The sequence below is a fragment of the Corvus cornix genome, chromosome 2 (genome assembly GCF_000738735.6).
Source record: "Corvus cornix cornix isolate S_Up_H32 chromosome 2, ASM73873v5, whole genome shotgun sequence".
Classification (NCBI taxonomy): Eukaryota; Metazoa; Chordata; class Aves; order Passeriformes; family Corvidae; genus Corvus; species Corvus cornix.
In genome coordinates, this window is record NC_046333.1 from 147,385,752 (window position 1) to 147,511,264 (window position 125,513).

Consider the following 125,513-nt stretch of genomic DNA (forward strand, 5'->3'; position numbering starts at 1 on the left):
AAGACTTTCCAAGCTCAGAAAAGCAAGAAAAGCCATAGAGAGATGAATTAACATCCTGATCTATTTTTAAATTGAGAGAGTATTAAATGTCATCTGGGAGGGTCAGCTGTATTTACAACAGCGAGCCTATGCTCTTCACTGTTCACCTTTAGTACCACATACCCTGTGTAGTGAAGGTCCTTTGGGTTATAACTTACTGTCATATGATTACTAGAAAAATAAATTAGTAGAAATGATGAACATATCTAAAAACTTTAATAATGGGCTACCTGATGCCCAGAAGACACCTTTGCCATCCAGTTGGTATGTCTCTGATGAGGTTCATCAATAAGTGCATTTTTACTAGACCCTGATAAAGGTTGTAAAGCAAATGAAGGCCTGTGATATTGATAAACTGGATCAGTCACATAGAGTCACTTGCTCCACTTAACAAATCAGGCCCAGGTGAGAAGATATATGGAAGCACCTAGGATAAGCCATACTTTGGGAGTGGATTGGGAAAAGATAACTCACCATGAACCCTTCTGAATCAAGATCCTCCAGTGAGCCATTTGAACAAGACTAGTGAATGTGAGCAGAGAGGTGACCTCACCTGGAAACAGGTAACAAGCACTTGAGAGTCATCTGGCACTGGTGTTCACTGCAGAAGTTAACTATTTAACCTAATTAATACTTTAGTTTTCCTTTAAAACATGCATGAATCTATTAAAATATATTCAGAAAAGCAATCACCTAAAATATCTCAGCAAAACCTTCTCTGGTTTGCAGTCAGTCCACCTGGTTCTCCTCCTGTGAGGGTGATCTCTGTCTTGTAGTTCCTGCCCCAAGAGATGTGGGCCAGTGCATGGCACTGAACCTACAGAGCTCTGGCTGTGGTCACAGTGATACCTGAGTTTCCCCCAAAAAACCAAAATTTGAAAAACTGTGACAAGCTCAGCCTCAGACACCTTTATACCCATAGAATCATGGAATCATGGAATCACAGAATGGTTTGGGTTGAAAGGGACCTTAAAGATCATCCCATTCCAACCCTCCTGCCATGGGTAGGAACACCTTCCACTAGACCAGGTTGTTCAAAGCTCCATCCAACCTGGCCTTGAACACTTCCAGGTATGGCGCAGCCACAAATTCTCTGACTGGTTCCAGTGCCTCACCACCCCTCGCAATAATTTCCTACTAATATTTAACGTAAACCTACCCTCTTTCAGTCTGAAGCTTTCCTCCTTGTCCTGTCCCTCCAGGCTCTTGTAAAAAGTCCCTCTCCATCTTCCCTGTAGGCTCCTTCAGGTACTGGAAGGCTTCAATTAGGTGACCCTGGGGACTTCTCCAGGCTGAACAATCGCAATTTTCTCAGCCTTTTCTCTCCTCGCTGGAGAGGTGCTCCAGTTTTCTAATCATCTTCATGGCCTCCTCTAGACTTGCTCCCACAGATTGAGGTCCTTCCTGTGCTGGGACTCCAAGGCTGGATGCAGCACTGCAGGTGGGATCTCACCAGAGCAGAGCAGAGGGGCAGAATCCCCTCCCTCATCTGCTGCCCACAGGGCTTTGGATGCAGCCCAAGACACATTTGGCTTTTTGGACTGCAAGTGCACACTGCTGGGTCATGTTCAGTCTCTCATCCACAATTACTGGTCTCATCTCTAAAGGTAGCATCATAAAGCTGTTAAAATCTGCAGACTTCACACACTAAAACTATGAAGCATAACAGTTTGTGCCAAGTAGAACACGAATGGTTATATTTCTGTATATGTTGGCCACATGTCCCTTAAAGCTTTCTGTCAGAAGGGCTTTAGGTGAATACTAAATATCCCAAGAGCACAGAGTTAAGGGTTGACCCTGCCCGTATTTATTTGACCTTATGCTTTGCTCCCAGGGGGGTGTGAACATTTCAGGCTCCAGAGCTGAGAGCAGCAGTCCCATCTGTTAAAGCAGCTCCACAACTACTGTTATATAGACAGACAAATAATGTCTGGTTTTGATATGGCCCCATTACTGAGTGCCGACAAAATCTCTAGGACCTTATCCATTTAACAACTGAACCATCAGTGAGAGTCTCATTGTATTCCAGATCATAGGCTTTGATTCAGAATAGTTTTTATATTTATGTAAAATGTATTTAAAATATTCCAACTCTTTAGTAGATCACGATACATAACAGAATAGATGCAACATTTTATATTGTGTTTTGGTTTTAATACTTTGAACTGAAGAGTGAGGATTAGGAACTGATCACCAAAGGAACTATGTGTTTTGAAGAATGTTTTCTATACATCACATTTGCTGCAGGCAGGATAGATGTATGCATATTTTCACTGGAATAGAATGTGCAGTGATATATTTCTTCATTTCAGTCAAATTTACATGTCTAGTCTGCCATTATAGATTATTGGATAGCTAAATTTACTGCTCTGAAATTATTCTTAATAACACCATTGCTCTCAACCTGCTTCTTAAGCTCCAGAAGGGAAATTGATATTGTGTGTAATTATTTTCAGCAGTTCTGAATACAATAAAATTGCACACATTGGAATCACATGTATGTCTGTTCATAAAAACACCCCCCCACACACTGCTACAGAACAACAGGCATTTTTAAAAAATGTAAATCCCTCTTGGTTTATCCATATATCATAGATAATATGTATGTCTGCAATGGATGATATATGGAATAATGTCTTACTTTTCTCAGCAATTGCTTCACTCACTTATCTTTAGAACACAACTCCTGCTAACACCAAAGGAAGGGACTCCTGCTTCCCTCCATGACCATTTAAAAGTAATACCCTCACACCATCTGCCATCTTCATTGCAGTGTGGTTGATAAAGGAACAGACACTGAAGGCTTATTTCTGGCTTGGAATTTGATCATGAAACTCTGAAATTGCAGGTGTAATGTTTGAAGTCTACAGCAGGATATTCCTCACATGCTCCCTCTGCAAAGGGGCCTGGACTTCTCTATCCAGGGGGCTACTCTCAAGGAGGGATGAGTCACCAGAAGTCAGACTTAATTACCCTGTTCATTTTTTGGGTCTTGGAAGTCTTCAGTTTAGATTCTACTAAGCTTGTTGCAGATATCTCAGAGATGAGGCTCAAAACCAGCTTACGGAAGAGGATACAGCACTTTTCTTTCCTTAACACCACATATGAGAGCCATCCGCACTGACCACTCGTTATCCTGTCAGAGAGATGCCTAAAGGGACATGGTAAAGCATAACCCACACTCGTCTATTTACTCTGCTCTGTTCTCAGTCAAGAGGTGGTGACAGGGAGTGCCAAAGTCCCTATTGTTACTATGAAAAGGAAAAACAGAAACTAGGATATACAGCCTGAAAAACAGAACAAAATAATACCACCAAGCAAAAAACCTCAACTACAATAAATAATATTATTTTACCTGAATTTGACATTCTTCTGTTAATCAAGTAAAGCTTGACGGGTTCAAAAAAGGCATCTTTGGCCTGAATGCATCCTTTCTGACATTAGTGCCTCACATTTAGCTCATCTGTCTCAAGATGGTTTGGGAGCTCTTTTGATATTTAAAGATACTTCTTCTCCTAAGCCAGACTTCCCTGAATGGTATTTTGTTCCCCTAATTATTTTGCAGTGAATGTAGATGACAGTTTTTCAGAGAGAAAGATGAAATAAATCCCATCTTTGGGGCCCCGGCCCACTGCAAATGAATCAACAATGGACAAATCAATGCTATTAAAATAATTAGAATTTCCAGCCTTAACAACTCTTGAAGGTGATAGAAAAGAGTTGTACAAACTTAGAACTTTTCTACTTGACATGATGAAAGTGCCCAAATGACATACATCATGTAAGGTGCATGTTCTCATGGAGTGGTTTTTTTCCTGTACATTCCTAAGAAAAATATTTCAAGCTCCTACCTCTCCTCAGTACTAAATCAAAGTTTGACAGTAGTTGTATTGTTATTTTGCATGAGTAGATGATGCATTAATTTATAAGTCTTTAGAATAATGCTTTTTAGCAACTTGGTGTAAGATGAAAGAATATGGCCATTACTTATTCCTAGTAAAAAACACCAGGTATACAATTTATACAAAGTGAGCACTATCTGGCACAATCCTTGTTGCTGGGAATAGAAGGAATTGCACAAGGTATCCCCATTATCCTATCCTATCCTATCCTATCCTATTAGCCTAATTTGGCTAAGCTCATTTTAATGGAGCGCGGAAATGCGGCTGCCTGTTCATCCTCTCATCCTGGGAACATATTGTAATTAACTGCCTGAGCAGCTGCATGGCAGCAGGAGAAGGCTCTAAATGATGTGACTCTGTTGATATTACCTGTGCTAAAATGATTTTGGAGATTGGAAGGGAAGAGCTGATTGCCTTTTACAGCAGTTTCTAAAGCCTAAATGAGTTCTGACACCTGAAGGAAGGAGAAATAACCTGCAGACTTCACATCAGCATTCTGTAAAATGCATTTGGAAGCTTGATCACCATGACCTCACCCCCGCAATTATTTCAGCCCCTCCAGTTATTGTCACATTTTTGATCGTCAATTTTGTTTTAATTGATACTGTGAATGTTAACATAAACTTGATGGCAAAGGAACAACTATTCACTGTGTAAGGCAATTTCTTCATTAGCACAAGGAACCAAGGTACCACCAATGACCCTGCTCGTGAGTAAACAGCAACAGTACATTGAAAATCTGCCAAAAAATATGCTTGGGGAAACTATTACAGCACTTTATTAAATGGAAGAAAATGGAGTTAATCTGGCAGACAGCTATAGCTTGTAGGGCAAGGATGGGGCAAGACCTGAATAATACATTTAAGGTATTAATAGCAATGGTTAAAACACTCTTCTGTAGGATGACAGTAGTGCAAAGCTGGGTGTTATCTTTATTTCTAATCTGTGAGATTAAGACAAATGTTGGTCATCATGGTGAATTATTATGAAATGCAGCTGTGAGCCAAATGGCTAATTGAAAACTTCTGCATCTTCTCCAGGCTGAATAACCCTGAGTGTCTCAGCCTCTTTCCATAACTCTGTGTCCTGTTCAAGTCACTTATGCCACCAAAACAATCAGCAACCTGGTCTAGTGGAAGGTGTCCCTATCCATGGAAGGGGGCTTGGAACTAAATGATCTTTAGGATACTTTCCAACCCAACCCATTCTGTAATTGTTACCAGAGGTATGTGCTTCACTTGCCCTTTTGGCTGCTAGAAGGAGGGAGAGAGAGTCACCTGAGAGTGTCAAGGGTGTGGATAATCAAGAGAACACTGTGGGAGCTCCAAGAAAGAGTATAGGAGAGAGTATGATCTGCTTAAACATCTCATCCATCTTTGAGAACCTCTGCAGATGTCACTCTGCAGCTGTTTGGGGAGCTAATCCAGTGCAGAGGCTGTCAACAGAACATAGAGCTCTGAGTGATCCTGGAGCAGGAGCACAGAGGCTGCTGCTCAGTAAGGCGTGTGATCTCATGAACATTTTTTGGCTTCCTTCTGTCTGTAAAAACGTGACATGTTTGCAACTCGCATTTATAGACAGACTTCATAACCACGCCTCAGTTAACTATGGCTTGTTCTTCTGTTTCTCTGCTTGTTTCCAAAAATCATGTGATGAGTCTTGTTTAAGAACGTAAGGTCCCCTGTGAAGAAAACATTTCTCACAAGCTAGTTGTGCATTGTTCAACACAGAAGCTTCTGGGCCTTATTAGTGTTGTTATTTGCATTTCAGAGAGCACCACAGAGATTTGAGAAAAGTTGTTTTCTTGGCTGGAAGAAGGGGTTTCCCCAGGAAGAGTTGCTTCAAGGACATTAAAATCACAAATAAGAATGGCACAACACAAAGCACAGAATGGAATTCTGACATGATTCTGGAGGAATACAAATTACAGCCACAGCAGTACTAAGTACTAAATATGAGCATAAATATTTGTCTGTTCCATCTGTATATTCTAACAGAGATTTAGATGCAGAAGTGCCTAATATTACCAAAGCATTTGTTCTAATAATATGGATTTTTATATTTCTACTGTTATGAGCAGTATTAATTCTTCATTTGAAGTACATTTGTCTTCATCATTCACAGTATCCCTTTTATTTACACTCAAAACTCTGTCAGAAACAAGCTGTATTCATTCCACTGATTCTGATCTAAACTACCATCTTGGGTGAGAAACGCAAAATACATTTATTCTGCTTTAATTAGACCTCTAGCAAATCCTTAGCAAATGTCAATTTTGAGCAGAAGACAAGAGAGCTATTTCCTTTAGATTCTCCCTACCACGATAGCAGGATGACAGAAGGAGCTAGGAGTTAATAGGAAACATTAACCAAAATTTGCCCTTGCAGCAGCCAGCAGTTCAGCTGCCGTTTCATATTTCTTCCGTGACATCACACATACTTCCAGACTTTAACATTTGTCCATGGCCTTCAGGGAGTGCACAGCTCAGTAATAGGATGAACTGCTTTTAAAAGATTGTTCCAATACCATCAGGGCTGACACAGCACTGATGTCAGTGGAGGTAAGGGAGAGTGCTGAACTCCTCACCTCCGCTCCTATCACAGGGAGGATGAAAAATGAACACTCTGATGGTGCCAGCATTGCAAGCTGTCTGCAGCTGCCCACAACCAGCAGTCAGCATCAAAGGGTGGGGGGTGCCAGGGCCCCACAGTGCTCAGGTTTGAGTGCTGTGATGGGGGAATAGCAGTGGGGGTCTATTGAGGTGGGGAGAAGAAGGGGCACAGAAATTTCAGTCTTGCTTTTTTTCCAGGAGACCTAGATCTGACTATCAGCTTAAAAATGCAGTTGTGCTCTCCAGGGGTTCAGGTACTTTAAGACATTATTAATCTGCATTGGATCATGCCAGTGGTCCTGTATGTACTGGCTGGCCTTTGACAGGTTAGAGAAACACCCAATGTCTCAGTCACAACATTCTTTGTCCTAAAATAAGGACACTAGTGCATGGGAAAAACAGTGACTAAGGCATCATTGAGATAAAAATTCCTTCCCAGGCCTGCCCTTTGACTGCCCACTGGCTTGGGGTGAGTCCCTGTGGTTTATCTTCTTTCTCTTAGAAGCTTCATCTATTCAGTACAAGTCTTTTAGGGCAAGAGCACCTTCTGAAATGGGTTTGTCTAACATCAGAGGTGACTGATGTCCCCAAGTTCAGCTGCAGTGTATAAATAGTAAGAAGGAGGCCAGTGGGCTGCAGAGAGCAAAAGCTTTGTGCTTTGCATTTTTTGACCTTTCCAAACTGTAAACTTACAAATATTAAAAAGAAAGGATCCAAATGTGCAAAGGAGGAGGAGGAGAAAGGGAGGGAAACCATGTACTAATGAAAAATGAAAAATCACTTCGCAATTTTTTAATGAAAAATCACTTGGCAATTCGTCATCTGCCTTCTTTGAGATAAAAAACCAATATAAAGGAATCAAGAGCAATTATGTTTCAGCCTACAAAGTGTCTTAGGCTATGTTCAAGCCTTAATTTTTTAGCTTATGAAATGTCTTGGGCTCTGCTCAAGCCTTCAGTTCTGAGTTTATGTTTGTGTGTTTTGTCTCTTTTGCGAATAATGGACTCTATCATCATTATCAGGTATTACTTTCATTGTGGTATTTATACTCTTGAAGGTTTCAAAGTTCAGGATATGGTTGAAAAGTTACCTGATTATAGTTGTAGAATACACAGGGGTTTAAGGAGTTCTTTAATGTGCCTGATGAAGACATAATTGGGATAAGAGGGCCAAAAGCTGAAACTTAAAATCCATCCTGGAAAGCTTGGGATTTTTTTTTTTAAACAACAGCTGCAGAAATTTCTGCTGGAGCCAAGAGAAATAGTTGATAACTCTCTCTTTCTCTCTCTCTCTCTGGGCTTTTCAAACAAATCTGAGTGTGTTTCCCAACAGCCCAGTGGCCTTGATGTTATTCAGCATAGCAGGGTGGAATATTGCTATCTTGGCAAGTAATATGGAGAAGTCATGGAAGAAGATGGATCCTGCCTTAATAAAAAGACCAAACAGCTGCCTGTAGGGTATTAATTTATTTGGACAGCAGCTCTGTCCCATCCTCCTGGAGTTAAACACTCTGTGAACATGGCAAGGGGAGCTCTCTGCCTTGCAGAACTCACAGGTTAAATATAAGATGGGATACAACAGACAGGCCAGGAAAGCACAAGGAAACCAGCACACACCATTGGTGAAAGTGATAAATCCAGTGGTTTCAGGAGAGGAAGGACACAAGCCCTGATCACAGATCAAACAGGTGTTTGAGGGAAGGATTTCAGAAGGGAATCATAACAGTCATTTCTGGCTGGTCTGGGGTTTATTTCTGACTAATGCCAGGGAAAACCAGAGAAGGCACAGAGGAGCTCACTTGAAGGCACAAAGCAGCAACTGAGCTGATGCCAAGGCCCAGCTGAGGATAAGGAAGAAAAGGGATACAAGGAGACAAAACTGTAGGCTGTGAAATATTTTCAACAAGTTTCTCCTGGCTGTACTGTAGGCCAGTGAACAGCAAAAGCATTTGGAAGAGAAGGTGGATGACATGAGCAGCAGTGTTTTGAAAGGGCAGGAAAGGGGAAGGGAAGATGCCCACATTATAACAAAGGGGCAGATTGATGGTGTCACCACAGTGACAAAGCCAAGAGATGGGGCAGGCAACAGGGCAGAATCAGGGCCAGATTCAGGGTCCTCGTGAGATTACAAATGCCCAAAAGGAATGCAGAAGACAGGTTGAGATGCTGGTAAGAGATTGATTGTGGTGTACTCTTCGTGTACTGCCCAGAACAGGATTTATTCTCAAAATGCCTGACAAAACAGATTTGCTCTTTTTGATGTTTTTGTAATATATTCTTCATAATTCTTCCAGCCAGCCAGCTGATCCAGCATCTGCCAGCCACAGGTGGGCTGTGGGCTCATCACAGCAAGCAAATGCAACTCTATTGATTTAAAGATGTATGAGTCTCCTGCTAGCAAATCATTGTATTCAATGGTTTCTTCATTGCCTTTAATCATGGCAGTAGGTGTTCCATTATATTCAAAAGACATTTTTTCCTATTTTAGGAGACTTATGGAATAGCACATAACAAATGCATGGAGAGAAGCATCTTTAAGCAGCCCTACACAATGGAAGCAGACTTTAATGACAGGAAAGGTCAGTCTGGCAGATTCTTTTCATGCTCAAGGGCACTGTGCACTTTCCAAATACTAAACTTCCACTATAGTAATGCTCAGGACCAAACAAAAGCTACCTTTTCTCTCTCCTACAAGCAGGTTTATTAGCCCCGTGAGAACCATCACCTGCTTTCCTCAGAGTAGAGTCAGGTTGTTGTTTTTCTGTTCTTCTGGTCTCACGAATCATGAACTGTGAGTTGTGGATCCAGAGGGATGGAGTGCATGTTCTTGGAGCACAATGTCTGGGGACAGAAGTGACAGAGACTCAAAACCCCCCACATCAGGAAAGGTTAAATTCCTGCTTTTTAAGTACTGACTTCTTCCCTATCATGGGTTTGAACATCTGTGGTCTGCCAACCCTATGGATCTGTGTGTGGCAGTGGGCTCCTGCAAATACAGCACCACAAGCCAAGTTCTCCAGGTTTTTGGGTAGAATTAGACATTGGTGCCCAAATCTGAATGTCACGAGATCTTGAGGGTGACATGGGCACCAACCTGAATGGGTGACAGCAGAGTGTACAATGTCTGTGTTTATGTGGAACTCTGGGGCTGACCAAAGGCACACATAGACAGTAGACAGTAAGGAGAGTATCAAGAGAATGGCTGCTTTGAAACACTTGTCTGAGCTGTTGCCATCCAAATTTTCAGAACATTAGTCTAAATTCAGTCTTAATTTTGGTGACTTCAATCTCACCTTCACTGTAAATACATGGAATTGAATTTTGTCCTGCGCTTACCTGTGCAGTAAGCTCTTCAGGGACACCTCAGCCTTAGGTTGGTATCAAAACACATTTATCATCCCCCTATATTTTCATTAAGTTTTGTGACTGTGCCTTTCTAACCTGATACACTGCTTCCATTAGTCCAGACACAGAAACAGCTGATCTGACAGAAGGGCCCTTGCCTATCTTATTTATCTTTTTCAATACTTTTTTATAATTTCTAGAACATATACTTAGAATAAGTTTGGAAGATAACAATTTGAATCAGTTCTCTCTTAGCCTGTAGTTATTTTTAGTTAGGTCTCAGTGTAATCATGCCAAAGACCCTCAGTCTTGATCAAATCTGTTTGCTCTTCTCCCTCTGTTTCTCCAAAATAGTAATTGAATTGTTGTATAAGTCTAGTGAAAATAGCCTTTTCCATTTTCAAGCATCAAAGGTCTTTGCAAGTATTTATTGATTGCTGTCTCTTGTGAAACCTCTTTGAAGCAGCTACGGTCTGTTACAGTGTTTAACCAATGGATAAACAAGCCATAGAGCTTGAATGATGTACAAGCATAGATATTTTTATTAAATCCCTTCTTTCAAGCCAAACTCTGATAGGAAACTTCATCCTTCCCTCACAAGCCTGAATATGGACTCAACAGCTCAAGAGTTTTAGTTCAACACACTGGAGCTGAGTGCAGAGCACTGATCTCTTCCTCTGCCTTGTCCATGCTGCCATGGGGTTGTCAGGAAATTGCTGCTGGAATGGTTTCCTGGATGCTGCTGGCACTCAGCCTGTGCCTGGGACAATGCAGAACATGGCACAGCCCAGAGGATGCACAAGAAAGCTTCCAGCCAAATTAAGTGATGGCAGAGACCAAGGAGCTGAGGTCCCACTTTCCTTTTGATCTCCCTCATCTCCTCCAGTGGAAAAATTTCCATACATCACGTGCTTATTCAGGAGCTTTCAAAGGGCAATGAAACATTTTGGCCTTAACACAACTGATTTTTTTTTTCAGCATGGCTTGCAATGATTTCTTTTGAACATTTTTGGCATCAAACTGGATCTCCCTACCAGGCATGCACAATCGAAGGGAACCTGCCATCTTCTCCACCAAGATCCACGTTCCCTGGATGGAGGCACACTATCATGGATGCATTCTGGTATCATTTGTTCATGTGAAATAAATTAGGTTCTTTTGCTTTCCCCAAGTAAAATAACTTTCTGGCGTATCCTTTGCTCTGCCTGCTTCATTTTATATTTCTTTTTCTCAGGAATGGAAAACCAGAATTCCCATGCTATTCCAGATAAAGTCTCATTACAGTCTTGTATTTCCTTATCCCCAGTTATCTCACGGCTCTACAAATAGCCAGTTTAGTTATCTTAAGTAATAATTTCTTACATGTCAAGAGAAAAATGCACTGTTGACTAATCTAGAAAATTTCCTATTTTATCAAAGAAGACTACAGATTATTCTGAGGATTCTGTTTTTAACAAAGACTTGTAACATATGAATTCATTTCTCTGTATATCTGTATTTTCCTTAATAATTTCTTCTGAAGTCTTAGATATAACTGTCATCAAACTAATTGGGTTTTAATTATCCATGGGATTTTTTTTACCTGCTTGGTAAGTATTCTCCAGTGAATTCTTTTGACAAGATCTCTGATGAGATCAGGAGATATATGCAAACAAACTGTGCCAAGGAAAAATACTTTTCACAATACCACAGGTCATCTATTTTTTAGTCCACTGAAATCCAAAGGGCTGATGAACATAAGCTTGTGAAACCAGAGTGAGATGTAACAGTCCTGTCCTTAAAACCACCCTTTTCACAAGATTTGGCACTTCAGGACAGGGTGATTTAAAAGCCTGCCATCCCAAAATGTCCCTGCCAGATCACTGATTAGGTGATGTGCTGATTTTGTTACTGCCCGTAAATGTAAACCACTATCAATCTCAGTTTACATTAGAACATCAGGTTGCAAACTGTGCAGGCTGACAACTCAGATTCACAATCCTCTCTGATTTAGCTGCAACAGCTGAAGAGTTTATCATCCAGGCGGGTAACATCTTCAGCCAGCACAGGTAAATCCAGTGTGAATCAGTCTGAATTGCCCTTGTTTTCTCAATTACCCAGCTATCAATGTACAGAGAATCAAGAGAGACATGCTGCAGAGCTCTGCCTTCTGCTCCAGAGGTCTGAGTCTTATCAGAAAAGACATGATTCAAAATCCCATGCATACATTTCAGCTATTCCACTTGTCTCATCAAGCAGTGGCTATGTATTATTATTAATATTAATAATAATTTTATCAGAATATTGTATTCCAAAGCCTAGGAAATAAATGCACCAGGAAATAGATCCATACTTTCCTTATTGTGGGGGAAATGCTGGCTGCTTGTTGCTGCAGTTCCTGTCTTGGTTGGCAGCTATATCAATGACAGGCAGGGAGAGGTGAGAGCTGTTCTACAGTTAGACTGAGCCTTGTGGAATGAGCCTCTCAGAGCAGAGATCTTTGTGCCTGCCACTGAGTGATGGAGTTAGCTCACATCCCAGCATGGATGTGATCTTGTCGTGCAGGAGGCTTTTGGAAATGGCTTGGGCTGAGAGGGAATAAGGGTCACTGCAGCAGCTGAGATTTGAAACGGCAGGTGCCACCAGGGAGGTGACAGGCACAGAGGAAAGGACATGGTGAGACATGCTGGCTGCCTGTGTGGAAATAAATGTTCCTGGACCTTAAAGTCAGGTGGTACACATCAGACTGCATCCACACTAGTAAATCGTGACAGCCCTCAGAACAAGGTAGACACACAAAAAACACTTTGGGGAATGATCCCTGGACTGTTCAAGCTGTTGAGTTGTATTCAGGCACTGCTGGGCAGTTCACAAGTTGGAAGAGGACTAAGTCTTGACAGAGAACAATCTAAGGATTTACTGCCACATGGAACCACGTTCATGTGCCCAGGATTATGCTGGAAATTACAGAGGCAGCCTTGATAGGCAAAGGGATGCAGAACTGGCACTTCACTGGTAGGGAAAGGTTTGTTAGCATCCAGATCTTAGGCTGTGGTTAAGGAAGTCACCAGTAGGGATTACTGCTCTAGACACACAGATTAGAGCACCTGGTCCATCATGTAATAGAGCAGTCAGGGCACAGAGAAGACTGGAAAGCATGGACTGCTGAGTTGTTTTTCTCCCTCCTCAGTGCCAGCACATTGAGGCTGGATGAGCAGACCACAGGTCCATTGCTGGTTGCAGGGCATGGCTGGGGCTTGTGGCTGCAGGGGACAAAGCCAAATTCCCTGTCCTTGGAGCCTGAGGTTTGCAAAGGGCACCCTGTGTGGGTCTGTGGATCCACATCCACCCCCTCTGCTCAGCTGGAGTAAAGCCTATGGGTGCACCTCCCATATTCACATATATGGGGAAATATCTACTGTTTTCACTGAAATTCTCTCCAACTGTACTGTTTATCCACTAAGTTCCCTCACTTTTATATTACTTTGGTCAGTTTAATAAATTTCTCCTGAGAAAAATGAAAGGCAGTCTTTCATCGTTCGTGTGTCATATGTGACTTTCAAAAACAACCTTGTGGGCAGAGATTTTTAATTTCACCGGGTTAAAGAGGCCTTTAAATAGCAGTCAGCAGGACTTCTGCCAGGCTCTGTCCTTGTGTACCCAGGACAAGCATCTATGAAAGGTAATGGAAGAAAAGTAGAATCACCTACATGGTTCTGCAGTGAAGGTGAATTTTTACACAACGCCAAAATAGGTACTTTTACAGATGCAAGGATCATATGCATGCAGATATATGATTTGGGTTTGTTTTTTTTTTTTTGGCTGATGCTGAAAATAAATGATTTCATCTTTCAAGTGACAAATGAGTTCTTATTTGGCAGAGTTGATTAAATTTGTTTTGTGGATAGAAAAAAAATTGTGCTGCAGTTCACTCATACAGAAACAATTAAAATAGATTGTTTTACCTGATGCAATTCCAGACATGAACTAATTATCCTTTTATGAAATCACATCTGTAAAAGGATAATTGATTTGAATGAGTACAATATTTCACAGAGACAGGAGTGAGTACAGCACCTACTTACCTACACAGCAAATTCTTAGTCTTTAAAAATTTAATTCTGAATAGTGGCTGGTTTAATATTTGCTTGTTTTTACTTCATACATATATTTTCATTAATGCATATGCTTCCCTCTTGGATATATATTTAAACACCAAAATATTTGGCTTCAGAAAAACAACAAATTAGCTTGGACCACTGCAGATGAGCCCCAATTTACTTAAATGACACAATGGTTTCTAAACCTTCTGTTAAAGCTTGTTGCTTCCACAGACAGTCTCAATGAGTTCATACAACATGATGTAGCTCTTTTCTGTTGTTGTTATTTGGATATTAAGTAAAATAGTAGTAATTTCTCCTGTTTCTTTTGCTGAATGGATGTTCTGCCTAGAGAATAGGATTCTGTACAGCAGCACATTTCCTGCTGGCCCTTGCACATGCTTTGCCATGCAGAAATAGGATCTACATTGGAATCCAAAAGTCTGAGATACATTGGAATAATGCCAGAGAAGGGCTGAAGGTCCAACAGAATAATTTAAAGGTGTGACACAGGAAGAACAGCTAAAGGGATTTACAGCATAAAGTGTAAAGGACAACTACCTTAGAGATAGAGCGATAAACAATATTTAGAGAACGTGTAAAATGTCAGAAAGAGTGGAAATTTAAGCATGCTATTTGGAAATGATCAGTGACATTTAGTTGTCAGGTCAACTCGCTGGTGGAATAATATATACAGGGCAATAATAACAATTCCAAAAAAGTTGGAACAACTGAGAAGGAAAGCTGCTTTGAATTTGCCCATCCCAGGCAACTGAGAGTCACCACTGCTGCATCTGTGAGAAAAGCAAAGGGGTTTCTAGGACAGATGAGACCTTTTCAGAATAGACAATGAAATACAAATGTCACTGAATCTCACAGCACCTCAGTGTCCTTATTCCTGGAGAACCCTCACCTGCAGTACATTGAGACAGTGAGGTCCTACGTTCAAGAACCCAAACTGGGCATGGGGAAGAAATCAACAGTAAAGTGGCTGGGCTGCTGTGCAAAAGGCATCTGGGCACACCAAGCTTGCTCAAGCCATAATGACAAAAGAAGAAAATATTTTTGTTAAAAAGTACTTCCTTTTCTCCATTTTTTCAATTCCAGAAGGGGTGAACCAGGTTAATGCAGCACAAATAAACTGGGCATGAATACATTTAGATAGAAACCAGGAGAAAGTTTCCAACTCTCTGTATCACAACCAGTAAACATCAATAAGAAGAAAAAGTTTTGAGACAGATTCTGATCAGCAATTCATGTGGATAAGAAACTGTGTACCTGTAATAGCAGGAAGCAGAATCTGATTACCCTTTAACATTTCTGGTAAAGTAAAATAGAGCAGCCTGATCAATTACTCCTGACTCAGAAAATAGTGCTTATTTGTGACTGACTTAAAAAACACATGGGAATTTAGCATCTATTTAATTATTGGACTGAATTAGAGCTTTACCAAACACAGCAGGCTAATGTATTTTGATAACAGGAAATAAATTTCTTGATGCAGTATTGTGTTGTTAATAGAAAAAAATGCATCATAAAGCAAACAGAAAATACAGCATAAAGTACACCAAATTTAAGATTAAAATAATAGCATAAACCCTGCAGTACTCATTTTACTTTTTCATAGCAGAGAGTTGGTGATGGTTTCTCTTAAGCAACAGAAAACCAGGTTTTATCATCCAAATATGAAAGTTAAAAATGGGCAGAGTATATCATGTTCCATGTCTTTATTCTGGTTGAAGGTTACATTGATTTTGTGCTATCCTCTGCTTTACGTGCATGATATTAAAGCTGTGTGCCATTTCCATACTGCTGAAATGCTGTGTTATTAACAGAAAGAAAGGAGTCATTTTTAAAGTCCATGAATATTTACTTGACAAGGATTTTGGTGGAACTGGAATCAACATTACCTTCTACCAGAAAGTACCAAAACAGCACTGAAAAGTAAAACGAAAAGTTCAGATGTAATTAAAGAGGAAGGTCATTGATTCTGTTCTCAAAGCACAGATTCCAGTAACCTAAAGAGTTATTAATGGAGACAGCATGATGATGATCAAAAGAGAAGCTTGCAAGAAATAAAGATTTTCAATACTGTGCTGTTTTCATGGCTGCAGGCCTAGAGCCAATACAGTTATGAGTAACTGCAAAGCCAGGTTAAAGGAATATTTTTTTTTTATGGAGAATGTGCTTTCAATTTTGGAAATAGAACAAAAGCCAGTTTGCATTTGGCATTTCTTAGCAAGCGGGAGCAGAGAACGTGGTTCAGTTTAATTGTTGGAACTACTAAGACATTCTTTTATGATGAAGTCATTTAAGTAAACAGCATGCCAATAATCTTCAACATTCTGTTTCCATGATTTATTTAAAAAATCTGATTTATAACTGCCCCCACAGCACTTTGTTGTCTATTGGGTGTACTGGATTGAATATCCAAATTGTCTTAATGCTGCCATTTTTCATCAGAGAACCCCTAGAAGAGGTGGAGATGGAAAGAATTGGCAGAAACTTTGTGTTTTGACAGCAAATGAAGCAAATGAAAGGAGAAAAATGAAAGAAGCAAAATGAAAACTCAGTTGCCAAGGCAAGCAGCTCCAGTGCCAGCACAATCCGCAGTGGAGCATTCCAGAGAATTCCTCAACTGAGGGAATCTCAGGGAAACATAAAGACCTGGCAGAAAACCACAGCACATGTCACAGCAGCTGAGGGGACCTGGGCAGGACCGGGGCAACAGTGGCCAAGCCATGCCATGGATCAAAGAAACTCGGGGAACACACAAAGAATACAAGAGAACAGTTTTTGTGGGAGTTTGCATGGAATGGTGAGCAGGGGGAGGCTGTAACTCACTCTGCTTGACCAGGGAGCAATGGCATCGACTGTTGAGCTACCACAGCTCATGGAAAGAGCTTTAAACTAGGTTTGAAAGGGGAAATAGATAAAACCAGGCTCACTAGAGGTAAGCCTGGTGGCAGAATGCCAATATTTGAGGGAGTGTGCTAGTGAAATTCTTCAGGCTGCGCCAGGCTGTGCTGAGCACCCTGGAGCACATCTGAAACGTCCCTGTAGGAATGTGCACAGCCCCTACAGCCATCTCCATAGGGCAGGGGATGGAGATCCACCCAGCAGCAAACATGTAAATGCTGTTGATACACTAGAAACCATGGAAGAACCTGAGAACAATCCCACAGGAATCATGGCCTGTCCCCCAGCAAAGGTGGCAGGAACAGCAGCCCAACTGTGCTGTGCATCTGCAGCAATGCATGCAGTATGGGAAAAGAGCAGGAGGAGCTGAAAACCATTGTGCAGCTGGAAAACTACAACATAGCTGCAACCACAGAAATATGGTTGGATGAGTCACACAGCTGCAGTGATGGCTGTAAGGGACAGGAAAGGAAAGTGAGACAGTGGGGTAGCCCTGTGTGCTTGGGAGTGTTCTGACTACCTAAAGCTTGATGATGGTGATGAAAGGGTCAAGTGTTTATGGGTAAGAATCGAGGGGAAGTCCAAGAGGCAGATATCCTGGTGGGAGTCTGTTAGAGACTGTCTAGCCAGGACAAAGAGGCACATGAAATATTCTATAAACATCTGGGGGAAATCTCACAATTGTTAGCCAGCCCCTACCCTTGTGTCACAACAAGCCCCTGCAGTGCTCCAGGCTGGGGGCAGAGTGGCTGGAAAGCTCCCACAAGGAAAGGCCCTGGGGATGCTGGCCAAGAGCAGGCAAACCTGAGCTAGGGTAGGCAAGAAGGCCAGTGGCCTCCTGGCATTGTGTGTCAGCAACAGTGTGGCCAGCAGGACCAGAGCAGTGATTGTCCCTCTGTGCTGGGCACTGGGGAGGCCTCTCCTCAAATCATGAGTTTCTTGACCCTCATGGCAAGAAAAATTGAGGTGCTGGAGCGAGTTCAGAGAAGGACAATGGAGCTGGGGAAGGGTCTGGAGCACGAGTCTGATAAGGAGCAGCTGAGCAAGCTGGGGGTGTTTAGCCTGGAGAAAAGGAGGCCCATGGGGACTTCATTGCTCTCTACAACACCCTGAAAGGAGGGAGTAGTCATGTGGGTGTTGGTCTCTTTTCCTGAGTAACAAGTGATGCCATAAGAGGAAATGTCCTCAAGTTGCACCCAAGGAGGTTTAGATCAGATACTAGGAAAAGTCACTTCATGGAAAGCGTTGTGAAGCATTGGAACAGGCTGCCCAAGGAGGTGGTTGAGTCACCATCCCTGGAGGTATTTAAAGAACATGGGATGTGGTGCTTAGGGACATGGTTTAGTGGGGGACTTGGCTTGCAGTTGGATTCAGTGATCTTAAGGGTCCTTTGCAACCTAAATGATTCTGTGATTGTGTGTGTGGTGGGAGTCCTCCTTCCAATACCTGTTTTCCAAAGAGTAGCTCCTGAAAAATTTCAGTGCAATTTCAGATCTAGAATTTTCATTCACCCCATATACAACTTTCACACGTGGTCTGGAACAAATCTCAGGTACAGAGCCAGTAGTATCTCACAGGAGGTGAGTGAAGGAGAGAACAACAAAAAATGGTTTGCAGCTCCTCAGAGAAAATACACTTAAAGCAAAAGTGTAAGCTATGTCCATGGAAAAGGAAAGTAGAAAGAGGTCTCCACACAGAAGAATAGGAAGAGGAAACCACATTAACATTATCAATACAAGGAAGACCATGGAAATTGCTGAGAAGGGACACTGCTGACAAATGACAGTGAGAAACTCAGAAGAGGACTCACCTTTTTTATTGAAGAGAGGGAGCATTTTATGCCAATGAAAAAAAAAAGAAGGAAGAAGATGGGTATATTCAGCTGGCTTTTGGCTGCACTGCTCAATCATAATGTTGATGATCCTTGTGGGTCACTTCCAACTCGGGATATTCAATGACCCTAGTGTTACTCAACATGTTCACCCCACCTCCAGCTGCTGGCACAGAAAGATGAAATACACTCCACAGACAACAGAGATGCTCAGATATGCTCAGACATCCCAAATGCCATTCTATGTTCAAAAAATTCATTTGAGCCTTTGATATTCTCAGCAGAAGTTGGCCTGTGAGGTTAACCTTGGTGTCTGTTGGTTATAGGCTGTGAGAATTTGTAAAGAGCGGATGAACTACCAACAGACTGTGAGGGTCAAAAGCATTCCCAGTCCTGATAAGAGGAAACAGAGAGGACCTGGGGGGAATACGGACCTTTCAGCTTGGCTTAAATGCACAATAGATTTCTGGATCAAATCATCAGAACAGCCATGTGTAAGAATCTGGAAAATAAGGAGTCAGATAAGAAAAAATACCTACGTGCCAAGAATTAAATCATGGCAGAACCTGCCTAATTTCCTTCCAAAACTAGATAGAAGTTCACGTGTCAGCAAAGAAATTTTGGATTTCATGAAGTTTAATTGGCACAGATATATTATAAATAAGAACAGGTGCAGTCTAAACAAAATCATATATAGCAGGTGCAGAAATTATGGGACACCTGCACTTCACCCTAGCAGTGTTCATAGGTCAGGACTTCTATCAGTAGTTCTTTGTCAATTTGAGAAAAAATGCATTGGTGTGGTCCCATCCTCCTGCTCAGTGTTTAACAGCGAGATTTAATGAATTTTCAAGTGGTGTGAAGGCACTGCTGAGCCTCTTTGAGAGCTGTTATGATCCCATTATTGAGAAATGCCTCTACCAGAATTAAGGTGAAAACGAGACCATATGTTGAAGTCAATAGCACAGATTTTATTTAACAGTAAATTTTAGAGGTGGTAGAGAAAGATTGACAGAAATTGAAAAGGGGTGGAGGGAGAGAAAAAGAGTGAGAAAGAGACTGATTAAGTAGACATACCACAGCCTGTGGATCCAGCAGAATCCTGTTGGTCCTTCTTCACCCTGGGCTTCTTGGCAGTGGGCATCCCAATGTTGCTCAAAACTTTTCACAATTTATGCATTTTAGCAAACAAAGGAATTAATGTTTATTACACAGTTCTATTGGTTAAATTATTCCCTTGCTTCTAAAGCTAATTAGTCCCATGCTTAGTCTTTCTCTTCTCTTGAGTGGGTTTCTTTGAGTTGGTGGGTTGTGGGCAATCCCCTCCTGCTGGAATTACCTTTTACCTCACCAGAGCTGATTTCAGCACAGTTGCTGAGTTGGCTTCCCTTGTGGATTCTCTGTGTCCATCATCAGTGCTCACCTAGGCCTGAGGTAACACCGGGACAATAGCACCACCATGTTAGTTCCCATCAGGTGCCTTAACTTACTGTCCAAGTTCCAGGAATCCATGGAGGCATATTTGAGGGGAAGTGACAGCAGGCGGGAGGGCTTCCATGGTTGCAGGTGCCATCTGTCCACAGTTTGGGATGATACCAGCAGTATGTGTACACACAGTTTTCTGAAGTGGGAACCCTTGCCTGGATGCATCACCTGGGATGTGCCAGCCAGACCTCACCAGGCCCAGAGCCAGCACCACCCTCCTGCTCCATTCTGCATCCTTCTGTGGCCTTAATGGTGTTTGAGACAGGCAACTGTGATTTAAGTCCTTACAGAACAAGGTCAAATTTGCAGATGATCTTGGCATTTGAAATATGCAGGGCGTAATTCAATACAAACACATGCAAGGCAGGAAGAATTGACTGTACAAACACACCATAGGGACCAAGGCCCCAGGCAGCAGCTATTCAGAAAAGGGGGTGGGAATGTGGTGAGTCACAAGCTGGAGATGAGTCAACAATGTCCTGGTGTGTGAAAAAGCAAAAATGATCCTGGGCTTTGTGAAAAGCAGCATGCAGCCTACAGAGGATGTGAGGCTGCAGACCCTGCTGAAGATATTGATTAGTATTTGTAATCATGTAAGTGTTGGCTGACAGGTAGTGAGAGCAGGTCTTGCAGAGGATGTGATCACAGATGAACTGTTTGCCTAAGATAACACCATGGAGATCAGGAGGATGTCACAGGGTGAACAGTCCTATAAAACCAGGGTAAGGGAGACAAATTCATTAAACACAGGGTTTGCAGCATCCTTTGCCACGAATGGAACATGTACTTTACTAGATTATACAAAATAACATGGGATTGTTTTGACTGGGGTATAATATTAGGTTATATTATAAAGGGCTTTTCTGCACATGCAGAGAGGAGCCCAGGGGCACAAGGGCACTGGGAGAACCCCGATACTGCAGTCAGAGACATGAGCTGCACAATATGTGAAGAACTGACCACAGCCTCCATTCCCTGTCCCCCTGTACCATGCAGGGGAGGAGGTAGAGAATTTGGGAGTGAAGTTGAGCCTGTGAAGAAAGGAGGAGTTGGGGGAAAGGTGTTTTAAAATTTAGCTTTTATTTGTCATTATCCTACCCTAAATGGATTGGTAATAAATTAATTTCCCCAAGACAAATTGTTTTGCCCATGATGATATTTGGAGAGTGTTCCTCATTCCCTGCCCTTATCTCAACCCTTGAGCCTGTTGTTATATTTTCTCCCCCATCCAGCTGAGGAGGGTAGTGACAGAAAACCTTTGGTGGGCACCTGGAGTCCAGCCAGAGTCAACCCACCAGACCCATAAACCATGAAATTTTTGCACCAAGCCTGTGACCATGCTGTGAAAAGTGAGACCATGGGTCAATGGACATAGAATGCTGACAGCAGATGACAACAGCCACAAGAGGACATCTTTCCTCATGCAGCCCTTGTAGGACTTCAGCTGGTGACTGCTTTGGGTAATTTAGGAAAGAAATTTAGGTCAAATGGGGGAAGGAAAAAGAATGCTGGACTTTTAATTTCAGCACAAGCTGTTCTGGCAAGAACACCGCCTGTGAGAATTGTCAAGCCCATATTGCTTAGAGATGTCTACAAGCAGGTTAGACCATCATCTGCCAGGATGGCTTAGCTAAAGCTGATCTTGTCTTTGGTGAGTCAAAACATGCTAAAAAGTTGATAAGATTCCCAGTCACTGACAGACTGCAGTGAAGACAGACACCAATTCCCTGCAACAGCTTTCACAGAGAATGATGATACGAAAACAGTCATGTAAAGAGCCAGGACAGACTCCTCCTGATGGGAAACATTCCTAATTACATCTGGTTTCAGACCTACATGAGGCAGGCTGCCTTCTTTGCCAAAAGCATTTGAGAGCTGCAGTAAATTAAAGCAGAAGTCTCCGAAGTTCAAACCACACAATCTAGAAAATAGTATTTCATCTACATCAAGCACTTTTCAAAATCAATAACAACCATCTAAAGCAGGCAGGAGATCAGTCTAAAACTCACTATCAACTGCAATGGATTTATTGGCTCTAAAGCACACTGCTATGGAAATAACATTTCATGTTGCATAATATATTCTATCAATTTCATTTCTGAATAAATATATATCTCAAATTCCTAAATATATTCTTTATCTCAAATTCCTAAATAAATAAACAAAATATGTGATAATAGATGTGGGCAAGTAAAAAATGTACATAAGCAAATTTGGCTTTTTGCCTAGGACTGGAGAGGACTGTCAGAAGATGGAGAAAATGCTGGGGCAGTAGATTCTAAACCCAACAAAGAGTGCGGAGTATTTCTTGCACAGTATTTCACACATTTAAAAAAGAGAGACTACTTCTGTCTCTTTTTTGTTCAGTATCAGCCTCATGTGAAGATACAGATGAGCTTGAGAAGTAGCAAAATATCAATAGTGGGGTAGGCAACACACAGGCTCTTCTATACAGCCTGAGTTCATGATTTCCTTACAAGGTGCTCAGGCTCCAATTTGTGGAAAGGACACTCTACCCTGTATAAAAACCAAAAGGTTGTAAAAGGTCAGACAGACCATTAAATGTTGTCACGGAGTGCCTGTGAAATTGTCTGAAGTATTCTGTCTGATACCAGACTCTGAAAAGGTCTCCGTAGCAGGGACCAGGACCCAGTGATCTGCCCACTCCACACAGCAAGGCCTGGGTTTGCTCTCCCATGTGACTTTTACAGAAAATGCCACTTCCAGGTGATGGGGATGCAGGTTCGAGTTCTCTCATCTTGGGGAAGGAATGGAATGCAGCTCTCCCAGACTCTGGAGATGCTGTGGAAGAGGTATTCAATGTCCAACACTGACTTACCTCAACAGAGATGAGACAACATAGGTATTGTCTCTGCAAGAAGTCTAATTGCTCTGACAACACAGCAACTAACAAGCATAACATGCAACACTGCATCAGCACTTCTATTTCCTTCTTCTGAGCTGCTCCCAGTCAGCATGAGAAACATCCTTCATCTCCTACCAGAACTACTCCACCCACAGAGAGTGAGCCTGCTTCCAGAGATGGTATTTTGTGGAGGCACCAGTGCTATCTCTGTCCCCTGGCCATACAGATCTTAATGGATCTCAAATAAACTATTCTCAGAGAGGTCAGCCACTGCAGATGGGGAAAGAACTAGTAGGAAATAAACTTTTTTAGCAATGCCTGGCAGCAAGTTAGGATAAATCAAAGTTCCTCATCTCTGCTTACCTTCCCAGCAGAGATGAGCAGTGGAAATACCAAACAAGACACATACATGGTAAAAAACAAGATTTTTAAAGCATCAGTACAGTTTCAATAACCCCAGGTGTTATTAATAGCCATCACTATGGGCATTTATTTTCCCCACACTGAAAGAAGAACTTTAATCCCCTATTGATTGAAGCTAAAGTGCAGGACACACTGCCATTTACATGATTGATTCACGTACCTTGAGGGAATCAAGTCATCTGTAAACCAAATTTTTTCCTTCTTTACAGGTCCCTGTTAGATAAATGTCTCTGTAAGCAAAATATCCTTAAATTAAGGGCAAGAGGTGAAATACGTTGCTAGCAATAGCAGGCAGGTCTTAAGTCCAAGTGGAAAATCTGACTTGATAAACACATTTTCTCAGGTTGTGAGAAGGTAATTTGGACTCAAGAAAAATAATCTTAAAACAGAAATTACATGATTTCATACAGAAGATACACTTGGCAGAAAGTGATATTCACCTAATATATTAAGAATATAATTTTTTTCCCCAAAACAGCAAATTTTTGCAAGACCCCAGTCTAGTGTCTAATTCAAACAGATGGGATGAACTCTGGTTTTCAGAAGGTGACAAATATTCCTCCTACTAAAACAACTGTCTGCACCCAGGCATAAAATGAGAAGCTTTCGTATCCTGGTCACTTCTTGAAAGGAAGACTGGAAACCTGTTCAGAAAGTGCAGATAAATCACCTAAGGAATAAAGCCAGGAGGAGGAGAAAGCCCCAGGGGCCTCTGGTGTGTGCGCTGGTGATCGACGTCTCCTTAAAGTGTTCTCTTTGAAACCTTCATGTCAAAGTTTCTGCAGTCTCTTGACAAACAGCGTTTTTACTACATTCAGCTCAGCAGGGAAAGTGTGATAACTTAGAAGGATGAAATTCAAAAGCATTTCTGGTTCATTTGAAATAGCAGCAGCCATGACTAGGTAATAGAAAACAAAGTTCTTTTCATTGCTATGAATCCCAATGATGCCATCTCAGGCAGGAACAATAATGTTTGATTTTTCTTCTGTGTTTGTCATGCAGGGACTGAGTGCCTTGAGGGAGGGAATGAAACAACAGCTCCCAGCATTCATACACGTATATATTTATTTATATGCTGAACAACAAGGCTAAGGAGCTGTGGATGTAATACAGGTGGGCTTTCAATCTACAGCACTCAAAGCCAAGAGCAAAGTAATTCAATAATGTAAAGTTTTGATCTGGTTTGTGTAAAAATCTGATTTATATTTTCTCACTGAAGTGCAAGTGGGTGACCACTGCCCACCCCAAGAGTGGACAGCAGCCTGTCCGGTTCCAGGGATGGCCTGTGTCTGTCCTACCACCAGTGCATCACCTCTACATGGTGAAGCATGATGTCATGTTGTAGAGACACCTCTTTGCAAGTTGCACATGCAAGCTGGTGTGAGCAAAAGATTTGTTATTAGAGAATTCCACCCCCCCCCTTTTTTTTTAATGAATTATTGATGGCAGAGATAAAGTGATCGAAGACCACCCTGTGCACAGTATCTTCCCAACAGGGTAAGTTGCAAGGAAATTATTATTGGAAGACACTTGTACAAAACAAGGTAAACAAATCACTTCTTCTTGTTCCTAGAGAGAATTACTTTCACTTATTATACCACTACAAAGCACTCTTGTTAAATTTAGCTACAGAGGAGATGATTTCTCTTCCTAGTGACACCAATGTCCTGGCCACTGGGCCAATGGGTAGAGGTGGGTGCCACAGCTTTTAGGAAACTACCCATGTTTCCAAAGCCATGCTGGAATGAGCCTGGTTATTTAGTTCAATTCCCTTCTTCATAAGTAAGTTTTCATTTTCATGCATTCCTGGGCAGCCATGTCTCAGCTGGATATAACAGTGACAACATTTTGAAAGGAAAATTGCCTTCTGTTTCTCATAGTATTTCATGCATAAGGCATCCCTTACAATCCAAAAATGCAACTCAGGTCTTCTCGGCTTCTCCAGACCTATGATCCTTATTGTCATGTCCAAGGGACCAGGAATTACCCTGGAACAGGGCAAGACTGAGAAAAGAAGGATGGCATTTCTGTCTCCCTTCTGCATGCTGAGGAAGACTCATTTAATTTTAAAATTATTTGGAAAAAAATAGTGTGTATCTGAAAATTTAGTGCAATGAAACGAAACTGAACGAATGAAAAAGTGCCAGGTTTTTCCCATAGCTGGCTGCAGTGTATGTACATTTCTGCTTGTTTGTCACTCAGAATCATGCAAAGAAAGGTTTATTATCTACTACCAAGAATGGTTTATCATGTCTGTTTAAATAGCTGTAAAAGAGCTTTTGGAGAAGTGTGGAGCTCTATTTATGTTATAGGCAGCACTGCAGGAGCAAAAGACACATTCCTGCTCACTTCTTATAGGAGGTGAGGATTTTATTTCTCCTTTTAAAACACATCTGTACTTAACATTGTCAGAAGGCACCAGACAATGCCATAACATAAATCCTATGTTCATCTGTCCATAAAACAGCCCCCATGCCTGGGGACTGCTCCTCCTTGTCTTCTGGTGGGAGGGCTGCAGGCACCATCTCCTCCTCACAGAGGAGGACCTTGTGTGCCTCACTCTGTGTGCCTCCCCCGTGAGATACAGCCACTGCCAGCTGCACAGTGCTTTGGTTAGCACAGGTATTTATAGCACATTTAACCTCACTCTGATTTATCACAGCCTTTTCTTAAACTTCAGTGAAGTTTATCCTTGCTGCTCCTAAGGGAGATTATCCGGAGCCCAGTAAAACAAGTCCTCAGAATGAGTGTCAAATACCAACTTAATAACAAACCATCCCACCCAGGGATCCTCTCCAACCTCCAGCAGTGCTGCTGATGCCATTTTCTGCTTTTCCCACTTGGTTACACCACAGATGTGCTCAGATGCCCGTCTGCAGCTGTACAGCACAGGAGGGAGGAGGAGATGGAATATGCAAGATATTTTGTACACTGAGGATTAGAGAAGACCAGGAACAAACAAATCCTTGACAGAAAACCAACATGAACTGGAAGACAGACACACAGAACATCTCCCTTGAGGAATCCAAGCACAAAACGCTCACACCCCAAAAGGGTCCCCCCAGTGACCCATAAATGGCACTTCTGGGAATGGTGAATCAGAACTTCCATTTCCCCCGTTTCACTGGAAGCAGTTACAAATCATCTCCATCATTACAAGTGTGCCTCAGACACAAAGGAGGTGGAAAAGGGGCTAATTTTAACCCATTAAGAGTTTTCAGGCTGCCAGACTCAATTTGTGTATCTTTGTGAGGGTGAAATAGAAGGAAGGCACCTAAGAGTACTTGAGAAAAATTAAAGGCTAGCACAAGCACATCACTAATTCAAAGAAATCCTGCAGCTGGGATTTAGAAGAGCACTGGTACAAAGTAATAGCTTATAAATCCTTGATTCCCTGAAAAATATTAATGCCAGTCATCTCAAGCTTGTTACTTATTGCCTGCCTACACAGCTGCCTTTTAGTTTGAGCATTTGAGGAGAAACTTCTCTGGACAACAGACTGTGATTAAACTTTAAAATCCATTTCATGACACAATCTTTTATACATTTTGAAGAGAAAAAATGAAAAATGGTATTCCACTTAAAATTTAACAGCAGAGCAGACCCTATCTTGCCAGTTTGCACAACATGACAAACTTTTTTGGGAGAAGAACAAAAAAGAGAGAGAACTTACATAATTGGAAGGGGTGGCAGGGCGGGGAGAGAAAAACTTTGCTGGTTGTGTTTAGGGTTTTATACAGAGGATTTTAAAAAGGGAGAAAGATCCAAAACATATTTTGGGGAAAAACTGCAGAATCTGTTCAGAACCCAGGTGTGCCACTCCAACCCCGCTCACTTATTAAACAGAGGTAGAAGCAACCAGGCCAGAGTGCTCCATCTTCTGATCAAAAAAAAAAAAAGAAGACAAGAAGGAATAGTTATCACTATATTTGCAGCACAGCAGGCTGACTTTTTTCTTTTCTTTTTCTCCTAACTTACTTGTACAAGTGCACCATTAATAATTCATGCTGCTTCTAAACGGCAGGGCAGCCGCTGCTGCTTTGTCACCTCTCACAATGGCTGAGTGACAACGTGGCTCTGACTCCAGGCCACTATCTTTGACTATCTGCCGGGAGAGACACATCACTGTCCTTCCTTTGTCATTCAATCCCTGACACGGTTGTGACAAGTGCTGGCCTGGCCTGTCATTTCCTTCACCCTCCGATAACAGAATCTGCCACTTTTCAATGCAGGGTCGGCAGTCCTTTGCCCCAGAGAAGGAGCTGTATGTTAATGCTGCTGCTGACGTGCTGGCCTGCTTCTGCTGGTTTTTTTTCCTCTGGATACAAATTTGGATTGACCATGCTTCAAAAAGCACGGAGTTTAAATGCTGCTCTGGGACCAGCACCCAGCTAAAGCTTACAGGATAATGGTGTCCCCAGGGTAGTGAGAGGAGGAAAAAAAGGCTCTTTTTAGCAAAAGTGTTAGGTGGCAATGCCAGATTTTAGGGCAGACAAGAGATCACACATGGAAAGAATTATATGTTTCCTATCTGTGCCAAGGAGCTTTTGGGCCTGAGCTAGCAGGGCACAGTGTTACCCTCCCAGAGCCCTCCCAAAACGTGTGCAGGGTAGTGCAGACAGGATGCACCACATCCCTTCCCACCGTGCTGAAGCAACATAAGCTGCTTTGCAGAGGTTCCTAAAGAAAACAACTCTGCTCCCTTTTTCCGATGCTTGGAAGAGGTGGGGGTGTTTGTGAGAGGCACCAGAAAACGTCTTGGGGCTCCCTCTGACTCTGCCAGCAACGCACAGCCCCCTCCTACCTGCCGGCAGCAGGGCAGCACACGCTCGATGTGTTCAGCCAAAATCGCTCTGTTCACTTAATGTGCAATATCCCTCACAGAGCAGCCAAGCACCTGTGCGGGTGGCTGACTCCAGGAAAGGGCTGCGAGCCTTGAAGAGTTTCCAAATTTCCAGCCCTTTGATCTTCCCAGATGCAGGGAGGCAGGCAAGTGCAAAACAAGGATTAAGTCGTCGGAGGCAGAGATGCCAATACCAGTCCTTTGTCTCCACCTATGTGCCCTCGGAGGAGGCTGCAGCGGGGCATTTCCAGCATCCAGCCAACACCCTCAGCGAAGGCTCACTGCTGTTAAAAACACAGGGAACAAAATATTACCCCAACATCCTCTTTCCCATGGAGACGCTCAGTGCTGCTTCCTTTACCCTTCTCTGCTGCAGTACTGTTACCAATTACTGTCATTAAAGAACAGCTGGCACTTGTTCGAGCAGAGAGCTCTCTCCAAAGCCCACAGAAGCCGATGAAAAAAAAAGATTTCCTTTCTTTCGCTGGATTTTGGATCAGATTCAGAGAGACCTGATGGTTTAGAAAGTAGGAGGTTGTTATTTTTTTTTCCCCCCATTCCTTTGTTACTTCTTCATCTCATGTTTGTGACTCGGGTCCATTTCTTTTTCCAATCTCTACAGCCAGGAGGTTGGGGCTGCTCGACCCCTTTCCATCCATTTTTAGAGATGTTAATTAAAAAACTGAACAGCAGGGCTGAAACTACTAGAAACTAGAAAGGGAGAAAGAATGAGGCAGAACAGCAAATTGTAGCAGACTTTGAATGTCCTTTGCTCATGATGCTTTTTCCCATGTAAGTACTTTCACGGCTGTTCAATGCAGTACTCAAAGCTCAATTTGTCTTGCACACAGATCTTACTGAAAGGTAATAAGCAAGTCCTAGGTAGAGAGTCAATTAACATGTAATCTTTTGACATTTTGTATCAGCAGCAGCTGCCAAATGAGTTCTTTTCTTTATACAGAATGAAATCTATTGCATGAGTAAAAATCTGATTTTATGTTACATTTTTCCACATTCATCTAGGATGCTCTCCTCCAGTCCCATGGTGGGGAAGTGCACCAAGTTTTGCCTCCAAAATTATCAACAAAACTCTTCTTGAGCTCAGGGAGTAACAAACTAATCCAACAATGACCGTCAGTAGATCAAAGTTTGCTTTCCTTTCACCTTGTCCTTTTGGGGCCAAATTTTCATTTTCACACCTGTAAGGCTCTGACCAGTGAAGAGGTGGCATGTATAGATGGCCACAGCAGCTGCTGACCCTGCCTTTCATGAAGGGCTCCCTCTCCTGCTGCACAAACAGCTCATCTGCTCCTGAAACAAGTCCTAAACCCAACCCACAACAGCAGCTTGATCTGAGATTACCTGGTGTTATCAGAATGCAAATCAGGAGAAGTTCAGCTGCTGTTGCTTCACAAGGCAAAAAACACCAGGGGAGTGTAAAAGGCTGGGCAGCTGAGGCCGGTCCTCTCAATCCTCCCTGAGTTGCCAAGACACCAGGCCTCTTATTTGCAGTGCATTAACACCTTGAGCAGCTCTGGCAGAAAACATGACAGGTGAGGGACTTTATTGGACAATGCAGGTACCTCAGAATTCAACTTGCAGACTGGTTGGACAGGGACTGTAATTTCTCAGATAACTGTGAAAGATTCCAACTGAGGTTTCAATTGGTACAGCTACAGAAATATTTAATAATGGTAATTAAATTATTATCACTGCTCTGTAATTTCATAATGTGTAATAAAATGGTGTCTGTTAGTTTAAAATATGCATGCAACTAAATATAGCAATTGCAATAAGCTCCATCTTGCTCACCTGTCTGTGTCACTGTTGAATCCCTACCAGTCACAACATGTCTGAGATTCCACATTGGTTCAAAAAGCTGTAATTATCTGTCTTTGAAAGACTAACAAGTAAGCAGGATTATATAAAAGGACTAAGCACACACATAAAAATAACATACTAAAAACTGTGGGTGGACTAATCTCTGAATCACCCGAGAAGGCTGAAATTTCCCTGTTTTATAGAGCTGCACATTCTCTACATTTTGTTTAGCTCTGTAGAATGATTGAAATAAACTGCCACCTGTGCCCAACAGACAGGCTACAAGAATGTTGTCATGAGAGCTCCAGTTCTGGGCCACTTGCCTGAAACAGTCACAGCTCTGCAAGTGGCCCTGTCCATCTGAAGGTCATGCAAACATGGGTAAGTTTCACATCAAGGGATACCTTTGCTGCTTTCTCTTAATACATGTGAAACGCAGGCAAGATAATAGCAACACTCATGAGAGAGTGATTACCATCATTGTGATGTTCATGGAAGAAAGGCTTCGACTCAATGAGCTCTGACTTGGAAACAAATTTTGCAAAAAAGAAGAAAGGAATGAATGTGAGAAGCTGAAACCCAAATCCTCAAGGAAGACATTTACTGCAGTGCTGTGTGGACTGTGTAATCCTAAAGCAGAGTGGAGTTCAAGCCTGTAAAGAGAGATCTCTGCCACATGAGTATGTTTGGTGCATCACCAGCACGAAGCGGGTGTGCCCACCATACCTGCTGCCCTCCCATCAGAGGAATGACCCCACCTCAGGTTCACTTCACAAGATGGTCAATTAAATCAAGCTGATGAAGCAGACGAATCCAGCCAAAGGACAAATTAAGCTGCATTGGATGTTCTGTTGCCAAGGCAGAAACGTAACACAGGGAACAGATGCAGAGGGGCGGCTGGACTCCCAGAACGCGGTGCTGGCCAGCTCCAAGAAATGCTACCAGGAATTAATGACAATATGGTCTCCATGGTGAACAGGAAAGCCATGCCATGAGATGCCTGAGCCAAACACTGAGGCTGATAAAAGCAAAAATTACAGAGAGAGAGATATTATTCAAAGAATGATCCAGCAGGTAAGAGTTTACTAACTTTTATGAAGAGTAGATCAATAAAAGAATGTTCTCAATGAGAGAAGAAATTAATTGCAGTCAGTGTTGCTGGTGTATGAGCAGAAAGGTCACCGAGGGTCTGGAGCAGGAGCTGAACAGATTGAAATTTGTATTACACAGTGTTAGACGAAAATGCAGAATAATTGCTTTTGCGAGCTTGCAAAGGATTAAACTGATTTAAATGGGATGAATCTAGCTGCAGCCCACTGCATCAGCTGTGTGACAGTAATTAATATGCAGATTAAAAAAAAAGCCCAAAGCCCAGATATTTACTCTGCACTAAGGCAACATCCTTCTTTCAAAACTTCAGTGACATCTCAGGCTTTAGCACAACAGTGGGCAGATGTCTTCCAATGCACAAGGATATTAATATACAGATGAATTAATTTTCCAGGGTTTTTTTTTTAATGCCAAACAACTTAATTTGGGACTATAAACTGAAGCTCTAGTTTCACACTACAAATTTAAAAAGTATTTAGGAAAACAATATTCAGTTTACTTACAAACATGTATAATAAAGGTCATAGAATCATAGATTGGTTTGGGTTTGGAAGGGACCTTAAAGATCATCCAGGTCCACCCCCCCTACCATGGGCAGGGACACCTTCCAGTAGACCAGGCTGCTCAGAGCCCCATCCAGCCTGGCCCTGAACACATCCAGGGATGGGGCAGCCACAGCTTCCCTAGGCAACCTGTGCCAGGGTCTCACCACCCTCACAGGGAAGAACTTTTTCCTATCATCTAATCTAAACTCCCCATCTTTCAGCTCAAGGTCATTCTCCCTTGTCCTATCACCCCGTGCTCTTGTGAAACGTCCCTCTCCAGCTTTCTTGTAGCACCTTTAGGAACATGAACATGCTATAAGGTCTCCACAGAACCTTCTCTTTTCCAGGCTGAACAATCCCAGTTCTCTGAGCCTGTCTTCACAGAAAAGGTGCTCTAGCTCATTGATCATCTTTGTGGACTTGCTCCAACAGGTCCATGAATGACAAAGAAGGATTACAAGAATAACTCAGAAGGATTGTGACTCCATTTGGACTCAGCAGACAACCTTATCATAGACAGCCGCACGAATTTTGTGTAGCCAGATGTAAGAGAGAGTTACAGCTAGGGAGAAATGCTTTATAAGGAGCTGTGAACTTCTGCTAGGATGAGCTACATATTACAGGTGAATGTTTTAAACTGGTAAAAGTTTTACAACACCTGGATATGCCTCTTTCTCTGGACTGACTTCTTCAATGCTCCCCTCCTGTCTGCAGCACCACAACCCCAAAGGCTCTTGGCTCAGACACACCACAGGAGCCTGGGACCTTTGTGGGCCATTACCTGTCCGGAGAGCTGCTGCAATGCTCTGGTTTATGCAAAAAGACTTGAACTTTGGATGCTGAGAAACAGCAATGCAGCTCTTCAGCAAGTCCTGAGCAACTCTTCTGTGTCTGTTTTCACAGCAGCTTCAGGTCTTGTTCCAGATATTGCAAGATTTCCCCAGCCACCTGTGTGTGAGGAGTGCTCCCCACCCAGCTCCCACCTCCATCCACATGCAGCTGGATGCTCATTTAGTGCCAATGAACTCCCAGCCACTGGCAGAGGAGAATTAGTTCTGTTGTTTGCCTGCTGATGCTTTATAATCTCTACATATGCACAGCTTATTTTGTTTTTAACCATACTTGCTGTTACTCTCAATCTCTAAAACCTCCTGAGAAGTGGTATAATCCCATTGGTTCCCATTTTCATGACACATGCTCCTAAGCACATTCAATTACTGCATGCATAATTGCCAGCTCACATAGGCTCAATTATTAGTTTCTAAATCAGGTATTTAACTAACCCCTCTAAATCACTGGGAGGATAATTTCGACACAAATTCATATACCCTTGTGGTGTCAGACTCAGTGAAACGGTTTGGGTTCACAGTAAATCACACAGTATCCAAGTCTTAGTGCCTTCTGTTTTATAGGCAGGATCTAGAACAAGCAAAATCCGCTAATACACAGAATCCTGTTACATTTCTGAGTATGTGGATAAGGAAAACTGCAGTAGAAAAATGGATCAACCAAAGCATTCAGCATAACAAAGGAGCACCAAGGGATCTGAAAGCAGAGCAAGAGAGGCAAGGCATTCTTCTGAATATAGAGCACAAGGGAATAAGTATGAATGTCCAATTCAGATGGATCTGGGCTCCACTGGGAAATATGCAATTAAACAACAATCTGGCTTCATGCTGAGCTATGATGTGGGACATCCTGACATCCAGCCTAGAAACTTTATTGATGCCTCACAGCACTCAGTGTCCTCAAGTCTTTGTGAACCAGCTTAAGCATGCAGTACAGACTCTAACAGCTGGTGAACAAGAGTGTGGAAAGAGAGAAGAAAGTCAAAACCACAGTTTGTAGCCTAAGACAAAACACTTTCTCTGCTTTTAGGTGTGGCCAGGAGGAAAGAAGTCCCAGTGGCTTCCCTATAGAAAATTACAAATTTTGCTACTAAACACATTAATATTGTTAATTCAAGACAGACAGACTTCTGGTTTACAATACTACCAAATCAGACGTTTCAAGAATATCCCCTGTGCGTGGTTTTGCAAGCTGTGTTTATGATTGCCGTGGTGTCACACTGCTCCCTTAGCATCCACTAAGTCTACCATTAGGGGCTGGACAGCAGTTACATGACAAGATACTCTCATTTTAGGTATATACAGTTGAAAGCTGGTCCCATGCAGAATTCCATGCTGAAAATACCAACCCAAACCATAACCGCTTGAAAACCAGTGTAACTGAAACTGAAATCATGCTGCCATCACTCAGCCAGCGTCTGTCCTTTTGTGCTTCCACTCACCTGCCAAGGAAATATCAGTTTCTAGAACTTCTGGAACTTCCTTTTTTTTTTTTTTTTTTTTCCAAGTGGAAAGACAAAGACAAGGCTACATGGCTTCTCTTGGCTCTGCCACAGATTTACAGCTACCCGCTACTCTAATTCTGCACTTACACACATGAAAATACCCTGTATTTTAAGAACTCATATCAATCCCACCTACTTGGAGGTGAGGGTAAGACCTTTGGGGCAAGGATTTTTGTTGAGATTTTACAGCACCTACTACATCCACTGACTAAATTCTGAATTCTATTAAAAACTAATAGTAAAATAAAAAGGCCTATATTAACTTCAGAATATGACATAGTAAAGTATTTCCTTTTTTATTAATTATTGTCAGAACTTCTGTTACACTTGGCTTTCTTCTGTAACAGTTTTTAAGGTGATGGTTAAAACAACAAACCAAAACAACTAAACAAACAAAAACCCCAAAACAACAAAAAACCAAACCAAGCCAAACCAAACCAATGAAAAACCCCACAAACCCTCAAAATTCTAATAAACTTTAGTCCTAGTGCATCCTCCATCCTCCTTAGTATAAAAGACCATTGAATGGATTCCATGCTGAGTTTATGTTTTAAGTAAGACTAAATAAATATTAGGGTCACTCAAAAGTAACAACAACTTTACACAAAAGTCTAAGGTTTACCTGCTTCCCTTGTTTTCCTCACTTCAGACGAAGCTGTGGAGAGGGTCTGTAGTTAAGGGCTTCACATGGAAAGCTGGAAGTTCTGGTGCAGCTTCAGGTAAAGTAAAACAAAAATAACATTAGACTAATCCCCAAAAAGCATAACACAATCATTGTGGCAGTTCCTTTATTTTCTGCTAAATTACATTGAAATTTACATTTTCTAGCAGCTTGTTGGTTTGGTTATTTTTTTTTCATTCTGACTCAGGAAAATTAAAGCATGAGAGTGGCTAAAGTACACCATCTACAGCTTTGTTCACATTTTCAGTTTAAAGACACCTTAAGAGGCATAGAGAGAACTACGGAGGGCCACATTTTCAATGCAGATGCATTATGTTAGCACGGACCTTTTGCCATAAAAAAATAATATATTCAGGAAAGTAGGAAAAGAATTTATTTTAAATAAATACATTCAAGTAATACAAAATTAAAACACAGAAGCAGGATAGTCCCAGCATTAGCCATACCTGTGTAAGGAGTTTTATGCTGTCACCACTGTATTCTTTCCAAAGCCATGAATTCCATATTGGTTGATATCAGTGAAATCCCCAAAATGCTCATGAGCAGCTGTCTCCTTGAGCTTGCCCAAGAGCTCTGAGAGCAGAAGGCTCAGGTGAAATTCCCCAGTGTGCTTCAAGGGAAGTGTAAGGGATTAAGTTAATATTCCAGTTCCCTTGGGGTATAATAAGAAGCTCCTACATGACCTCTTGTTCTGGTTTGATCCTGGCTGGACACCAGGTACCCCCCAAAGCTGTTCTGTCAGTTCCTTTCCTAGGTGGACAGGGGAGAGAAAATATAAAGAAAGGTCATTGAGTTGAAATAAAGGGAGGAAGAGATCACTCACCAGTCACAGGTAGAACAGATCCAGCTTGGGGAAATGAACTGAATTTATTACCAATCAAATCAGAGTAGGGTAATGAGAAGTAAAACAAACCTTCAAAACACCTTTCACACCACCTCACCCTCCTTGCTGGACTCTGCCTCCTCAGGGTGCAGAGGGACAGGGAATGGGGGTGAGGTCAGTTCATCACACTTTGTTTTGTCTCTGCTGCTGCTTCCTTCTCCAGCCCAGCTCCAGCACAAGGTCCCTCCCACAGGAAAGTCCTCCATGGACTTCTACAACCTGAGTCCCACCAATGGGCTGCAGCTCTGCACAGACTGCTCCAACTTTCCACAGGGACACAGGTCCTGCCAGGACCCTGCTAAGCATGGGCTTCCCATGAGGTCACAGCATCCTTTGGCCATGGTGTGGGGTCCTGAAGGAGCTTCAGGTGGATCTCTGCTCCCCCATGGACCTCCATGGGCTGCAGGGGCACAGCTGCCTCACCATGGGCTGCACCAGGGGAATCTCAGCTTCGGCTTCTGGAGCACCTTCTCCCCCTCCTTCTTCACTGACCTTGGTGCCTGCAGAGAGGTTGCTCTTACATATTCTCACTCCTCCTGCCTGCGATTACTTCTGCACAATGACTTTTTTTTCCTTTATTAAATATGTTACCCCAGAGGAGTTACTGTTGGGCTCAGCCTTGGCCAGTGGCAGGTGTGTCTTGGAGCCAGCTAGCACTGGATTTGGCAGATATGGGGAGAAGTTTCTGGCACCTTCTCACAGAAGCCAAATTGTAGCCCCACTGCTGCCAAAACTTGGCCATGCAAACCCAACAGCTATTGAGGTGCTCTTCTGCTGGCAAAGCTATTGAGTCAATGCTGGCAAATGGAGAGAGCAGTTCCTGAGGACCACACAGTCCTGATGAACACTCCTGGGTTCAAAACCAGGCATTTCTCTAGCACTTCAGTAAATAATTTTTGTAGCTTCAAGTGTGCTGACCTCACAAAACAGCAATGGCATTATGCCATGAGAACTTGTAAGTACTACAATTGGTAGCAAAAAGCTCTTGTGCTGTGGCATGACCCAGGAGTTCAAGTCAACATCCAGCGCACGGGAATCACCTGAACAGAAATGGAAAACATCTCTGCGTGAGCAGGACTGCACTCTAAATAGACAAGACTCCATGTGCAATTCATTTAGGGTTTGAAAATGCAACCTGCATAGCTAAACCCAAACTCTAAACAGAATGTCACTGTCTAGGCAAATTCTGTGGCAAGCAAAGGGTGGTTGTTTCTGCTGGAGAAACTGACTGGCTTTTGACCAAGGGGTAAGAGGTATACAAAAAGCAACTCCATAGAGATTTTCTGATTTGGACCTTTTTTATCTTATCTTGGATTTGAACTCTCTCACTCATTCAGTCACCATTAGATGAAAGGAATATTTGACTAATACTGTCTGAACATGGATTTGAACAAGCTATCCCTCACTAAAAGATTCTGTACTCTACTTTTAATACCAGAGGCCCATTCAGCTTTCAGCTCCCAGAAAGTATTTTCACTCCTAATGGCAGCAGCAAAATAAATGCTATAAAGGCTAATCAAAAAGGGGAACCATTTCCAAAACAAAGTGTAAAAACATTGACTGGCTCTGTAATCCACTGTGATATTTTGTCCCTTATTTCACTGCTAGCCCATAAAGAGTATTACCAATGTGGAGCTCCTGTGGTCTCATTCTCATATATCTTAATGTGTTCCTGTAAAACACACTTGCAGTGTTTTTCATTTGGGTGCACAACACAAAATGATCCCTTATTTTCCAGAAGATAGCATTCCTTGAACTGAAGAAAACCAATAACAAGGCTTGCTCTATAAATTCCCATTGTTTGTTTTCATTCCAAGACAGTGAAGACTTTTGATTCCTTTTAATTTACCTAGGCTGATAGTTATTTCCACTTTTTAGGAAAATTTGCAACATCTCAAAAAAAAAGGAAGGGCTCTGTGCAACGTATCAACTGTGATTTCTCTCTTTATCCCTCTTTCACAAACAAGCCTGTAGAAATACTTTTATAGTGAATAAAAAGGTCATTTATAGTGTTGTCAGAGACATTTATTTTGTTTTTCTACTCTACTGGCAGCCACTACTCACTTCAAGCCTTGCACTGAACTTTTTATGGAGAATATGTGACATAAAAATATGTAAGTGATGATTTTGCTCTTATTTAACATCCCATCAATGCCCATCCCATCAATTCCTTCAGAGTGAGCTCTGACAAGCATCCTTGTTAGATGTGGTTCTGAATATAAAAAAGGTCTTTTGTCACTTTGTTCTCTTTTGCTGTCATTAAATGCCCAGAAATTTGAGGTGTAAGAGAAACCTTTGAGGTCAGCTGCCCTGTTCTTCCCACCGGGCTCATTCCTAATGTCTGGCTGGATTTTACTCAGTGCAAAACCAGAGCAACTCAAGAGGAGCTTCTGCTGCTTTAGGTGTTGTAGTTGCTAGGTTTAGTTTAGCAGGCTGCAGCTTTCCTGAGAGCTCAGTGGGGCTGCCTAGGGCAGTGTGACCATGGTCGCCCTCCCGTAGTCCATTTCGGACGTTCCCGCGAACTTTCTCTGGTCAGCCATCAGCGTTACAACCAGTGATGGCGAAGGAGGCAGAGAAGGGTCTCCTGTGAGGGTTTGAGAAGACTTTGATCACATCTTATCCCGCTGACCCTCAGAGGCAGAGAGACCTCGTGACCCAGGTGCGGGGGGCTTTTCTCAGGGGCTCAGGGGCGGTCCCTGGGCGGGTCTGGGGTACAGGAACCAATAGGGAGGACCCGAGGGAGTGGCCAAGGCTAGGAGCAAGGGAAAGCGGGGATGGGGGAAATACGGGATCAGAAAAGCAGTGGGTGAACAGATCACCACATCAGGTACTACCTTCTAAGCTAACAGATCTCCCCAACAGGATGTTAATTCTGTTACTTGGCCTAATATTTCTTTTCCTTGATGACAATTTCATCATTCCATGGTTTTGTTTCACACTAAGCTCTGGTCCTTCCCCTCTGGTGAAATCTTTAAACATTGCTGATGAGGGTACACACAGGCACTTCATGGAATCCCAGAATGGGTCAGATTGGAAAGGACTACATTGGGTCACCTGGTCCAATCTCCCTGCTCCAGCAGGGTCATCCCAGAGCACATGGCATGGAATTCTGTCCAGACAGTGTCCAGACTTGGTATCAGTCACAAACAGAGTATTTTTGTCCATTAGTATTTATCTACAGAGAAACATGCTGTTTTCCTTTCTCTGCTTCAACCATTTTGAAGGTTGACGGGGTGGGGAACACCATGGACTTGAACAGAATATTTTGTTAGGCAGATACGAGAGCTCAGTAATTTGCACTGTCCTTTGAAACGTGTGGCACTCTTTTTATCACTTAAAGCACAATACAGGCAAGTTGAGAACAGGAACACATGAAAGATCACCTTAATCAATTACCTGATGGAACTATAGCAGGGATGGATATGATACTGCATATTTATGTCCTAATAGCAAGTCTGATCCTCTCAGGATGAGCCAAAACACATCTCTGTGACTGAGTGAACATGAAAGTCTTCCCAGATTAAAAGTTGCCCTCATTTCAAGGAAGAAAAAAAGATAAATGGAGTAGTGATGCTATTGATGGAAATGATGTCTGCTCTGATGGGAAAGCTGGAAATGCAAATTGAGAAGCTGTCAAACCACATGCAGCGCCACGCAGTAACCTCACTGTCACAAAAGGGAACGGAACATCTGCAGTTCAGCATGTTATGAGTGAAGACTGCAGGATTAGCATTACCTAAACAAGCCACACTTTTGTAAATGATGCCATCTGCAAATGAGCTCCTGTTTCTCATGAACTCCCTGTTCAAACTTTCAGATACAGCTCAAACCTATCTACAAATAGCAAAAATTGTAATCTGGTGTAAAGAAATCCAACCATAAACCACAAACCCAAATACAAAAATCTATAAACTAGGACTTTGTGCACACCATCTGTTTCACTCAGCTCTGCTCTGTGAGCGCTGATAGCAATCATCCTTATTAAGAGATCAAAAGAATTACAAAATAAGAATCAGTATTATTTTTACTCAATACTAGTAGCAGAGTCCTCAGCTGAACCTCACTGCTCTTACATAAATACAACTCTATGTGTAAGCAAGACAAGACAGGCTTGCAGTCTTTTAGGGCATAAGATGGGTTGATAATTCTACCTCCATAAAAGATTAGGTGGGACTTAGGAAAGAAGTTCTCTGTGAGGGGTCATTCTCAAACATTCAGCATGCTTTTATCCCAAGTTTGATTTTCACAAGGGGCAGGAAAGTAAAACTTCCTCACTGGGTCCATTTTCACATTTACATTGTGTAGTGGTTTGGTTCGATATATCCATTACTTACTTATTTACCTTCTGTGAGGTAAGAATTAGGAGAAAGCCAAGCAGGCACAAAACTTAAAAGAGTATAAAGAAGTTTATTAACAGACCTAAAAGAAAGAAAAAAAACCAGACTAAACCTTCAGAACACTTCTCCTCCCCCCACCTTTCTCCCTTCTCCCACTGACAATGTAAAAAGACAACCCATGAGATTTTCAGTCTGTTTACCACCTCTATAATAATCTCTTTTTCAGTTCACTTAGGGAGAGGAGTCTCTCTTGCTCATGCTATGAAGACATCTCCACAAGAAACAGTTCTTTCCATGGCTTCAATGTCACAAGACAGCCGCCCGGGTTGGTTCTCTGCTTGCATGTGAGAGTCCCTTCCCCCAACTTAGAGCTTTTCCCACAACTGCTTTCGAGGGTCCAGTCTTGAGCTACTGGGGTACCATTTTAAGGTTGAGCTGTTCAGAAGCAAAGGTTCTCTTCATCCATCTCTGGGAGCATCTTCATCTCTAGGAACAGATGTCTTCTTCTTCCCTGGGAACAAGAGTCTTCATAATTTTCATCTCTCTCTGTTCAAGCTTCTCATCAAATTACAGCTACTTCAAGATTTGCTTATTTCAGCACAGGTGCTTTTGCTCACAATTGCAGTTTGAACACTCCATCCCCCCATGCTTTCATGAAATTACAATGGGTACCCTGATGTATCATAGGCCATCACCATAGCTTTACAACAGAATTTCAGCTTCTAGGTTTGAAGCATCTCCCCTTTCTCCTCTCTCGGGGCTTCAGCTCCTCCTTCTTCACTGACTTGGGTGTCTTTATGGTGTTTTCTTCACGTGTCTTCACCTTTCCTCTTCCTCTGACTCGGGAGAGGGTTGACGTCTGCAGGCTTCATCTGCTCTGGAGAATCTTACAGCACTAAAAGGGTTAATCTCACCTGGCCCCACAGCTGGAATTCCCTTATCGCTGTTAGTCACACGATCTTTGCGGGGCAGCGGCCTCAGATGAATTTTGGCCGCACTGCGTGAGGGCTGGCCTGGCCGAGCCGCGCAGCTCCGGGGTGGCTGTGTCCCGGCCGGCCCGGCTCGCACGGAGGGGGCTGCGCTGGGTGTCCAGCGAGCAGAAGCGGCTCAAACCTCAGCCAAGCTGCGCCGTGGCCAACCTGGCCCCGCTGGGCTGTGCCGCACGCCCCCAGTTACCTGTCTGAAAGCCGGGAGCAAGAGACAGCTTTCCCGGGGTTTGTTCGTTCTTAAAGGTGGATCACAGAGGCGTGTCAAGCTTCTCAAGTGGCTTAAAAAAGTTGCCAATATTCAAACTAGCCAGTTGATTGGTTCTGTCAGGTCTAGAGGAAGCTGTAAGCACCTCTTTGCAAGAGAATCACTTCTTGGCTGATGGAGCCCTCTTTAACTAAAAACCCAAACTATGCTAAACCATGACACACTGACATTTCACTGAAGCTTCTGTGATCACACTCTTCCACAGGCAGGAGTGAAGAGTTCAAGCCAAAAATCAAGTCCTGATCATGCCAGTTGAACACAGCTCTGAAAGATTCCCTCACAGGCCAGATTTTCTGACCACTTGGATCTTAAATCATTTGATTGAGTATCTTGCAATATGATTTCTGCTGCTTTCTTCCTTTCTCTACTCATTCTTGAGATGCAGGGGGTTTTCTTAGGTGTTTTGGGTTTGGCTTGTTTTTTTTTTTAAGTTTGTAAAGCACATGTCCATGTTGTGAGCAAATTTATTGGAATGTGAAACCATTTTCCTTTATTAATATTGAATAGATGCAGTTCATATTCTATACAGCAGTACTAAGATGCTGTGTGGACTAAGAAATTCTTTAGAAGAATTAAAAATATTAAAATGTTTTGAAAATCTGAATTGCATCAATATCACGTCTGTAATTTGGTTAGAAAACATGCTATTAGAAGCAACAACAATTTGTGTTGTTTAGGTCATGGCAGAGCTGGGAAAAAAAGAAGACCTGAACTGAAATGTATTTTTAAAATAATAATAAAAAAAAAAGGAAGCAGAAAATTCACATAAGTGTTTATGCGTTAATATAGGAAAATGTGATATAACTCATCAATTATAAATCAAGCCTTAAATTACATAGGTATGTAAGGCTGTGATAGACTGGAATTAAACAAAACTCCAAAACTCTTTGTCCAAAGACAGCCACAGCTCTTCCAGACAGAAGTACTCAGTCTATCTGAAACAATGTACTTAGGAATTCCTGAGTGATGCATAGAAAAATATTTTTCTGTCCCCTTTTCAGAGAGGTTTTACACTAAGTTCATTACTGCATGGTGAACACATGATCATGAGGCTCTTCCAAATGGCTTTAACAGCAAATGGGCTGTTTCAACAAATTCTAAGTTTTTGAGACTGCTTTCTTCTCTTCTAGATAACAGAAAGGATTGTTCTTGTAAATCAACATTGAATTTCAACCAGTAATTACAAAAACACAGTTTCTTATGCAGATTAATCATTCTGATACATTTGATGCATCAGTTTCTATCACATTACAAATGTTACTAAACATTTAAAGGCTCATTCTTGCCAGGTTTACTGAGGATACAAAGAATCAACCCAGACACTTGTGACCAGCTCCAGTCAGTGACAAAAAATGGCAACAAGGTCTCCACCCTACAAACTCAACATCTCTGGGCTTCTCCTGCACTGTCAAGATGAAACCAGACGAACCAAGCTGCCACCAAAGTCAAACAATTCTCAGTCCTTTTCCATTACCAAATTTAAATTCCCCATCGCCACAGCTAAGTGAGAAACTGCCACTAAAGGCTTGCACTCTGATTTTATCAACCATCAAGAGAACCCAGCAGACTCAGAGGGGGCAGACAACCAACTCCCTACATTACATCCACTTAGTCAAAAGCTTTTTTCCACTTTTTTTATCCAGTACACCCATAAATAAGTTCAATCACATATAATGGTCCACCTGGATTTCATGGTGCTACTTTCTTGATTAGAGACTGCTAACTGGAGGAATAAGTCGTCAGAGTCAATGCACACCAGCATTTTTTAATTAGCCGTGAAAGGGAAGCCAACACTTAAGAAATTAGAGCACTAGAATAAAAGATGACAATTTTGCTATTTATTTATGATTTTTATAGCTCAAATTTAAAAATATTAAACCAGAAACAATTCAAGGTTCATGAAGAAAAATCTGGAACTATATACATGCATAATTAAGAATATCTTGATTCTTGTCAATATTTACTTAAGCTTTTTGTACAAATCTTTTCACACAGTTGTATTTACAAGCATGTCTGTTTAAAACATATGAACATACATCTCTTATAGCATTTACAAATCTTTTGAATATATATTTTTTTCTTAGAAACAAAAGAGTATTTCCTTGATTTGACAGTTTTGGTTTCACCTTATGATACTGGACAGGTATTTATTCAGAGGGATGGAAAGAGTTAACATTATTCAAATAGCTAAATAAGAGTCATCCTACTGATACCCAGAATTATCACATATGGCTTTAAATACCTTCCAAACTCGAAGGATCATCTCACAGGTATAAACTACAGTCCATCTGTGGTGGTTTCTAATCAAATCTCAAGCCTTTGTTTGGGTTAGATCCACAACTCAGCAGATAATTTCTAAGCATGTACTCAGAGCTAAGAGGCCCTTTTAGTTATAGAAAAAACAACTTTCCTTCCAGCCAAGTCAAGAGTATATGAAGTATGTATAAAATGGGATGTATGGGCTTTTCCAGACACTCTAGCTATCTTTACAGATGTTTTTTATCATGGGATACCACAGTTTTGAACAGACAATATTTGTGCGGATTTACAGGAATCAAGTGAGAGATCTTCTAAGAAGGGGAAGAATACTTTTTCCTCAAAAGCATTTTCTACAAAACAGAAGTCTGAGAAGGTTTTGCACATAATAAATTTAAGTTACTGATACAATCCAACCAGTTAGATCACTTCAAAAATTAACTGAAAATCCATCAGCTTGCTTGCTTTTGGTTGGGACAAAAAACCCCAAACCTCTGGCTTTGGCAAATCAAGAAGTCACCTCCTTTGAACACTGTTCTCTAGAGCTCCTGCACTGATTCTTCCACAGTTTGCTCCTCCACAGGCTGCACAGCCTCCTGAACATAAACAATGAATTCTGAAGCCTCTCCACCCTGGGTATAGACAGTCACTGTCTCGATGCCTTCCACCTCATCTGAGGACACCACCAGGTGATGCTGCTCCGACAGCTCCACTGAGGCCTGCTGCAGCGTCTCCTGGATCATCAGCGTGTGGTTGGCTGCCTGCTCCTCTTCCTTCACCTGAGGAGACATTGAAGAACTTACAGAAATTCCACCTTTCCAGTAAGTACCTGGTATTGTGATGATTATTGGAAATACAGCGCACACAAATTAGCAATCAAACAGTTTTGAAAGAAAATGTAAGTTCTACAGAAAATGTGAGCACTTTTGATTAATGAGGGTGTAGCTAGGCAGAATACTGAAAGCAGCAACACAGCATCTCAATTCTGTGCACAGAGAGCTGCAAAGTTTCAGGTACATTGGTCTTTGGAGACAGCTTTAATCTCTCAGCAGTCACACATTCAAAACTGCTCTTATTTAAATACATCTGAACTCAAGCAATTCCTCTAGTAGCACTGAGATAAGAATCCATCCAAAACCGTGTAAAAAAACACCTACTGTACCCATGTCTTTCTTTTTTTCCCTAATCAATGACTGCTCATAGAACTGAAAATTTCATTGTAAACCTTAGGGGTCTTATTAGAAAAATGTGAAATATAAATATTACTGAAATAGATTCCTAAGGCCTACTGTTTGTGAGGCAGCAATGTTTACATTATTGAAAGGAGAGTGATAGAAACAAGTGAAAATAAAAGATTTTTTACTGAACAGTTTGCTTCTTGTCAAAATTTAAAAAAGCAACACAATCTGGTGTTGAATTCAAAATTCATACAGGTGCCTGTCAATTATTGAAACACAGTATGTACTAGAATTCAAAACCAAGTCTTAATCCTCTACCAATCCATATAAAATTCCTATGCAAAGTACTCCATGCAAGTATAAATAAATCAGAAAACTGTAAGTCATGTGGAAGAAATGCATTCTCTCAAGTGTTAGTGATAAAATAATCTACTTTTAAGGAGAGAATGGAACAGCAATTTTTCAGTATGCAAGACATATGCAACGGCATTTGTTAGTGGAAGTTGTCCCTGCCCATGGCAGGAAGGTTGGAATGAGATCATCTTTAAGGTCCTTTCCAATCCAAGCAATTCTAGGAATCTATGATTCCATTTGCTGGAGCTCAGTGTGCTCTCGCAGCACGGAACTCTTAAGTGATCTTAAAAAGAAGAGGTCAGACAAGGCAGACTCTACGAAGTGTGGAATCTAAATTACAGAAGTTAGAAAGGGCTAATTTTTTTTAGTTAGAAGCTGGCTCAAAAGTAAACAGCATTAACACAATCAAATTCAAGTTAATATAATTAAGATCATTAATGTTGTTTAAGACGGGAGTGGGAACAGAAGAGAAAAACTACAGCAAAGATTCCAAGGATCTGTCTGGTCCCTTAGAGACGAGCAAGGAGAAAAATAAGCCCTGTATGTTTGTTTTCCTGATGCTCTTTTCTCAGTTAATTTTTTTTCCCTAAGCAACCATTCCCTTTGTTATACAGTGACTTTGCTTCTGACTTTTCTATTTCATGTTTAAAATATCTGTCAGAAGACTTTAGAGATACACAAGCCCCTTAGGACTTCACAGTACTTTGAACTTTCACTCAATTAATAAGGCTATAGAAAGCTTTTTCTTGAACAGTAACAAGTATGTCCAGGTGTTGAATTATTCAGAGGGCCCCAAGTCAGTATGGCTGCAATATACTGATGAAATATATGTGGATTTTATCTGGTGAAAGATTTAACATCTAAAGGGAATGTGGCCATTGTCACTGACTTTAATGCAACAGCACATTCATACCTGCTGATGCTCACTCTGGCTTTGTTGCACAGGATTCAGGTTATAGGGATAAAAATACAGGAATAGAATGAAGTCCTTTCCACATTCTGTTTCTTTTACCAAACATATCTGAATGTTTTATCTGAAATACAGTTTAAACATCTCCTCCTGAAGTTCAAGCTCAACACTCTACAAAAGTAGGTGATGCTGGATGTTTTTCTTGACACAGTAAAATTTGCAACCACCCTCAGAAAGAACTATTTATGTTGTCTCAAGATACAAGTATCATAAAATCAAAGAGTCATAGACTCACAGAATGGTTTGGAGATTGACAGGGAACTTGGAGATGATCTAGTTCCAACCCCTCTGCCATGGGCAGGGACATCTTCCACCAGACCCATCCAGCCTGGCCTCAAACACTCCCCCAGGGTTGGGGCATCCACAACTCCTCTGGGCAAGCTGTTCCCACGTCTCACTACCCTCTGAGAAAGGAATTTCTTCCTAACATCTAATCTAAGTCTCTCCTCTTTGAGTTAATAAACAATCCCCCTCATCCTTTCCCTATCTGATCATGTCACAAGTCACTCTCTTTTTATAAGCCCCTTTCACCAACATACCCCTCACTAATGAAAGCTTGAGCCTCTCTTTGAAAAGCAGGGAGCTAAATAATGAAAAATAACCACAGCACTGTTAACTTGCTTCTCTTGCTGCTCCTAATGCACCCTTTTTTTATTTTTTAATTAATAAAGAAACCCTAAATCCTACTGAGAGCAACAGAGCTTTAGTGAATTCATACACTGAACTCCCTTTTCATAATTGTCCTCTCCTCTTTCCTGAGGGTACCAGCTCCACTGTCAGCACCTGTGTGGAAGTTAAGGACATACACAAGATCCACCAATGAATATTGCTCCAGGCCAGGAAAAGTCTAATCACCAGTGAGTTCAGATAGGAAGCTGCAGTTAAGAATGTTAGATAATTAGAATCTCACAGCTTGTTATGAATCAGCTCACAATTACAGCCCTTGATGCTAGAGATGCTCAAACAAATACAGAAATAGGGGTGTCTAAAATGTGGCCCTATAATTACGCAATATACACTAATCCCTCTTGTTTTAGTGCACTACACATAACCCTATGACAACATGCCTCAGGCCAGAAAAATTACACTATGTTTGCTAAGAGCTGCAAGAATGCACAACACAGTATGAGATGGATCTCACTGTTATCACTCTAAATCAAAACCCATAAATAATTTTAAATATAGTTTTGTGAATGTACATAAATAATGAACAGAGGAAAATAAATAGAGCACAGTTGCCACAAAAATGGAATGAAAGCAGAATCTCATTCAATTCAATAGCAGCAATCTAATACTTACTTGGTTTTTATATGCTTTTGAAATTAAAATGGCCAATAAAGAAAGTTAGTTTAACCTCCCTACCTGACTTTATCAGTGTGGGTTTATTACCCTTGTCATGCAGGGTAGAAAAAACTAATGCCTTTATTTCTGGTGTTTCTAGCTTCCAAAATCTTTTTTGGACAGCTATCTGTAATCCTTTTAGTTTAGACAAATCAACACATTATCTGGGATATTTACATTTCAAATCAGTTCAATGTTTACATGCTTCTCCTTGGTTCCTATTAGATTGTTCCACAGGGAATAATCTCAAAATGTTAATTTATATCCCTCAAATTGAAGAAACAGTGGGACAGCTGTCATCTGAATGAACGATGTCACTACACTCAATTCTCTTTATTGGCTTCTGAAATCTTTTGAAGAGTAGCACCCAAGACCTCTTTTCTGTTTGAGAGTCAGCTGAAAAGCATCTGTCTGCTTATCCTTCATTAAAGAATGACAGCAAGGAGCTGAAGCCACACACAGCTGGCACATTACATCAAGTCAGTACGTGCATAAATATTCTTTATTAACTAAATCTGTCTTGTGCAAAAGCCAATGGGACTTTTACCACCATGTTTTCCTAAGAAGCTCAACATCTCTGAATTCCAAATGTTCTTAATTTACATATCCGAGAACCATCCAAATACACGGAAGCATTTGTTACAAATGGGTCTCTTAGAGGAATCTATTCCTCTCAAAACAAGAAAGTCTTTAAATTTGAAATAAATGAATTCAAGCCATTAAGGAAAATATAATTCTTCCCTTTCCTGAAAAGGAGTGAAAAAAAAGTATTTGCAGTAAGATGCTAAAGCCTTTTCCTTACTCTAGATCTCAACCTGTGAAATACTGAAATATCTCCAATTTTATTTGAAGTCAGCAGGAGCTGCAGGTCCATTGTGTTTAAAACAGTTTTGCTGGGCCTGTCCCCAAATCCTCAGTGGAATCTCTCCCTTGATTTCAGACTGAATGCTGCTTTTCAGTTTACCATGAAGCAGAAGAGTTAATCAGAGAGATCTTTCAGATTTTCAAAACCTTACACTAGGCTGCAGATGCTCCTATTTATATCATAAAATATCAGTAAGAAAATACACAAAATACCTGCCGAAAGGATTAAAATGAAAGCATTTTAGATCACAGAGAGCACCTGGATATGTGATGTGTCAGCTTACATTGGTGCCTACAAGTTTTGTTCAGTATCATTTGAATAATTTCAACTCTTTATCAGTTTTGGTTTACATACAGTTATATTGTGTGAAAAAGACACACAGAAAACACTAATTTGATCATCTGAATCTCCATAATGAGCTACAAAACAATCTGGTGCACAATGGTTTGTGGCAATAGTAAGAGGCTTGAGTATGAAAGACTTGTTTTGCATAAAATAAAAACAAAAAGGAGACAAATCTTCATATTGGTGATGAAGATTTTTAAAAAGTTTTAGCAATTGGCTGGTTGAATACATCCTAACAGAAGGACTGTGATTGGACATGGCACTCATCTGGCAAAATGCTGGATCACCCCACTTCCTTTTGAGGCAGAATAGCAACACTGCCACTGTTGTAGGAGCTCTAACAGGACAGCGATCTTGACATGAGATTTTATCTGTACGTTACAGAGATGAGAACTCCTCAAAGGCTGAGGAAAGAGGGCCTCAGCCCCATTTAAAACTTTCCATTGCTGTTACTGTGACAGGAAGCATCAAATTGCTCCACGTTCTAAAACAAGTACAGAATTGACAATCAACATATTTATAATTTCATATACTGGCAAATTTTCTAGATTAACACCAGCACCCATCATCACGTCAGGACCAATTCAAGCCAGACTGAAATACAAGGTGTGTTGCTGAAGTACAATGTTGAGTAGCCTCTGATGTGACAGCCATGCTAATGTTAGGTATTTACTTTTGAAGATGTGCTTCGCAATAAAATTCTTTTCTGTGATCTGCTTTGAGCTGATGTATAATCTTTGCTCTGCCTTCCTATTGCTGTCACTTTGAAGAAAGTGACTTACCATGGTAGGATTTTACTGGAGCCTGAAGAGATCACAGAATAAAAGGATAAAAGGAACTAAAATAAAGGGTGAAACACATGGAAATCCAGTGTTTTCTGGTTATCTTCTGATAAAGATCTGTTTAGTTATTGTAACAGTTGATTTACTTATTCTCCAGAACACATTATGTCTAGGTTAAAAATAGGTTACTATGCTTTTCAGGGATAGATTTAACCCTTCACTTCAGCCTACAGAAATAGTAAAAACATCCGTCCTGTCTCATCTTTCTGAATGGAAGGAAAAGAGAGAGAATTCAGCAGCCAACTGCTGCTCTTTATTGTTAATATTAATGAAGTGCTTTGGATCAGGACCTGGATTGTATCAGCTATGCCACATGAAACGAGTAGTTCATGCCCCAAAGGCCTTATAATTTCAGTATCATTTCAGTATAAAACAAGAGACAGTAAGCAGATACAGAAAAAGGGTGGTGAGAGAGTAAAACACAAATGAGACAGTGGTAGCTCTGTGTGACAGGCATTAGTACCAATATACAACAGTCTATCCACAGATAATTACTGTCATCATATTTTTGACAAGTAATTGAGAGAAGACAGTGAGGTAGAAATTGCTCCTCATTAAAAATCCACATAACTAAGCACAATATGGAAGAAGACATTAAGAAACTTGTTTGAAAAAAGTAATGAGCATTTAAATCTTCGTGGACTGAGCAAAGGTAGGAGCCAAAATCTTTACAGTTAATGAGAAATGGGACTCTAAGTTGGAAAGGACTAAAAAAAAACCTAGGAAAGGAAAACCAGATTTTTTTTGATGTGGCAAAAAAAGGAACACCAAGTAAACAGGGTAAGAAAGAGGAGAGAAAGCAATCTTGTATTCTTTCAGAAAAAAACTCCAAGAGACAAAACACAAACTGTGAATGTCAGAAAAAAGATTATCAAAGTTAACTATAGCATAAAATAATGATGGCTTGGACAACCACTGTAGCTAAAAGGTTGAAATGGGAAACCATACAGGAGTCATCATTCAGAACAAATTGGCACCATTTAGGTATTCACCTGCAGGCAAGGCCCAATAATGTTCCTGAGGAGGACATCGGCTCTCTGGCTTGAGGAGACATCCCACAGGGTTGAAAAATAAAGTGGACTACTGATGAATAGTGGTGCAGAAAGGCTGATATAATCACCTCAGTGATTAATAATAATGACTAGTGATTAACACAAACTTCTCAGCCATCTTCAGAGTGAGCTCAAAGGGATGGCTCTAGAGCACAAAAACCCAATACAGTATCACAGGCTTAAAAATAGCCAATTACCAGCAAATTTGCTAATCACTATCTAAATGAAAAAAAAACCCCAAACTGAAAAACAGATAACATGCAACCAAATTCAACTGGTTACTGTAGTGCATACCAATGTAAACCTTTGGTTTGGAATCCAAAATTCTACTGCTCTGGTTCAGTAATTTGATGCAAAAAGAAAAACTCATATTTGGACAAAGAACCATACATCAAAGAGATCTGATACAAATAATAAACTGCTTTTATGAAGAATAAATGAATTAAACAAGAAAGTATCTTGCTACCATTACACATTCCTGCTAACAAACACTGGAAATGGAAGAGCAACAACTTAAAGGTAAACATACCAAGAAGGGGAAACACTTCTGATATTCTTGTCAGTGCAGTGAGGGATTCAGGAACTAAGCTTTCAAGGATGTTCTTCATATATTGTGAAACCAAGAATATGCACTTTGAATATTGTTTCCCTGGAGAATAATTTACAACACTACACACTCCAAGAGTCTCCTCTGCAAAAAATAAGATATCAGGGGGCTCATTTCTGAGGGTAATGTTTCCTCACAAGAAACTCAGTTTAACTTGAAACAAACTTTTTATGGAACAATTAATATCCTTATTTGGTGTACATTCTACCTCAAAGAAACAACTATATATTAAGGCAGTTTCTAGATAAACACTATCTCTGCTCTAGTTAACACATAGATTTGGTGTGAGAAACAAGTCTCTGAACACAGGCCTGCAGAGACTCTAAAGTGAGGGTGTCTGTGACACTGGTCTGACTGCTCATCCTCCAATCCTGCCTTATGTTTGGCAGGTGAGCCAGGAAAATAGTACACATACACCCTTATAAATAATGTATTGAACAGCCTCTTCTAGCAAAATAAACAAAAAAACAAATGAATCAATCTCCACCCTATGGCACAAGGGCAAAAGTACATCTGTAACAGGACACAGAGAGTTGAATGTGCAGAAAGGAAAGTGTCTTGTTTTACCACCTTCCTGAGTGCTGTTCCCACAAAACTCCTTTCTCCCCAGTCTCTTGCCTGTATTTACCATCTACTATGAAGAGTATTTCATGGCTTTTCTAAGCATTTATTAGCCTCTTTCCTAGTTGTTCTTCAAACTTAGCACTCTTTGCTCTCTCCTTTTCCCCACTTTGTTACTTTTTTGGTGTTTAAGCAGAGCAGAACAACTCAAATGTCATGCTATGAAGAAATATCTTCATGAGCTCTTTTACAAAGAAATCCAGACTGGATCCCTAGAACTGAACAAAGATGGACTTCTCCTGCCATGTTGTGATCAAAGCTTTAAAGGGGATTTTTGCCAGTCTCAGATCATATTGGTAAAACTTCACATTATTAACTGTTTTTTCCTCAGGAATTTGGTGTATATTACATTCCTTAGCAGCTGCATATTTTCAGAGCTCACACAACTGGATTTATCCCAAATTAGAAAAAATTTAACTTTGATAACAGATTAGTATAGTGACTCACAGGAAAGATTAAGATAAAATCATTTCAGGCTCTAGACACAACCTTGGAAAGGTCCCATATATGTGACACTAACTGAGCCAACAATGATTCCTATTTACCAAGCAAAATACAAGCTAAGCAGGGTTAATTTTGCATTTTTGGGGTTTAAAATCGTAAATTGAATCCCAATTCTGGCTGGAATTGGTTACTGCTATGTTGTCAAAGCCTTTTCTTTATATAATCATTCGTATAAACAAGAAATATGAGGTTTCCTAAGTCAGAACTGATATTTTGTTCTCAACATGCAATTCAGGAGCTGTGAACTGTGAAGAGACAATCTGATCCTCATTTCACCTCTATTATAACGTGTACTTATAATTCAGGATACTTGCAGTAAGACTACAAGCAGAACAATAATTTAATAAAAGAACCCCTCAAACATGGTATCCTTTATGTCCTATGACTTAATAGAAAATTTTAGAATTTTATCAGTTATGCCTATTTAATACACCAAGTATCTTCCAAGATGCTGAAGAGGACTTATGGATAAAGACAGAGTCTTGTTACTGGAGGTAAAAATTCTTGCATTAACCTGAAGCTCTACAAGCACAGCACACTGAAGGTATGTGAGCACCCAGGGTAGGAAGCGCTAAGGCATGAGGACGGCAGCATTACTGATAGATACAGCTGGATTCATACATGATTTTAAGGATTAAGTGTAAATGGCACTTTTATGAGTGAAAAGTAAGGATGAGGACAGCTGTGGGAGAAAGAAATTTCCACGGAGGAAAGAGAAGACAAAAATAGGAACACTATAGTGTAAAACTTACAGCCAAAAAAAAAAGCCCCTTTTTAAAACATACTAGTAATCTAGAATTTAGAAGAAATTTCTCAGTGCAAATAGAGAAATATGAAGGCAGCTTGCAAGGGTTAGCTAAAAATGAGATATGAAAGCAAGAACTGATATAAAAAATGGATAATGCATGTCCTTAGAGAAAAAGAAAAAAAACAAACAGCATAAAAATCAGGACACTACAATAAATATTGTTAAGGGCAAAAAATAGGACCCAAGCTGCTAAGCAAGGACTCAGTGAGGCCATTAAAGAAAAGGAGTGGAAATTCAGTGACAGATGATGTCGACATATTGCTGACACCCTGAATGAATTCTTTGTCTCACAATCCACAAGAGAAGCTGAAGGTCACAGAAGAAAGTGTGGAATGAAATATAAACATGGCTAAAGGTCACTTCAAGGTTAACAATTAGGAACTTGCGATAATTAAAACTCGACCAAGTCATAGGTACAAATGAGGGATATCCCACCACCACCAACTCAGTATTGAAGAAAAAAACCAACAGTTTCTAATAGTGGATGATTAAAGTCAAATTAATAACATTTAAAGACTTCTTTCCTCAGATTAAAAATGGGAGTGCCTGTAACTCTGGAGCAATTTTCTGGTGAGAAGACAAGAGCTGGAAAGTAACTACAGCTGTATAACAGACTGGACTATGATAAAACTGATTACTAAAGAAAATTAAAAGAATAAAAAAAAAAGAGAAAAATGAAAAATTTTAGAAAGGTAAAAGCTCATATATAATAAAAGACTCTAAAGGGAGGGGAAAAGGGGGCATAAAAAGAAAAGCAGCAAAGAGATTCTGTGCTCTGAGAATTCAGTATTTCATTTGATATAGGAGTGGGGCTTGTAAGAGTTCGGTATCAGACCAGTGAGAGTCACTGATGTATACAAGCAAAAAGAAATAACTAAGGCTTAGAAGTCTGCAAACTCAAAAGGCTATAAATATGGATTTAAAAGTGAAAAAGAAAACTAATTTGGAATATAAATATTTACTTAGAAAAAGCTACCAGTAAATTCAGAGGGTCCAACAAGGGAGTGAATGGATTTTATGATGACTCAGACATTAATCAGAGTTAACTCCTGTATATTTAAAATTTAACATTCAGATACCAAAACATTCTCTTGGCAGCTCTATTCCAGCAGCCATTTTCTCCTATACCTTTAGTACAACAGCCTCAAAAGATGAATTTTCTTTAGGGAAGAACTAATTTCAGTAATATTGACAAACACCAATTGCTAATACTGCATTCGACCCCCAAAGAAGTCATCTCTATAGCACAGCATGCACGTTGGTAGTGGCTATACTATAAAAGTTGCTTTGAAACTTGCACATAATTGGACCACAATGTCTCTTCTCTTTTATGACTCAATTTAATTTTCAAATTTGGTATGTTATTCTACCAAAAAACCCTGAACTCTTACATAGTTTCTAGTCAAAATGCCTGTTAAGTATTGCAAAGGAACATCTGAAAATGCTCTGTCTTCAAATTCTGCCTTGTCTTTGTGACATTTGGGTAGCAAGCTTAGGAATGATCCAAGTACTTCACAGACCATGAACTTCACACTTCTATGGAGCTCTCATGAACTCAATGTTCAAAACACTACAAAAAATGCTGAACTCATAAGTTAGTTTTAGCACTCAGAATAATCAGTTTTGGTTCATTTAAATAAAAGGAGTTACTTAAACTCTTTCAAAAGTTAAAACTTCTAATGTACTTTCCTTGCCTCACCTGTCAACCACATTGAGTGCAGACACCCCAGTGAATCAGTAGGGAAAGGGATAAGCAAAGAGCTGTGATGAAACAGAAGAAACAAGCAGAGTTTGGAGAACACTGCAAGGACAATGAGAAATGGCAGCAACAAAGTTAGCAGACACCTGTGAGAAGGAAATACAGAGCAAAAGTCTTGATGTTTGAAGCCAACAGGCACTTCAAATTGAAAATTATTTCCTTTCCTTTACTGCACCAAGGACCACCTGAATCTTTTAGATGAAAATGGCACTAAGTGTCTGCAAAAAATACAAGTACGCTATTTTACAGAGCCTGAAAACACCTGCTAGAAAAAGCTGTATTTTCATGTAAATACGTGTATTTATTCATTCATATTTTATGTACATACAAAAATATATGCATTTTTAGATGTATAAAGATATATGTGTATACAAGTATAAACATGTACACATGTGGGCACGTGAACACACATACACACAACACCCAGTGAAAAATTAGTTAAGGAAAAATTCTATATGTGTCTTGAATGATCATTTAAAATTTGTCCCTTGCAAAGTAACCCCATTTCACAATACATATATGAAAATTAAATATAGCTGGTTTAGAGAAGAAAAGAGCTCTTACCTGCTTCACCACTGTCACTGTGCCAGGTGCCATGGTAACGACAGAAGCCACTGCAGTGGTATCGTGGGATTCCGAACCCAGCTCAATGATCTGCTGCAAGATGTTTACAGCTGTTGGATCCAGTCTTTCACCTTATCAGAAAGACAACAGCCATAAGATCATCACAGCAGAGCAGTTCTGAGGCTATGTGAATCTAAGTAGCACAGCCCTGACTCACAGCACTGTTGGTACAATGCAAAAGGCTCAACAATGTGACACTTTAATAACAGATCTGTGTCAGGAAAGTATTCACAGAACAAATTTGCCCAGGGAATGCATGAATCAGCAAGTGAAGCCACACCGATCATTTCTATGCCTATTTGAAAGAGATCTAAAAGAATACATTGAAAAAAGAAACAGCCACAACTCATAGCAGTAACTGCAAAGTAGGAAGCTGCAAGGCTTTACAAATCCAAATGTGTATTTACCAGACATTCATCTTACACACAACCCACCTGTATACCTATAACCAGAACACCCATTTGGTACTTTAGAAACCTGTGTTTACCATCTGACTGGTCCTTTGCAATACCCCTCAACCTAAAAGAAGTAGTTTTATTACTAACATGCTGAAGGGAAAAGTTAATTGCTTGGGAAAGCTCATACTTATCATTTTATAAACACTGGATCAGAACGTCTGTCCTTTTTAAAAAATTCTCTGATGTGTGTAGCCCTGCCAGAGTAAAGGGAGGTTTACAAAAAAAACAAAAACAACCCTTTTATAGTTGTACTCTGATTTCTCACAAAGTGTGGAATACCTGAATGCAGAAAAATGTCTTTTATGCAGGAATACAAATTCCTACCAATGGCCCACTATTCCCACATGCCTATTGTCAGCATGAGGGAGATGTCAGACAGAGAAAGAAACTGTTAGGGTCATGTAAAGCTGCCTTATGTTTACTTTAATCACTGTGAGAGATAGAAAAGAGACAGCAATAAGAATAAATCTAATTTCTTAACTTAAATTCTTTCAAACGGAGGTTGATACTGTGATAGTAGTCTAGGTCAGATAATTTAATTTCAAATAGCAAGTATTTATATTTTGTTATTTACATAAGAAAAAAGTGTATCTGAGTACTGAAAAATGTTTGCTTGCTCTTTTTTGGTTTTTTTTTATACTATAAAACTGCCTTTAGACAAGATATTACCTTTTTCATACTAAGAGGGAATATGCTGGAAGAGTATCTGAAGTTGGATGCTCTAAAAGCAAGATTACTCAGAAAACTATTGTCTCAAGCTGAAAATAAAAACTACTATCTACAGTACATTCCATGACAATGTTTATTTTAATTTAGATATACAAAAGTTAAAGGGAAGTTCTCAAGAAGTTTTCACTTACTCAGAATTTCCACTCATTAAAATATACAGAAATTGGTAGCAATGTAATTAAATTGCAACATGCTTGGAAAATCTGTAAAAAGTGGGAGTTTTTGACATGTATCTGTATTGTGAACTATAAAGACCACAATGGTAAACAATTGTAAAATGTTGTCTTCTGATAACCAGGGCATTTATTTATATGCATTACAAAACACTCATAGTAATATCTACTCTAGTCTCTGTTTTAAGACTCTCAGAAATCTGGGCATTTTTTCTTTTCTTCCAGTTTTTGTTATTTCCCACTTAGCAGACATTATCTAATGCTACTCTTTTCCTCCTCAACCTGATACAGAATAGCTCACTTAGTTTCATGTACCATCAGAATTGAGATTGTTAGTGCTGTCTTGGGAACATGGTAAATGAGCTATTCCACCATGTCATTCCTGCAGTCCTGCTGACTAAAGCCAGAGAGGGAGAAAAATAACAGCCAGTGAGTGGATTGCCATTGGATACACATCATCTACTCTGCCAAGATAGCTAATTTCACACTATATTTAATAATATAGGCAGGAAATTCCACACAGCTAATAATACAGTGCAAAACAGGCAGTGATAATTATTAATGACTTCAGGATATAGAAATTCATAATGAATTATAATTTCTCATTTATACTTGGAGAAAATATAACCCCCCCAGAAATAAGTTCTGGACGACTAATTTCATAATTTTTAATAGGAGATCACAGGAGATCATATACTGCCCAGTACACTCAAAAGAATAAGGTATTTTGGAAAAAAAGGTGTATTTCTGTTCCAACCTAGAAAAAGGTAACTTACTGCTCTCAGAAGTGTATCTAAGGTTCTGTAAGGCAGCTACAGCAGCTTGAGTGCCTTGAACATCTTCTCCAGCCTCTGTGATATGGAGATATTGAGTGGATGCTTCTTCAGCAATTTCAGCAGTTAACTTGGAAACAAAACCCAGCCAAGGCATGAATAATCTCATTTCAGTGATTTAAACAACAATAAGGAATGGGTTTGGACAACAAATACTGTAACAAGAGCTATACAATGTGAAACAGAATTCAAGAGTATTACATGGGAGGTGGGATCATCATCCCACGGTGTTCTTCTAGATTCTACTTCAAAAGTTGTTTTAAGGATGTTAAGTTATTGTCTGAATAATAATAATAAGCTGAATTTATTTTTGTCGCACAGTTATTTTAGAACTAACAACAGACTTCTACTACATCAGAGTTGAGAAAAGAACTTTTGAGCAAAATGAATTTATAATGCTGATCTGCTAAACACCTCAGAAGCTTGAAAAAAATGGCATTTTGTTTCAGAAAAGTTATCCTTTCCATAAGCTATGTTTTTTTCAAGACAAGCTGTCAATATGTATTCCTGCTCTGATGTGACTCTTTCTTTATAGCCAGTTCAGCAACAGAGACATTCTTGCATCCAGGATATCCTCTTACTTTTTCAGCTTTGGGCATCTACTGGGAAAGTGTACAGATGATCACTTGGAATATGGATACAAGGCTTTGAAGGGCTACATTTTAAAATGCTTGTCCCAGCTTCTTTGAACAGCTGTCCAAATAGAACCTACTCCAGTGTTTTCCAAGGACTTATCCTTCTGTGTGTGGATACTCAATAACTATTAGACAAGACCTGCAGGTCAGCTCTTCCAAATCAGGCATTAGATTTGTGATGGGGGCGGACTGAAATTTAGCAGAAGAGGTCTGAAACTGTGGAGGTCAGCCAACTGCAGTTGGCTCCTGGCTTTTTCCTCTCATTGGACTTCAAAATCAGCCTGCTCGGGCAATGGAACACTCAGCTGGCCAATCATAATTTTTTAATAGAAGTGTCTAAATCTGTAGTTTTCCCATCGATTCTGCATCTGCAGGATTGAAGCTGAAAACACAGAACATATCATAGAAGACTTACTCTGCACAACATTAACATTTTTTCAGCTGATCAATTAAAAAATTCCATTTTCTAGATTCTAGCCTTCTCCAGACCAAGACATATGCTTTTCTCTGCAGCTTTGCTCATCTTACAGTTAACACCACACACTATTCAGTATATTACAAAATGCAGTGAGTTTTTCAATTTCATGGTTTTTGCTAAAGTTTTCACCCTTCCTGCAAATAGAGGACTGGAAGCCTAAAATGCAAAAATAAACACTTACAAGGTTGTTAACCCTATCATATATTAAAATTTAACAGACATAGCAAGGTATGCATTCAAATGAAGATAAGATCCCATGACCTTCTGATCTTATATAAAGTCAGAACCACATTTTTGTATGCTTCTTATTTTTATCCTTACTTTTCTCCCCAGAATTTTAAAAAAACTTAGGGTCAAAGCCACTGATATTTTGCTTTACCTCCCATTTGGTCTCCCCATCATTCTCCACTAACTTCATTCCATGCTTGTTTTTAAGATGTCTGTTGAACTCCCATTTTGTACCATACACAAAGCTGCAAACAGGACATTTAATGCCACCTATAAGGAAACACAAATAAATTCCTTGGACTATTTTCATATAATTCTTTTTCAAGGCAGTAACAACCCGTTTAATTTGACCCCATCTCAATCAAGCCATGTAACTGTAAATTGTTTTCCTGTAGCCATTTGTCCAACATGAAGAATGTTAATATTTAACATATACATCAATGGCACGCTTTAATAATTTTTTTTAAATGTATCTTCTCTAAGACAGCTGTTCCAGTTTTTTCCAACTTTGTTCTTTTTATTTGTACATTAGCAAAGTAAACTAGGAAGAGTTAAAGTAATATCCTCTTCACCCAGATATCTTTGCTCTTGAGTTTTATGTTAACATGCAAACTGTAAATAAAGTTTTCTGTCTACAAAATGACACATAACATGAAGCTAGCACAATGTTTACTGTGTGAGTGTGCAGCATTACAGGTAAAAAAACTGAGCATGAAATCATGAGAATCCAATTTTCTACACCAGATTAAACAGCTTTTACTTCTTTTCTTATGAAAATCATTTGGTCAGATGTTAGATCTCAGCTGCTTGTAATTATGCAAATAAGTATTTCTCCTTTTTCCTCTCTATTGACTAAAGAGAACAAGAATAACCTGCCTGTGATAAATGATTGCATTAGGTGACCAGAACCCACTCTAACAAACCTAATGGCTCGGGAAGTGCCTTATGCCACTGCAGGAACTGTGCTACCATGTGGCTGACTCCACATCATTGTGGCCAAAGATGATGCTTACTCTGATGTTCAAATGCTTCAAACAGACTCACAGAAGCTGGTTATTAGCCAAGACCTGGGTGCACAGTCCTTTATGAACAAGGTGATTAGAAAAAACAGACCATTTTTCATTAATGGAAACCTACCATATGGTATCCTACCAGGTGAAAAAAAGTAAACATTTTATTTTGATAATACAGAATATAACTACACCCAGTCTCTAGGGGATTCACCAACACTTGTTACTACACAAACCTCCCTCTTTGCTCTCTCAGTCTTTACCAAACTTCACTGTTAGAGTAGATGCTCAATATTTCATCTCTAAACAAATCTGAAATAGCTTCACTATTAAGGGAAACTCAAAAAGTTCAGATTAGAACAATGACATTATCAGTTACAGAAAATGAAATTACACATTAATTTCACACCAATCTGCAGCATGAGGAAAAACCCATTGCTGTGAAACAGTGAACACTTTTCTGCATTACTTTGCTATTGAAACTATTATAACAACACACCAGGTAAATTAAATCCGTAACTTTTGTCATTATGACTTTAATTAAGTAACAAGTAATAGAAGCACAGAATTAAACTGGTAATATAGAACTCCATATCAGTGACTTGATATGAAAGCTCAGAAAAATTAATTTCTAGATGATTCTTTAAAATAATGGGTAACATACAGAGAAAGCCAATGAATTACATGCCTTTACTACTTTCAATAACAAAACTGATGTTTGTAACAAAATACTGCAGGCAGATCTTATATAGCTCCATAACTTTCTTCCATTGACATGTGCTCTCCAGTTTATTTATTGGCCTAAAATCTCCATAAGATAACTCTTATTTTCTGTCCAAAGAAAGCACATGATGACAGCTGTATAACAGAACACTGAGGCCACAACTGGATCCTCATGTGTGCACAAGTAGCTGCACAAACACAAATGAAAATCTGTCTCTCCGATACATAAACAAAATATTTATGGATGGGAAGGAGGATTGGTGAGGAGAAAAGAAAAAATTGAGGAAAACTTTATGTGACTTGCCCAGCACAAAGCAAGTGGAACTAAAAAAATAAGCCATCAAGTGAGCACACAGGCAGGGCCTTGCAGAAAAACCAGTGGGTAGTGCATAAGTACTCTTGTTGCCTTTGCAGAATACATCAAATTCTTATGGTATTTATTTTCCTTTATTACTTTATAACACTAAAATAAATGCCAGATCATAGACTTCTACTTAAACAAAGAAACATGCACAAACCCTGCAAAATCCCAAGCATTTCTCTGGTCCTGGGTGATTCCAATTTCTACCACAAGCCCAGAAATTAAATACTGCTGTCTATCCTTGGCAATGCAGTTGCTCAAATGAACACATTCCCTCTTCCATGAATCATTCATTTATTTATAAGCTCATTCTAGGAATCTTGAGTACAGTCCAGCAGTCTACATTCATATAAATATTTCCAATTAAGATTATCTGCAGTGCCTGCAAATGCCTCAAAAACCAATTGAGTAGAGGAGATGAGCAAGTGTGAGGCATTCACTCTGGGCTCAGTGGGTAACTTAGAACAAGCAGAATACAATAAAAATAGATATAGACAGCTTTTACTGATATTAATCTTTGTTACTTTCCCCTCTCAATTTCTTTCCAAGCCTTTTTTGCCTGCTGATATTCTCTCCTTTTCCTTTTCATCTATAGTCCTTTCATTTCAAAGGGTTTGCTTAATATCAGGTCTGAAAGGTCTTCTTCCTTTATATGAATACATGAATAAATTTCCAAAATTGCTTTTCAGATCTATGAATATAGTAAATTGAAACTAAAGAGAAGCTAGTCAGACAGCAAGGTGCAACTTCTGGCCCAAGCAGCTCAGAAACACAGAGAATCATCAAAAGGTTTGGGTTGGAAGGAACCTTAAAGATTATCCTGTTCCAAACCCCTTGCCAACTGGCAGGGACACCTTCCACTAGAACAGGTTGCTCAGGGCCCCTGAGCCTCAAGTGGGCTTGAACACTTCCAGGCATGGAGCATCCACAATTTCTACGGGCAACTTGTTTCAGTGCCTCACAGTGAAGAATTTCTATTACCTTGTATGACACTTAGGTGTCATATATGACAAATATGACTTGTCATACTGCATAATGTGTCCACAGTAATCTGCTTGTGTTGTGTGAACCAAATACAGAAGACCTGATTTGCAAATCAGGAAAACTTTTATAAACTTCAGTAGGATTCATGTTTATCACCTCAAAATGCAAATGTCTCCCACAAGGAACAATTCTTCCCTCAGTGAGATACCAAAACACCGAGAAAAATTCAGTGTTTCTATAGCATGATAAAGAATCTCTGGTCTTATTTGGAACCCAGGTGCAAGATCCATCTGATGCATCACAGAGCAGGAATTTGAGTTGGCAAAGGAAGCTGCATGTGGGAAAATTGCACCTATTAATACAGCTTTCTTCATTACAGAGCCCTGAGAAGAGACACTGACTTCATAGCTCCTACATGGATTTGATGCCCCATTACTGCTCTAAAATGCCTGACTTTTTCACAGATGAATGTGAAAAAGTGTGAATTCCACAGATGAATGTGGAAAACAGACACAGCACTAATGTCAGCACAGGAAATATAAATGCTGTGTAAGGAGGGGAAGAGAAAGAAGGATGTGAAGTCAGAGATGCAAAGAACAGAACAGGCTCTTTCAGTTGGAGGGGATCTACAAGGACCATCTAGTCCAACTGCCTGACCAAATGATGGAGGACCAAAAGTTAAAGCTGTTGTTAAGGGCATTGCCCAAATGCCCCTCAAACACTGACAGCCTTGGAACACTGATCACCTCTCTGGGAAGGCTGTTCCAGTGTTAGGTCAACTTCTCTGTAGAGAAATGCTTCCTTAATGCCTATTACCGCAGGCCTGGTTCCTACGGTGTATCACCGTGTCCCGCAGCTATAGGGAGGAGGAGGAGGAGAAGATCCAGCAGGCAGGAATTGTGCAGCAAGATTGATTTATTTAATTATTTTACAAACTCTTTTATAGACTTTTTTCTTCATAGTCTAATTGGACAAAGGACCAGCCACCCCTTGGGGGTGATTGGCCAAAATCCTAAAACATCCATTATCAAAATATTTTCTACTATACCATAAACAAGACTTTCCAAGGTTGCAGGTGGCTTGGTTGTTTACATTCCCTGCTACCTCTTCTGTGAGAGAGACAAGTCTCTCATGGACTTAGAAAAATAACAAGAAGATCCTCACTAACAGCATTTTTGTACCTACAAATGCCTAGGCACAGTTTTGAACCATTCCAATGTTTCCTACCGCTGCATCCCAGGGAGAAGAGCTCAGCACCTCTCTCTCCCCTTCCCCCCCTCAGGAAGCTGTTAGAGAGCAATGAGGTCACCCCTCAGCCCCCTCTTCTCCAAACCAGACAAAGCCCAGAGCCCTCAGCTGCTCCTCACAGGACATGACTTCCATCCCCGTCACCAGCTTTCTTTCCCTCTGGATACAGTCATGAACCTTCACATCCTCACCTGGTGGGTCCCAGCCCTGCACTCAGGGCTCCAACACTGAGCACAGCAGGATAATCCTCATTTTTCCTGGCTGGTTATGCTGCATTCAATGCACCCCAGGATGGGGTTTGCCCTCAGGCGTGCCAGGGCTCACTGCTGGCTCCTGGAGAGCTGCTGCCAACCTGCACTCCTGGATCCCCATCTGCAGGGCTGATCTCCCTACTTAGACCTGTGCCAGGCATTACTCCATCCTAAGGAGAATCTGACACTTGAACTTGTTAAATTTCATCCTGTTAATCACTGTCCAATGTTCCAATGTGGTGGAAAAAGGATATCCACCACAGAAAAAGTTAAAGGCTCTTCTCTTGCATCTCACCCTAATGTCTCCATTTTAAGGCTACTCTTGCATCTCAACAACTTTACAGTTGTTTGTTTCAGTGGAAAAGAATTATTTTCAGAAGTGCATTTATCTGGCTCCCAAAGGGAAAGCCTAATCAGCTCATGATTAATTTTATTTGTTCAAGACATTGCAAGTATGATCCCTAATTTATACTAAGAGAATTCATTCTCTAATACCTATTCCTAAGAGTGGCTACAGACAAATAATTCCTTGCAGTGCTCAGATATTTGGGAAGTTAAACAAAGCTCCCTATAATGCACAGTTCTTCCTTCATCTGGGTGACCACAAAATAGAGGCTCTGAATACTGACCAAGCAAATACTACTTCCTCAAAACAACTGCAGGTTCCCCATGGACTTACACTGTCTGTGAAAATAATTGTTAAATTATACTATATATTCCTACCCTGAAATTTATAGATATTTACTTTTAAAATTATTTGGTTTTTTGACAAAAAGGAAACAATGAAATGTTATATAAAAACAACACAGACCCATTACTTACTGTAGTTACACTTTTCCCCCTTACAGTGCAAGTTTAAAAGGAGAGTCTCAGATTGAGTTATCTTTCTCTGTGTCATGATTTCAGTATTTTAACATGGATTAATGCCTTCAATAGATAAATGTTATGTGTTAGATGAATGGTTTGGAAATCCCATTTAGAAATAATGTAACCTTAGAAGAATTATATTTAATTCATTATCTAATACAACAGCATTACTTTGGTCTCTGTTCCTCTTCAATGAAATCAGAAACTGAAGATTTCAAAAGATATTATTAAACTGTTCATAGTTTCTATTAAAAAATAGGGAAAACACTTTCTAAAATTATGAGTAACAAAGAAGAAAACTTACTTTTACCAAGAATTAAAGTATTTTCAACACACTTTAATACATAATCTGGCTTTCTCCTCTTCTTGCTCAATATTCCTCACACCAGGCACTAGAACTGAAGCAGCTTGACACCCAAAAACATACCTGACTGCATTATCAGTTGTTTTGCTTTGGTTCATCTACCCAGTGTGTAACAGCAAAGCTACTCATGTGAGTCAGATAAATTTTAAATTAGAATGTTAAGATTTCTGTTATACTACTAATAAAGTCTTGGGTTATTTACACAGACATGCTTCCTTTGCCCATAAGCAAGATTGTGAGCATAACAATTCCTAACCTGTTTTACCTGTACTCTCCTTTTACCCCAGATTTTTCTAGTGGGGGAATGATTTGCTGCTATTTACTCTTCAGTCTCTTTCCTTTTGTTTGCTCAACCTTACCTCAAGTTCAACCTTGCAGAATTGTCACAGAAATTTATCAGCAGAATGGTAGAAATTTATCATTCATTTCAACAGACAGTGATCCTTTACTTACAGAAAGAGACAAGTGTCAATGATAAATGTATGCAACAACAAACAGCACAGGCAAGGTCAAACAAAACTTTGGTTCACACACCCTTAAAAACCAGGAACAAAGGACTCTGAATGAAGGGTAAAAGGTGGCCATTTCCAAATTACTAAAAAGGAATAACGATTTATCATGAAACACCCAATAAACTGAGGAACACATATTGCACAAAAGTTTATCTTCACACCAAGTTTGCTTCAGCAAAAAAATGTAACAAATCTTATATGGTGGAGATGTACCTTGTTGGATAAGGGCTTCAGCTGCAGGCTCCCCAGACCCTGCATTGACATATTCTTCATTAGGATGTTTCCTGTTGTAATGTCTCTTCAGGGAACCAGAGATATTGCAGGAATAGTGGCAGTGTGCACAGCGGAAGGGCTGGGAGCGAAAAGGAAAATGTTGGGACTGTATTTCCTCACCTTTAACAGGAGATACAGGTCTAAGCTGAAATGTTTTGATCCCAAGAAACCATGTCCATTTCTGGCTTAGGCATCTTTCAAGGAGACCCTCCGAAATTCAACATAAATGGAAAGTGTAACTAAACATTGTCTAAATTTGGTACTTTTTATTATGTGCAAGACAACAAGTATTCTCAATATTGTAAGATTATTACACAGTTTCTGTAATTCAGTAAATTGTGTGCTTTCATAATTGATGATAACAGGTCTGACCATATGGAGACTGTCTACTATGAAATTACTCAGCTGTTGTGAGCTTTGGACTGAAAGAGGGGAGCAAGACAACTAAAATAACTGAAACTACGACATGGTTGTACAGTCAATCTAATTTAACAAGTTTCCCTTTCTTTTAATTTTTTCTTTCCTTTCCCCTTTCCCTTTTCTTTCACCTTTCCCTGGCATTTACAATTCTATGACCATTTGGTGAGCTAGTTTTGGCAACTAAATTAATTAATTTTTTAAGAACACGTCTCTCTTCAACTGACAGGGAGACAAATTCCTAAGGAAAAAAAATGAGGAAAACAAACATTTGAGCCTAAAGTTAACCTTTGAGAATAACTTTCTGACAGTTATCACAGTTATAGGAAGCTTGACACAACCATTAGGTCCTGGAAAAGCATGCAGACATTGACCAAAGTCCTCAGGGAAAAGTCAAATACCTGAGAATGGGATGCAAAATGTCTCATGCACAGCAGCCCCACCTAAAGCTGCTCAGCAGAAAATGGTTGGTACAGAAATGTTCATCTAGGAGCTGAATTTAAAGCAGAGAAATGTCAGGGTCCATTAATTAGAACACTCTCCTAAGCTCATTGCTCACGCTCTTCCTTCAGGCTCCAAACAGCAAAAATAAGGAAGAAAAGTGATGTTCAGACTCCCTTAACCTTACACTTCAGACAGTACTGTAACATTCAGCTACTCAATATTTCAGAGATGGGTACTGTCTATTGCTGAAACTGTCATTTTTAAAAGACAGTAATCCAGACAGACTGCTGTGTTCTTGTAGCACTCTCTTGTGCAAGTCACACATGTCACCTGCTATTGGACAGCAGGATTGCAAATTCACGGAGCTGGGAAATATGATGGATTATAATTAGATCACATAAGTAGTGACATTTCTCTGAGCCTCATAAGCAGGAAAACAACTGTCCTAGAAGGAGGCAAACATTTTTTTAACTCCTTTACACAAATACTCCTGATTGATCTGATGCAGTGGTCAGCACTCTTGACAATGCCTTAAACTGCCACACTTATGTGCAAGCAGATGCCGAGGTCAGAACCAGCTACATTTCAAGAACTGCACTGTGAGTACATTCATCACTTTAGCCATCAAAAAAGGAAAATTATGTATTTTCATTTACAAAAAATCCTTTAAAAATGTAAGTCCGGAGCAAAACCACATACTTAAGAAAGAAAAATTATTTGTTCAAAATGTATCATCTCTTTCAATGACTTGTTTTGTCTTCCAAAACTTAAATCATCATTGAAAAGACTGCTTGCCTTTCTGCTTTATGGCTCTTGTTAAGAATGCCTGCAGTGTACTCTTTATAGAAGTACAATGATCTGTTAGATAATGAAAGATGTTACATATGAAAATAGTATGATGTTTTCAGTAAGAAATATGCTTATTGTCAAGATAAAGCCTCACATTAAAATGAACATTTTCATAAATACAAAATACTTTTTTTTCTGGAAAAGAAGCTAGTATAATTCCTATTTACTGAATATAACAACTGACAATACATTAAGAGCTATCATGCTGAGAACCAATGTGAAATTTAGAAATAAAACCGTACTACCATTTATTAAAATAAACTGTATCTCTAATTTCAATACTTCACGGAAGGATTAACAATTTTCAAAACTCTTTCCAATGCATGTTTCAGATAAATGGGCTGTTTTAAAATGAATTCTCTTCAATTTTCTTCAAATATATGAACTCATCTACAGTACAACAGACTGGCAATCTTCAGGGAAAATTAAGGTGGGCAATGAACAGTGATATAGGGAATTTGCTTTCATGCCTCCTTAGGACATTTTAAGGTACATATTAAATCTACTCTCTCAAGGACTGACAATCAAACCCAATAATGCTTGTTTCATATTGCAACACACAGATATTTTTGTCAAGTAAAACTACTAATTACAAATTGGTCATGAACAAAATAACCCTATCTCAAAAGTCTGAATATAAAGTCAAAATTTCTAAAGTATTAAAATGTTTATATACTGTTAATTGTCACCAAACAGGAAAATGTGCCAGTTTTAATATTGTTATCTGAAGTTCTCTGTATTTCCTAATAACTTTAAGCACGATTTATATGTTTTCTTACCTTGAAAGAGACGTGTTGTTCCATATGACGTAGGAGCTGTGGTTTCTGGGCAGCTGTATAGTCACACACTGTGCATTTAAACTGCTTTCCTGAAATGGGAATAGGAAATGGAATAACTTTTTCTATTTAAGTTTAGAAAACTACTGATTCTATTTCCCCATAAATTCCAAAATGCTAAGAATGAACAATACGAGAAGTCTGGCGCTTGCTCTGCAAAACTTTGGTTAAATAGAGCTAAGAGCAGAGTATGGGAGGAAAAAAGGCCCGAGTGCAATCTTTAAATTGTAAGCATTAAACACTCTGGATTCTCCTGGGATAGTCACTTGGGAAAGAAGAAAAAGAATTGTTATAGTGCACCCTAAATGAAAGGAGGAAATCCATTATTTACAGCTGTAGGCACAGCTACTTTGCTATTTGTAAAGCACACTTGGAAATCCTTAAAACACCCATGTTTGATCATGCTCACATGGTTTTTTTTATTTCTGTCCATAGCACTGAATTGCTATGATTCAAATACATTTTCCCTTCAAAGCAGTCTCTCTCACTAATTTATTTTTTCCCTTATGATTTAAATGCACACAATTTCCTTCTTTTTATTCTCTGGGTTTCATACTCCCTTTCTCCTTATTTTGCCTCTAAGATTCTATCAGGGCTGCTACCTCCAGCCAAATTACAAGGTGCATTAAATACAGAAGGACTTCATTCCTGAATTAAATAAGCATGGCTGGCAAATTGTATTTGACTGACGTGCAATAAGGACATGCTAGAAACTACTCCAAAAGCAAAAGAAGCAAAAAGTAAAGTAGAATAGAGAATATTCTGTATTATCACAAAGAAATGGGGTTTCTTTAGATTCCAGATCCTGATGTAAAAAGTTACAAGCATTTTATACTAAGTGTGAAAGTTTCTATAAAATACAGCTTCTGGTATCTAAATAAAATAATGAAAACTAGGCTTTTTGGTTTGCTTCTACTCACAAACAGTAATGACCCTGGGCTACAGAATTGCTTTCTATCATGTTGCTCTTGAGAAGTCTGTCTTCTGCAAAAGAATAAATCAGACACAAAACTACTTTATATTCCACTGCTTAAACTGACCTTGCAGGGCTGTGATATTTGAACAAAAATTGCTTGGATTCATAAGTCAGTAAGACAAGACTCATGAACAGTGAAACACCTGATTCACTTATTCATTAAATAACTGAAGAACACTAGGTGTGTGCTGGTAGGAACTTTTGCAGTGCTGTCACTTCAGGAAGGGACCTTGAGCAAAGAGAAGCTGTCGCTCAAGAGGCTGAAAGTCCCCTGACAAACCACATTCCTGGTGACAAACGTTCTCTTCTTTTTTCACAGCGGTTTGAAATGCATGAGAAGTTTGTTGGGGTGGACTTAGTGAGGAATATTACTTAAGACTCCACAGACAGTGAGATCCTGTTTCCACTGGAGCCAATGGCAAAACTCACCCTTCAAATGTATGAGGAATTTCCTGTAACAATTTTGGAATTGTGAAAAGCAAGGCTAAAGAGCCTAAGTCTTGGATTTATTTGTACCAGTCAAAAACGGAGGTTCATCAAAAAGGAACACAGAGTCATAGAATGGTTTGGGTTGGAAGGGACTTTAAAAGTCATCTTGTTCCAACCCCCCTGTGATGGGCTAGGACACCTTCCACTAGAAGTCACCACAGTTATTCCAGAAGATGATGAGTTTGAAGCCAGATAAAGAAGGCTCCTGGTAATAACAATGCCTCTAGAGTCAAGGTTTCAGCCTGACCTAGCAGTTATTTGTAAGAGAACATAGCTCTTCACTTGGATTTCAATATTTAAAGCTAATTTCACACTTTTAAACCCAACCCAGAGATGGCGAGATCCTGCTCAACTATGGCACTATTCTTAACAGTGCCAAAATTCAAAGCAGCCTCAGATGAATTGCAGTAATGACTTACACACACATAGATTTTGTTCAAGAAATGTAACTAACAGGTGAAAAAAATTCAACTTTCATTGCTGAATATTTGATCATGCCAGATGGTGAAAACAAAACAGAAAGGTTTTGAAATTAAACCCCATGTAGTGATTTACTTTACAGGGACATAGAAAGAGACCTTTTAATTTTTCTTTATAGACTGATCATGCTTGAAATTTCCTTTTCATTCAAACACAACAACCTGCCTCCTTCTCCCAGCCAGGAATCAGCTGAGGACTGCATTTGGTAAGTAAAATCTTGATTCTTGCATATGAAGTTTAGATGCATGTGCCACACCTACTTGTTACTGACCAAGTTATTTCAAAATACTGGGAAGTACTTTTTGAGTAACAAGTGATTTACTAACTCACAGTATTTCTGCAGTAACTTTGGTAATAAAACAGTAACTATAATCTTCCTGTAACGTAGCATATTGATGTAAAGGGGATTCTCTCTCACTTGAACACACAGACATAAGCATTACTTAATATCTCTGACACAGAAACTTCATATACATTCTAAAAATGTAACAGAGCATTGTCTGCTTTCTGTGAAGATGTAATTTGAAGGAAAAAAAAAAGAATGGAAATGAAATGGTCAACAAAAAGTGGAATGAGGTTTCACAGAGTTGCATGAGTAACAAAGATCAAGATACTAAGTCATAGTGAAGGTCTGTACAACTTATCCTGCTAAATAATTTACTTCAACTTGATAATCACAGAATAATAAAGTATTGTTGTGCTCTAACTTTTGATATAAAATGGGGTACTTTTCTGGATGTGCATCTTGCTTTTTACAGTTATCATCATAGAAATATTAAAATTGCAGGGCAAATAAGGTGCTGCATGTGAGACTGTAGAGAGTCAGTGCCCAGGTTTGCCACCGGCTGATTAGACATCAGGACAAGGCCTTGTGTCTGCTGGGCTGCTGGATTTGCCATCAGGATCCTAACAATATTCTCATAGAACAAAACAGTAAGAGACTTAAATATAGAACTATCGGCAATTTCAAACTACCAATTATTTTTGATGTATTGAGATCAACCATTTTCTGTAAGAACAAGGAAGGCATATAAATTTCAGAAAACACAAAATTTCAGAAAAACCTAGTATTTCAGAGACAGCTGTCTGTCTTTCATAGAAATTAGTTTTTGTCATGGGTTAGCATAGCTACGGAAGTGATTCTCTTGCAAAGAGGTGCTTACAGCTTCCTCTATGACCTGACAGAACCTATCAACTGGCTAGTTTGAATGCTGGCAATTTTTTAAGCCACTTTAAAAGCCACTCTTTAGCTTGACACTCCTCTGTGGTCCACATTTAAGAATGGACAAACCCTGGAAAAGCTGTCTCTTGCTTCCGGCCTTGGGACAGGTAACTGGGGGGGACCCATGCGGCCCAGAGGGGCCAGGCCCTGCTCAGCCCGGGCCGGGCCCAGGACACAGCATCCTGGAGCCGTGCGGCCCTGTTCCATCCAGGCCCCCCACAGCCCTGTTCCATCCACGGCCCTGTTCCATCCATAGCCCCCCACAGCCCTGTTCCATCCACAGCCCCCCTGTTCCATCCATAGCCCCCCACAGCCCTGTTCCATCCACAGCCCCCCTGTTCCATCCATAGCCCCCCACAGCCCTGTTCCATCCACAGCCCCCCTGTTCCATCCATAGCCCCCCACAGCCCTGTTCCATCCACGGTCCCCCCACAGACCTGTTCCATCCATAGCCCCCCACAGCCCTGTTCCATCCACAGCCCCCTGTTCCATCCATAGCCCCCCACAGCCCTGTTCCATCCATAGCCCCCCACAGCCCTGTTCCATCCACAGCCCCCCTGTTCCATCCATAGCCCCCCACAGCCCTGTTCCATCCACGGTCCCCCCACAGCCCTGTTCCATCCACAGCCCCCCACAGCCCTGTTCCATCCACGGTCCCCCCACAGCCCTGTTCCATCCAGGCCCCCCCACAGCCCTGTTCCATCCAGGCGACTCCTAGTGCAGCCGGGGCTCATCGAGATCGATGCCCCGCTGTCCTGCAAAGATCATGTGACCAACAGTGATAAGGGAATTCCAGCTGCAAGGCCCAGCTGAGATTAACCCTTTTAGTGCTGTAAGTTTCCCCCAGAACAGATGAAGCCTGCAGACATCAATTCTCTCCCGAGTCAACACCATAAAGACACCAAAGTCAGTGAAGAAGGAAGAGCTGAAACCCTGAGGGGGGAGAAAGAGGAGATGCTTAGAAGCTGAAATTCTGTTGTAAAGCTATGGTGGTGATGGACTATGATATATCAGAGTACATGTTGTAATTTCATGAAAGCATGTAATTTCATGAGTGCTCAAACTGTAATTGTGAGCAGAAGTACTTGTGCTGAAATAAGCAAATGACAGTAGCTGTTATTTCATGAGGATCCTTTTGCTCCCAGGGAAGGGGGAGGGCCTCTATTCCTAGAGATGAAGATGCTCCCAGAGATGGGTGAAGAGAACCTTTGTTCCTGAACAGCTCAACCTTAAAATGGTAGCCCAGTAGCTCAAGACTGGACCCTCGAAAGCAGTTGTGGGGAAAGCTGCAAGTCGGGGGAAGGGACTCTCACATGATGCGAGCAGAGAACCAACCCGGGTGGCTGTCTCGTTGTGACATTGAAGCCATGAAGAGAACTTCTTGTGGAGATGTCTCCACAGCATGAGCAAGAGAGACTCCTCTCCCTAAGTGAACTGAAAAAGGTTATTATAGAAGTGGTAAACTGACTGAACATCTCAAGGGTTGTCTCTTTACATTGTCAGTGGGAGAAGGGAGAAAGGTGGGGGGAGGAGAAGTGTTCTGAAGGTTTAGTCTGATTTTTTTTCTTTCTTTTAGGTCCATTAATAAAGTTCTTTATATTCTTTTAAGTTTTGTGCCTGCTTTGCTTTCTCCTAATTCTTACCTCACAGAAGGTAAATACTGAGCATTTTGGACCAAACCACTACACTCTAATTGGTGTTTCTGCCCGGTTTACGAACTGAACCCACTGCAGTTTTTCGAAGTTTTGAACTGTTTTCCAAATGGTGTCTCCTGAGAATAAACAAAATCCGTAAATCACACTTAAGTGTTCAACTGTAAAACATTTGTTAATGAGGCCTGTTGTACAACCAATATTTATTGTCCTAAAACAGATTTAATAAACATGCACTTACCATCAGCAGTATGAAGGAGTTTATGGCTCTTCAAAGTGCCCTTTGATTTGAACTTCTTCCCACACATATCACAAAGGTGCGTTTTCTCCGTGCTGTGACGATTCATGTGGGCTTTCAAGTTGCTCTTGCTGCGAGTGGCATACTCACAGAGGGAACATTTGAAGGGTTTGACACCTAAACATGAAAAATTATACCATGAAACAAGCAGGCTGTGCCTTTCCATGAGAGGCTGGACATTTGCTTGAAAGAAATTTCACATCATGTGAGCAACATGGTCAAAGAGAAACATTCAAAATTTGGATCTCTACAAATAAAAAATTTCATCTATAGCTTCTGTGTAAATGATGCCAAGCTTGTTAAGCATCACTTAACTGTTAAGAGAAAGGAGGAGTCTTTTAGAATTGAATATTGCTCTACTGAAGCCAGGTACTGAGTCTAGCCAGGCAGTACTGATAATTGGGTCTTGCTATGCCTATCCTTCATTTAGAAGTAAGCTCCAGACTGCCTGCAGTGATGCCTAGCTGGTGTAAATATCTCCCTCTGAATAGCTTCAAATAACTATCATTCTCTGTTTACTACACTGTTTACAACAGAGAAGCAACCTGTGGTAAGGAGGACTGCTTCATTAGGTAGTTAAAGCATAAGTTAAATGTGCAAGCTGTGTTTTATTGTTAACTAGTGTCAGATTTGCTAATGGGTCAGGCAGTGGTATTGCCTGGGCTCTCAGTAAGATACAAGCACTTAAAACTTCACTTCCCTCAAACTGTCCAAAGCACGTTGAGAGATATCCAGTGTGTCACATAACAAAAGGTCTGTAAGAACAAAGTAAATCCTTCAAAGAAAAGCTGAATAAATCTGAACTGGCAGAGTAGTTCAACAGTTGCATGAGGGTCTGCACATTTTAGATTGATACTCGTGACCTTAAAACTAGATTTACAAGCATGAGGAATTACAGTCTGCTTTAAGCAGACTTGATTGCACACTTTCATTTGGGAATAAATTTCTATTCACCTCTTTCTCCTGCTAGTTACATGACATGGGTTCCCAGTTCCAGTCAGAATAAAAGAACTCTGTCTATGGAATACACAAGGAATTGCTCTAACCTGCATTCTGCCTTACCTAAATTCCTTAATGAAGGCCACTGGAGAGGACCCCTGCTATGCTACGCAGGCAGGAAAACTTAGAGCATTTAAACAAATATGCTGAACTACCTATATGGGAACACTTTGAAAACAAGATACCAGCTTGAGAACACCAAATCCCATTATCCCCTTTATGCAGAGGGATGGCTAAAGAACCCAAAGGCATGGGCAGTCTGTCCCAGAGATTATTAACATGACCAAAGACCATGTAAGCAGTCTTCAACCTTTTATTAAAATACACAGACTTGACAGACACAAGATTTTACTGTCTAAAGATTTAAATTCTAGGCATTTTTAACCCAGGTGTTGCCACATTACTGGAATTTCTCCCTTAAAAAGTCATAAATATGATGAGCATTATCTTAGGGGATTTTGATCACTGTCTGTGTCTGTGCAGCTAGCTGCCATGCTCTGCATGATTTAATTAAAATACTCACAGAATTTATATGTATACATCAAAGCAATTGGATTTCAGTTGGTTTACTAACAGATTTCCAGACCAAGGATTTTTGGACAAATGTGAAAGGAGCAGCAGTGACTCATAAGATGCTACAGAAAATTACTTGTTTTAAAATACTGAGCATGTTCAGTATTCATTCACTCCTCCTTACTCCCATAGAATACTTTACAGATGTTTATGAATGAGTTTTGGAAAAAAATTGCATCAGATTTTTATTAATTTTTATAAAACATTTAAATTGTCTCTTCATATTCTGAGTGTGCAGTTCCATATGTGATCCAGAATCCATTAAACTAATTAATTAATCTCCAATGTAGCTTATAGTTTGTAATTTGGGTATAGAAATAAACTTGAATCTGGTTTTTTTTATGTCAGCAAAGCTCCAGTGGAATATGAGACTCGTTATATGCCCAGAAGTGTAAAACCAGAGTTTTACCTTCATGAGCCCAAATATGACGTTGAAGGTCTGATCCATTCTTCATAAAATAAAAATCACAGTGGGGACATTTCACAGCTCGTTTTCCAATAAGTCCTTTCAGTTGAACTCTTCTGCCAAGAATCTCAGAAATAGTAGTCATTGAAACCTCTGAGAGAAATGCAAAAGATAGTAAGAAACAGAAGGACATGAGGGAATTTATTCTGTAAATAATATTGAAGAGCTAGATCCTGATTCAGTCCAGTTTTTTAAAAGCTCTATTTCCCCTACTCCCACTCAAAACTGACTTGAGCAAAGAGCACAAGGACCTTTTTTTCCTTTAGGCCTTCTAGGATGCTCTGTCCTTTCTCTCCTGATCTGTGAACTCACTGTCCTCACTGCCTGTTTAAAAAAAATATATTTTTTAATATAAAAAAAAATTTGATTGTGCCACTGGCACAAAAGATCATTTTCTGACTATAAATATTTCCAATAAGCTAAATTGGCACTTTTTTCTTCAATATTTTCAGAAGTTTTATTCAAGATTTCACCCCAGATTTCGATGTCACGAATCTGACAATTCATTTCAGCCACATCTACAATGGTCAGAATGCTGATAATCAGGCACTTTAAAGTCAAAACCAGACTCGTGGAATATATGTGACTGGAAAGGACCTCTGAAGTCACCTACTCCAAGCAGGGTCAACTTTACAGTTCCATTTTCGAAGTTTGATCAAGTTGCTTGAGGTCATTTCCAGTCCTGTTCTGAACATATCCAAGGATGCAGATTATACAGCCTCTCTTGGCCCATTCCAGTGTTTGACCACCTTTACAGTCAAAACTGTTTTCCTAGTTCTAATCAGAATCTCCTTGTTTCAACTCACATCCCTTCACTGTACAGCTCTGAAAGAGCTGTAGAGAAAAATTTGCCTCTGCCTTCTTTTTAATTAGATTGCTGAAGACAGCAATTAAGATTCCTCTCCTGGCCTTTTCTTATTCAAGTTAGACACACTCAATTCTGTGTATTTCCTTCATGAGAGATAATGTTTTGGTTGTCACAGTGAAAAAGTTCAAAATAATGAAGTTTAAATTAAAGTGGCCCAGACGCATAATGAAAACATTGCCAGATGCTTTTAAAAATAAATCAAATTGCTCAATGCACATCAGATGAATGAAATGCTATCTCTTGACTTAATGAAAGTAAAACATTCATGCAATCTAAACCTTAAGACATAAGAGCTGGTGATGTTTCATGCCCCACATCTTATAAATTTGAAAGTTCCTGTCTAAACTTAGACTTTTACCAAAATCACTTTGTCTCCTGATCATTGGTCCCAGAATGGAATCACAAAAATCCTGCCTGAACTCATATGCACAGGGAAAACAACCTCAAAAGGGAACTATAAAAGCCCATGAACTGAGCAGAGATAAGTTCTAAAGTACCCAAAAAAGAAAAATACAGCTGTAAGTCTGAACCCTCATCTGCCTTTCCTGGCTTAGATCCTTCAATCCTGACTGCAGGCTAGGATGTCTGCTCAGTGGGGAGCTATGGAAGCTGATGCCTCTCATGTCTCAGAACTATTAAGAAATATCACATTAAATCAGACAGTGGATGAAAGGTAGATAATTCTAGAGAGCTGGGACCAGAACCCAGGACTCCTCCTTCACTGCTGCATACTAAAATCATTGGGTAATAAAGCCAAGCTCTCTTATCTCTTTGGTTTGAAATACGTCTCTGCCAAAGCCTACAGAGATTTTTGTCTCACTATCTTCATGGGACCAAAATTCAACTCCTCTGCAAATATAGAAGAGGAAGGAGTACTTTATAATTTCATACTTTCTACTTGATGAAACAGAAGAGACAAGGAAGTGGGGGAATGCTGAATAATACTAAGAAAGGAAGGAGAGGGGGAGTTCTAAAAATAACATTTTAATGATAAACATGAACGTGTTTGTTTGAATTAATTTTTGATATGTTGTTTTAAAATTCAATTCCTCTTAACAGTACTCATTTTTCCTTTCATCTTTATTCATGTTCATTTACATTTTTGAAAATAATTGCACTCGTGCCACTGCAGTATTTAATAGCTTACACCATCAGACTCCTCACATTTATTTGGCTCGTAATTAGGTATGGTGTACAAATAAAGGATTTCCTCCTGAATACAAGGAGAAAATTCACAGAAATAAAATAGATTTGTACAGTAATTCTCCTCCATATATTAAGACAGGCTTGTTGCATAACTATTGCACAGGCATATCTTAGATGTATTATTTTTTTAGTACCACAGAGATGTATCTAATAAATCTGCTATTCTGCCTTTAAGCTCTATTCGCCTGTGATACATGAATGAAAAACAAAACCACAAAATGATAGTGCAGATTTTCTTTTTAAACCTTACATCTATTATAAGAGCTTAAAAGACCCACTTGGATCAAAAAAAAAATTACACTATACTTTTTTTAGAGGGATTCAGATACCAAATAAGTTGTTCAGAAGTATTTAAATCCATGAGTTTCGTACTTCAGGGTTCCAGAGTTAACTGATATTTCTGGACCTCAGACACAGCATACACTGATAATTCAGCAGTCAGTGGACCACTTCAGGCTAATGGCAACATGTAAGGGCACAGAACTTAATGTCCTGCCAGTTCACAGATCCTGTTACTCAGGGAGGTCTCCTGTGCTCCCTGGCTGAGGCAGCACGAAGGCTTTAAGGGCACAGTTCTTGAGATTCAATTTCTATGCTTACTGGTGTTATACCTCCTGACTACAGTATAGCTCAGAAGCCTTTTCTCATCTCAATTTCCTGCATCAGACATGTCCTCTGACGTACGACAAGCCCTCCAACCAGACTGCTCTGGAGTGGTCTGCAAATAAAGAGGTTTAGTAACTAAAGAGCTGAAGTGGGAGTTAAGTATGAAATTAAAGCAAAGGAAATTGTTTAAAACACGGGTCTAGCACTATCTAGTGGCAGTAAGAAGATAAACTACTGCTTTACCTATTATCCTGTACTATGACAAGAAAGACAAGAAAAGTCATTTTAATAGGATTTTTTTTTCCTCACAATCAGTCTGAGCATGGCCAGTGTTTTCTTTCTTTGTATCCAATTATGTCAGGTGGTAAGGAGCACTGTAGCTGAGTTAATGAAAATGTCACCTCTCCCTCCTCCACAGTAGCAGTGGGGCTTTCTATCCAACATAACACAGATCCTGAGGAGGAGGAAATTAGGGACACACCAGTGTGGCTCTGCCGAATTCACATCAGCCAGGTTTAAATCAGCCCCCACACCAGCATTTTGGCATTGAATTCCCAAGATCTGAGAAGAGGTTGTTTACTCAGGCACAGCACACTGACTCACCACATTCATGGTATCTTGTACTTGCACTGATAAATCAGGGCACCAGAATGCAAGGTATAAACAGAACTTGGAGCAGTTTGCTGGATCCAGCCAAGCTTGCCAGCTCCAGATTACTACTGGCCACACCACAGCCCAGCTGGTTCTAGCAGGAGCCCTGCTGCAGACTCCAGCTGGTCCTGGGGGTACAGCCCAGCCCACAGGACCGGGGCACACACAGGGCCAGCTCTGCATTCCCATCAGTCACCTACAGACAAATAATGACCACTAAATGCATTTCTGTCAAGTCATGTAAGGCCAGTGAGAATTTTACACCTCCTGGGTTGCTACAGGATGTCTACATGCCTGATCCCAAACCTCCTAATGCTTAATTTGAATTCACCCTTTGCCTGATGAAGACAGATTTCTTAGCACAATTACCTGACACTCCACAACACACGTGCTCAAACAGTAACATTTTTCACTCTAAATTCTAACACCTGCAAAACCAACACAATTCTTACTCTAAACCCGTTGAATTAAAAATAGACTCTTCTCTTTCTTAGGAATATAATCACATTACACTGCTCATTCTAAACCCTTATCCATTCACTGCAATAGACTGAGAAATTTTCCTTGATTTTTTTTACCAGGGTGATTTGTCTTGATGTGAGATTTTATAAGTCGATCTTCAGAAAATGACTTCTCACACACAGGACAGGAATAACTCTTTTTATCCTTAAATGAGAAAGAAAGAAAGAGATTGCATTATCAGTCTACTGGTATAATCACTATAGTCATTATTCAGTAATACATGGTTCTCAACAAAGTTATAATTCAAGGTTTGGTTTTTAAGGAAAAAATGAAGGCATTTATAGTGAAATAAGTGGAGAAATATTAAAAGAATCTAAGCACATCATTAATCCTCATGAATACAGGGCTCCAAGTTACAGCAGATGAGAATATGCACAATAAATGTAAGCATTATCTTCTGACTGTGTAGAAAATCAGGAGTCGAAAAATCAAGTCACATAATAGAAGAAAATGTATTTGATGTAAGCAGTAATATTTAGGATTTTTCTCTTTTTTTTTTTTTCCCCACAAGTCGACCCTTCTGAAACCTAAGGATCAGATCTTACCCTGCTGAAGACAGCCACCACCATGTGGATTTATAATATGGCCTGAAATTGAGCAGCAGAGTTAACAATGACAGATACCATTACTTTATTCAGTGCCTACATTTCTAACTACTTTATAAATATTCAGCATTTTACGAATTACTGATAAAAGTCTTATTCTACCATTTTGATTTAAAGACTTACAGACTACTGTGGAATTTTCTCAGTGTTTCTGATGTTATAACAGATTTAACACTATCAATCAAGTTCAACTGGAGAGTTTTGATAAAATTTCTTCCTATATGAAATTTTAGTCTAATTGCAGTTTTCATGCTTTTTATAAATGCATCTGACTCCACATAAAAATGTAGGACTTTCCTCTATTAATTGGTACATTATCCAATTCAAGTTAAACCTTGCCACTTATTATATAAATTGGAGAGGTTGATCTTTCCAGAAGCACCTGCTGACACTGGATGCTCAATCAAATGAGTGGCTCCTAGTCACCTCTGCACTGAGTGGATTAATTTATGAGTAAATTATCAAAACCACAGATGGAGGAAGTCGAGTCAGTCCTGGTGCACAGGTAATGCATTACCTGGCTGGAGAGGTGCAGCTACCCAACTACAGAGAACTCTGAAAAGCTGAGCTGAAGCCACAGAACAGACACTTCAGTACTTATTTCAGGAGGACAGAAATACTTCTTGAAGAATGTGGAAGGAAGACTACTGATCAAAAAGAGACAGAACCCTGTGTTATGAATGAGAAATTTGGAGATAACAGGAGGCTAAGGGTCCTGGACTCTACCAGTTTCTGACCTTTGACCAAAGAGCACCTCTGAATAGCAAGGAGGACTGTACAAGGGGGTCATTATTGTCCAGATGCTGCTGTTGTGCAGCTGTAAATGGACATCTCCCTTGAAAGGAAAGCAAAAATTGATGGTGTTTTCATGGCAGACAGGTTTTAGAATATGATGCAGCATCTGCAGTCAGTATCAGGGTACCTCTGAGAAACAAATCCCTATGTTGAAGTATGTACAACTTAAAACCAGCAGTAGCCCTAGAACTCTTGGGCTGAAATAGAAATAAATACTCCCACGACCGTAGGATATGGAGCTCTCACTGCCATTAATATGGCACTGGCACAAGGAGGATTCTGCCTGAGCTGACAGGCATTTGCTCCCGCGAGAAAACCTGCACCAGGGACTGGGGATGGCAGCTACGAAAGGATTACCACCCTGAGGACTGGGCCTTGCTATGATGGAGTTGGGGCTGTCAACATTTTAAGCCCTAAGAATCTCAAGTAAAAAAAAAAAAATAGAACAACAGAGAATACTAGCCAAGTTTTGGAAGAGATTCAAGGAGCCTACAAAGCTGACAAAACCTTGAAAAAGAGCTGTTAATTTGTGGAATTAGGGTCTCTCAAATGATATAACCTACTACTAAATCTGCTACTGATGATTTTGGATTTCTACCTTAACACATTACTCAATAAAGATTGGTAGATTAATCATAACAAAGCTCCATAGCAATGTTTGCACCTTTTCAAAGATGGAGTTGCATTATCACATTCATAATTTGGCACACATAAAAAAAACCAGCACAGTATCACTTAGGGGCTCTTGAGCTAAAATTTGTTGACAGATGTCTGTTCCTCAAATGTGCTATGTATCTGATTTCAAAATATACAATAAATAAAGGAAAAAAAATAGTATACTTTTAATGTACAGTTGGGTGTTGCTGGTCTTTAATACTCACTGAATTAAGTATTTCTCAGTGTGACCAAAACACTGAGACAAATGTTAAATAAGAAAAAAATTCAGCACTCCACTACACACACACCACTTTAACTGAAGTGCTGTTAACTACAACTTTACATTCCTGATAATATTCTTGAGGAAGGCAAGGCTATAAACCTTAGAGGAAAAATCAAAATAATCAGTAAATGCATCAAGAGGTATAGAGCAACATGAATGGATAGGGGCTGAGAACACATCTTTTCACAAGACAATGGTTACAAAATTTTTCAATATAGAAATAACCCCAAGAGCTTTTTTCAAGCAGTTAAAAAGTTATCTACACCAAGTTCTGCAGAAGTCATCTTCAAAAGGGTTATTTTTTGTAGTGTAACAAACAGAGTGTGCCTACAAGCATTGAGTCCCTTCAAAGTGTCTCTGTCAAGCTCCAGAAAACCAAACCTTTCCTTGCTGGGTATCCAGGCCAGTGCCACAGAGCTCATGCTGTTAGCTTGGAATGTTGAAGTGTTCTTCTGTCACTGCCCTGAGAGCTTGTGCGAGTCCTTCAGTGTAATCCCATCACTCTCAAAACAGCTTTTAAAAATCCTCTGTTGCAAATGGATATTTCAGAGCACCCAGACCACAACAGAGAGCCCTAGAGAAGGTCTCCCGCACCACAGCTCCATCTCTCAGGGGCCCTGGCCATAGGTGATGACAGAAGCCCTTTGAAGCCTGACGTTGCAGTAATACCTTAATCACATTCTCAGCATGCAAGTTTTCCTCTGGTAATAACGAAAGTTATTTATCCTATGCCTTACTGGAGTGCCTGCCTTTTAAATGCCTTTGAAGATTTTTCTGAAGGACATGAACAGAAGCAAAGCATGGAGAGAGCTGGATCTACCTTCGTTAGAGACCAGCTGCATATTCCAATCAGCTATTTAAATTTCGAAGTCAATCACTTCCTGATATTTGCTCAACACCCCTATTAGCCAATTTGAGAAAATATAAGAAACTTAAAGTAATTCCTAAATAAAGGTAGGTTTTTGACTGAAAGTGTTGTTTACATTCCATAAAACAGGAATTTAATTAGGTATGTAAGTATCCTTAAACCTAGTGAAAATAAATTAGTCTAAAGCTATCACAAATTTTCTTGTTTATGCTGTTTTGTTATAAAATAAGATCACTTACATAATAATCACAATGCATTTCTCTTTATAGAAATGAATTAAAATTGTGCTAAGAAAGCATCAGCTATATTGCATTACCCATTTATAATGCTCTGAAGAGAATTTTATTTCTCTGAGGCATGTGTTTCAAGATAATTCAAGGTGGAGGTGTACAAGTATACAGTCACAAAAAGAAAAATTAAAACCCTCTACTAAATATTGGCACTCACAGAGCATTTCCAGGAAAAGTTCACACAACTCAATTAACATATCTGATTGCATAATTTTGTAGAGGAATAGAGGGCCAAAGCCTACTCCCACATCTACTCAGATCAACAGAAATTTAATTCCTAACACCTATGGGATCAGAATTAGACCCGAGTTACACTTCTGAGGAGTGAAGACCTCCAGAAATCTTCACTGCAGTTGTCATGATGTTCAAATTAAAATTTTCCTAAAAGATTCCTGAATTAAAGTGATTTCCTATTAAAATGCAACTCAGCTAAAAGGATGTGGATGTACCTAGGAGACAGCTGTGCACACGTGTGAGGGAGGCTACAGAAAAATGTGCAAATGCTTAGACAAACTTTTCTGAAGTCTGGCAAGCAGCAGAACTCTCAGCTCACAAAATGACAAGCACCTGCATACACTACTGAAGCATTTTTTCATGACATAATCACTAGTAAAAAGAAATGCCAAGCTGATATTCATTATGGAAGTGAGGACTAAGAGCAAAAACTGTTTTCCAATGGAGTCCCCGCTCATTAGGTCAGAGACGTTTTTGTTAATTGCTTCCCTTTGCAGTACCTTGCATTCTTGACTGCACAGCAGCACTGCTCCAGAGGCAAAGGTAACACAGCCAGACCAGTGACCATGTGAAAATTTACTCTCCTCAGGAAGGGCAAATAAGCCATCAGAGCTCAAGCATCTCACATCCTACTGACAGCTACACTATTACCTGAAAGGTCAACAGCATAATGGAACTTCTAAGCATCCTTCCAAAGACAAGAATAATTTACATCCCAAAATGTGCATGAAAGCAGACGTAGGCACCTAATAACGAGTGGTGGTTCTGGGTCTGAACTACAGTTTTATTGAGGTGCTAATGTTGCAGTATCAATTACATACAAAGACTTAAAATGTTTTCAGAGAAACCTCTCTGTGATTGTTTATCTGCTCAGCATACTGAGTATGGCAAAAGCCACTGGGGTTTGTAAACAAACTCTGGTACCTACATCAGCATTGTTTAGTTCCACATCCTGTCCTTAATGCTACCATGAGCTCATTCATAATGTAAATTGTCCTAAAGCAATTTGAAACTGCCCAGCCGTTTCCTAGCTCCCATGTCATTGAAGTGATTGGTCATGTCATGGTTTGAACTTTTGAAGAGCTCAATAAATGCCAATAAATGTCAAAACCCACTATAAAAGCTCTAGGAGCAAAAGATGAGTACTGAAAATCAGAGAATATATACCAAGTTTTGATTTTGAATCAAGCCAACCCTCAATTCCCAGGCTTCAAAAGTAAAAATCTTCCCTGTAACAACAATGTATAGCAAATAGAGAAGGCAAGAGGCAGACACCCCATCATTATCTGTCAGGGAATAACCAATCCCACATTCAGTGCAAGACTTGGGTGCTGCATAGAGAGTAAGATGGGTGGATATACAGCGAGTGACAAGGATGAAGGGAAAGCTGCTTTTCAATACCCATCATTTATCTTCTTCACCAAATAATGCAGGGATCCAGCTGAAATGCAGCCAGCAAGGAGGTGATGAAGGATATGCATGCATACAAGGAAATGAACTGAGATTTCAATACTGTCTGTCTCCAGGGAAGTTTTAATTTTAGTATTTATTAAGAACTGATTTTTCAAATTAAAATTAAAGTAGATTTCCACATTTAACTGTGTATAATTATATATTTGAAGATGTGGCCCTTCTCAGTGACCTATGCATGCAGTAAATATACCATACCAAGCAGTGGTCATAAAGGCCAATATGAGAACTGCCAAATTTAGCTACTCAGTAAATTCTAATATATGAATTTTTGAATCCATTTAAATAAATATATTTGACAGTAACCATCAGTAAGCATGCTTCTGAAAGATCCTGCTGTCACACTGGTTTTAATTATGACATAATTATGACATGGCATTTTCTCAGTTCTATTTAGTATTATGAAAATGATCCTTCTTGTGGGAGCTGTTGGACATTCATCATACTTGAAAAACAGGTACTTATGGAAGGATATAGGAGAGCTAATTGTAGACTCTTTTTTCTTAAGTGTTCTTAGACACCAATTACACAGATTTTTGCTATCAGATAGGCATTACAAACATCATGAATTCAAATGCATCCAAATAGAATGTCTACTATGCGAATGTTCTGCATATTTCATAACTAAGTCAGATTCTATTTAAGATAGTTACAGAAGGGGAGGACACAAGGAGGAAAGATGTTCCTTTTTGTGCCATCTCTTCTGTTTGGTTTTTGAAGTTCTCCTAAAGTAACTGATTAAGAAAAGTAGGAAGTGAAGTGTTGTCCTCTTCCAAATACCTTTGAAGTAACTTTAACTATTGAAAATAGTGATCAATAGTCTACCAAGACCTGGTTTTAGCACAAGTCAGTCTGAGCTGGAGGGCTTTCTGAATAAGACAGGAACCTTTAAAATGTGATCTCTTTGTCTTTGTAAACACAACAGAAAATGGTAGATGTTCAACTGCAACTAGTTGGAGATACTAGGAGAAAAAAAATCCTTTTCAACAACTTAAATATCTTCAGTCTCTAGCAATTAAGAGGAACATATTTTCATTTTACCCACGTCATCTATTTATGAAGGAAGGGAATTCAGGCTCATAAAATGAAGGAAAGTAACAACAGTACCAAGTTTTTCTACTCTCTCAAACCCCAAAGGATCTGGCACTACTGGGAAAACCAAAGAGAAGAAATGGATACAGACATACTCTCCTGGAAACAGCTGAGAAGGTCCAATTACCCAGTTGCTGTAAATCAGGTATTCCCAGAAGTGTGTAGAGAGCACACAGGCAAGAACCCTTAGCTATGTCTTCAAGTATTACCACACAACTCCAAACACTCTGAAGACACTGAATTCAGGCAAACACGGCATTCGGTTTGTTACTCACCAGATCTGTGTGAACTTTAAGGTGTGCTTGGAGCTTGTATTTATCTGGAGTGGAGTAGTCACAATGTTCTGTGGGACATTTCAGCAAAATATTACTGTGTTTCTGAATGACGTGACGCTTAAGGCAGTTCTTGGTGATGGAAGAATAATTGCACTGGGAGCAGTAATATAAATGTTCTCGAGTGTGTGTACGGACGTGCATGTCATAGTGCACCTGGTACCAGAACAACTTGCCTGAAAATTAAATTAGACATGAAGAAAGTGATTCCTAAACAATTGTTAGTAAAAAATTCAAAAAAATAACCAATTTTCTTTCAGGGCAAAAACACCCTGTTTGAATTCCATCCCTTTTGTCTTTAATGAAAACTTGTCTAAAGACCCTTCGCTACTGAAAATATGTTTACAAAACCAACCTTTGTCTAAAAAGATTATATGTCCTGAAACAGCCTAACAAGGGCAACTTTAATACATATCAATGTATTTATTTTCCTAAATAAAAAGTCCTTTATATCTGCTCTCCTATGCAAAGAATCTGAATTCAACTGTACATAAAGAGACTGTCAAAATATTTTTTGTTACTTTCTTTCATGTTACTCCTTCTTAAAAGCCTTTGTGGCATAATGGCACCAAAAAGCCCAGAGAAATTCATCTAAAGTACATTGTTATAGTGCTTCAAAAACTTGTTTTTTCAGACTTTGATTCCTTTCCCTTTTCAAGAATGAAAACTACAAAAAAAATCCCAAATTGCTTCCTTTCCAGTTACGTAAACACAAACATTTTCAGTTACAATAAGTGGGAATGGTGTGTTATTCCCACTTCCATAAATTAAAAAATCCGAACAATTACAATCAGGATAGTCTCGATTTGATACCATGTAATTAAAATTTTCATCTCAAAGAACTTGGTTCAAAACAAGACACAAAGTTATGCCTGTATATATGTACCTATTGTACAGAATGTATATTACCATGCATCCTCCTACACTATATGAAAAAAACTCTGAATTTTATACTAGGCTGATAATGAAGCTCAAGCATTAAAGCATGGGCTGAACTAATGCTGATCACATGCCTAAATCTGCTCTGCTTGGCCCCAGTGAAAGTTATGACTTGGGGAGAGGCATTTGTACAGAAATAATCTATCAAATTTCACATCAATAGAAAATTGAGCCTTGCAAAGCACTGCTTTGCTATATTTCACTAGGGGGGTTTTTTTGAGGAGATTTGACACATTTCACACTATTTGTACAGCAAAAAGCAAATCTCACTGGACCCCAGAATCCATACTGAACTACAAAATTAATGCCGCTGCAAAGATACACAAATATATCAAACATTGTAAACCAGAGGAGCAGGAAAAAGATGGCTCACTGCATAACACTTAAAAAATCTCAAACTACTAACTCTAATAACTCCACTGCTTCTTACCACAGTATTCACATTCCAAGTCTCCATAAACCTTCCTTATCCTCTCACGCAACTCTGTGTTCATTTGTCTCTTCTGCAAGCTGTCCAAGATCTGCATGAAGGCGACAGATCCAGTCCCCCCGTTGGCTGTAGCTGTGTTAGAAGAGGCTGCCTGTGGGCTGGTGGCTGCACCAGCTTCTGCTGCTGCCAAAGGGTCAGTGGGTTCTGCCAAATTTTGAATGGGTGGATTGCTCGTTTCTGATTCACTAGGAGGAGCAGACTGGATCCTCTCTTCAGGGACTGGAAGGTTCTCAGTCACTGTGTTGTTCTGACTCAAACTTTTGTCTTCAGACAGTAAAAGATTAATTTCTTCACCCTGCTCATTTACAGAACTGCACTGATTAACTGCCTCTTCATTTGGAGGAGAACCTTTTAACTCCTCAGGGCCAGCAGTACCATTTTTCAGTAGGAAGCAGTCTGATGCTACACAGGGCTGAATGCCTGGGACTACTATATCTGTTGTCTGACACAGCGTCTCTGCTACATTCTTCACCACAGGATTTTCAAATTCTAAGGAAAGGACTGCATCAATTTTTACATCACCATTCTGTTGACCATTATGGTTTACATCTGCAGCTGCTAATTCACCTTTAGAAGCAGATGGCTGTGGAGTGTTAACAGCATCAGTACTCGTGACAGTCGATTCACCCGCAGCTTGTGTCTGCTGCTCACCAAGGGCTTCTGGCTGGATGTCACCTCCTGGCTCAAGCAGGCAGAAGCTTTGGTTGATAGAGCTGTTAAAAACAGAATCCTCCTGCAGATCTGCATGCACGTCTTTGATGTGAGCACGGAGCCTCACAGAGCTGACAAACTTCTTCAGGCACACAGAACACACATATACAAAAGGGTGCTTCCGAACGTGAAGCTCAAGGGCTTGGTATTTAGTGGCTCCATGACCACAGAGCTCACAAGCAAAGGGTCTTTCATCACCATGAACGAGCATGTGACGGTCCCGATCCAGTTCATTTTTGAATTTGCGCTCACAAATATGGCAGTCATACAGAAGTTGTCTTTTGCCCTCCCGTGTCATCAAGCGAAGCTCATCAAAAACATCTTTCACCTTTTTATCTTGAAGGTCATGAGTTTCCTTCATATGCTTGATCAAATTTTTAACATCTGAGTATTTCTTTTTGCAGAAACGACAGTGCTGCTTAATTTTCTTATGAACCCTTTCAATATGGACTTTGAGATGGCCTTTGCTGAGACAAGTGAAGGTACAATAATCGCAGCTGAACTTCTCCCCAGTGTGCTTCCGCAGGTGAACATTCAGGTTGGCTTTGATTGCACTGGCATAACTGCAGTAGGAACACTTGTAAGGTTTCTCATTTGTATGAATCCTCAGATGTGCTTGGAGGGAGTGTTTAAATTTGAACACCTTGTTACAGTATTCACATGTAAAAATCTTCAGTTGAGTTGGACCCAACCTGAAAAAACCCAAACAAACAGTATATTTACAGTAGTGAACCTCGGTAACATAATGTGTCAGAATTTCCCTAGATATTCATAATGGACAGAAATGCTTAGTTTTTAAAAAAATGTATTTTCCAAAGGCATTTTAAATTATACAACTTACAGTTTATTGTTAGCTGTTCCTTTATTTAAAGAGCTCAGAAAAATACCCCAGTTTCATGAAAATGAATGGGGAAGCACTTCATTCATATTCTGCATGAACACAGATATAAGCGCTTCAAAATTACCTGCTTGTTTTCATTGCCTGCTCATATGGGGTTTGCTGAATGGCATATTCTTGATATCCTTTTCGTTGTGATGGGTCTTGGACTGTTGTGTCTGGAGTTGTGGCTTCACTTTCATGAGGAGAAGCCTCAAGAGGAACAATTTTTCTGGCTCCTAAAGGAAGAATGATAAAAATGCTCATTAAAAATCACATACTAAAAACATGCATTGTCTATAATATACAAGTGTAAATTAAACAATAAACTCTGTAATCATTAGCTCATCTATTTTAGTTTCTGTTGTTATATTCCTTTGCATAGAATGATGGACACAGTTCCAGAAGCGATCAGTACTTACACCATAGTTCTGCTCAAGTAACATGCCAGGACCGATGGTTTGGAGCATTATTCATGGTGCTTGATGCCTGCTACTAAGAGATCCTACCTCCAAGTATTTCCACCTTTAAAAGATTGTAACTCTTCTAAATAAAATTTAAATTTTTCTGTTTCTGCTTCATACAACATCCTTTGAAAAATTACGCCAAGCTTACAAATAAGGCTGGGGAAAAAACCAGTTTCACCTAAAAGACAGTTTAGTCTATACTTAAAAATCTGTACATAATTTCCTTAAACTCCTTCTATTTTGGGGCATATTGCCATCCCTCAGAATAAAAGAATATGTTTGGAACAGGCTCCCCAGGGCAGTGGTCACAGCTCCAAGCCTGACAGAGCTCAAAAAGCATTTGGACAATGTTCTCAGGCACATGGTGTGACTCTTGGGGCTGTCCTATGCTGGGCCGGGAGCTGGACTTGATCTTTGTGCAGCCCTTCCAACTCACGATATTCTGATTCTACATTCCAAGTGCACTTCTCAGTCTCCACTGGGAGCAGAAGGAGATCTACTGAATGCACTAAGACCAGATTCCTGAAGATATAATTTATAAAATACAGGCAGTATTAACATAAAATCTCTGAAACCACAGTGGGGGTTACCCAACAAATGGTAGGAAAGACTTAGGGACATTACATGGAGGAAAGCAGTGCTGTAGACAACAAGGATGTCTACAGATGGAGATTCTGTGGGTCCTTCAGACTGATTTAAAGTGGGAAATTGAGATATTTTGAAAGGAGGCCATTTGGGAGTGTGTAAAGCCATTGAAGCTTTTCCTATCAGACTGGACATCAGCCAACTGTAACTAAACAGGGTAAGTAAACTGTAATAGCTCTGTTGCTCACTAAACTGGTTGCATCTAAAACCAGCCTTTTTGGACTACATTTTATTAAAAATGCTTTCAGTTCTGTACTAAAGATTCTGCAGGTTCATCAGAACCGATCTTCCAAGTTTTCACCCTAAATGTTACCAGAACATTAAAACTTCTGTTCTTCCTGTTCCTCCCTCTCCCACAAATGTCAGGTTGTCCATAGGATTTCATCTCCCAAATTGCACTGTGGTAGGGCCAGTGAGATGGGACCTTGTCATTACAGCACAGGAGCCATGGTTCAGTGGGTTCAGTATAAAGGTGATAGAATAGACATTACACACCAGACAAGTGTTCCAATATTTCAATACTTAAAATAGAAGCAAATTCTATATTTAGAATGACTCAGTTAAAAGAAAATAGGTCTTAAACTGCTTTATATGCATGGTTGCCTCTTCTAGGCCTCCCATTTCCTGACTGTGAGACAAAGATCCTCATTAAATGCTCCACACTAACTCACTTCTGTGCCCTTCTGCATTTCAGGATGTTTGAGCATTTCCTGAAAGGACTGCTGAACTGTTTTAATAGACCTTCATACTACCACTATAAAAATTTAATCATCTAAATTGGGTGAACTAAATATATACTCACTAGATAAATACTAACTCACCAGTATTTTGCATACTTTGAGTGGGCAGAATGCTCCAAGGTTATCCTCATGTTATTGCCTCTAAATTATCTATGCAGTTCACAGAGAGACAAATGTCTTTAAAAGCCTAAAGTGGGAGATCTAGATTTTCAGACATGCTGATGAAGTACCTGCTCACAAAAGGCAATCATGTCCCCTAGTGGGAGGTTGCTACTTCCCACCTTTAGAAGATAGGGAAGCATTAAGAAACATGAGATATCTCCATCCACTTGGGACGCTGACTGAGGGTACCAATGGACCAGCAGCCACAGCAATCACCACTAGATCACAAACTAATGACTACAGCATATGACCAGGAAGTGAGAAAACCTCTAGGGCCTACCCAGCCTAGTCCCCACATGTCCCAAATCCCAAAAGAATGTCCTCAATATTCGGGCTAGGGAAATGCATAAGAACAAGGCCAACAGACACAAGGCCTTATTTTTCATTAAAATCATCATATGCCAGTAGGGAAGATAAAGTTTTCCTAACCGTTTGCCTAGACAATCATTTCAAGAAGTGAGAGCATATAAATACTTGGGGGGGGAAGGAAGTTAACTGTACTGATCATTTCTTTCAGAAAAATCCTTCCTCCAGCACTATCACATCTCTATTTTAAAGGCAGAATCAACTTTAGTTCACTAGAATTTATTTATGCCTTTTGCTTTCCTCTTTTCAGTCAATATTATCTAAGTAAATCTGCCTTCAGAAGAATAAGATTTGAGTTCCTCATGACATTCTAACAGCAGCTTCTACAGATAAGCATTACCCAGTGAGCCTCATCTCTGGCTCAAACTCAGAGATGCCTTCCAATCTCTCACAGTCTGTCCCTTGGCAAAGCAGCTTGTCCTTCACTACAGAGTTCTCCAATACTTATCAACAGTCTAAAAGGTAAAAGAATTATTAAGAATGGATCAGAGATACACCAGGAAAGAACATCAACCAAATTCCTACTAATTCAACTAAATTCTGCGAACCTCCTGAAGCTTCAAGTACGGATCACAAAAAAGGATAAAGAAGAACCAGAAAACAGTAACAAAGACAAAATCAGAGGTATTTTGTTTGAGAAAGGGATACAGGACTTGTCGACCTTCAGCATGGAAAAGACAGAACTGAAAGTGAAATATCAGAAAAACCTCTAAAATTAGCAATACAGTGAAAAAAAGGTGTGAATGATCATTATCTCACAACCCACAAAAGAACAGTTCAGTAAGAAGTCAGCAGACTTAAAATAAAGAAATATGCCCTTTCATCCCACGTGTAATTAAATTATGGAACAATTACTGCATAATGTCACAGAGAATGAAAATATAAATGCATTCAAGATGGGATTTAGACAAATTAATTGATATATATTAAATATGATCATCTAGATGCAAACACCAGCTCAATAACTGTCAGAATCCATGAGACTTTACACAATAAGTGTCTTATTTCTTTCCTGTATAGATGCTGCAAGCTGACTTTAGAGACAACTGATCCAACTAGACCAACTACTTTTGTTTTAAAAAATGACTTTAGCTGAAGTTTAAAAAAAAAAAATCTTCACAATGTAGGTACTCTGGTCTGTATAGTTAAAATAATGTGCTATGGGTATTAAGTGAGTATTTGTTTCTTACAATCTCTTTTTGAAGGAATGTATTTTTCCAGCTTCTACAGTATCCTGAGGAATATGGTCCAAACGTGTATGATCCATGGTAAGACAGCTCTGAAAGTCAAATCACCAGAAACCAACCCCACCCATAATCCCCAAAGGTCTCCATGTAAACCTATCCCTAACCCCCAAAACAAAGCTCAAAAAAAGCAAAAAGACCATTTAATAGGTTAGGTCACCGTGAGGTTGAACACATTTTAATTCAGACAAAAAAAAAAAGAAAAACTCAGACCTGTGTATGAGGGGATGAAGATTCCTAACCCTTTCAACAGCTGGACATTAGGTTGGCTGAGCTAAATCAATCTGTAAAACCATGATAACATAAACACCTGCTCACATTCAGAGGGGAAAGGTTTAATTTTCCTAACCTTGCCTAATTCGATATTTGCTTTCAGTCAGCAAAAGGACAGCATCTTTTCTCCAGCCTCCATTCAACTACATGTTGGTGATGCTTGAAAAGTACCAGCACAGGAGATCATGAAGATGAAGAGGATTAGAGAGGGGATCTGCCTAAACTCTAGACCATATCTCTCCTTCTGCAAATATATTATGAGTTTTCTAGTATGTTTTATTACAAAAGTGCATCAACAAGTTGGCACAACGATCCAAAGGGCAGGAAACAGGTTGGAGAACAGCACTTGCTTGTGACAGCAGTCTGTACTTACTGACCAAGACTTGAAAGACTATGAAAAAGGAAAGTACCAATCCTCCTCCTTGCCCTGAGAGGCTCATTTTGTTTGACATTAAATCCATTCAGATGCGTCATAAACCCACAACCATCATTCCATGAGCTACAGAACAGAAATTATCTTAAACAAAAAAGACTTTTATCAGTTTAAGAGAAAAGACTGCCACCAGTTAAATTAAGTCACTGCCAAAATAGTAAGCAAAATTACATTCTTCCACTTCTTCCCCACTGCGCAAAAATTTCGATGGAAGAAGGAGCCAAGTGTTCATAGATTACAGATAAAATCTTCTCACACAGTAAAGGGGAACTCAGCTGGACTTTTAAGGACAGTGGAAATCAGGGAGAGAAAAACCTTCACACTGCTGTATAAAGAATTTGTAGTTGAAAAAAATCCAACTCCTTTAGAAAAGAAAAAATAATTACCCTCAAGAAATTCAAGACTTCATGCTATTTTTGTATTTCTTGAAAAAAAAAAAAAACCAACAAAACCAAAACCAAAAACGGTTGATGAAAAAATGAAGATCGTCTACCACTGGCCATCTTCACAGGCACTTAAAACAACTCTCCTAGTAACAAGCTGAGTCTTTAAAATATTTCAGAATTTACATAAAACAATAATTTAAATGTTCAAATCTCTCCTGAATGAAACTAACTGAGCACGAATTATAAATTGGTTTTAAAAACCTCGATAATTTACAGAATTTAAACATGGGAAATAACATACATTAAAAAGACCCGGAAGATGGAATATTTGGCTGAATTTACTCACTTGTTCTTAAAACCAGACTATGAAAAAAGTGTCTGCCACTCAAAACAATTTTCAGAAGTGCATATTGCAGTTCACCTGCTTAATTGTGATGCTTACAAAAAACTGTCCTGTGTTTGATCTGATACCTTGGTGTGCTCATGAACTCAGCATTCCTTCTCTTGAAGGTCTCCACATCCCTCCAGTTATAGAACCATGGAATGGTTTGGGTTGGAATGGGCTTTAAAGGTTGTCTAATTCCAACCTGTCTGCTGTGAGCAGAGACACCTTCCAGCAGACCAGGCTGCTCAAAGCCCCATCCAACCTGGCCTCGAACACGTCCAGGGATGGGGCATCCACAAATTCTCTAAGCAAACTCTTCCATGCCTCATCACCCTCACAGTGAAGAAATTCTTCCTACAATCTAATCTAAAACTACCCTTTTTCAGTTTGAAGTTATTTCCCCTTATCCTGGTGCAGGACCCTGCACTTGGCCTTGCACTTGGCCTTGCACTTCAAGAGCTTTTCCCAGGCTCACCTCTCAAGCCTATCAAGGAACTTCAGCACCTGCACAGAAAAAAAATCTACAACTTCTATTCAAACTGTATTTACTCTGTGGGTTAATGCCAGCTTTCAGACTTCTAAAGCTGTAAATCTATTACCTTTCATATACCTCCCAAGGAAACATTACAGAAGAGGAACACTGGGGAAAATCAATGTTGCCCAAATGTCCTTTCTGGGAAGTTAAAAACTGACTGATCCTGTTTGTTCAAAGGGATTTTGAAGACATCACTTTAGTCATAATCTACCAAACACATGATATAAAGCATTGTCCCAAACCTCATTAGTGCACAGCAAAATAACAGCAAAGTGTTAATACAATGCTTCTAAAGAATCTTTTATTTAAGAAAGGAAAAATACAGTCTAAGTAGTTCCTTATTGCTGGGAATAAAATACAGCTAATTCTTAAAGCCTTCTCTATTTTTCTGATTGTCATCTGAAATCTTCAAACAGAATTTTACCATAGGGGACACAAAAAGTGATATTTCTATGCAGCTTTAAAACTGGGTAACAGGTGGGTACAGATTGTTAATGCTTGCAGAGAAATACTAAGTTTAGATAGTGCTTAAGCACCTTTAAACTTTATTTTCAACTTAACTTTACAGATGGTCTAGCACACAGAAAGCAGAAAAGAAGGGAGAATTGTTTTCTCTATTTATATTCGTCTACAGCAGTAACTCATCTCTTCAGCACATGATAAATCTCCAGAAAAATGACTATGAAAGACTGTGAAAGATCTTCATTAAAAATTCCAGACATTAAAGTATTACTGAGAAAGGGGAACTGTCTAAGAATTGCTAGTGACATTAAGATATAGTTAGATCATGGAAATTAATGGGAAAAAAATAGAAGGAAAAGCAATGAAAAATAAATTAAACCATAATTGCATTAAATAAATTATTTTTCTTTTGAATCTTCAGAGTTAACCACTTATATTGTATCTCTAGAATTTCCAAATTCTGAAAAGTTGGGTGACAATTCAAAACTTTTTGAAGAGTACTGACTTTTTTATTACACATAATTTAGCTGGGAACTTGAATGTAATAAGATTAATTGTCAGTCAAATGGATGAGAGGACCTTCAAGAACTCCTGCAGGTTCACACTTGACCATAAATCTTTTTGGTTCATTAAAGCCTTCTGAATGCTTGATGTACTATGCTCAAGTACCTCCAAAGTTGAAGTTGTTTTACTCTTTTGAGTACCTCAAAAAGCATATGTGCAAAGAAAACCCAAAATTTTGGTTGCACAAAGAAGAATTTTACTAGGTAGTACTTAAGGCACCAATTTCCTCTCCTGTATCACATGCTTCCTACATTTGCTTCATTATCTGTATTTGCTATTATTTCATTTGCCTTTTTCGGCCAGTTTTATAAGGAAATGGATCTTTGATTGCACTATCCACCACGTCTTTCCTTCCCTTCTTGGAAATTCTTCCAGTTCTTGCTAGAAATGTAAAGGCCTAAGATAAAAACCCTTACAAGATGCATAAAATTTAGCACCAGGAGAGGGGAATCCTCAGTTATGGCTCTTTCCAAAAGCCCTGAGGAAGAGAGGTTTGTATATATCCATAGAGTAACACCTATAGGAACCCACTTTCCAACATCTCCATGAGCCCCTGAACCAGCATATCACAGATCTCAATATCAAAAGATATTAACAACACAGAAAATCCTGCTAGCTTCCAACCCACAACAACGAAATGAAGACCTTAGAGTTGTTCTGATAGAAACAAGCAAAACAAATACTCAGAAATGTTAACAATAACAAAAAGGAGAACAATAAAACTACAAAGCTGAAAATAATGCACAAAACTATTAACTGACAGTCAGTCAGAATAGTTAATGGTTTATAACCAGCTAATGGTTTATAAAAACAGTCAAATGCAAGTCTAGTTTTAAATAAATATTTGAAACATGTAATCATTATGTAGAACTTGATTTTCAAATATATACACACTTTTCTGTTCTCTGGTCAGTGCTTTATCATTTTCTTCTTTAAAACTATTCACAGACTAAACATAACTGATGCTAATGCAGTAGCTGATGTTAACTACAGCCAGGTCCAGCATTTCTTGTACCTATGAAGAAATGTGACAAGTTCTAAAATTATGTAGCTGCCAGATGGGGAGGCTCTGTATCAAGACAATCAAATAATGCTAAATATTTTTAACACAATAAATATCCTAAGCAATTTCGTCTTAAAGCAATGAATATTTTATACAGTGTCAGTACAATAAAAAAAAATATATATATAATTGGTGATTTTGATTACCTGGAATAGTTTCATGGGCTGTCAAAACCACACTTATAATAGGATTTTTAGCTCCTGAAACCTGCTCAGTCTCCTTAGTTGATGCTGTTTTCTCTGTTTTCTGAACTCTGGGCCTCTTTGGAGTTTTTTCTCGCTCATCTTCCTTCCTGTCAAGGTCAACGTCAGAATCATTACCTAAAGAGCAAACATCAAAAAGAGGGTAACTATGTACAAAAGCAATGCAGGTAACACAGTCACTAACACTGCACAAAAAAAAAGGGGGGGAAATTAATGCTACTGTAGAAAGAAAGACATGTTATCTAAACAAGATCTGCTGCATGATCCCTAAAGGGGAACTTTTTTCCCCTCTGTTTAATAAAACTGGTATGATACTTAAACATAAAGAAAATAAGAGAGAAAAAAAAAATCAAAATTTTCAAAATGAACTCACAGAAACATGTGTTTCTAAATTCATTCACATTATTGTGGATTTCTGCGAAAATTCTAAAAACTTGGTCAAAGTTCTCATGATTTTGCAATTAATGAACAATTTATTTTTCTCTTTTCCGTATTTAATTGTTCTGACAAATTTAGGATTATTTCCTTTAGTACTGGCTTAATTTTCAATCTTATTTAATGGAAAGTCTTTTGACAGTCTCTTTGGATTAGACCTTTTTCCTCTCCTGTTATTGTAAATCAACAGCCAGAAACATAATTATCATTTTAGTGTTGGTTCAAGAAGAATTAGGGTTCAAAACAGGTCTTTGGTTCAAACTAACTCTCAACATCTAACTCCTCATTTTGAAGGCTGCACTTCCAAATTATTCCCTGTTGCTATTCAGAATGTCTTCAGCCTCTTCAACTGGGTAAGTTTTGAACCTGTTAACTAGAAAGCCACACAATAGCTGTATACAAAACACTCTTCTGAAATAAAAGAGCCAGTAATCAGCTGAGTTACTCCTTGAAGCTACTTCTTTCTTAAAGCAAATGAGGAATTCCTTACTGAAATTCTAAAAAATAAAAAGTAAACGTAAAACCAACCCCAAAGGTCCTTACATATAAGTAATTAGCAGCATAGATAAAAACAGAGAATTCTTAAGTTTATACCAGTCAAACTTCTTATATCAGATGAAGCGGTAGAAAATGCAGACAAGAGAAAACAAAGTCGGCAAATTAAGGCATTATGCAAATGTTCTAGAGGTAATAAACGAGGGAAGAAGAAACTAATGGAAGAAGATTATAAATAAACCCAGTGAATTTTTCTTTTTTTTTTCCCCTCTCTCAATCTACATCAGTTGATTCTATCTCCACAGTAAGTAATTCCAAGTAAATTCAAAGTGTGCTGGAGCTGCTCTACTGAGATAGGGAAACAAAATATAAATAAAAACACCAGTAAGAGCAAAGCTGTAGGGTGTTCAGACTTGTTTCCCACATGCAAACAGCAGAAGCAGTAAAAAGATACACAACATGGAAATGGCTGTTTTAATTCCAGTAATATTTTGTAAATACTCAGCTGAGACTGAAACAAAGTCTGTCTCTGTGGTCTGACCATAATGAACAAAGGTTTGAAATGTGCTAGCTGTTCCTTACAAAACTGAAGGACAGAAGCAGAAGTTAAACAGCAGGGTAGGGCTGATCATGTAACTACCACCTGTATAAACCACAATTTCTTTACTAGACACAGAACCAGAACGAAACAAGGAGTGCAGGAACAAGTTTAGCTTTCTCAGGCATACTGACACACAAACCTGTACACTGATCTAGTGTACAGACACAAATCTCTACAATGATCTAGTTCTGATACTTAAACAGTAAAAATTATTCCCTAATCCGATGCCTGTTGACAGCAGTAGCCCCATTCTACCCCTGTCTGAGAGGAACAAGCATCTTCCAGAAACAATTTGTTGGTAAGGAGCTGGGGTGCACACATTGCCAATGCTTTTTGCTACAAACAGAACTATTTCCTAGTCTGTTAACCTGAGACTTAAAAATCCTTCAAACCAACACTACCTATCAAACCACCAAACCAACAAAAACCTTAACTTTCAATGGTAGCTGCTTTGCTCCTGAACTCACTCTACACCAAAAAAAACACCTGAGGTGGAAGGTGTGCTTTAGGAAAGGATTAAAAGGGAGACAAAAACATGTTTTAATGAAAAAGAGCTTGAACTTCGACCACAGGGCTCAAACAGCCTTTTTATAGTATAGGACCATCTCATCAGTATTTAGTTGCCTTCCTGGAAAAAATTCCTTCAGTGTTAGCATCATGGATTAGAGTGTCAAAATAAATGATTTTTCCATCACAACTAGGACAGTTCTGCTGTATAAGAACTACCATGGGTTATAAAGGATCACCCTTGGATGATTTTAAGATTATTTATGAGAAAATGGAGTATATGCCACTTGAATAGCTAAGCTGAGTTTCTCCAGGCAGGAAAGGCCTTGGCTTGCTCCTGAACAGGTTTGTTTGGACAAACTGTCTCACTCTGCACCTCCCTCAGCTCAGCACTTTGTCAGCTGGCACCTGGATCCAACAGACAAAGTGACCTCCCCTCCCCAGTGTCAGGCGCTTCCAATGCCGGTTTGTCTGTGCAAGAAACACAACGCTGAGCTGTGCCTTCTAACACAATTAAGAAATGCTCACGTCTGTTGATCAGCAAAGCTGCTGCCAGCTCTGAATTTATCAGTTCTTCCAGAGTCCCACTGAGGTGGATCATTCATCTGTCCCATGATTCTGTTGGAGTCACTGACTGAAGGGACTGCTCTCAACATTTGTAATTGGATGTACGACATTTCGCAGGCATAGCTACACCACCTGAACTGGCGTGTTTTTAAACTACTCTTCATTCAAAGTACTATTTTTTAACCTCTAAAAAGTGGTATTTCATAGCAGGACGAGAGCAGCTTGGAAAAAAGAAAGTGAACTGGCCATATAAAATTAACACAGGCAATTGTTTCTCCTGCAGAGACTGAAATCCTACTTGCAGGAAGAATTAATTTAAATTAGAATCCAGCTGATGGCAAAACTATTTTAAACGAAGGCCAAAAGTGACATCTTTAAGAATTATGCAGGCTCCCACTTCAGTAGGATTGAATGGTTCACTCCAGACAAGGGATGGTAATCTGCCTTCCACCCAAATGCCATTCCCCAGCCATTAAATGACCTCTCTTGTATTTTGCCAGCCAGATCCAAATCATTAGCCAGAACTTTTAACTTGGTTTAACCAAAAAGAACAAAAATAGGTGTACACACAGTTTAGCTTACAAAACAGAAATTTGCTTAGGCAAACAAGCCCTCTATGAAAAAATATATTTACTAAGCATGTACATGGGGAAATTGGAAGTACAATGGACATTTTTTTAATCCCAAACTGTATTTGCTTTGTGTGGCCAGGTTTTGGTGGCAGGGGGGCTACAGTTTGGCTTCTCTGATGCAGATTTGGGTTTATTCCTCATTATCCTGCTCTGATTTGATTGGTAATAAACTAATTTCTCCAGGTTGTGTCTGTTTTGCCTGTGATGGTAACTGGTGAGTGATCTCTCCCCTCATGCTTTTTGTTATATTTTCTCTTTCCAGTCCATCTGAGGAGCTGCTTTCCAGGCACCCTGGAGTTCAGGAAGGGTCAACCTGCCAGATTTGAAAAAAAAAAGTCACTTATTTTTGCTGTTTTAGTGAATGGGCCCACAAGGCGAAGGCAATCATGATGCATCAAAGGATCAAATTAGATGCATAGAGGATGTCAGTAACCAGTAAGGCCTGGTGACTCTGGAAAGAGTAGAACTATCAATGAGTCAGTGATCTCAGAGATCAATGCAGGTCACTAATTACAGAAGCTAAGAACTGCAGAGGCCGATTGCATCTAGCAGTTATTCCTCTGACCAACATATATGCAGTTTCAATAGAGTTTTCTAGTGATTTATTTAAACATCCATTATGTTAGGGATTTCAACACTTTTCTTGTCAACATATAAAAGACAGCAAAACATTTCATTACTTGGAAACCTCTATGAATATTTGAGCTCCAGCTCAAAACTTTATTATGTTTTTCTCTATAAAGAATATCACATGGAATAACTATATATATATATATATTCATATCTTTTCAATATTTGCATGCTTAGCATATTTTAGCAATAGCCAAAACATTATTTTGGTCAAAAATACAAACCGCTGCATCATACGAGCTGCGATTAAGAAAGTTAACTCCATTACAGCCAGACACAGTGCAAAGTGAAAACATCTGATTATTAACCAGAGCTCCAAAGTGCTAAGCTTTACAAGAAATTAAAAACATGAGAAAGTGGTAAAAAAAAAAAAACCACCCAAACCACCAAACTACAGAAACATCTCAGAAGCATTAGAAAAACAGACAAAAGTAATTTCAAGTTGGAAAAGACATGGATAAAAGGAAAAAAAAACCCAGCCTGCATGTACTAGGTGAAATGTCAAAGACCAAGGGAGAAGATCCTATAGCCAAAGCTCCTTGTAAATTTTAGCCATCTATTTTGAACTGTGTCTGAAATGAAGTAGATATTATATTTCCAGAAGATTCAAAGACCTTCAATAAAATCTTCCATCCAGCTCTAAGAAAATTGGCAACAGAGGATTCAAGAAAAAATAATTGCTGATAAAATTACGGGTTCTAAATTGACTCTTAGAGTACAAAAAAGATCTGCCTGTATTTCTAAATACTTCCCTGAAAACGTAAGTTTAACAGTAAGCAGGAGTCAGAAAAATCAACTATAATCTAAAGGAAACATTAAGAAAAGAGCAGAACAGAAAAAAAGCCCCTCATGCCATGGCATGAACCAGGAAGGCCCTGCAGAGGGATCCAGACAGGCTGGATCAATGGACTGTGTGAGGCTCAATAAGGCAAAGTGCCAGGTCCTGCCCTTGGGTCACAACTGTTCCATGCAGTGCTCCAGGCTGGGGACAGAGCCTGGAAAACTGCCTGGCAGAGAAGGATCTGGGGGTGTGGGTCAATAACAGCTGAACATGAAGCCAGCATGTGCCAAGGTGGGCAAGAAGGCCAGTGGCACATGGCTTGTATCAAATTAATGCGGTCAGCAGGACCAGGGCAGGGATTATCCCCCTGTGCTGGGCACTGGCAAGGCTGTACCCCAAATCCTCTGCTCAGTTTTGGGCCCTTCACTACAAGAAAGACATTAAGGTGATGGAATGTGTCCAGAGAAGGACAACAGAGCTGGGGAAGGGGCTGGAGCACAAGTCTGATGAGGAGCAGCTGAGGGAGCTGGGGGTGTTCAGCCTGGAGAAAAGGAGGCTCAGGGAGGAGCTTATCACTCTCTACAACTCCCTGAAAGGAGGCTGGAGCCAGGTGGGGGTCAGCCTCTTCTCCCAAGTAAAAAGTGACAGTATGAGAGGACATGGCTGCAAGTTGTGCCAGGGGAGGTTTAGATCGGATATTAGGAAACATTTCTTCATTGAAAAGGTGGTCAGCCATCAGAACAGGCTGTGCAAGGGAAGTGGTGGACTCAGCATCCCTGGAAGGGTTCACAAGGTCTGTGGATGTGACACTTGGGGGACATGCTTTAGTGGTGACCATGGCAGTGCTGAGTTAACAGTTGGACTCAATGATCTTGGATGTCTTTTCCAAACTTAGTGATACTGTGATTATGCAAAAGGTTACAGGGAGTATTACAGAGACCCCTAGACAGAGAACACAACACAGAACATGACAGAGAACTGTTCTAGATCATTCCTCAAAGTTTTGAGCTACTGACTGTATTCACACTTTCTTAGAGGACAATAATAATGCACATGCTACTTTCATCTACATATTTAGAAACTGAAAAGTTGTCTCAAAGCAGTTCATATGTTAAAGCCAGAAGTGAAAAGTTTTCCTGTGATGGGACAGTAACCAGTAGACAGCTGAAGACTGAGTTTCCCAGATGTATTTCTTCAGGACAAAACCAGCCCCCCCAATACCTTCACAGTTTGCAGTCAAGATAGAAAGCTTCCAAAAACTGGAACCCCTTGTTATTTGTTTCTTATGATTGACTTTGCTTGATTGTTTTGCTTTTACCAGAGAATAAACAAAAAATGTTTCATCTGCCCAAAGCTGAGGCTATTTTCTTTACGAAGAAGGAAAAGGATGAGCAGTTTAGTTTGGAAAATTTGCCAGGGTGTTTTGCAGAGAAACAAACAAAGATAAGATTTAGGAGCTCTAATGAGCTAACAGGTCAAGAACAGGTAATCTGAGTTTATACTTTGACCTGAGAGTTTATTTTAAGAGGACATTAGAAAAGGTAACATTGCTAAAATAATGCAAATGTTGACACTGGACCTAGCGCATACAAACAGCAAAGGGCATGGACACTTGGAATGTCAGAGGTAAGACAGCTGGAGTAACTGTCATTATGTGTAGTTGAAAAGTTGTACCACTGATGACAGTAAAATATAAGCAGGTATTTTATCAAAGCAAGAGTTTCTCTGCTCTGTCATTATATTCTAAGCTTATTTTCATTAAGCTTTGCCACAGAAGTTAAACTCTACATACTAGTGAAAGTAAAACAGTCATACTAATTTGTATAATAATGACAGACTGGACATAAAAGGGTAACAAAAAACTGGGAAAAAAAATCAACGGCAAATTTTGTCTACAAGCAGAATCCACAATATCATACTAAGTGACTGTAGCAAAAGCAAAACCTGAATTTTACCATCAACACAAAACTCACATAAAGCTAAGATAATATGGACTAAGTCATTGCTCTGTATGTTATGTGACATTCACCACAGAGAAAAGTTAAATAGATAGGTAGACAAGATGATTACTGTATGTCCCTTCCACTACTCTATTCTGAACGAATATTCACCGTTGTCTTTTTAAACAGATTTGGGTTCGATGCCCCAGGCCTGTGTGTGTTTAAGAATCCATTTGGACAATGCCCTTAGCAACAGCTTTAACTGTTGGTCAGCCCTGAATTGGTCAGGCAGTTGGATGAGATGGCTGTTGCAGGTTCCTTACAACTGAAAGTAACTCCATCCTGCTCTGTTCTGTACTAAAAATTTGGGAGGTTGAATATATCCAAATCAATCCTAAAGCTAAATTTAAACACTGAAATCTCATATGCCAATCATTCACATGAAGCTTTGTTAAAAAGAAGAGGGGAGTTTGACATTATTTTTTATACAGCAAAAGAAGCCATCCAGAAAAGCAGACTCTAAATCTATCAAAAGAAGAGAACAGAAGTCAGGTTTCCCAAGCCACAGGATAGGAGCACCTGTACAGGACCATCCATCCTCACCATTGTGTGATACTCACCTGCATGGCCTATACCACTTCTCACTGAAAATCTACAATCCCCTTTATGACAAACAGAACAGTTGCTAATGCAAAACAAGCGTTTCAGGGAGTTTTAAGACAAGCATTAATGTAATAGACATTTTGACCACTTTGAAAGAAGGCTAAATACCTTGTCTAAGTTCAGTTTTGCTTCAACATGCTTTTTGTGCTACAAGAAACAGACAACTCCACTCCATTTAAAACCAGCACTGGGGATTCCGAGTCAGGTCTCACGGTGGGAACACACTGTTCCACAACCTGCTTCAAATATTTTTGCTGCATGTTTTCTTACCTCCATCTCCTTCTTCTTCTTCTCCTTCATTTAGGACAATAATGCAGATGTGTTTAGTCAGCTGACGCGTGTTGGAGAACTTCCGATTGCATTTCCTGCATTCCAGGCTGCCTGTTGAGACTTCAGGCAGTTCTGGGCCCTCTTCTGTCCCAGCTGGAGTTTCTTTGCTTGGAACAGGGTTATTTTCTGCCATGTCTTCATCCACACAAAACTTCTTAGTGGACCCTTTTGGTCTGCCCCTTTTCCTCTTTGCTACAAGAAGCTCTAGAAAAGAAAATTAAAGTTTACTTTAAACTATAATTAAATTCCACAGCTAATTAGCTAATATTCCCGATATTTGAAAAATAGGTGCCTTAAATGAGGTTTGAGAGGCGTTATCACAAAAGCTTAAAAAAGGTTAGCATCACACAAACTTATTTCAAGCAGTGGTATTTGCTGCCATTTCTGGTGGCTGCAAAGCAGTAACATTTGTGTCATTGAGATCAGCAGATGTCCAAGTGCCACAATTTTACATAAATTACACTGCAAGCACTCTTCTAGGCTACTGTATAACTCTATCAGCACACGTATTCTACAAAATTGCTCTACTGTGTTTCAACAGTCTACAAAAAGCTTTTTAATTTAAATCATTTTCAAAGAAATTATCCAAGTATTGAGATGTAATCAGAGAAAAGCAACTTATATTTTAGAACCAAAAGCTCATTGTCCTTTTAATATAGTGAACAATTACTCCTGAATATTTTCTGTGGTTCTTGATTATCAGTACTTTCTAGACAAAAGCTGGCATAAAAGATTGTTGGTAACAAATAAATTGCAGAAGTCATCCAAAAAAATGTTTCCCTAATTAAATCAGAAGTCATCCACAACTCCTAATAGGTACAATATAATTTTACATTTCCGTATTTCTGTAGAGGAAATATTGATGAAATCCATGAGATGCAGGGCACAAAAATGCCCGACAACATAAACTGTATTTTCTGCTTAAGACTTCTCTCATCACTGCTGTAGGATCACAGATACTGATAAATTGAGATTGACAATGTAGAAGTCTGAAAAAACCACAAAAAGAGAGAATATAAAAAAAAAATTCTAAACCACAAAAATTTTTCAAGCACAGGTGCCCAAAAACCTTACTGAATTGGTTATTTAGAGCATATGGAAAAATAAATTACTTAAGGAATCTTAAAGGAAGATGATTAAGGAGAACAGAAGAAGGTAGCATCATGTTATTCATAACCTATTCAGCACTTCCCTTAAATATACCAGGCAAACACAACCCACATTCGGAGACCACAGCTTTGAGTTAATCATGTAATTACAATCAAATGAAAAAGAAAGCATTCTGTCTTCTTATAGAAGATAGTGAATACCTGCTTAAATAAATGTAATAAAACTGACAAAAACCTTACTATGAAGAAAAACAACTGTTTCCCATAACTTTTTGCAACCCTCCACCAGCATCCTGAACTTCTTTGCTACTCTAGCAAAAGTAGTCAATCATCAGCAAAAAATAAAGGGGTGATTTCAGTGCTCTCAAAACTTCTCTTTGCTACCATTCATGTTACTTTGATATCCATCCATCACAGCAACCAGTATTTGGTGCCTTCAGCTGAAGAAACTAACACACAATTAAAATAAACCCAACAAGAATTATCTTTACATCAAGCCATCAAAAGGTCACAGTTTGCTAAAGTGTCAAACATGAGGAATACAGATGTGGATGCTGGTCAGACTACTACAAAATAATTAAATCCAAGGGTTGGAAGAGTGAATGCAACCACCATATTCTCTGCATATGATATTCTTTTCATTCCTTTACAAAGCAATCATCAGATTGCCCAATAAATGGAAATGAAGAAAAATCAGGTCAAAGAGATGCTTCTTCCTGACTGTTTAATGCAAGCTTAATGAAAAACAGAATAGCATTTTCACATTAAGACAGAAATTGAAACAAAGTCTTGCATGCAAGTGGAAATAGGAAAACTGCTCCTTTAGATGGCTGGTGATAGAACCTCTGTTGTGGCTTACAAAAATGCAGTTCTTATCACTGTGACTGCTAATGGTATGGCAAATACACAAAAAACTTGCAAATTTTAGAAATGTTTGTAAATGTGTCCACCAGCAGGAGAATTTAAAGCAGTTCTCAAACATTTTAAAAGGTTTGGTGGCAAGATGCAGGCAGCAACAAACACAAGAACAGGAGGGCCCATGTGGGCAACTGACACATCACCAGAAGTCCTGAGGCTTGTGACAGTCATTTCTTGGTTTCCTTTTCCCAGGACAGAACTTATCTCAAGCCACTTTGAGTTAACAGAATTAAATTTTTAATGAGGCACATAACCATAAATTCCAGCTGTCTCTCTACCCAGCTTGCCCCCAGTGAGCTCTCCACACTGCATTATACTAATTCCAGCTCAAAGCACCACCTAAGATCAACAACACACAGTAATTTAATAGTAGAACATTGTCATTTATCTGCCAGTACATAACCAAGTTAATCAAACATTGCTTGTTAGAAAAAAGAATCTGTTTAACTGTTAAAAATAAAGTAGTATATTAAATAAAAAATAAAAAAAACCCCACCCTATCACTTATTTCAAGGATGCTTAGTCATAAATAGAAGTTTTAAATTGGTCATTAAGAAGACTTTTAATTAAGATTCTGTTCCCTCAAGAACAACTTAGTTGTTTCTGGGGATTTTGCACTCATTACAGACTGACTGAAACCAATCTTTATGCTGACTGCTACTGGATGAGCAATGGCAATATCCAGAAAAGACATTCTGTGCTATGCCGTATAATTATGTACTCCAAGACATAAAAAAAGATACTTCAGAGAGTAATGAATAAACTATATGTCTATTTTGATACTGTTGCTTCACAAGAATTGTTCGCGTAAGTTTCTCCAATTCAATCAATTTAATATAAAAAGTTTGTCAGCAGTCACAAAACACTTCTGCAGTGTTCACTTAAACATCCTGACCAAATTTTAACAGGTTGAGGCATTATGCAACATGAATCTTTCCCCAAATGCCAGTATTAAAAGCGTTACATTTCATCAGTTACAACAGCACATGGCCATATTCAGAATCTTCTGCATAAGGTGTCACAAATGCATGCAAATAAATCTCATCCCCAGATGTATTTTGTTACTGTTCTGTGTTTGTATCACAGCACCTGCAACACCTCCTACCCCTCAGGTGTGAATGCAGGCTCTGGCTGCATCCTATGTTCAGGCAAGGATGAGGCTGATGCACAGGCCATGGTTTTAAGTGACCTGAATAAACTAAAACTCCTTGGATACTCAGACATTCTTCAAGGTTTCAGAACCAACAGAGCCATGTATCACATAATCCAGATATAGCCTAAAACAAACAAGAATCCATCGGGGAGTAACAGTATGAATAGATGAACACAGGCCCATTGATGCTGCCCCTCAAATCCTCACCAATCTGACTAAGCAGTAGCAAAAGAAAGCTGAGTTTTTGCACTTTGAAGGAAATGGAGATCATTGTGAACAGTCATGAAAGGAAGCCCTAGGCTACACAGGAGTATGAATGATGACAGTTACCAGGTAAATACCTGCCATTTCCCAAACAATGATGTCACACTCCATTGCTGGAGAAAATGTGACCTGTGCATATATGTCCAACAGCAACATCTCCCTGGCATCCTTGGTCCCACTTAATAAAAAAATGTTAACATCATTGTGCCAAAATGTCTAGGACAAATCAACTCTAAATAGGTCATGGCTTAACGATGGGAAAGTGGCGTGGCTAAACAAAATTCAGCAGAAAGCACTGTAAATAAAGTAACATTAGAGTAATATACATGTATTACATGCCTAGCACTTTACTTGTCCCCAGTACTTATAAAATCGTTAATTTATTAGTCAGGCAGAATAAAGAGCTCCATTAGCAAGTCAGCATTCACTCCTCTATCCCAACTCTGGGGCAGCTACAGCATTTACCAATACTTGGAAGAGAAATTACACTTTCAAAGGACAAAAATATGTTCATCTATTAGTCACTAAGTACTAAAAGTTGTAATTTCTCACACTGTCATTCACCAATTACTTCTCCTTTCAGTGACAATACTGAATTACTAACAAAGACTGGTTCACTGACAGATAATTGTATACTATAAACTTTCTAAATTTCATCTGCTGCAGATGCCATAGCAGGAGGGTAAAATTGATGCTTTGAAAGAAGAACTCTTTCCAAATCCTATGTTCATCTGTAGAATGCCCCATTTTTTTTTTAAATAGAACACAGAAAATAATTGAATGGGACTTCAGAACCCTCTTCTCCAATCAATCTGTCTGATGGGAAAGGAGAATTGCTAAAGTATGACTAGATTATGACTTGAAAACTATGCAAAAGTAATTTACCTTGACATTCTTACTGACAGCAGATGGCAAAGGGTTGAGCTACATAACCTGATAAAGGTGGCACCATATGAACACATCAGATGAATAAAATTATTCACCAAGAATAATGAGAAAGATAAATTATGAATATATAATTTAACATAAGAATGTCATGTTTTACATAAGATTTGCAGAGTTATTTTCTTAAAAGCTATTTATGTCTAATTTCTGTTGTTTCAGATCATAATGGTAATTACAAACTATCCTCATAAATGTATAATGCATGCTGAACACATACAATACAGAAAGTGAAGACACTCCTGACAAAAATGCAAAGAGAAGTTTACAGAAGAGCCTTTTTACTAAAACAAATAAGAATATGTTACACAGTACAAGTCTCACTGTGCTCAGAAACATACGTAGTGAAGGGATAACAAGAAAGAAAGATTTGAGAAAGGAAAATGCATCTTGCATGCCTGAGGAATTAATTCTGTGCAATTAAAATAAAATTAGAATGGCATTTTGAAACCTGATTTGATATTTATTCATCATCTTCTGATACAGTGGTAATTTTGGGCATTGTGTAAAATAATAATCCGGTGTGATTTTTCCTCACCAGCCACCTTAGGAGACAGCAGCTCTAGTGAAATACTGTACGACCATTATTAGAAATATCTTCTTACATTGATGAAGTTAGTATAACTACTGAATTACTCTGGTAAATAAGTGAAGAAACATTACATCCATACGTTAACACCAAAAAATTCTTTAAGATATGATATTAGAGTAGGTTTGATCCATAAGCACATAAGTTTTTAAAATCCAGAAGTCATAATGATTGAAAAATCCTAGTATTTGTGTTAAATAATAGGTTTGCCAACAATATAAATCCATTACTCAGTAAGGGCATAAAAGAAGATAAAAAGTCTGAATTATTTTGAACCCATTGCTAATATTCCAAAGGACTGCAATTATAACCAGTTAAAAATGGAATGGAATTAATGTTACTTCTTTCACTGCACAGTGGAATTTTTATGTGTAACTAATTCAACCTCTGATTGCTTTATTTACCAGCGTCAATAACAAAAACACAGTTATAAATTACAAATCGTGCCACTACCTTTTTGGAATAGAACTATTAACATTACCTGAATCACAACAAACAGGTTAGACAACTCAAAAAGGACATCTAAGCCTCAAGACACACTCTCACCCATGGTGTCCTGATTGCTTTCCACTGCTGTTAGACAATCTTCCCACTGCTACTATAGAACTCAAATTAAAGCTGTAGGAAGCAAACTTTGCTATACTTGACACTGAAAATTAATGAGCCAATGCCACTGTTCCCTAAGACACATTCAGTTTATCCATATCTGTCACATGATCTATTCTGTGCTGAATGAAATTCAGGGTAGCAGTGTACAGTGATTATTATAAAAACAAACTATGTAAACCATTCTATGCACAGTGCAGAGTCATCACCACAGGTTTTATTAAAGAAATACATTAACACTGAAAATTACATTCCTCTCAATTTATGGATGTACCTTCTCCATCTTTGCTTGTGTTTGTGGGTACTGTTAGAGGTTGGAGAGGAATAATGATGTCATCCACACTGGTCCCTTCTTCTGTGTGTTTCTCGGAGACATGAGACAAAAGTTCGGACTTATTTGGTGAAAATAAGTTACAAAGCTTACACATGAAGATGGAATTGATCCCTGAAAAACAAGTTTAGAAACAAGGAGTTAATATAATATTTTCAAATGTAAGTTATTTATATTACCATGAGTTACTGGGAATTTGATTCAGTCAACATAATAACTATAATTTACTTAATACATTTAACAGACAGCAATGAGGTGAAATGACAAATGTTATATCACTAAATGAACACATTCATAATACATCCCAAAAGAAATTAATTTAAGAAATGGGTAAACTCCTAGATAGATCCCCACAGGACAAAAACTTTCTTCTGGCTCAAATCTTAGAAATGTTCTAACATGACAGAAAAGGAAGCAGAAAAGATTAAGACCTTTCTCCCCTTCCAGCCTCAAACATCATTATAATTTTATATATTTTCAAACACATGGTAAAATTATATGTAAGACAGGACATCCTCATCAAGTTCAATTAGAAGTTCCTGTTGATTTAAGAAAAACAAACATACAAAAAAACCAAAACAAAGCGAAAAACCTTCAAAGCAGCAGCAAATGAAGAACATCACTAAAACTCCCCGTGGTCAATGCTTTAAACAGAAATTTGACACAACTTTTTAGGCAAAACTTCATGGGTTTTTTTTAATTCACAGGTACTTGAAGCATGATGTGAAAGCAAAGCCTCAATAAAGTAAATAACAATAAAGAAGGATTAATATAATCCCAGATAAAAAAGCTCAAAAATTTTGGCCAGAGAAATTCAGAAAACTTTGTTTTCTAACACTTCAGTCTTTTGGCTTAATGGTTTGATTTTTCAAGAGTCCCTACACCCTTCAGGATCACCTAAGAACAACCAAGAACCAATTTTAACAGCACACTTGTTCTCCAGCTTCATGTAAAAAGTTCTGGCCCAGAGACCAGTTCCAACTACTACTCTCCCTCCACCTCCCTAAAAAATTAGGGACATACACCCACCTGAAATCAAACTAGAACAAGCAGCACTTTTGAGGTACAAGTCAAACCACAGATCACTGGATAAGTACAGAAATAAAGTGATAGTTTGTGAACTTTGGGATGAATCTGGGAATAAGAGAACAGGGAAGCTATATTTTGGGACCTATTTTCAAAATAATCCTAAGCACTACCTTACTCAACATTATTCCATTTCCTTCATGACACACTAATTACACAGTTCACCCCACTCAAAAAAATCCTTCTTTAAGGTGTCCTGAAAGTTAAGAACAGCAGAGGTGTTGAAATATAACAGAAGCACAGCTCAAAACTAAAAGGCAGATTATACCTTCATCTCTTTCAAAAGATCTCTGAAAAAACAACTCCAGTACTGCTCCTGTTGTTTGAAACTTCCTCAGTATTACACACGAGCAGCTATGTAAGTGTACGGTACAATCAACGTGTTCTTAGGAGCTCGGCTGGGCTCCTTCTCAGGCATTCTGCTGTCTTGAGCACACAGATATTTCTGTTTTGATTGCAGTATGTTGAAATGTTCCTTTGAACTAGTTCTGCTCTAGTTAGCATTAATCTTTTTTTTTTTTTTTTTTTTTTTAAGGGAATGAAGCCTGTTATTGACCCAGTGGATGACAGCTGCTCTCTTTAAATGTAAATGCACCATAAAACCTATGAACATTTATCTAAATGTTTAACTAACTGAAATTCCATGATTTAGCTGACATTTCTGTTTTGAGGTTTTCTTTGTCACTGTTCCTGCTTCCTGCCCTGCTGGCTGTTTTCCCTAGAAGTTCGGGCTCAGTATTTTGTCTCCTGTCTCCTCCTTCAACAGCTGCAATGGGTACTCACACACCACTTTATCTCTCACTCCTCCCAGCGAGGACTTGAGGAGGGGCAGAAGAGCAAGAAGAATCCCCAGAAGCTTCTGTGGATGTTTAAAGTGTTTGATTACCAACATCACCAAACAGAAGTAAAGCTGGACAAAACCCAGAAATGGACAGCCCAGCAGGCAGAGGACAATGAGTGTCAGTGAAGGTGCAGGAAGCACCAGGAGAACACACAGAAGATGCATGAGCTTTACTCAGAGGTGAGATGGAAACCAAACAGAGTAAAGGAATTATTTTAGGAAGAATGACTTGAAAAGGAGGTCAGAGAGCAGAGAAAAAACTTTGCTGATCACCAGACTAAACAAGTATGGAATAAGCAAACAATAATTGATTACCCAGCTGCTAATTAGGCAGTGTAGCAATAAAGCAATGAATTATAGTCAATTAAGTGTAAAAATCAAATAAGGAGTAAGTTAATTAACTATGCATGGAATCAATGACTAATTAGTGAATAACTAATTATGTAGGAAATCAACAGAGCAATTAATTAGGCAGCAATTAAATATGTGGAGAAAGAAAGGAACAGTAATCAAGTATGCAGGTACACAAACATCAGGAAATTCAGCCAAAACCAATCTGGGACATTCTGTTCACTAAACATGCTTTGTGGTAATTCATTATCTTCAGTTTGCCCCTATAAACTGTGCTAAATATATATTGAAATAAATAATACCAAAAATTTTCTTCTTAATTGACTATGTAGAAAATAAAGCCACAACGTAAGCAAAGCCTTTTTTTTAATTCTTCCAAAACTCTCAGTATATTGCTTAATTAGTAGGGCTTTTTTTCTTCACACTAAGTATATCTACAGCAAAGGAAGTTTAACAAATGGATTACTAAAAACAAAGAACAAGCTGCAGACTAGGAAGCAGATTCCCTGATTCCCAATGCCCTTCACTAAGCATAAACCAGTATCTGTCCTGTTCTGCTTTAAAGCTGGAGTGGGGAAGAGGGAAGCGGGAAGAAAGAAACACTTATCTTGGAAAGATCACTGAAATTAACAGTACGTAAGTGAATCAAGGAATATATTATTGTCATGTATACTTTTAAACACTGTATGACAAAACCTAGTCCAGAGTCAATTTTAACTAACCAAAAACTTTCATTTTGCATAAAAGGAAGGCTCAGTGTTGGGTATTGTTTTATTTTTCATAACTACTTTTACAAGACACACAGCGCAAGGACACAAATCTGTATTTATATGCCCTAAATCATTCTAATAGATCCAAAACTTTTCTCCCCTCCTTTCAAAGCAGACAACAGTTAACAACTTCTGTAAGTACCTTTGAAGTTCTTCAGCTGTTAACTCCACAATTAAATACAAAATTAAAAAGTCACTGGATATTTGTTGGCCTGTGGAAGAAGTTGATAGGATGCATAACTACACATGTGGTCAACCTTTATAAAATAGACAGCAATGAAATTCAGAATATGAATAATTATTTCTTTCCTTCTAAACTTATTGCAGAGCTGAGACAAACTTTGTTGCCTCACCACCATCAAATTCTTAACAGGAACTTTCTGCAATTAAAAATCTTATTCATCAGACTAGGACTTGGTCTTGGGCTTTTTTTTTCCTCTTTCTGCTGTTTCCGTACAGATACCAAATACAATAAAAAGTGGGCACAACTATCCCAATCAAATTGTTTGTTTTGTGAAAGAACTTTTCACACACAAATGTTGAGCATGTAAGATATTGAAGTGTCTAAGAACAATAAACAAGACTTTTTCTATTTAGGTAGAAGCATTGAAACATGAGGTAGCAGTTAATATGAAAGCAGCATGCAAAACGCCAATAACTTGTTTAAGACAAGCAATACTATTTCTTAGTAATAAAACAGTTTGAACTGAACATAAAAGAATGGGAAAACACAGTAGAAGGAATTATGATATCCTGTACTACTATCAAATACTTAAAAAATATTTTACAGAGGATCTTACTCCTCTGAGCATGGTAGCGGCTTTTCATCTTCAAAGACATTTCAAACATCCAAAATTTTCCCAAACATATTACAATGCATCTCTGATGCTTCACCTCCAGAACACTTGTTTGTTGGTTTTGCAGTTTTTTGTAGGATTTTTTTTTTGTTGCTGTTGTTTTACTTAAAATCTACTTTTTACGGACCTCATAACATTATAATCATTATTTTAGTAAAGATGCTGGTATAAACTAATTTTATTTCTCTTCATTAAAAAAGATTTAAAAAACCAATACTGGTTTCTGGCTATTTTCTCTATTTTGATTCATCAAGAAATTAATATCCAGTATTACAGGACATCTCTTGAATCAAAAGCATTATCCTTGGTAAGTGGTAAAAAAAAAATAAGTATATGAAGTCTATAAAACAAACTATTTGCTAACCATATCAGAAGTGGCAGGTGGAGAATCAAAAGCTATTTTAGGGCTTCCTTCATCTGAATTTGGGCAATTCTAAACAGTAAGCAACAGTTTCCTAATTCACCAGCACAAAATGACTGCTGAGACAAAAGCAGCAGCGCAGAAAGCATTCAATCAAAGAAAAGGAGCCCCTGACCATGACTGTTCTCACTCTTAGTTGCTAACAAAAGTCAGCACAATTTAATTATCTTTAGTTAAGTGCTACAACATTTATTTTAACAGAAAGGAAGAATGCTACAGCAATGTTGGTACAGGATGCATTCCTGCAAAAATGAAAAGATAATGGCAAAATCAACACCACTTAATATGGTTTTATGGAAAACCCAGTCATATACATTCACCATTTTTCCTAGCCAGGCCATAAGTGAAGTTTACTCAAACTACATCTGTAGAGGCTCTCAAACATTGCATACAAGACTAAATTACACTGAAGTTTGTGAACGTTCATGATTAAGAAATAATGTATTTTAAAATCCCTACCTTTCCTGTGAGGGTGGTGAGGCACTAGCACAGGCTGTCCAGAGAACCTGTGGACGCCCCATCCCTGGAAGTGTTCAAAGCCAGGTTGGATGGGGCCCTGAGCAATCTGATCTAGTGGAAGGTGTCTCTGCCCATGGCGGGTGGGTGGAATGGGTGATCTTTAAGGTCCCTCCCAACACAAACCATTCTGTGATTCTATGATCTATACAATACAAGTACACTAGGACTGAAAGAAAGAAAGAAAAGTGCACTAGTTAAGGTGCCTGGGATATGAATTCATGATGGTGCTGTTGTGAGCAGAACTAAGTTAGCAGCTCTGTGTATATCTAAGAGAAAATTACAATTTGAGAAATAAAAACAGAGGAGCATCAGGCTTTACCCAAGCAAAACTTCAAGGGAGTATGAAAGTGGTTTTAAATCAAGACTGAAGGGTAGGTGACAAGTGCAAAAGACCACAAAGATGAAGGAGATTCACCTTGCAGCAGCAAAAATCAGAGACTACTTTCAAATGAAGGATGATACAGAAATCAGTAAAATTTTTGCAGGAAAGAACAAAACAACTTCTTAGGTTTGTTTTTGTAGTTGCTTTTAAAAAAAAATAAGCCTACATACTACTACAATAATGCAAGAAGCCTAATAAAGTGGCAAAGTTGGAATGCCTGGTTGTAGACAAGGATTACTGACATTCATGCATTCAAATAAGCTTCTGATAAACGTTGTAATGCCAGTGGGTCACTACCACTACCAAAATATCGAGGACAAAGTAGGATGTATTATTTTAAGGAAATAAGGCCTGTTAGAAGCAGCTTAGGGTCAAATCTGATTAACAGGCTATTTTAACAAGTAACAACTACTGAGGAATTTAAATACAGTGTACAGAAAAGCACAGTGTAAGGACTACACATGAGCAACAATCTGACCACAGGGGTACAAGTGACTGTGGCACACTGGAGGGGATAGAAGATGTTACAAAGACAGAAAAAACATATTGTAGGTTTTAATTAGCCTTATGCAGAGTGGTTAAACATCAGGTCAGGACAGGATGCCAAGGTTAAACGTTTAAATGCCATTAGTGACTGTTTAACCCAGCATGCAGTCAGGGAAACCACAAGAGGAGAAACAGTTCTTGACTTTATCAGAAGTAAAACACAGGACCCTTTTCAAAGTGATATTATTTGAGAGTTACTCTGTAACCATGAATAAAATACTACTCAAAAGCCCTCTTAAAAGAGTGATAAAGAGCCAAAGGTTTGCATTTCACTTCAACAATGCGAACTATATAAAGAAAAAAAAGCATCTTTAACAGAACAAACCACAAAAAGGACTAAAAAAGTTCCAAGACAAGTTAAATCCTTGAAATCAGCATGAAGGCTATTTAAAAGCATCAGATTTGATGCTAATCATCAAAGAAGGTTTTAGAAACAGGAAGGAAAAATCTAGCACAGCTAAATAGCAGTGAAATGAACTTTCAGTAGAAGAAAACATCTTTACAGAAGTTTTGTAAAATGAGGAAAGCAAAGGAAGATTTAAATTGTGTCAAATTTAATGTAAAAACACAGTGAGGCAGGTCATCAAGGGCAATTCTATCAACTTAAAAAAGAAAAAGCAGAATGGAGCAACATTTTAAAAACATCTCAATAGTAACAGGCCTGCCCAAGAGCCTGTGCAATGAAAAGTAATCTGTATAGGAAAAAGACTCTTCAAAGAAAGTGACCCCGTAGCAAACCAAGTGTTTCAATCTGCTGTCATTTTATAATGGCTTGGAGAGGTTTTCTGTGAAAGATCTCTCAATTATAGCAAACACTTTAAAGACAGCCTCAAAACAAGGCTAGGAACTGTACTCCTCAGAAACAAAACCTTACAGTTAAAACAGGCAAACCTAGAAAACAGATGGTCCTATAATACGAAGACCTATTAAAAAAAAAAAAAAAAATCCATACTGGGCTTACATCTTTGGCTATTGCTCCTCTACCAGAATAATCATAATCATCATCCTTAAAAAGTGCAGAAATAACGAAGATCAACAACACAGCATAGTAAGCAGTTAAATAAATTAGATTTTTTTTTGCCTGAGAAGGATGGAATCGAGGACTAGAGAAAAGGCAAAGTGTAAAATGAGGAACTACAAAACCATGTGTCATGAAGGACATGATCCCTCTGAAACTACTACCTGTCTTGTAGCTGATCTCTCCCTGCTACTGCAACTCTAAGGCAGGTACACATCCACTTGGTGTCCACAATTCTTAGAAGTTGACCAGGAAGCATCACGTTGAAAGAGAATGGTCAGGGCTCAGCAAAGCCCATAAGAAGGTCTAAGACCATATTCTGGACAAGTATCACTGTGTGCATGCCCTGCTCTTACACTTTTCTATTTAAACATGCATCCTGAGTGGCTGTTAGGCACATGGAATGTCAGGAGTGAAACAAAATTAAGATCCAAATCATTCAATACTTTCTGACACTGTATTTTGTACATCACAACAAGAACACTGCCTAACATAAACCTTAACGTAGCTCAGTTATTCCAGCATTCAAACAGGATCCTTTCTATGTTTGAGGTCCCAGAGGTGGACACAGCACACTGCAGGTGGGGTCTCACGAGAGCAGAGCAGAGGGGCAGAATCCCCTCCCTCAAGCTGCTTTGGATGCAGCCCAGGACACATTTGGTTTCTAGGCTGCCAGAGCACACTGCTGGGTGATGTCTAGCTTCTCACCCACCAACACCCCAGTCCTTCTCCTCAGGGCTGCTCTCAATCCATTCCCTCCCCAGTCTATGTTTGTGCTTGGGACTGCCCCAAGCCAGGTGTAGGATCTTGCACTTGGCCTTGCTGAGCTCCACAAGGCTCACCCAGACCTCTCACATTCTCATCTAAACCAAACACATTGTATTTAACCAGTCTGAAGCTATTTTTGAAAAGAAACTTGCATTTGAAACTAGGAGTTTAACTGATGATGGTAAATAAAAGCACATGTATTTTTCTGTTTTACACACCCCATCTTTACAAATGCTCCTGGAAAAAAGTTAAATAAAGTTCTCTAAAAGAAGACAACTGTCTCTACATATCTATGTTGGCTAAAATATATAAAATTCAGGACTTGGATATAACATGGATTTAATAGGATATTCAAATAACTAGGAAATTAAATTATTTTCAGTTTAGAATAATCGCTTTATCAAACATATAAACAAGACAGCTTTTCCATCGTTAAGGGGAAAAAAAAAGAGCCAGAGTAAATATGTTGATAGCAAGACATTTTTATTTTCGTGTTCTAAGATCTCCCTCATGTGGCTAAACACAACACTACTGAAGGTTCCACTGAAATACACTAATACACGACATCAAAATGTGTAAGATGCACTATCAGACACCAAAACCACTCAGAACCCCTCAAAGAATAAGCACAAACTACGTGATCAGCCATCGACTTCAGGACGTACTTCAGGAAACATTCTGAACCTGATTTTTGAAAGCACCCATAATGGAAATGCATCTGAGGTCAGATATGCCTCAGCAGCAATATCAAAAATACTGAACACTCAGGACAGTTATGCATTCAACCACACTCAGAACACTTTTTATTAAGACAAATATGCTTGAATAAATACGAATTTATTAGTAGCACTAGTAATAAGAGAATTATTTCTCACTGAAAGCTGGATCCCAGAATATAAAGCAGTCCTGGAATGCTTTTACAATAGTCCTTAAGTAACACAGCACCTGTTGGCTATTCTGCTACTCAGTTATTCTCCTGATAGTGCAATTCTCATTGGCATACAATACTGTTTCACAGAATCACAGAATAGATGGGGTTGGAAGGGACCTCTGGAGACCATCTAGTCCAACCCTCCTGCCAAAGCTGGATCACCTAGAGCAGGTGACACAGGAATGCACCCAGGTGGGTACTGAATATCTCCAGAAAAGGAGACTCCATGACCCCCCTGGGCAGCCTGTTCCACTGCCGCCCTCAACATAAAGAGGTTCTTCTACATGTTGTAGTTGAAATTTCTGAGTTTTAGAATACGTCTGTTGCCCCTTAGTGGTGCTTTGAGTTTTAAACTATCCATCAATACTTTGTAGGACAGGTAGAAATAACGCAGGATTCCAAAAGTTAAGACATCAGCTCGGGGAATGACAACCAGAAGCCAAATTTGCATATACTGGGTAATTAACAGGCATTCAATTATTGCGACATCACTTCACGAACTTGTACTGCAACAGCACATAGGGATTGTGAAATGCAGAAAGCACATACACAGCACTCCTAAGGCTGTTACCTCTGTGACACTTTTTTCACTGCTGGAATGAAAGCCAGGCCAATACAAGGCACATAAAGGCATGAGATGACAGTGCACTGGAAACATCTTTAACACGTCTTAAACATTTGCCTTCTGCAGATAAACTCTGGGGACCTTGAGCTGTTTACACTATTTACAGCGGCTGCCAGAGGAGCTCACGAGCGTTTCAAACCGAGGTGAGCACAGAACCATGGAATCACAGAATGCAAAGGCATTCGAACGGACCTCAAAGACCATCCAGTCGCAACCCCCCTGCCATGGCCAGGGACACCTCCCACTAGACCAGGCTGCTCAAGGCAACCTGGCCTTTGAACACTGCCAGGGCTGGGGCATCCACAACCTTCCTGGTCAACCTGTTCCAGAGTCTCACCACTCTCACAGTAAAGGATTTCTTCTTAACATCCAGCCTAAATTTCCCCTCTTTCAGTTTGTACCCATTATTCCCTGTCCTGTCACTACAGTTCCTCACGAAGAGAAACCTCTCCGCCTTCTCTGCAGGCCCCCGTCACATCCTGTAAGGTTGTTATGGGGTCTCCACGCATCAAATCGGCACCAGCAGCAGCTCCCAGTGCTTCCCGACTCGCTGCTAAGCGGCAGCCTCGGGACGGGCAGCCGGGGAACAGCAGGACTCCTAGGTTCGGGCTTCCCGAGTCCTCCGTCCGCTTCCCGAAGCCCCCACAGCCCCCCAGGTCCGCCAGCAGCACCGGGCGACGGATTCTGGGGCGGCCGCCACTCTGGGAACTACTTGTCGTGCGGAAGGAGCGTCACCACAGCCCCGCCGGAACTACTTCTCCGAGCCCGCCGCGCGGGGATCCCTGCGCGCTCCCCCGCCCGCCCGGCCCGGCCCCGCTTACCTGCAGCCGCCGCCTCCATCGCCGCGGGGGCTCAGCGGGACAGCGCGCCGGGAGCCGAGCGCGGCCCGCCTGGAAAACAGAGTGAGGGAAAAGAGGGGGGAAAAAAAAAAAAAACCAACACCGAAAATCGGGTCCCCGTGCGGCGCCTTATGGCGAATCTGCCGCGGCCGACACGGCAGTGGCCGCTCGGCTCGGCTCCGCGGGGCGGAGCGGCGCCTGCGCAGTGGCGGCCGCGCGTGGCCGCGTCCCCTTGAGGCGCCGCCCGCGGGCTGAGGGAGCGGCGGGAGGAGGATGAGGGACGCGGGGACAGCCGTGACATCCCGCCGTCATCTCCCCGTACCCTCCTGAGCACCCGCCGCCCGCCCCAGGACCCCGGGAGGCCGGGGCTGCTCAGCTCAGGCTGACACAGCCCCGGCATGCTAAAGGCGTTTTAATTCACCACCTGTGGGTAAAATGTGTTTTTATGAGCCTAGTACTTTAGCACGTACCAGGTAGTCATAGAATGTACTGGCTTTGTAGGGACCTTAAAGACCATGTCGTTCCAACCCTTCTGCTATGGGCAGGGAGACCTTCCACTAAACCAGGTTGTTCCAAGCCACATCCAGCCTGGCCTTGAACACTTCCGAGAGTGGGACATCCACAGCTTCCCTGGGCAATATTGAGTCTGATTGACTCAAGAATCTGCAGAGTCTTGCCATCCTCACAGTAAGGGATTTCTTCTTAATTTAAACCTACCTTCTGAGGTAAGAGCTGTGATCATGGGGACCCAGGGCATGTGTCCCTTGTCCTCTGTGTCACCACAGGTAACTCAGGCAGGACTATATGAACAAACACCCTTGGTGTTCATGGGCATGAAAAGGCAAGTGTGAGGAAGCAGGGTCGTTTGTGTGTAAAAGTCGCCTCTCCTTGCTGGTGTCACACTTCTAGCCGTACACTGAGCTTTGCTCCATACAGGTGCAGCATGGCAGGGCCAGGCTGGGTGTTAGCCCCCAGCAGGCAGACGGGGCAGCTTTACTTTACCAGTGTTCACCCCATCAGTGCGTCTCTTACTCAGAATGACTTGCATGAGACAACTCTTACAAAAACATGTTCTTTAAAATTTGTGTCAGAGATCCAACCAGAAGGCAGAAGGGAAAGACCAGATCTCTCCAGAGGCTGTCGTTGCTCCTCTGCAAAATTTGCCTCCTCTGACCAGATGCAAATAACAGAGCAATATTTTAGCAGAGTCATCAGTGGGTGTTCTGACCTCACGAGAAACAACATTGGGAACCTGTTTTAGCCTGCAGCCTTGACCTGCCCTCTTCACTTTCTAGACTCCTTGTGCCCCTTTCTGCCCCTCTTCCTACCCACTGCACATATCTTCTCGAGAATGTTTCATACTTCTAGGAGCAATAAAGATGAAAGCACACTTATGCTCAGGCACACACTGCCCATGAAAGGAAGGGACTGTGCTCTTTTTTGGACATGAATAATATTCATCCTTACCTTGGCATTGAAAGAACATTCTCTGGTCCTTGAGTCACTGAGCCTCACTACAGCAAGTGGGGTGGATTCTCCTGCCAAGAAAAACACTTGTCTTCACATAGAACCACTGGCTGAGCATCAGCATGCCACATGGTTTACTTTTTACATACAGATATTGCATACAGTTCTGCTTTGCACAACCACAAGCCTGTTTAAAAGGCTACATTAATGAAGGCTTGTTCTTTACCTAAGACAGCAAATCAGAGTTAGAATCTCTGAGCTGTGCTGCCTGTCCCAGTCAAAATGTTTGGGAGGTCTGTCTGTTGGATGTCAGAGAAGAAAGAGGAAAGCTATCACTGTTGGGGTGCCTGGTCAGGTCACAGAGCCTCATGAAGCAAAGTTTTTGCAGCTCTGAATAAACAGTTTCACAGCTTAAACAAAAATGCCCTCAAGTTCTTCCAAGTGCCATCATATCAGAAGCCACATAACTCATCACCAGCAGAGTTCAGCTGCACCACACACAACACAGATCCAGGTACTGGGATAAGCAGCATCAGGTGTGAGGCCCTCTCAACACAGCAGTGATTCCTTGGGCTGTTCCATGCAGGACCTCGACTTCAATGATCCTTGATGGTCCCTTCCAACTCAGGATATTCTGTGATTCTATGAACAGTTCCTGTCTAAAGGGAGAACCTGATCCCCATCTGTTCATCTCATTCTGTCAGTTTCCTTATTGACAAAATTCAAGGCTCACACTACCCATGCTTTCCCTCTCCCTCCTGCACATTCACTTGTCTGACCTCTTTTGTTGTTTTTCAGGTCCCAGTCCCAGTTTTCATTCACAGGAAAATCTTTCCTGTTTTTCTGAAGTGCTCTTTCCAGATGCTTTCAGCACTTTCTCTCTCACCCCTGACGTCTCTCTAGCCACTTGCAGATAAGCTCCTGCACACACAAGTGTTTATCAAATACAGCTCCCAGTTCCCTCTCTTCAGCCCACTGAGTAGCTCCTTCTCATAGCCTCCATGCCTGGCTGGTATGAGTTGACTTCTCCTGAATCAACTCTTGTAGTATAATAATAATAATAATAATAAAATCTCTACCAATTGCTAGAGAATGCCAAGTTCAAATATAGAGCAAGTTCAGTATTGCACAGGGCTTCAGCCTGCGTATGGAGCTGGAATCCATGAACAGAGTGTGGATGGCCTTACTGAGGGCATACCAGATGCTGACTTCTCCTTTTCCCAGTTACATGGTTTGGCTTTATTCACAAATAGGAAAAGCACTTCACTGAAGATGTGTATTCCCAAGTGTGAAATGAGAGTGCAGCTTGCTTGGCTGTTCCATAACAGCCCCACAGAATTAAGGTGGTAAAATCAATCAAAAATTAGAATTAGTACTGCTCTATACAGCTTTCATTTCCATTTGGTTCTGCATAAGCTATTTCTGGGAATATTTTACATCCCACAGTCATACACTGCATTTGTTCAGAATCTCTGACTCATTCAGCGTTGCTGACGTACCTGACCTAGATATGAATGAGGGCTACACAGCACAGGGGCTCGTCTGTAACACAAGACTCTGCCTCATTTGTTACAGAAGCTGGAAAATGTTGAGAAGTAAACATGAGGTTTTATGAAGGGAAATTAGGAACAGATTGCTCTCACAGAGTTCATTTATGATACAAAAACAGTGTTCATTAATTTCGTCTTTCTCCTTTTCTGCTTCTTCACAATGGCATTTGCAATGTGCTTTGAAAAGCTTTATGTATTTCTATAGTTGAAAATTTTAGCATAGGTGCTTAAATGTGATAATTACTTTTAAACCCCCTTATCCTGGATGACTTACATTGAAAATACCCAGTTAGGGAAACTTTACCCTAACCTTCAGTGCTTCACTTTCCCTTTTTTCCCCCGTGAGCATTTTGAGAAAATAAAGTAATTTCTGTTGAAATAGCAAATCAATAAATGTCCCATAAGCACCCAAAACAAAATGAGACAAAGCTCTGTTGAGGGAAGACACAATAATTGGCTAAATGAAGCAGTTGTCCTGTGAGAGAAAACAGTAAATTATGTGATTGTGACCTAAGGATCTGCAACAAAAAATACCAACAGAGGATAAAAACAGACGTATGCTGACAACCTTGATTTAGATGCTTAATGACCTTCCAGTGCTTGAATTTCCAACCTGATTTTTATTACCAATATTTTAAGACAAAAATCCTTTAGCATTTTATGAAGTAGAGTGCGTAAAGCATTCTAGCAGGAGAGCAGAACTCATAGATACAACAAGTTAAATATTGTAAGAAACAGTGTAAAATGAAAAATCCTCAACTTTGTGCGCACTTGCTGTAGAATGGAAAAAACCCAAAACATCTGTCTGGGTCTTTTATTAATTACACAGTACACAAACACTCTACTGCATTTCAGTTTCCTGTACTTGCTTGCAAACAATTCCCTGGGCAGCTTGTTCCAATGCCTAACAACCCTTTCTTGTGAATATCCAATAATACCTAACCTAAACTTTGCCTGGTACAACTTGAGGCCATTACCTCCTGTGGCTTGTTACTTGGGAGAAGAGGCCAATTCCCATCTGGATACAGCCTCATTTCAGGTAGTTGTACAGAGCAATTAAGTGCCCCCTGAGCCTCCTTTTCTCCAGGCTGAACATCCCTGGCTCCCTCAGCTGCTCCTCATCAAACTTGTGCTCCAGACCCTTCCCAGCTCCACTGTTCTTCTCTGGACACACTTCAGCACCTCAATCTCTTTATTGTAGTGAGAGACCCAGAACTGAACACAGCACTTGGGGTGTGTCCTCACCAGTGCCAGGTACAGGGGGACAGTCAGTGCCCTGGTCCTGCTGACCACACTATTGCTGACACAGAAGGCCAGGAGGCCACCAGCCTCCTTGCCCACCTGGGCACATGCTGGCTCATGGTCAGCTGCTGTCAGCCAGCATCCCCAGAGCTCCTGCTGGGAGCTTTCCAGCGCCTCTGCCCCTAGCCTGGAGCACTGCAGGGGGTTGCTGGGATCCAGCAGCAGGACCCAGCACTCAGCCTTACTGAACCTCATACAACTGGTCTGCGTCTGCCAATCCAGCCTGTCCAGAACCTTCCTACCCTCCAGCAGACCAACACTCCCTCTCAGTTTGGTGTCATCTGTAAATTTAACGAGAGTACATTCAATCCCCTCATCCAGGTCATCGATAAAGATCTTAATCAGGGCTGGACAGAGTACTGAGCCCTGGGAAATGCCGCTAGTGACCAGCCACCATCTGGATGTGTCACCATTCACCACCACTCTCTGGGCTTGGCCATTCAGCCAGTTTTTAACCCAGCAAAGAGTGCACCTGCCCAAGCCATAGGAAGCGAGTTTCTCCAGGAGAATGCTGTGGGAAAAGGTGTCAAAGGCTTTGGTGAAGTCCAGGTAGAAACATCCACAGCCTTCCCTCACCCACTACATTGTCACCTGATAATAGAAGGAGGTCAGGCTGGTCAAGCAGAACCTGCCTTTCATGACCCTGTGCTGGCTGGGACTGATCCCCTGGTTGTTCTGTATCTGGCGACACTCACGATGATTTGCAGCACGACTTCCCCTGGCACCATGGTCAGGCTGTCATTCCCCACATCCTCCTTCCAGCCCTTTGTGTAGGCGGGTGTTGCATTTGCGAACCTCCGGTCAACTGGGACCTCCCCAGTCAGCCAGGACTGCTGATAAATGATGGAGAGTGGCAGGGTGAGCTCTTCCTCCATTCCGTCACTACCCTGGGGTGGATCCCATCCGGCCCCATGGATGTGTTGCATTATTTTTAAAAGAAAAGGGACCATTGTTTAGTGAGAGCAAAGACTGAACTTTGTAAAGTAATTAAACAGTTCTTCCTGGGTTTTGTAAACTGTTTTTCCACTAAGAAAAACTTGAG

General features: G+C 39.8%; 1 protein-coding gene across 4 annotated transcripts; it reads right to left on the reverse strand.

Moving 5' to 3' along the window:
* Positions 1–43,071: 43,071 nt before the first annotated feature.
* Positions 43,072–120,341, reverse strand: ZFAT (zinc finger and AT-hook domain containing). Of its 4 annotated transcripts, none has more exons than XM_010404733.4 (16): positions 120,135–120,341; positions 110,142–110,312; positions 104,227–104,490; positions 96,649–96,822; positions 88,866–89,016; positions 87,130–88,592; positions 85,704–85,936; positions 79,191–79,278; positions 75,225–75,374; positions 73,187–73,360; positions 68,070–68,158; positions 65,521–65,659; positions 59,139–59,257; positions 57,590–57,716; positions 55,394–55,524; positions 43,072–44,362 (listed from the first exon to the last, which is right to left on the reverse strand). In XM_010404733.4, the coding sequence occupies exons 1-16, from the start codon at positions 120,151–120,153 to the stop codon at positions 44,123–44,125; spliced, it is 3,732 nt and encodes a 1,243-aa protein (XP_010403035.2). In that variant the 5' UTR covers positions 120,154–120,341; the 3' UTR covers positions 43,072–44,122. The 4 variants fall into 4 exon arrangements, with proteins under 4 accessions (XP_010403035.2, XP_019144829.2, XP_010403039.2 ...); XM_019289284.3 differs by lacking the exon at positions 120,135–120,341 and adding an exon at positions 113,389–113,448; XM_010404737.4 differs by lacking the exon at positions 43,072–44,362 and adding an exon at positions 50,965–51,221.
* Positions 120,342–125,513: the final 5,172 nt, after the last annotated feature.

Coding starts and splice junctions, on each gene's coding strand:
- ZFAT (XM_010404733.4), bottom strand. Junction 89,017..96,648: donor AGCCCATGAAACTATTCCAG/GTAATCAAAATC, acceptor TTCTTCCTTTAG/GAGCCAGAAAAATTGTTCCT. Junction 75,375..79,190: donor CATCAAGACAAATCACCCTG/GTAAAAAAAATC, acceptor CATTTCTCTCAG/AGGTTTCAATGACTACTATT.